Source organism: Elephas maximus, chromosome 6 (genome assembly GCF_024166365.1).
Source record: "Elephas maximus indicus isolate mEleMax1 chromosome 6, mEleMax1 primary haplotype, whole genome shotgun sequence".
In the NCBI taxonomy this organism is placed as follows: Eukaryota; Metazoa; Chordata; class Mammalia; order Proboscidea; family Elephantidae; genus Elephas; species Elephas maximus.
In genome coordinates, this window is record NC_064824.1 from 139,508,036 (window position 1) to 139,652,214 (window position 144,179).

At 46.3% G+C, this 144,179-nt stretch overlaps 1 protein-coding gene across 1 annotated transcript; it reads right to left on the reverse strand.

Annotated features, from left to right (window-relative positions):
• Window positions 1-11,588: 11,588 nt before the first annotated feature.
• COL6A3 (collagen type VI alpha 3 chain) lies at window positions 11,589-102,280 on the reverse strand. The gene is made up of 44 exons (XM_049888523.1): window positions 102,132-102,280; window positions 87,597-87,714; window positions 85,432-86,049; window positions 78,259-78,861; window positions 72,377-72,961; window positions 69,651-70,250; window positions 67,643-68,215; window positions 65,592-66,194; window positions 64,422-65,027; window positions 62,052-62,666; window positions 59,966-60,565; window positions 58,598-58,935; window positions 57,489-57,567; window positions 56,144-56,289; window positions 53,502-53,594; window positions 52,439-52,492; window positions 51,105-51,176; window positions 50,373-50,399; window positions 50,217-50,261; window positions 50,049-50,102; window positions 49,528-49,590; window positions 48,810-48,875; window positions 48,012-48,065; window positions 45,345-45,380; window positions 44,746-44,808; window positions 43,312-43,374; window positions 41,393-41,455; window positions 40,281-40,343; window positions 38,282-38,332; window positions 38,014-38,049; window positions 37,199-37,261; window positions 36,083-36,145; window positions 34,767-34,799; window positions 34,643-34,679; window positions 34,527-34,538; window positions 33,937-34,430; window positions 31,884-31,980; window positions 29,705-30,403; window positions 27,823-27,925; window positions 24,663-25,033; window positions 22,328-22,591; window positions 21,390-21,488; window positions 13,146-13,310; window positions 11,589-12,357 (listed from the first exon to the last, which is right to left on the reverse strand). The coding sequence occupies exons 1-44, from the start codon at window positions 102,192-102,194 to the stop codon at window positions 12,317-12,319; spliced, it is 9,591 nt and encodes a 3,196-aa protein (XP_049744480.1). The 5' UTR covers window positions 102,195-102,280; the 3' UTR covers window positions 11,589-12,316.
• Window positions 102,281-144,179: the final 41,899 nt, after the last annotated feature.

Sequence of the window (144,179 nt, forward strand, 5' to 3'; positions counted from 1 at the left end):
TACGCTAGCAACAACAATGGACTCAACCATATTAACAACCATGAAGATGGCGCAGGACTGAACAACGAGTTGTTCTGTTACACATAAGGTCACCATGAGTTGGAGGTGACTTAATGGCAACTAACAATAACACATGCCAAGGGGATCATTTCCAGGCCAAAGCTGCAAAGGTTTACCCAGTTGCATACATCCAACCAAACAGAGCCACATTGACTTGGAAATTAGTTCTAACTCAGCACCTCTAAACCAGAGACTGCAATCTGGTTGTCCAAGGGCCAGATTTGCCTAGAAGATTTTTTTTTTTTTTTTTTTGTAGCAATGTGTTAAAATCTTCAAGCCTGAATGCCTATAAGATGGACATTTCTCCCTGCTTTGCCTCAAGCCCCAGCTGTACCTATTGCTTACCTCTCCTGTAGCCTGATTCATTCAAAAACCCTCCCAGCCCTTGAAGGCATTAGAGTCTGTGACCCTACCTAGCCCAAAAATCCCAAATGAGTCCCCAAAACACCACCAGGGACTGAGCCTGAGCGTGGCCTGTGAGACAGAGTCACAGTGGTGCTAATATATTTCCTGGGCATGATTTCACTCCACCCACTTTGAAACCCCCTGGTGAGAAAGGTGAGGACTCCTGGGCCCTGGGAGCCACAAGAGGCAGCATCCTTACAGACAGGACGAGTACAAGAAAGTGTGGAGGGCCATGAGTCTTCAGCCTGTTTCCATTTCTCTGAGAACCAGAAGTTAGTTTGGGGTGGAGTTTGAGTAGCAGTTTTGCCAAACAAGGGAATTGGCACAGTTCTGACGTGACCCAGCAGACAGCCCCTATACTTTAAGGCAGATGAAAATGCTGGAGCAAAGCCCGTTGAATGACACCGTTATTTTTAGCGCTCCTCCGCCATGCTGGTCGCTGTGTCCCCGCTCAGTGGCAGGCAGTGTGTCCCCTGTGTGCAAACTGGAATGCCGTGCGCGGAGAGCCTCCAGAGCAGAGCAGGCTTCCTTAAAAGGCAGGAGAGGCTCAGAGCACAGCAAGGGGATGAGCACCTGCACCCTGGGCGGGGGGTGGGTTTGCATCCCAGAGAGCTCTCTGGGGACAGCAAATGAGTAACAAGCCCCTACTTCTGAGCTCCTTTATGTGAAAATGCATTTTTATTTTGAAATTCTAATAAAGGTAAGGAGCTGAGCCAGCAGTTAGATTGCATTCTGGTCATCTGAGGAAAGACTGTCCTTGAATGATTCATGGCAGCAGACTCCAGAGCCACTCACATAAATTCCCCTGAGACATTTACTTTACAAACCAAAGCCGCTTGGCCAGTTGGTTAGAGGCTGATATGAAACAGACCTAGTCCCCAGACTCAATCCCTTACCGGGACAGCCTCAGAGAAAGAAACGGCTCTCTAAACATACTCTAAGACAGACAGAATGCATAGAGCAGAACAGAATAGAATTAGAATATATCCCAATTGGGGACCTTTATTTTGAATAATATAAAACAAGTATATGCTTTTGTTTCTAGAAAAGGGTAACAATTCACTTTTGTTATCATCAGAAGGATTAATTCCTTTGAGGTGGGAAATTCAACAAATTATTTATCGTGCATAGATAAGTGTGAGATACTCCGTTGCCAAAGTCCTCTGAAGTAGAGAAAAACCAGGCCAGAGAAAATTTTTAAGTATTTTCACACGACACTGAACTCATACTCAACCACGATCCTGTCTTCCGATCATTGCCATAGGTCACAAGCATCAGACTTGGCCCAGGGATTAATGAAAGCACCAGAAATCAAGAAGGTGGAGAACTTGGAGCGGGCTGGAGTGCTGGGCACAGAACAGCAGCATCCAAACCTAGACATGCAGGGAGTTGGTGCCGAGTTGAGGTGGTTGAGTTGATAGTCACGTACGGGCCCATTTGGCCCACGGTGAGAGAGTCGCAGTCACGGCTCCAAAGGTCAGCTAAATCCATTAGTTCAAGTGCTTCCCTTTAACCAAAACTGGAAGGTTTTTTTCCAGGGGCAGATTAACCAGTAAGCACAGTATACGCCAGCTTGCGTAGAGCAAGATACCCACAGGCTTAATTGTGTTCACTTGCTGATCTGTGGTGAGCAATTTCACACGGGTTTCACCACACCTTTGACATGGCGGGGGACAAGTGACATTGTTTACCACAGATTGGTGGGAAGGCACGATTGGGTCTGTGCGTACCTCACTTATTGGGCCATCCGGCCCTCTTTGTTTCTATTTTGATTTTTCTTCAGAGCTTCGTAATAGGTCGTGTATTAGTTACCTGCTGATGTTGTTGTTGTTGTCAGTTGCCACAGACTCATGGCAACCACATGTCTAACAATGAAATTTTTCCATCCTTGCCATCCCCACAATCATTGGTATCTCTGAGTCCATTGTTGCAGCCACTGTGTATTTGTGCTTTCCATCCTAGAAGGCTCACCTTCCAGTGCTCTATTGGACAATGTTTTGTTGTGATCCAGAGGGTTTTCACTGGCTAATTTCCAGATATAGATCTCCAGGCCTTACTTTCTAGTCTGTCTTAGTCTGGAAGCTCTGCTGAAACCTGTCCACCAGGTGATATACTTTCCAGCATCATATCAACATGCAAGCCACGACAGCACTGCAAACTAACAGACAGGTGGTAGATTAGCTACCTAGGGCTGCTTCAGCAAGGTACCGCAAAGTCCATCCTCCCTTCTGTCTCTCCATGGCCAACACCTGGTTCAAGTCCCCACCTTCTCTAAACGGTACTGCAGCAATCCCTCGCCTGCCACCCGCCACCTCCCAGCTGCTCTCTGGGCATTCCCTATAACCTCTGCAAACCATTCGCACAGTAGCCTGGATAGTTTATTTTATCAAATCAACTCATGTCGCTTCCTTGCTTAAAACCCTCAATGTCTTTCTATCACACTTAAAATAAAATCAACAAATTCTTTACAAAGTTGACAGATTTATGTAATCTAAACTGGCTGACCGCTCTCTGACTTCAGCTGCCTTTAAAACTCCTTCCTTCAGTGTTTTGCCCAGGCCACAATGGCTTTCTTGCTGTTTCTCATTTCCACCTGGGTGCTTTGATCCGGCTGCTCTCTCAATCTGGGATCCTCTCCCCTCAGGTCTTCCCGTAGCTTCCTTCCTTGTCCTCTGGCTGTTAGCTTAGAAGTCAATTCCTCAGAAAGGCCTAAGTTAGCAACCTGTAGCTCATCAGAGCCTCTCTGCCACAGCTGATGAACAGTTCGCATTGTTTGCCTTCCATCTCCTTTGCTGGACTGTAAGCTCCGGGAGGGCGAGAAGTGTGTATTATCCACCCCTTTATTCCCAGTGCCTTTTATAATGCCTGGCACATGTTAGGTGCTCAGGAAACATTCATCAAATGAATGACTGAATGAATGAAGGTGTATCAGCTGCATCCTAGTTTGCAAGCAACAGAAACAAACCCTAGTTAATATACAAGGAAATTATTATATTGGAAGGATGGTGAGTAGCTTATAGTAACAATGGGAAATCTAGAAGTCCAGGTCTGAAAATAGGAACCACGCAGGCTGGGCAGCCAGAGCACAGCCAAAAATATACACCACAGACACGTCATAGTCACTATTGCATTCGCTGGAGCCCCTGGATCACGGGACTCCAGGTGGTCCTTTACTGGAAAAGTTTGCTGACTTCCATCTGGTGGAGAGCTGCACATATACTGGGCTTATCACAAGAACTCAGAATCTTGGCTCAGTAAGTGAGTCTCCTCATTTCTCTCCATTAGAATCTGGAGCCACCCGAGTTGTCGTGTCCCTTGTAGTCTTCATCTAGACAGCTCTCTCATCTACTTGATTTTGTGTTTCCACTTCAGTTTGTATAGCTTCATGCCCAACTTGGCCAATGCTGTTTATGCCCTGCCATTCTCCTCAGCCCACCTCTGAGGTCACCTGCAGCCACAGTGGATGTGTCAGGGTGTGCTGCCAGCACTCACCTCAAGGGCTTATGTCTCTGCTTCTCTGCCTGAGGCCTTTCTCTAGCAAGTGCGTGCAGAGCAGCCTGGGAGTGCTGAGGCCTTAATGATCCCAGCGGAAAAACGAGAGTCAGTAGACAAACATCCAGCTTCTGTTTTCCCATTGCACTCTCTGCAGTTTCTCAATGGATCTCCAATGGGATTAGTCCAGCTGCTCATAGTAGTAATCTGCTCATGAATGCACTTCTTTTATTGACTTTTCTCAATTCTCTGTCTTGCTTCTCAGTTTCTTTATATTTGCTTCCTGGGATACCTTCCCAAACAAACTACCTGCAACCAAAACTTTGTCAGAGTCTGCTTTTGGGTTTACAAATGATCAGTCAATCCACTGAGCCAGAACTCATATCAAATGCAACTGCTCTCATTAGAGTCCTTAGAGACGGAAATATCCTTTCTCCACTATATAAGCTCCACATTTTTTTTTTATTATGCTAACTGTTTCTATTTGTAACACCTCCTGGAAAATTCATGCAAATACTGGAAATCTAGCATTCCTTTTGAATTCAAACATGCTTGGCTAATTCCCTCTGCAGATGCCAAATGCCTTCTGCTAGATGGCTTTTTGCAACAGCAGTGTGAAGGTTTTCACAGACATCCCTGACTCAAGACAGGAAAATGGTATCTGTTTTCCACGTTAAGTATTACTTGGAAGGTGCCACCATCACAAAGAAGCCCTTTCTTCTTTCGTTGTTTCCCAAACCACCCATATCAAATCGCCTACTACCAAATGGCTTCTGGCTACAAGTGGATTTTTAAATGTTATTCCTTTGATGTTTTGCTTTTCAGCAATTTTATGCCCACCATGGGGTCACAGAATCATTAAAAATGTGGAAAGGGATTCATGAGCTGGATCCAATCTGAGCCTCAAGACCTCTGAAGGGCGGTCCAGCTCAAAGAGTACATGATTCCAAGCTAACAGGAAGACCCCCTGGGAACTCAATGAATCTAAGAGCAACTCACCAGTGGCACTTCAGCTCCAAAGAAAGGCAAGACATAGGCAGCATCAAAGCTTAGGCCAAAAAACTAAAGTCATGGAAGGAACAGACTAGAGGACAGCTACCGGACCATGGCCCAACTGATCCATGCCATCAGCCCCCAACTTCTCCAGAAGCCATGCCCCAGTGGGTGGAACCCAGAGAGGCTGGCTCCCAAAGAACTGCTAGACTCAGTTGAAAACCTGACAGCGAGGAAAATTTGGCTGAAGACTGTGAACCATTCCTAAAAATGAATCATCACAGGGAAGAAATTTCAAAATGATCTTGAGGGTTCACAATGATGGCTTCATACAGAAAGGCTGGCACCCATCACATGGACTGTGATTTCTTTGTAATTATGTTGAAAATTGTAAAGAAGGAGAAGGGAGAGAAGAAACCACTTCTATTCACAAATGCAGCAAAGATGATGTTGAAAGGGCTAAAATGTGCTAACCTTGAGTCCAAACAGATGTCCAAGGACATGACCTCAGAGGCCCAGGCCATCTATTCTTGGCACAGGTCACCTTCCACACAAGCCCTTTAACATGTGTCCGAACAGCCAATGTTTCCAAGTCCTTTCCTAAGCCACAGCAGCTTTGAATAATGAAAAAGAAGTGGAAAAGGCTGTAATAAAAGGAAGGGGGAAGGATAGGGATCACTGTCCACTAGGAGTAACAGAAGGTCTTGGATATGGTCTGGGGAACCTTTGTGCTGGAAAGTGTACTGCCTGCCTTAGCTCAAATTCAACTTCCAGAAGAACAAGCAGAAGCCTTTGGAGAATAAGCAAGGGTCCCACAGGAACCAACACACCCTTGGGAACCCTGGAAGAGCTTCCAGGTCATCATGATTCCCTCAGATGCAGCCTTCCTCCATTAGGCAGTAGCTGGTGGACTGGACCTCTCTGAGCCTCTGTTTTATCACCTGTAACTTCAGGAGATGATGGCTCCTGAACTGTATTGTCTGAGATGACATGTGTGAACCACCTAATTAGGTGTCTGATGTACAACTCCTGCTAGATAAAGGTTAATTGTCTTAATTAAGGTAACCTTAGCTACTAGAATGTATGGATTACACCTCGACATAAAGAAAACAAAAATCCTCACAACTGGACCTATAAGCAACATCATGATAAACAGAGAGGAGATTGAGGTTGTCAAGTATCTCATTTTACTTGGATCCACAATCAACAGCCATGGGAGCAGCCGTCAAGAAATCAAAAGACCCATTGCATTGTGTAAATCTGCTGCAAAAGACCTCTTTAAAGTGTTGAAAAGCAAGGATTTCACCTTGAGAACTAAGGTGTGCTTGACCCAAGCCATGGTGTTTTCAGTCGCCTCATATGAACGTGAAAGCTGGACTATGAATAAGGAAAACTGCAGAAAAACTGACAGCTTTGAACTGCAGAGTTGGTGAAGGATATTGAATATACCATGGACTGCCAAAAGAATGAAAAAATCTGTCTTGAAAGAAGTACCGCCAGAATCTCCTTGGTAGCAAGGATGGCGAGACTACGTATCACATACTTTGGACATGTTATCAGGAGGGATCAGTCCCTGGAAAGGGACATCATGCTTGGTAAAGTAGAGGAAGACTCTCAACAAGTTGGATAGACACAGTGGCTGCAATAATATGCTCAAGCATAGCAACAATTGTGAGGATAGTGCAAGACTGGGCAGTGTTTTGTTCTGTTGTGCATAGGGTTGCTATGAGTCAGAACCAACTCAACGGTACCTGACAACAAAAACAACAGCAGCTGGAACGGCCCAAGATCTCAGTGCCTTGCCACAATCAAAGTTTATTTCTTGCTCACGAAATCCACCTTTCACATGACCAGGCTGAAGCCTGCTCTGGAGAGAACTGTGTGGATATTGGGTTCAGGAATAAGCCAGGATTCAAAGAAAAATCCAGAGCTGGTGGCATGACCTGGCAAGGATACCCGAAAAACACCCATTGCCATTGAGTTGATTCTAACTCATAGCAACCCTATAGGATGGAGTAAAACTGCCCTATAGAGTTTCCAAGGAGTGCCTGGTGGACTTGAACTGCTGATCTTTTGGTTAGCAGCAGTAGCACTTAACCACTATGCCACCAGGCAAAAGATAGATCTTGGAAATAGAGATCCATCATCAGTCAGGAGGGTCAGGAGTCCTGCTACTCAAATCATGCTCTTCTGAAACTTAAGCTGGGACATAGGATCTAACCAAGAAAAATGTAAAATATTGGACTAAATACAAAAATTGTATCAATTCTTGCATATTTTGTATCAAAATATTTATCTTGCATGTAGTCAAAACTCATCAAATAAAAAAAAACTTAAAATGGGTGCATTTTAATGTGTGTAACTCTTTAAAAAAAAACCAAACCTGCTGCTGTCGAGTCCACTCCAGCTCATCGACTCCAACTCGTAGCCACCCTATACAGAGTCGACTTGCCCCACAGAGTTTCCAAGGAGCGCCTTGAGGATTTGAACTGCCAGCCCTTTGGTTAGCAGCTATAGTACTTAACCACTACACCACCAGAGTTTCCAATGTGTGTAAAGGGTTTCCAAAATACATTTTACTGTACGTAAAGTTTTTTTTTTTTTTTTTTTAATGTGATGGGGTTAACAACTCCCACGTGAACACTGCCAGGAGCAAGAGAAGTCCAGGAAGTAAGATGTCCGCTGTTCTGCCATTTTGTTCTCTCAGGTGAGGTGCCCTAGGATTTCCTGGAGGAGATCTTAAGCAGCTGGGGGAGGTAACAAGAAGGGGATATTTAACTCGACCATTGGGAGAGAGGACTTTTGCACATGAGAATGGTTCATTAAAGGGAATTTGTATGAAGTGAAGCTGCACAGAGCTTGCTGAAAAATTTTTCCCTTGCCTTCAAGAAATACTCAGTAAAATGTCCATTTCTCACTAATGTGTCGGGGAGGCAGATCTATTTGCAGATGTTTTGATGGGCTGAGTCTTCCTTCAAGGAGGGTAAGAGGCAAGAAGGAAGACTAAGCATAGGTGAACAGTCATACAGGAGTTAGACAAAGGTGAATTAGCCCCTGCCCCTTTCCCCTTGCAGGCCCTGGATGGTACAAACGGTTGACATGCTCAGCTAACTGAAAGGCTGGATATTCAAGTCCACCCAGAGGTTCGGGTAGCCCCAGGCACTGCTTGGTGTTCCTTGGTTTGTAGATTCTCCTTTCCTCTGTTGTCCCTTCATGTACCTTCTCCTCTTTCATACAACCTCGTGTTGACTGGTAGCATCGTCAATGACCACATTTCCAAACAAGGTGACATTCACAAGTACCAGGAGTTAGAACTCCAATGCGTCTTTTGAGGGGACCCAGTTCAACCCATGACAGGGCCTGCCTGAATCGTCCTGTCCCACCCGTGTCTTGGTCTCTTAGTTCTTCTATAACAGAAATACAAGTGGGTAGCTTTAATGAGTGGAAATCTATTTTCTCACAGTTGAGGAGACCCAAAGTCCAAATCCAGGGCTCCAGCTCCAGAGGAAGGCTTTCTGTCTCTGTCGACTCTGGGAAAAGTCCTTGTTTCTTTTCAGCTTCCGTTCCTTGGTTCCTTGGTGATCTTCATGTAGTGTGTATTTTCCCTCTGTTTATGTTTACTTCTCTGTGCTTAGTCTGCTCTTTTTATGTCTGAAAGGTGATTGGCTTAAGACACACCCTACGCTGATATGGCCTCATTAGCATAACAAAGAAAACCCTATTCCCAGATGGAATTACATCCACAGGTTTAAAACCTAAAACTAAGCCAATTGCCTTCCAGTTAATCCAACTCATAGTGACCCCATAGGGTTTCCAAGGCTGTAAATCTCTGCAGAAGCAGACTGCCACATCTTTCTCCCATGAAGCCACTGGTGGTTTCAAACTGCCAACCTTTTGGTTAGCAGTCGACTGCTTTAACCACTGTGTCACCAAGGCTCCTTTCCACAGGGGTTAAGATTTGTAACATATATTTTTTGGGAGACACAATTCAATCCATAACAACCACCAAGTCAGGGGCTGGAAAGCAGCTCTCAACTGAAAGTTGCCTAGCCACTGGTCGTGCAGGAGCACAGTGATTGAGCTGAAAGAGGGAGGCCAGTTGGTGTGACAAGGTGGTGTGAGTTTCTGATGGGTTGAGTAACCCACAGAAGATGTCTGGACTTAAGCCAACTTTCCTACACTGTACCCCAAGAGAGTGGTTTCCTGGATGAAGGGACCAGGGCACCAAGAATGTGTGGGATGGACTTCCCCAAAAGGGGGTTGTGGGAGGGGAGGAAGAGTTCACCAAAGCCAGCTTGCCCAAACTAAGGCCCCACAGATTCCTCCAGAGAACCAATATATTCCCCGACAAGAGAATCAACATGGGAAGACCTACTGCAGACAGGGAAATAAGGGCAGGTCAACGTCAGCTGAGGGAGAGTCAACAGCAACCAACAGAAAGTGAAGTCCAGCTAGGAGCTCCAACACAGAACCTACAGGACTGGAGGATAAAAAGGAAGGTGCAGGAAAGAAAACCACGTTCCTCTCTACCCCACAAACTCCATCCAGAACTGAAAGTCTAGCCTGTGCCGGTGTTTAGAAAGGCTTATGAATAGGGCCTGACATCTAATATGGTTAGGACTCATCCTTGAGATGTAATAGGTATATATATATATATACTTATAATAATATAATAAAATAGTGATGGTTCTAATAACCAAAAGTGACTAGGAAAAGGTAGAATTAGGCTAACATCTTTTCAATACTACCTAAGAGTTAGTGATGGGTCAACATAGCAGAGTTGGGAGTGGGTACTGGAAATGCTAAGATTTCGTCATGTTTACATCCCGCTATACAACCAGTAAAGCTCCTCTTCCTTAGCCCACTGCACACATCCCTTTGCTCCAATGGGATGGACTCAGATGATCACACCCAGCCTGGGGGGAGGCATGCCAACTGATGCATATGGAAAGGGGCTGTTCCTGTGAAGCTGGAGAAGTTTGAGGTGGACATCACAGAGAAAGTTCGAGAATGCATATTTCCTACCCAGGAAAAACGGGTATCTGAAGGGAATTCATGACCATAACTGAGCTCCTTTGAATCCATTGGGTTGGCCTCATGCTGAGAAGGGGAGGCCTTCAATGATGGGAGGGGCGGGCATGACTTAGAGTGCAGTAGGGACCTATCAGAAGGAAGGGATGGTTTGGTGTGTTGCTTACCAAGAACAGTGATGGACAGAGGCCTCCCACGGGACTCGTGAAGGCCACCTGAGCAGAGGTAGTCCAGAGACCTACCTCACTGTGACAAGCCCCCCAAACTTTGCAATTCTCTGAAGCTGCCCTGATGCTGCCAACATCAAGATCACAAAATCCTGAGTCCTTCCCAAGGTCCCTACAAATTCCCAGCTGCCCTCCGCCAATACCACTTTCCACTTCTCCCTCTTGTCTCAATCCTCTCCTCACTGACTAGGGCACACAGTTCAGTTATTTCACCAATTTCTACAAAGATGCGCTCACTTGGAGTATTTTGAGAGTTTAGAGATTTTATTTAAAAATCCGGTGGGCAACGCAGGGATGGTCTTTGCGATTCTCCCATCTCCCAGCATCTCTCTAGCTCTACACACATCCTTTCTCCTTCTCTCTCCCCTCCAAAGAGACGAACTCACAAATTCACCCTTTGATCTTAAAACAGCTCTACCCCAACCCAAGACCCTTTCAGCTCCACCTTAAGTATGCGTCAGGGTAAGTGCATTTCACCAAGTAAATACAGTTGCCTTCCTAAGTAGAATTTCGGTGCCACCTAAATGTGCGTTTTTGTTTTGTTTTATTGTGATAAAAATATATGTAACAAAACATTTGTCACTTCAACATTTTTCACGTGTGAAATTCAGTGATAATAATAATGTTTATCATGTCGTTCAACCATTCCATTTCCAAATGTTTTCATCACCCCAAACAGAAGCTCAGTGTGCCCTAAAGAATGAGTCTCCTTTTCTTTCCCTCTTGCTTACTCCTGGTAACCAGTAATAAACTGTGGCCTTTATACACTTGCCTATTCTAGATATTGCGTGTAAATGATACCGTATATTTGTTTAAATTTGTATTGTTGTTTGTGTTTTGTGCTATCTCTGATGACAGGAGAAAACAGTCTTAAAGGAAAGAAAAAAAAAAAAAAAGAGCTTAGGCTTTGTCTTTGAGACTCCAGAAAAGGGAGCCGGGAGAGTCCTGGGGAAATGGCACCTTATCTCTCAGCTACTGTGGGTGAGGGCAAACTGAACCCCAGGGAAAGAACCATGTCAAAGAGGAGGACAGGGAGGAAGGCTGAGGCCCAGGCTCTGGGCCCCAACTGAAAGTAAAAGGAGAGGTTGAAAGAACAGAAGACTGAAGGGATCCCAAGGTAAAGAATGGGATCCATTTGGCCATTGGACATTGGAGAGGGTACGACCTGGATCCATGAATGAACGGATGTGCATCGCCATCAGGTCTCCTCAAGCTCTGTCTGATAAAGCTCTCTTGCCCTGGATAAGAGATCTGGTTATAAAAGGGTGGTACCCTAGACCATGGGCCTGAACTGGGCCTAATCTCCCAGGCCTAAGCATGATTCTGACAATTGGTGCTATGGAAACAAGGCAGCCAACAAGACCACAACACTTTCAATATACTTTATTAAAAAGTTTCTTTGTATAAATTTCCTAAAATTTTTAAAATTAAAATTAACCCCCCCCCCACAAAAAAAAAAACTACAACATTAGAGGAATGCCAAAAATATTCTATATTATGACTTTGTCAAAATTCTTTAATCAAGACATTGGTCCCAACAGTGCACCTAGATTAAGGGATTTTGCTTCATTCTAACTAGATCATTTGTTACAGGCTTTAAAAGAAGAACACTAGCTTGAAATCTAATCCAGGAAGCTGGAAAAAATGGAAAAGTTGGACTCTTTTTATCCACCATACACAGGCTTTCCATCTAAAATCATGCTTAATTAAGGGGGAAAAACGAACCAAGCGAAAGTATATAGAGTAGCTGTGAAGTTGAGGGTTATCTTCTAGACCTTGCATTTGCCTGAAACAGGCATAACATGAAACTCCAGAAGGAATCGGAGTGTACAGAAATGTTCACATAAACACCAGCAGTGGGTAACTGTTACACAACGTTCAAGGTATACAATGTAACTGCCTGGAGACAAAAAGCATTGGGTCCACAGACACATTTAGCACCATATTGATAGGACATGCAGCAGAACGTATCCTCTCAAGTTCGAGTGTAAATCAAAGCATGAAATGATACAGGGCAAGGTCATCTATACCCACAGCTTCTACAAAGACAAGTTGGAAATGGCTGACTCCTTCTTCTTTAAGAGGTAAGTGTTGCTGGCCGGCCAAGTCTAGGTTCCTATTGCAGTGATGGCGCCGGGGTTGACAAGTACTGGACGTTCATGGAGGGATGGGCGGGGTGAAGGGTGAGAAGAAGGGAGGGAAAAAAAGCACATTACCGACCAAAAAGGACACCATGCATTTACCATGAGAGTGATCGCTTTGCCTCTGGTTTTCATGGCTAATCTCACTTCTCTGCTCAAATACCTTCAATGGTTCCCATGACTTTTTGGCTGGTGTTCAAGACTCTATGCAACCTGAGCCCTTTCTTTTGCCTGTATCGTCTACCAGGTCTTTAGACAAGCTGCACTCTCCCCATTTTGGTACTGGCCCCAGGCTCTGTTTAAAGATGTTATTTTGTTACCAGTTGAGCTCCCCAATGTAATAAAGATATTGGTTGGTCCCAGTATTAACATTATTATTTATAAAAAATTGGTTGGTCCCAGTATTAACATTATTATTTATAGGAAGGGAAATTAAAGAAGGATATACAGCAGTCCTTTACCTTTGGTGTTCTCTATAGTTGTTCATTATATTACCTTCTTACTAATCATGATTGATACAATAACAGGGACTTAGTAGCATTTCCAAAGAGTGACAAGTAGTCAGCCCTGTGTTTCTTCATCAGCAAAAGCGCAAGTATACAGGCATGTTTTTAAGAAAGAAAATAACATTGCAGAAAATGTATTTCATGTGTTTTACTTGAATACCTTTCTGATCTGAGGCTACAATTTATTTTCTTTTTCATAGTGTATCATAATCATCACAATTCAAATGTTTTCCAAAGGCAAATGATTGGCCTGAATTGCTTATGTTACTTAGAAAGGAATGATCACTTACCAGGAACGCAAACTTTTTCACATTCTTTCTGTGAATTGAATCTGTTTTCATTTCCACCACAGCCTCCATACCAAAATCGGGCACAGCTTTTGGTCTCTGCATCATAGTACCATTTTAACATGAACTTTCTGCAAGTTCCTTCTTCTTTTGGCAACTTGCATATATCTTTAATAGAAGACGAGAAAAGGGTATTAATTGCATTGTGCATGTCACTCTGCTTCCATTGTTAGGGGCTGGGAGGCTGATCACAGCACTGTTGTCGAAAGAAAAGAGAAGAGGGTTTCCAGGTGGACAGTCTGTCTGTGAAACTCCCCAAGTCTCGGCTTCTCCACTGGCTAATGAACACAATCATTTATAGCAGCGTGGGGAATAAATACAATGACACTGACAAAAAAACTTCATCAACTGCAGACGGTGACACAAATGTTGGCTATGAATACTGAATAATTAAAAATGAAATGAACTAACTTTCCCCCCTTTTTGATCATTGGCCCTTTGATTTTCTAATCCCTTCAATGCTAAATCCCCAGAGAAGAAACTGAATTTTAAAACCTTGGAGTTTTCTACTTGTGGGAAAAAGTGGCAATTAAATTGTGTCCCAAATGCAGTTCAAAGGTAAGGCTGTGCATTTCAGCACAAGCCGGGAAAGTAAAAGTTAACGTAGAAAAGAAAAATCCTTCATGGGCGATATGTGTGTACGTGTGTACGTGTGTGTGTGTGTGTGCGCGCACAGCCAAGGGCCTTCGCAGCCTGCCAAATTAAACAAGTCTGTAAAAAGAGCTGCTAACACTGATATAAACTTCAGGAAGGCAAAAATGTCCCACAGCAAAGCTACTTTGAAGGAAGAGGAGCCTTCTTTCTCCAGTTAAGGAAGTTAACGTTTTAAACGCACACTTCTGACGGATGCCAGCTGCAAAGGAAGATCTACAGCCTCCTCAGTGCCTGGAGAAGAAAGTTCACAGCTCTCACACAGCAAGGCTTCTGTTTACAGAGCTTTCTGGTAAACCCCAGAGTGTCTGGGAAACCCCAGATTGCCTGGGAAGGGGAGGCGTTGATGTCTCCCGCTAACTATCTAAAAGTTGGAAACATGTAAACCTCCTATCAATAAGACTCCCTGGAGCCGATGATACTTCATGTTGACAGGAGTGGCTAACATGTAGGAATCATCCCGCACGCCCCATAAAAGGGATACAGTTTCCATTTGCCTTTATCCTCAGCTACATCAGGCTGCTCACAGCCCCAGAGGTGGTGAACATCTGCGTTCCCCACTGATATCAAAAATAAAAGGAAAACCTAAGTCGTTGAGGTAGGGAATCAAAGCTCGAGTCAACCGTGATGAACCAGACTCAATGGGACCACAGGGCTGAGGGCTCAGAGAGGGGCTAACACACTCTGCGTGTCCCTTCGGGGAAGCTACAACCCAACCATGAAACTCAGTGGATGTGTCTACACCTCATCACCTGATTGCAAACCCCCTCAGAGGTCCAGAAAGGCCAGCTGGGATACCAAGAGCTTTTGAAGACCCAATGAAGCCAGAATAAAATGATGACCAATTAGGAAAACAACTTCTTTCTTTCAAATGTGCCTATAATAGAAGGAAAATGCCTGCCTTTCAAGGATTTTCAGGAGGGAAAGGAGCAAGTCAAGATCACTCAGTCACCAAAATGTATTACTTCTGTATTGATGAGTTTCCCTGTTAGCGGGAGGCCCAGGCAAATGGTTGCCTCCTGCCCTGTCCTTTCCTCCAAACAGCCCGTGTTTGTTCTACTCTATTTGTTCTTTTTCTTTTTTTTTTTATTTGTTCCAAGTGTTCTTCAGTCCTGGCCACCTGTGTTTAGTTAGTCTGTCCCATGCCCTTGGGCTCTTTTGAACCAGACCCCATAAGTCAGCTCAGGCCCACCATCACCACCCACTGCCGTTGAGTCGATTCCGACTCGTAGCGACCCCCAGAGACATCCAATTGATAGATACCACTGCAGGGGACGCTGTGTTCCATAGACTGCTTGGCTTTTCTGGCCCTTTTGATTTTCATCTAAATGGTTCGGTACCAGACTATTGCTCTTGCATTTTATACCCCTTATTCCAGAAGATCACGGATAAGACGCTGTAAGGTTGACAAATGGAGTCAAAGGACATTCTCACTATGGACACACAGATTTATGAAAACCCAAAGAAATAGATGCATATGAGCCCACACTGTTCAAACACAAAAGCCTGGGATTTTCTATTTTTAAAGCATACAAATGGGAAATTTTATGTTCCTAAGACTTATAGCTTTTAAATTCCATATCGTCTTGACAGGACTCTCATTAAAAAAAAAAAAAAAAAAAACACCAAAGTTATTGCCATTGTGTCAAGTAGAACTGCCCCATAGGCTTTCCAAGAGGCAGCTGGGGGATTCGAACTGCCGGCCTTTTGGTTAGCAGCCAAACGACTCTCCTAAACTGTCTATATATGCTAAAACAACTGTTTTAAGGCCAAAAGAGAAAAGCCTAAATTTCCTGTAGCCCGAAGAGGGGTGATCGGACTCGTTGAGCTTAATCTGTCTTTTTCCCAGCACAAGTCTTTGGACCCGGCAATTATTCATGTTTTCCCTTCAGCGTGAGCTTCCACTGTTGGGCGCAGTCTTTGGCCACATCCTTGCTAATGTTCTCTACTTCATATTGAGAATCTAATGAAGCCTAAAAGACAGTAAGGCGTGGGAATTATCAGTGACCTCTCCTGGCTCCCTTTCGCCTGAAAGCATAGTTAATAGCGATGTAAACAAATTTCCTTTTAAAAGTGAACTTTTGAAGGGCTGCCTGATTCAGATCGCCATCTGGTAAAACATCTGGTGTTTTATCTCTATATTAGCCAATGTTGTTGTTGTTGTTAGGTGCTGTTGATTGGGTTCCAACTCATCGCGACCCTATAGGACAGAGTGGAAGTATCCCATAGGCTTTCCAAGGAGAGGCTGGTAGATTTGAACTACAGACCTTTTGGTTAGCAGCTGAGCTCTTAACCACTATGCAACCAGGGTTCCTGGGCTTCAGGGGGTATCCAGATATGAAAAAGGAAATTTATGCACATGTAATGTGTGAGAATAAAACCCTACTCAGAGAATCCCTCCTGTTCACAGAAGCCACGGAGCCAACCTAAAACAGCAAAGATGAGTTGGAACACGCTCCGTTTTTGTAAAAAAGATATACAGGCGTGTGTGCATCACGGGTCCAAACGTAACATTCATAGAATAGTCGGAGCGGTATGCATCAGGTCATGAGTTACGGTCACCAGTGACCATCAACAGTGGGAATCGGATTCCTTACTTATCTTGAATATCTATTAATTTTACGACCAGAAAAAATAATATTCTTCTTTGAAACAGACCACATGGTGAATTGGAAAGTGTTGCCTTTTTCTGGTTTGGGATTCCCATAGCGTAGATTTCCATGGCACGGACATTTTCCAAACCAGGAAGTTATCACTACGTGAGTGCTTCCCTGAGCAAAGGAAAGGGTGTGGGAAGGGTTTATGCTGCAAATGTAAATATGTTCCTTATCAGTTTAATGGTTTCAAAAACAAAATGAAGGTTTAACAGCCTTCAGGCCTGGCTTTGTTGACAGAGTCAAAAACAGCTTCCAAACCTTGAAAGCATGCATGATTCGATTCAATTAAAAAAAAAAAAAAATTTCCTGTACCTACTTTTTGATCATTGATTGGCTTGAAAAGTACCAAGGGAACTTGTTGTAGTTTTCACCTTATTTTAAAAGCAATTGTGGTTAAGTTTTGGACCCTTTGCTGTTTCAGATCTTGACCAAGAGACTTCTTTTAAAAGACTTTTATATGTCACAATACGAAAAAAAAGCCAGATAGGCTTTGAGGACCAACATAAGCCAAACACTGCAGCTGACAGATAAATTCTTATGGAGCAGTAAACAGACAGCCCTGAAGATGGCTATTTCTGTAGACCCAAGAAGAGCAAATATTTGTAGCTATTTAATTTACTTCAACTTGTGGGGCTACATTAATTCTTTAAATTACTGTTGACCTAAAGTCAGGTCTTTTCCCATAATAACAAGCTGTGCAGACCATGATATACCTTTGGCTGGAACGCAGTCAACCAAATACTGCCTTTTGTCAACTCTAAGACATCTTGATTTTGTGATTTATGTTCTGCTGAGTGACACAAAGCACTGCCAATAAACCACGACATGCCATCAATTGTAAGTCGTAGTCCAATTTCTGAAGTGTTATGAGTAGGAATCAACTCAATGGCAATGGGTTGAGTTTGTTTGTTTTTATGACGGGAAAAAAATGATACATCTTAGAATCAAAAAAATCAGTAATATCTTGGTGAACTTATTTCCTCCAGAGCTGAATTAAGTACATATGACTGACGTAATTAATATCTGCTTGGAGCCTTGGTGACCCAGTGGTTAAGAGCTTAGCTGCTAACCGAAAGTTTGGCAGTTTGAATCCACCAACCACTCCTTGAAAACATTATGGGGCAGTTCTACTGTGTCTTATAGGGTTGCTATGAGTTAGAATCAACTCGATGGCAATGGGTTTGGGTTTTTTGTTTGTTTGTTTGTTTGTTTAATGTCTGCTCAAATAAAATGTTGTGGCCAGTTCTACCGATGGCTAATTTCTAAAATACTTAAAAAAGATTGTCATGCATTTTGTTAATTACTTTGGCTGTTCTGAACATTGAGACACTTCTTCAACATGAATAGATAAGCCAATAATTTAGGATTTACTTTGTAAAAACACATAAGGTAAATTTTCTGAGTCAGTTCTGTGCGCGCACACACACATGAAATGGTGAGAGAATATGCAACTCCATAAGTTTGAGATTTATGTATCAATCAGTACAAAAGAAAAAGATTTTAGATTCATCCGTATCAAACCATTTATAGCCTGGAAAGAAAACATGAGCCTCATTTTCAAAAATTCTGGGTTATTTGTATCAACTAAACACTGTTTATATTCTTGTTTCTTCTGGACCATGCATAAGAAATTCAAAGACATTCCCAAACTTTGCTGCCTAGTTGACTCCAAGCCATTTTCTCTCAATGAAACACTGAGTTTGCTTGAAATTTCCCATTCCCCATACTCTATTGGGGTAGAAGTAGCCCTGTGTATATGGGTGGGAAAGCATATACACAGATTTTAGAGACTCTGAAGTCAGGGTTGACTCTATCACATCTTTGGAGAAGTTCTAGTATGTTCTCGTGGCCTCTCTCTGTGCCCAAGCACATGCTGAGGCAGCTGAAGAGCAGTACTCTAGGAGTGGAGCTAGGTGGGTTAGGAGCCACGGTGCCAGCAGTGCTGGGGACGAAGGCTTATCCCTTGACGTGAGACACGGAAAACTGCTTATAAGCAGAAATTAAAGGGGTTGAGACTTAAGCATTATTCTACACTCCACCCTTCACTCTGCAACCCTATTTCTTTTTTCATTTGAGTTGAAAATCACAACATTAAAAGTTTTTGTAAAATCTTTTTATACAGTCCTTGACTTAAAACTTAGTCATCTAATCTATCATAAATTGCTGAATTGCCCCTGTAAATTACTCAAGATCATTTTCTATTTTTCTGTCAATATTTCCACTAGAAGGGGTGGGGGGTTTGAACAACACATGGCTATCTCTAATATAGACTAATTCCTAAGCTTACTCCCCAAAACAAACTATTTTAAACCATTTTCCAGTTCTATAAGTAGTTCATTCATTTACCCTTATTACACACTGGTGTATATAATACTTTTGCAATTTCTGCACTGACTTGGTTACCTTCTATCTAGTAACTCCTGATGCCAAATGTTAGTGTGAGTTGTGGCCCTACAACTCACAGTAAGTGTTGTTAGTGACCAGTCAGTTGACTTTGACTTACGGCGACCTTATATATAACAGAACAGGACATTGTCCAGTCCTGTACCATCTCCATGATCTTTGCTAGGTTTGAGCCCATTGTTGAGGTTATTGTGTCAATCCATCTCGTGGAGGGTTTCCTTCTATTTTGCTGAACCTCTACTTTACCATACAACTTATATATGTCTGGGTTATATGTAAATTATAGACATACAGCAACATATGCACGGACAAATAGACATAACAGAGCCCTGGTCGTGCAGTGATTAGGCATTTGGCTGCTAACCAAAAGGTCAGCAGCTTGAACTCATCAGCAGCCCCTCGGAAGAAAGATGTGGCAGTCTGCTTCCATAAAGATTACAACCTTGGAAACCAAACAGGGCAGTTCTACTTTGTCCAATAGGGTCTCTATGAATTGGAATCAACTCCACAGCAATGGGTTTGGTTTTTTTTGTAGTTGTTGTTAAACAGACATATAGACATTTCTGTTACTCTCTAGTTTCAAAGGAAAGTCCATCAAGTAAAGCACGGTAGCAGTAGAGAACATTTCCTTTAGAAACAACTCAAAGAATCAAGTGGCCTCTACTCTCCAGTGGCCTCAAAGAGATGGCGGTATGGAGTCAGAGACTACTACCACCATCTAAGTTTATTTAAACAGATGAACTGGGGCGCAGGCTGTACATAAAGAGTAAGATATTGAAAGAAATGTCATTAAACAAGCTTATAGCAGTAAGAATAAAATAAGGAACACATACATGATGACCTCAAAAACCATGTGTTATTGCTTCTGACAGTGCAATACTTACTGAAAAGGCACCAAACCAAAAACCCAACTCATTGCCATCAAGTTGGTTTCAACTCACAGCAGCCCTTTAGGATGGGGTAGAAATGCCCCATAGGATTTCCAAGGCTCTAATCTTTACAGAAGCAAACTGCCACATCTTTCTCCTGCACAGTGGCTGGTGGGTTCAAACCACAGACCTTTTGGTTAGCAGCAGAGCACTTCACCTCTGTGCCACCAGGGCTCCCTTGAAAAGGCACATCTGGTTTTAAATCTTGCACAACACAAAAGCAGGTAGGCACTCAGCAAACCCCTTTGGTCATCATCAACAACAGAAACAAACATCGTAAAGAGAGGGGCTTTCCTGCTTCTGACTGTAGACAATGCACCAAAAATAATGGGCTCTCCCCAGAGTAGTGGACACTTTCTGCTTTGGAGGCTCTAAAACAATAATATATCTAAATTCCCACACAATTTTGATTCTTGACGTAAGTAACAACACCTTTTGCTGAACACTCTTAAACAAAACGTATTGACCATTGGAATAGTCAGCTTCTCGTGGATGAGAGACCTGAGCTCACCTGTGGCTGAAGGAGGGGTTACAGTCTCTCTCCAGCAGTAGAATCCCACTGTCCAGGAACAAAGGGGCTAATAGCAGACAAGTCCTGAATCACGTCCGCTTCTCACTGATCTGACATGAAAGGTATACAAACACTCCAGGGCTCAGGCCCACAGCGTGGTGGGACAGCGGGTCGAACTAGTAATGCTTTGGGAATTAACACCAGAATACCCATGGGTCACATCCAAAACTCTGTGTCAGGGGTTCCAGTCTTGTGTTCTCAAAGAATATTGAATGTATCGTGGACTGCTAAATGAACGCACAAATCTGTCTAGGAAGAAGTACAGCCAGAATGCTCCTTAGAAGCGAGGATGGCCAGACTTTGTCTCACATCCTTTGGACATGTTATCAGGAGGGATCAGTCCCTGGAGAATGACATCACGCTTGGTAAAGTAAAGGGTCATCAGAAAAGAAGAAGACCCTCACTGAGATGAATTGACACAGTGCCTGTAGCAATGGGCTCAAGCATCACAACGATTATGAGGGTGGAGAAGGACCAGGCAGTGTTTCGTTCTGTTATACGTATGGTTGCTATGAGTCGGAACCAACTTGAGGATACCAAACAACAACTCGACAATCTGGGTTGCTTTGTGTGCTTCTAAGCTGTTTTTCATTAGATTAAATTACTGGGTGGACGAAATCTTACTCTTTTCAGCATCGCAGACCACAATTCAACTCCAGCCCCAATATGAGGCATACGGGAAATAACTAATGGGTACATGAATTCCTGGCTGCAGCCCCAAAAGGAACTCCCATCCAGTTTCCCTTAACAGCCTGGCGACAGGCAAGGTAAGTGGCCCTCACAACTTGGAATGTGCAGAATAAGACCACGCCGGGCCACACAGAGACAATTTGGAACTTCCTGAGCAGAAGTCATGCCTGGTCTGAGACTTAGTGCTCAGTCAGATGACCTAGACTCAAGACTTCAGAGGCTTTACAATTTTTGGAAGAATATGTCTTGTAGTGCCACTAACGAATTTCATATTTTCACAGCTCACCTGTTTCAGTACCAACAAAAGGTTCGGTGCTCACCATCAGATTGATGGCTGAACTAGAGGCTGACCTTGCTGGTTGTGGAGGTGGTGGGTGAGTTTTCTCTATAAAAGAAAAATATATGCAACTAGTAAGTAAATCAGAAATGGAAGGGCTTAAGAATCCTTAGCAATTGACGCAAGTTTGCCTTTCATGACAAGTTTGCCTTTCATGCCAGAGACTCCTGAGACATATATATGTGCACTACTTGTGTTTGTAGTCTGCATCTTGGGTCCATCTGTTCACAAACTGAGGAAATCCCTGAACTCTTGAACAAACCCTCTCATCTCTCACACAAGCTCTTGTGCTGCCAAACGAAAATAGAAAATAGAAACCCTGGGTTTGGATGGGTCTTTTGGACTCATATCTTATGGGGTTACCCCATGGCAAGTGGTGGGAATTCTCTTCCCTTGATCTAAATAACATGGCCCATGGGGAAGAGGAAGTGAGCTTCCTCTCCACATCCTAGGAGCAGCAGGGGTCAAGAAGGATGGTGGGTGAGGATCCAGAAGAACTTAGAAAGCAGGGGCCAGGAGTAATTAAGGAAGGCTAGAAGAGAACCCCAGAGCAAGCCCCCAGTGGAGCAGAAGAGCCCAAGGGACAGCAGATGACAAGGGTCACGGCCAAGGCATGGTGGGACCAGGGCAGGGAAATTTGAATGCCCTTTCCGCAGTGGCTGTGGATGCCCCAGGACCCCTGGGGTGGGGAGACTTCCCCAACTCCTCCCTAAGGAGGCAGCAAGTCTCGGTGGCATTTTCTGTCCACTAAACATGGAAACGTTTAGGAAACACAGAAAGGGTGGTGGGCAGTAAGGAGTTCCAGCTGGGTTATGGTTAGCTGCCATGGAGTCAGCCCCAACTTGTGGCAACCCCATGCGCAATATGGCGCTGACCTGCATACTCACTTGTACTGAAGTTGCCTTGGTAGGTCGCTTTGACCTGAGACCTCAGGTAGCAGACAATGGAGACGTGGTAGGTCTGCCCGGCAAGCAGGCCTCCAATGACGCGGTCTGTGCCTGTGAGGTTCTGCTTCAGAACTAGGGACTGATCCTGGGCCGATGTGACAGTGAGGTCATAGAAATATGGACTTGGGGGCTCAGGCCTGTCCCAGTGGAGCTTGGCACTGTTCTCTGTGATCTCAGAGACATGGACCTCTCGGGACACCCTCCCTGCAAGATAAATCGAAGCAAAGTATAGAGAGCAGATAAAAAATAAACTTGACACAAGAGAGGAAACCTGAAAGAGGGGGTCAGTAGGCAGATAGTTACTTCCCAAATTTAGATGAGGTAGGAACTGATTTTTCCCTCAAGTTCTTGTGAAATACTGCTTCTTGCAATTTAACAATAACCACCAAATGTTAAATTCATAGTTATTAGGAATTTAATTATTCATCAGTAGGCTAGCATGCTAACCTGAAGTTAATTGCTCAATACAAAATGAGCCCCCTAATTTAAAATATATTGTCACGAAATTTTAGGGCATGACATAAAATTTCTTTTAGAGGAATCTCTGCTCTCTTTCTGTTGGTAAAATGGACAATTCCCATCTTTCTCAAGAACATACCGCTTTCTGCTTTCTTAACAGTCTATGACACTCTATAAAACCTTCTAGTGTCTTCTTTGAAAGAAAAATAAGATAATACACTCTGGGCCTCATTAAACTCACCTACCTTTCATATCTAGGAGTCCTTGAGTGGCGTAAATGGCTAAGCACTCAGCTACTAACCAAAAGGTTGATGGTTCAAACCTGCCTGGAGACACCTCAGAAGAAAGGCCTGGTGATCTGCTTTCAAAAGGTCACAGCCATGAAAACTTTATCGCGCACAGTTCTGCTCTGACACACATGGGCTCGCTGTGAGTCAGAATACTCAGTGGTAACGGACTGATTTATTCCCCATATCTAATTCAATCTGGTACATAATTCCCTCATGGTCGGTACCAAAAACCCACTGCTGCTGAGTCCATTCCAACTCAGAGAGACCCTGTAGGACAGAGTAGAACTGTCCCATAGGGTTTCCAAGGCTGTCATCTTTATGGAAGCAGACTGCCACATCCTTCTCCCGTGGAGCAGCTGGTAGGTTTGAACCACCAACCCTTCCGGTTAGCAGCCGAGCACCTAACCGCTGTGACACCAGGGTTCCTTTCATGGTCAGTATTGGGACTTAATTCAGTCATTAGGCTCAACTTCTCAGTCTGTTAAACTAAACCACACAGACATTGCTATAGCGCACATCTTGGTGTCTCTTCTGCAGATGACGTGCTTCCTACAGGGGCAAAGTCTGTGAAGGGGGCCACGCAAGTCTTCTCGAGGCCACCTCTAAGGGAGGTGGGCCTGGCCCCACAGCCCAAGCACAGAAACATCTGTTTAGCCCCTAATGAGTGCACAACGGACTTTTCCTTTCTTTCTCTCTCTACTCTGTAAATGAGGCCTAAGACCCTACTTCTACTGAGAACCTTATCCCTACAGCTGAAGACACCGGATTTCCAGGGGAGGTGCCTGGCCCTCCCAGACATCTCAGGCAGAATGAGAAGGGCAGGTTTGGGGGACCAGGGTGGGGAACTGGAGGAAGCAGACTGCAGAGGGGCCTGAGGCCCTTATCACTTGCTCTCTGCATGGGATGTGCCAGCCTCACAGAGAACGACTCCTTTCAAATGCACCAAGATGCCCCTTCAAAACACAGATGTACAAATACCAAATCAACGACTGGATTTTGCCTACTTTATGAGCAGGCTTGGAGTCTCTGGGTGGCGCAGATGTTAAGCGCTCACCTGCTAACTGAATGGTTGGGTAGATCAAACCCACCCAGAAGCATTTCAGAAGAAAGGCCTGGCAACCTACTTCTGAAAGTTCACGGCCACTGAAAACGCTACGGAGCGCACTCTACTCAGACACGGATGGGATCGCCACGAGTCAGATTTATCTCGATAGCAGCCGGTGGTTGGTTTCTAAACAGGCTCGGAATCCCTGGGCGGTGCAGTTAATGTGCTCAGCTGCTAGTGAAAGGGTAGAGGCTCAAGTTCACCCAGAGGCACCTCAGAAGAAAGCCCTGACAATCTCCTTCTGAAAACTGAGCCACTGACAACCCTGCTGCTCACAGTCCTGCTCTGGTACACATGGGGTCATAGGAGTCACAGTCCACTCAACAGTGACTGCTGCGGCCCAGAAACAGGCTTCTGGAGACACGCCCTTGAGGCTGAAAATGAGGACATAGCCATGACAGCCCTCACCGGGCTTTCTTACCCCCAGGCTTGATGGCAGCCGGTTTTCCTGCCTGTGGCCTGGCAGCCTCAGGCTTTGGGGCAGCAGGCTTTGTGGCTACGGGTTTTGCAGCAGCCACGGGTTTTGGGGCAACTGGCCCCCGGGCGGCAGGCTTCGGGGCAGCTGGCTTTGCCGCAGCCGCTGGCTTTGCGGCCACTGGTCGTACAGTGGCTGTCTTCTGGGTCTCAGGCTTGGTAGCCACAGGTCTCACAGGGGCTGGCTTTGCAGATGGCAGATTTACGATAGTTGCTGGCTTCGTTGTTGTGGTCACTGGCTTTGTTGTTGTGGTCACTGGCTTCGTTGTGGTCACCGGTTTGGTTGTAGGACTTGAAGTAACATTATTTGGGATGTTTCTGTAAGAAGAAATTAAATATTAAACCCACCCGTGCAGATTTTTCCCTGCTAAAATAGGGAAACCTTGGTAGGGTAGTGGTTAAGTGCTATGGCTGCTAACCAAGAGGTCGGCAGTTCAAATCCGCCAGGTGTTCCTTGGAAACTCTATGGGGCAGTTCTACTCTGTCCTATAGGGTCGCTATGAGTCGGAATCGGCTCGACGGCAGTGGGTTTTTTGGTTTATGTAAAATAGGGAGTATGCGGATGGTGCAAATGGTTAACACACTAGGCTGCTAACTGGAAGGTAGGTTGGAGGCTCAAGTACACCGAGAGGCACCTCAGAAGAAAGTCCTGGCAATCTGTTTCTGAAATATCAGTTGTTGAAAACCCTCTGGAGCACAATTCCACTCTGACACACGTGGGGTCACCATGAGCAGGAATTGAATCTATGGCAACTGGGTTTTTGGTTTATCTAAGGTAGACAAGCCAAAAAACTAGCCAAAATTTGTTGTTTTAGCAAAATACATGCAGAGTAAAGTATTTTTATGTTTTATGTATTGTTTAATATACACGTTCAATTCCTTCCTTTTAGGGCCTGTACCACAGAAGAGAGCTCGAACAGCATGTAAAAGCATAGAATCCTGAAAAATAAACCCTATATTACATTACAAATACATCTGCTATCTTATTTTCAATTCATGGAATAAAGACAGGGAGAAAGTAAAATAGGCAATAACAAATAATAATATTTGAACAAGGTCCTAAATTTAAAAATTAACCATCTGAAATATATAGACCAAAACTTAAGTAAGATCCGTTAATAGTAACCCTCATTATAAGAACGTATCCACTCAGCAAAATGCCATGTTGGTCTGGAAATGTATAAAAAGCCGGTACACACTGTTTTACTCTCAAGGCTTATTGTTGGATGTGTGTATATTTTCTGTTTGTGTTAAATATTCATGTTTTTATTTTATTTTTTTAATGATTTTTTAACCTATTATGAAATTCTCAAGATAGTACCAACATAAATCAAAAGGCTACAGAGGCACAGACCCACACTGTTCTTAGGTAGCTCTTGGATGAAAACCTATTACATTATAGATATAAAAACAAAACAACAACAACAAAAAAACTCAAAGTCACTGCCATCAAGTCAGTTCTGACTTGTAGCGACCCCTTAGGACAGAGTAGAACTGCCCCATAGGGTTTCCAAGGAGCGACTGGTAGATTCAAACTGCCAACCTTTTGGTTCGCAGCCGAGCACTTAACCACTGCACCACCAAGGCTTCATTATAGGTACAGCATGCTACATGTCCTATATAGTATGTTTGCAAGTTGGTTTCATAAAATTTCAAATTCTAGGTTATTCTGTTCATTCTATTTTCCTAAAGATAAGAAGCTTGAGCAAGCTTCAGAGACTGTTCCAGGGAAATAAGAAGGATAATGAAAGGCTAAACATAGAGCTTACAACCCTGGATCAAGCAGGACTAGCATCACTGCGCCCAGATGCTGGCCACAGCTGCCTTACCAATGATTCCAAGTTAGTGTGCTGGACTGGAAACCATTCTCTCCAAGGACAAAGGCAAGAGCTGAAGGGCTTCCGGGGTGATAGAGAGAAAGGCTTAGAGTAGGAAGGGATGGGCGGGCTTTCCCCACCCTCCATGTTGGCCAGGAGTAAGCCAGCTACTCATTTTTCAAGGATAATTTAAATCCACAGCTCATTAGGGCTCGAAAATCAAGACCCTTGCTTCTGCCCAAGTGTGCACACCCTGGCATTCTGTTGAGGGGCACACATTGCTGGCACCTCACTTGAGTTCAGTTCTTGCTGCCATGTCCCCTGCTCAGCGCTCTGTCACATGGCTACACTGCTCTCCTCTCCTTTCTGCCCCTGGAGGTGTCACCAAAACTGGAGCCGGGAACGAGGCCACCGAGCAAATGGCAGGGGCCAGCATCACTGTGGGCACCACAGTCCCAGCCCATCCACCAGCTCTCTAACCTATCTTCCTAGAAGACTAAGAAGCCACCAGAAGCACTCTCAGAGGCATCACCGCTTATGTTGTTACAGCATTAATAATTTTAAGAAGATCTGGAGTCTATTTTTTGCTTAATATATCCAATCATTCCAAGTCTTTGCACGCCAGACATGGTAGATCTGCGGCACAAATGGCTCCAAGTATCCGTGCTTGCAGTATCCATGCCCTTCATGAGGTGATGTTATAGGTCCTCCCATCAAGTCTAGCTCCCCAACTTGAATCTAGGCTGACTTTGAGAGATGCTTTACCCAGTAGAATATAGCAGAAGTAACAATGTGCCAACTCTAGCCTAGGCCTCAAGAGGCCTTGCACACTTGTGCCTTGTCTCATGAAACCCTGCCCAGTCATCTTGTGAACAACCCAGGTTAGTTAGAATGAGAGACCACATGGAGCAGAGGGGCACTATCCCAGCTGAGACCATCCTAGACCAGCCATCCACAGCTGAGCAGAAGCTGGCCAAAACATGAAAGTGAATCCAGCAGAGACCAGAAGAACTGCCCTGCTGAGCCCAGCCAAAAATTAGTAACCCACAGAATTGTAAAATAAATAAATGGTGGTTGTTTTAAGCCACTAAGTTTAGAGTAGTTTGTTACACAGCAAAAACTTACCAATAATTCCAGGTACCTTGAGAACGATAACACACTTAGCTTTTGGGAAGCCATGTTTTCTGGATCTCAATATCTTCAATGACCCATAAAGTAAGGGGATGCTCGGCAGACCTCTGTATCCCTTCTAGCCCTGCACTTTATGAGCCAATGATTATAATCACTTACACTTGTTTGTGCCCAAACTTCACAGAATTCTTGGCTGGCTGGTCCCCTTGGAACCAATCACATTGTTTCCTGATGTCTGGGGACAAGTAAAAAGCATTTTCACCTAGAGAGAAACAGAGAAAAACTATTTTAACTTCATTTGAATAGTGTGCAAATTAAAATCAATCTGCTAATGAGTTAAATAGGTCACAGAGAAGGTGGCCCACAAATATTTGTCGAATTAATTAATGATTTTAAACATTGAGTATTATGACTCCTGATATAATAAACATCTTAAGCCAATATCTTCTGTCTCGTGATATTTGAGTCATTAGGTTAAAGATAATGTTTACTCAGTATGAGGAAGAAGACAGGAAAAAAAGAAAAATCAAGTTTAACAAGTTCCAAGCTCTTGAACATCAAATTATAATCAAACCAATTTTAATGTTTTCCCAATGCTTTCTTTAACAGAACTTTATTAAATCTTTTTTTTTTTTTTTTTAAATCTTCTGAGGGCAGGAACAATGGCCCTGGGTAAACTTGCTGACTTATCTTTGCTTCATATTTTTCCCTAATTCTTTGGGGAATAGGCCTTCACAAATGTGAATCCTGTTTTCTTAGACCTCAACATTCTACTGAGTAACAGACTTTCAGTATACTAAACCAAACGAAACCCATTGCTGTCTAGTCAAGGGACCCTATAGGATAAAGTGTAACTGCCCCATAGGATTTCCATGGCTGTAATCTTTATGGAAGCAGACTGTCACATCTTTCTTTAGCAGAGTTGCTGGTGGATTCAAACTGCTAATCTTTCAGTTAGCAGCTGAGCACTTAACCACTGAGCTACCAGGGATCCTCAGACTTTCAGTATACATATGTTTACTTATTCTCTATAAATCCCCCTCATTTGTTCAGTAGTTTTCCCATGCCATTCTGTGTCGTGTCTGCTGATAGGATCTGGGGAATAAAACAGTTAACTAAACACTTTCTCAAAGAGCCTACTGGGACAAAACCAAAAAAACAAACCCGTTGCCGTTGAGTCAATTCTGACTCATAGCAACCCTATAAGATGGAGCAGAACTGCCCATAGGGTTTCCAATGCTGTAATCTTTACGGAAGCAGACTGCCACACCTTTCTCCGGCAGGGCAGCTGGTGGGTTCGAACCGCCGACCTTCTGGTTAGCAGCCAAGGGCTTAACCACTGTCCCACCAGGGCTTCTTCTGCTGGGACCACAGGCCTATAACTGAGCGGCCACCAGGCCACATGAGAGAGGCTGACTTCGTGGTGATACAGCATCCAGATTCATGCCGAGGAGGCCTTAGGAGCTGGACCCATCGGGGTGAGGAGGGGTCGGGGAGCTGGGTTTGGAAGACAATGACTGATCTGTAACCAGAGCAGGGGTGGAGGTCATTCTGGGGAGAGAGCACCGCACTGGCCATGCCCAGAGCAACCCAAGCATGAGGGCTGTTGGCTAAGCCCAGATAAAAGCAAGTCCTTATTGATGGCTTCCCTAACTGCCACGAACTGGATACCTATTTCTTACGACTGGCCACATACTAGACCCTGTACACTCTTGGTGTATGTGACCCAGTTGCCCACCTGGATCATAACGGTAATTGTTATGGGACACTGCTTCATCACTGGGAGGTGTCCAGGCAAATTAGCCTGAAAAAACAAGTGAATGAGGACAGTGATTTGTGTCTGTGTTGTTCACAGATGTCTCTGGCCCCTAAAAGAGTGTCTGGCACATAGTAAGTGCTTATATATCTGGTGAAGGAATGAAGAAGTCAGCACCCCCACATTAGCTGTCCTTTCCACGCCCGTGCCCCGCTCCCCATTGGCCTGAAGGCTGGGCTCGCATAAAGCCCTGGCCAGGCTCCTCACCACCAACACGGGACTTACTGCTAATAAAGGTAGGCAGCAGCCGTGCAAATCGCATCAAAGGTTCCTCGCTCAGCTCGGTCGACTTGTCCACGAGCTTGAAGAAGACATCATTTGGCTCGCTGGCAAAGCCATACACCTCCTTGATGTTCACCTTCCGGCCAATGCCCAGAACCACAAAGAAGTAGCCCTTGCATTTGGCCTGCAGGACGGCTCGCTGGGCCTCCTCCAGCTGCTGCTTCTGCACCTCGCCAGTCAGCATCAGAACCACGATTTTCAGGTCCCGTGGGTTTGGTGCACTTTCAAACACGTTCTCTATCGTGTATTCAATGGCACTGCCCAAGGCCCTGGTTCCTTGCAGCTGGGTCATTCCACTGCTGAGGAATTCCACCAGCTTCTCCTTGGAGCCGTAGTCGGTCAGGGAGAATTCCACCTTCACAGGCGGCAGACTGGTGTTCCCCACAGATGCGTAGGGCATGTGCTGCACTACTGCCACTCTCGCAAGGTGCTGGGAGGCCTTGGGGTCTGGGCTCATGTCCAGCTGTCTGACCAGGTACGCGATGTACTTCTTCATCTCATCGAACTGAAACAGTGTGGTCGACTCAGAGCTGTCTAAGATGAAAGCCATGTCGATGTCTTCGTCGCTGCCAGCTGCCCTCCTGTCCCTGAACACTGGCCTCCAGCTGCCAAATCCACAGGATGGGTCAATGTTGCAGATGTCTAGAAAGAAGCATGGTGACCCTGTTATTCTGTGAATCCCATGGGGGACTACTGCACACCAATCTCCTGGGAGTCTGAGGCCATCAAAACTGTCACATAGTACAAAAAAAAAGAAAACCAAACCCATTGTCATCGAGTTGATTCAGAGTCATAACAACCCTATAGGACAGGGTAGAACTGCCCCATAAGATTTCCAAGGAGCAGTTTGTGGCTTTGAACTGCCGACCTTTTGGTTAGCAGACATAGCTCAGCATAGCTCTTAACTACTGCTCCACCAGGGCTCCAATAGAAAGCTATTCATGCCTTGTGGAACACATCAGTCTAAGGAGAAATACAACGAGAATGCTCCTTAGAAGCAAGGATGGCCAAGACTTCAGTTGAGTTACTTTAAACATGTCATCAGAAAGACCAATCACTAGAAGAGGACAACATGTTTGGCCGACAAAAACGAGCAAAACCCTCAGTAAGATGGATTGGCACAATGGCCACAACAATAGACTCAACCATACCAGTGGTCATGAAGATGGTACAGGACTGAGCAGTGTTTTGTTTTGTTATACATAAGGTCACCTAACAACAACTAACAACAAAAAAGCCATTATAGTGACCAGATTTCAGTTTTCATCACCTAATACTTATTAGATGAAACAAATCGTAAACTGAAATCATTATTAGTGATCATGGCAATAAAAAAAGGAATTACTTTAGTTCTTTGTCACTCTTTGAAGAAATGTGTTCTAGAAAAGTCACTAGAACCAGACATTTAAATTCTGGACTCCAAGATAAAAATTTAAGCAAAGTCCACCTTCTTTTTGGTTACCTATAAAACTTGAGGAGTCCATTTTAACTATGGAAACTACTTGTATAGTGAACGAATCTGTCTTGGAAGAAGTACAACCAGAATGCTCCTCAGAAGCAAGGATGGGGAGGCTGTGTCTTACATACGTTGGACATGTTGTCAGGAGGGATCAGTTCCTGGGGAAGGACATCAAATTTAGTACAGCACAGGGTCAGCAGAAAAGAGGAAGACCCTCAACGAGATGGATTGACACAGTGGCTGCAACTATGGGCTCAAGCATAACAACGATTGTCAGGATGGCGCAGAACAGAGCAGAGTTTCATTCTGTTGTGCATATGGTCACTATGAGCCAGAACGGCATCTAACAACAAAAACAACTTGTATAGCATCTACACTGGTAAGTGCAAGGCTTTGTTAATTTTAATTCGAGTTCTTCTAACTCAAGCTCTTCATAAACCAAAGCCTAACCCATTGCTGTCAAGTCAATCCTGACTCAGAGCAACCCTATAGGACGGAGTAGAACCGCCCCATAGAGTTTCAAGGAGGGCCTGGTGGATTAGCAGCCATAGCACTTAACCACTATGCCACCATTCCTCTTCATACGGATTATAATTATTCACTCAAAAATCCTTGTACAGATATCACTCACTGCAAGTGCGACTAGGCAGAGAAACTCCTTACCCAGGCACACGTGACAAGTCAGGACATTCTTCAAGAAGTCGGTGAGGTCCCCCTGAGCAGGTAGAACAAGCGCATGTCCGACTGCAGTGTTATTGATCTGGGTTACACAAAAGGAAACACTTGGTAGTAGGGCATTTGATAAGCAACTATTTAAAGGTACAGCTGAGGAATAAATCAAAGTCATTTCCATAAAATAACCTCCCTGATACATCAGTGTCTTCTAGGTTTGGTTTCTTCTTCTTTTTTTTTTTTTTTTTTGTTTCACTTTGGATTTCTTGTCTTTTTTCTTTTTTTTATTTTGTTGAGGGGGAAGGTTAATGGGGAGCACACAGTACAACAGAAAAATGTAGGTTTTGTTCTGATGAGAGGAACTGGCGTTCAAGTTCCTCTCTGGGGCTTAGTTTCCTTGTCTGTAAAGTGGGAATAATGGTACCTTCCTAATGGAGTTATTTGGAGAAGTGAATTAGATTATGTATGCAAAGTGTCTGGCATGTCCTCTAGCAAATAGTGGGTACTTAAATGGTATCATTATTTTTAACAATAATAATTGTAGCTAAAAAAAATTTTTTTTTTTTTTTTTTTTAATAAAGGTTAGCCAGCTCCATTCTTCCCTATCTCCCAGGTTTAGAAAGGGATATAAAGACAAAGCAAGTGATAGAATCCCTCATAAGAGACTCCAAAAGTCCTGCCCATTACAGATTGTGTCTTGCCTGGCACCCAATCAGCAATCATTCATTAAATGATGACTTTCCAATCTTGCTGAAACCCTGACATTAGGAAACTGCATGTTCCGGGTGATTCAGCCCCCATCAGGGAAAATGTACATCAACGGGCCCTCAGAGGACATATGGCTGGCTGCCCAAGTTTAGGACTGCATTCCCAAGCCAAGGGGTCTGTGCTCTAATTGGCCCATAGTTTGGCAGAATGAACATGGTGGCAGTGATATAGCTACCTCTTGCTGACAGAGACAATGGTAAAACCATAGAATAGTCAAGCTGGAAGGAAAGACATTAGGGATCATCTCACCCAATTCAACATTCAGAGATGAGAAATTCAAGACATGGGGAGGTGACATGACATAAACTGTGTTCTATTAAATGGCTCAAAGCTAGAGAGTGAATGGATGAGATTAGACCCAAGGCCTCCTGACCCTGAGCTCAGGGCTCTTTCACTTCATACCCACCATCCACATGACTTGAACAATGCCTAGCAGAATTGGCACCAAATATTAATTGATTAGCTGTAGTAATTAAAAGATTTCTTTATTTAAGCAATGAAAAGGGGCACTTGGCCTCTCCCCAAGCTGGCCCTCAGACTTCCACCTGGCTGAAGAAAGGTTTGAAGAGTTGTGCAGATGAGGGTAGTGGGGTCACTGAGGTGCCAGGGACATCACTAAAAAACCGAAGGGCCTCCTGGCCAGCCCTGGATGATGTTCCTCCAGGGCTGGTAGGTGAAGAGTGGGCGGGGCATTAATAGTACATAGACTTTACAGTACGATGTGTCTCGTCCTCATTTGAGCCCCTCACTAACTACAAGATTTCCTTAACCAGACGGTGGGAGTGATACAGAAATGACCAACCTGTCCTAAGAAGCACATGCTCAGTATAGGGTCACTCACCTGTACTGGGGCCCCCAAGATCATCTTGGAAGTGCAGTCACTCCAAGGAGGAGAGCTAGCACTGACCCAAATTCTGAGGATCTCATGAAAAAAGCAAATAAGTCATACTATCACCCCTGTTAGTAGATAGAATATATCGACCAATGCTAACACATTGGACATAAATCCTCATTGACTGGCAAGAACTGTCACCACAGAAGGCGGGATATGGTGGGAATTAGGTGCAGGCATGTGGATGTCTATCTAACACCAGAGTCACTAGGCTGTTCTGGACCTCTGACAAGAGAAGACCTCTGTCGGACCAGCCTCATCTAGGACCTTTCAGGATCTGTGGGATGTGAATCCACCAAGGAGAGAGGGGATGGGCATGAGACCCTTCTCAGAGCCCAACAAGGAGAGAGAGAGAGGGGCCAGCAGAGGCCTTAGAGCACACACCTGCAAAGCATTGATAAGCTGCTGGTCCTCCTGGCTCGTAAGGAACAGTGGTGTAATTCCAGCATCTGAGAGCTTCAGCACAGCCTCTCTGAGCTGTGGGGATGCTCTTGTGGGTTTATTACTGAAGAAAACAGCCACTTTCCTCATCAGGAATCCACTCCGCACCCGCTTAAATGTGTTTCTGGCCACGAAGGACATGGCAGTCTCCAGACTCTGTTGCTTGGATGTCAGAGACACTTGAAGGTTGTTGATCCTGTCCAAGAGGACGGACTTCTTCTTGGAGTCAGCAAACCGGATCTCAGTGGTCACCTCGTTGTTATAGGTGACCACAGCCACGCGGGCCCCCCTTGGGCAGTTGCTCTCGGCGATGGTCAAGTCACCCACAATCTTCAAAAGCACATCTCTCATTCGGTTAAATATGTCCTGGGTGACCCCCTCAGAGGTGTCTAAAGCAAAGGCCAACTCTGTTGGGAAGACGGGGCACTCCAGGGGCCCTGTGGAAAGTAGCGGTTTTCAAAGACACATTTTACTTACTAGAATAGAGGTTTTTCTTTACTCAGAAGAAAGTCAAATCACTGGAATCAACTTACCATAGCAGCAAGCTATAAAAGAAACAAAGAGAAGGGTGAAAGGCATGATTATGAAGTGAGAATTCCAAATGTAAAAATATAAATTAGTCACAAACAACAGAAAATCAGGTACTTACGACATTTATCTCTGATGCTTTGGACAAGGCCACATTGCTTTAAAAGGAAACAAAAGAATATGTTCAAGGAGAGTAGAGAAAAGGCTTACAAAGCAATGATTTGTTTGGGACGTGGGCAACTTACATCAATTGAGTCTCCTCTGTTTCCTTTGTGGCCCTGTAAAATCAAGAAAGAGAAGGCTGAGAAACACAGAAAAAGCTCCAGATGTGGAATTTAAAAGAGCAGTGTTTGGCTCCCAGAAACTTGACAGAGGAAATGAAGGTGGACTTTGGCCAACCTTGATCATTTAAAATAGCCGACTTTTCTTATAAATTTGACTTTAGTGCTCGAAGAGCAAACACGAAAAGACTTTGAGAACAAAAGTATCTCCTCTGTGAGGTCATCTGGCTTTTGAAATAAGTCCAAACCCTGAGACCATCAATATAAACCAACATTTGAGCATGAGTCTAAACGCTGCTTCTCCTGAGAGAAGAGCTTCCTTCCACTTGCTGGCTTCATACATCCTGTTCAGAGAAGGGGCAGTGAGGAATCACTCAGCTCAACTTCACTGTCATCTCTAAAGCATCCTGGCTAGGTTCTACCACCAGGTTGCTCCAGGGATAGACCTTCAGCTGCCCTCATCATCTGGCCCCAATACATTGTCACTCTGATGGTCAAGAAGTCACTCTGGGACAATTGGGCCTCTTTGTATATGGCTATTTCTGCCTGTTTGATCTTCTACGATAAACTAGCTTAACATTCTCCGTTAAACACTTCTTTCACTAAAGGTGATAATCAGATCCACCTAACTCAGCCTTCTTCTCTTGGGTTCAACCAAACTAATCCCTAACCTTTCTTACTACGACTGATTTTTCATCTTCTGAGTAACCTTTTCCATTCTTCTTTGAACCTAATCAATTTCAATACGGGAGACAAGACAGAATTCAACTATTAGAAACCAAGACATTGGTAATGAAGAGATAATGGAAGGATGGCAAATGATGGACTCCTGGCTCCTGATGGCACGGCCATTTGTGGTTTTAAAACCACGAGTCCAGTAGTTCCCTTGGGGATTTTATAAGCCAGAGGAAGTACTTCCCAAGCCATGGTCTGACATAATTATACTACTTTTTCAGCATGCAAGCAAAAGGTATTTACATTTGCCCTCTCTTGTTTCTCCTATAAACAAACCCATACCAGAAAACCATAAAGGCAAATTACAATACATCCAAGACTACAGAGAGCCACAAGCAACTTTTTAAAAAGTTTCTAAGCCTCAAAAATCCTTTCTTCATTGTGAAATCGGAAGAGCTGTGGTTAAAACAAAGAAGCAAGCAAAAATAGAAAGCAACACAGTGCATTTTCTTTCTGAAGACAGGAGGTGCTGGTAAATTTTCTGAGACCATGTATAAAGTCATCCAGCCCCCAGGAGGCTCGACTGGAACTGGGTCAGTACTTACAGATGGTCCTGGGTAGCCAGGGTCTCCCTTCTGTCCAGCTATCCCTGGGGGTCCCGAATTTCCCTAGAGAGGAAAGAACAAGCATGGCTAATGTGTGGCAGGCAACATAAAATTTTCAACTCTTAAAGTTGGAAAGGATGGGAAAGATGATCTAGTCTAACTTCCCCCATCACCCTGAGAAATTGCTCCCCTTCAAGGGAGCTCAAATGTTCCCAAAACTCAGGAGTAGGGACCAGCAACCTGAACAAAGCTGACATGCACCTCCCCATAACTCTGCTCTTTGGTAGATTAAAGTAAGACAGGTGCTTGCCCAAGAACCACTGATAAGATTATTTGTGGGTGCACAAGAGAACTGCTAACTGGCAATTGATTAGACAATTGGCCAGTGTAGATAATCAAGCCAATGTCTTCAAGGTCTGCCTTGAAGAGTATATGAGGTAGTTTGATCTCTGCACTGATCAAGTTAACAGGATAATTATGAGAGTTGCTGTTTAAAAAATACTAATAATAACAGATTTTAGGCTAAAAATAACAACTTTCACCTATATCTGGATCATAATTTGCTAATTTAAGACTCAGTGCAATCTTAGAAGAATCTGTAAACATCCACTGAAGATACAAGAACCAAAAGTGGCTTCAGGAAGGGGGTCTTATCAGGCAGTGGGGCGAGGTGCAGGCCTGGTTGGTCTGGGAACCCGGTACACCATGAGCAGCTGGGGTAACTCACTAAGTCCTGTTGCCTTACCATCTGGTGGACATGGCTGTTGTGCCTGCACAGACTTCCGGCGTTACCCACTCTGAGCCTTGGGCCTCTTTGACACCATGCCGGGGGTTAGCCTTGTGTGCTGGCTCTTGAGGTTTGTTAGAAGAAGGGGAACCTGGGACCCCCAGTGAGGGCAGCATGGCTGAGGGAGGACAGCTACAGACCACAACCACAGGGCTTCTGAGGACATCGGCCTGGGGCTTAGGGTTCCTTTCTTTCCACCCTGACTATCACCGGCCAAGTTGCAGGTGAAGGATGATGCCCAGAGGTGCTCTGGAGACTTCCGCACGTAACCATGCCGCCTCTCACAGAGTTCTCACAGCCCACCTACAGCCAAGGTCATGTGGACTTACCCTTCGACCTCGGATCCCCTTGGGTCCTGCTGCTCCATCTGTCCCAGGCTCGCCAGGAGTGCCCTGCGAAGAGAGCCAAGGAGGACGGCATGAAACTCCGGCAAGGGAAAACCTAGCTGAGAGTCCTGGGCAGCACCTCTGTGGGGCACCTGGGTCACCTTTCCCAGGGCCTCCAACGGTCGACTTTAATTCACTTCTCCACCGGGTTACTAGTCTGTTTGGTGGCAGCTGCAGATTCAGCCTTAGTTTGCAGTTGTTGTGAGCTGCCGTCGAGCCGGCCCCCCACTGATGGCAACCCTGCGTGCAACGGAATGGGACCGTTGTGATCCATAGGGTTGTCTTGCTTCCTAGTTGTCTTAGTCTGGAAGCTCCACTGAAACCTGTTCAACATCTTCGCGACACACAAGCCTCCACTGACAGGTGGCTGCACGTGAGGTGCGCTGGCCAGGAACCGACCTGGGTCTCTGGCATGGAAGGCGAGAATTCTACCACTGAACCACACTGCCCTCCAGACTTAGTTTGTGTAACCAATAATATCATGTAGATTCCAGCATTTTACAGTTTACAAAGCACTTTTACTGCAGTGCTATTTCATTTAATGCTCACAAACACCATGACAAGGGTGTAATGTCATCACCATTTCACGGAGGAGGGAGCTATGTCTCAGAGAGAAGACAGTAGGGTCTTTTCCAGGGTCACCCTGTTTGTAAGTGGCAAAGCCAAGGCCAGAGCCCACCTATTTGGATTTTCAGTCCATGGATACCCCAGACTCATCCTAAAACAATGGTACAATTTTACCACTGGGGAATATTTACCTTTGGTCCTGGGTAACCAGGGAATCCTCTTTCTCCCTATAACAGATAAATGCATGACTCAATATGTGGCTGCAATTTCAATTCGTCTAAAATAAATTGATCTTGAGAAGAAAAGCATGATTGTAGAGTCATCAAGGAAAAAAAGCACAAAAACACAAGTAAATTCAGGGAGAAGGGAAATAATCCTATAAAAACATAACATGTCACAAGTTGTCCTTGGAGCCTGCTGGCACCAGGAGCTCTCCAAGAACTGTCAGCAGATACCTACCTTCTTGCCTTTGCGTCCTTCACTGCCCACACCATCACGTCCGTCATCTCCCTGAGAAGGGAAAGATAGCGTTACCCAGGACCACGTGTTGGGGCACACCACAGCCATTTCAGTCCAAGGCCATCTGAGCAGAGGGGCCTTGAGTCCCTGAAATTTTCTGGGATCATGGTCCAGAATCAGGGGCACTCCCTGTTCCTACCTGTCCTCCAGGCAGAAAGCAAGGCCATGTCCCTAAGTGGTGGGCCTAGGGGAATTCCTTTGCAAATGGTGCTGGTAGGCTCAAAATACAGAGAAACTGCTAATAACATCTGATAAAGATCCTGTTTTGATGTAGAGTCAAAGACTCAGGAACCAGACAATCTGAGAGTGAGAGGACTCTTTAAGGCCACCTTGATTCTGTACATTTGTGAGTCTTTGATCTGCTTCTAGCAAGAACACTGGAACCCATCCTTCTGCCCCCTGAGTCTCCTGCGCCCAGGTCTCACCCCTTCTCCCTGTGTCCATCCACTCCTTCCAGTTGCAGCCTTCTAGACTGCCCTCCTTCCCAAACACCCTCCTCCTCGTGTTCACAAATCTGTCCCTGTCATGCTCCCACACGGGGCATTCAGAACTGGACACCGTTCATGATTTCAAAAGAACGAGAAGAATTTATGTTGAATATGTGTTAATATCTCTAAAGCATGTACGAAACATGCTACTTAGTTAATTGATGACTCTTTTTTTTAATTTATTTTATTTTTGTTGTTGTTGAAAATATACACAGCAAAACATAATTGATAGTTTTCAAGGAACAGCATATGTTTTAAAAGTCCTTTCAGCTGTTGCCCCCAAACTTATGGAAACAGATTGAGGAAGAGATTTCCTTTAATGATTTGGATAGATTTTAAAGTCTGATTTTTCCCCCTCTGCTTCTTTGTTAGTGGTGAGGCCAAGGCCAGAGCACACATATCGTGATTTTCAGTCCATGGACAGACCACACTTATCCCTAAACAATGGTACTATTTTACCGCTGGGGAATAGCTAGCTACCTTTGGCCCTGGGTATTCAGGACTAACTTTTTTTTTTTTTAACTTTCATTCGCTGCTGAGAAGTTACAAAGCTTCGCGCTTTTATAAACCCTCAGCTCAACCAGGTCTGTTTATGTAGTTTTCTGGGGCAGTGACTCATTCCAGAAAAATTCCCAGTGTACTGTAGGTTTCTTTTTCCTAAATAGAAATGCATATTACAAAATTATTACTGAGAAATTAGAGTATTTTTAGGTAACATTTTAAAAATGAGTTATCAAGGGAATGGTTTCTATGCCTAGAATGTTTTATTCAGGAGAAATTGTTTCAGTCTGGACCAAGACCTTATCAAATCCAGTTCACTTTAACCCAAAGGACATTTATTTCTCTTCAGAGACACTCCAGTGCGTCATGCTCACAAAATGTTTGCAGGACCCAGAACGAAGCTGGTTCACACTTCAGCAAATCACCACGTCCACTTTTTAGGAAAAATTAAGGTGAAAAAATATCATTACCCACTAACCCCACCCCCACTATGAAATGAAGTTTATTTGCTCTTGTGATAAGTAGCAAGTTGCACAGTTTTTAGTCATATCCTCAATACTACAAGAAAATTAATTTTAAAAATTAAAAAAAAACCTCATTGCCATCGAGTCAATTCCAACGCATAGCACCCTACAGAACAGAGTGGAACTGCCCTATAGGGTTTCCAAGGCTGTAATCTTTACAGAAGCAGACTGCCACATCTTTCTCCTGAGGAGCAGCTGGTGGGCTAGAACCGTCACCCATCTGGTTAGCAGCTGAGCACTTAACCACTGCACCACCAAAGCTACCAGCACTACAAGAAGCGAAGTTCAAGGCTTCTCTATTTAGAACCCACCCCAATTTGCAAGGACAAAAAGCTGACCCAGAGCAGGGCCCTATCTTCTCACTTCTTGAACCTTTTGGCAAAAACTCAGAGATAGCCTGGGCCCCAAGAAGCATCACGATCTTACCGTCTCCCCACGAGGGCCACGGTTCCCAGCACCTCCTTGTGGTCCCAGCTCTCCAGGCTCACCCTAGGAAGAAAAATAAGGCTGAGACACCTGTGGGTCTACAACTGCTTCCAAGCCCTGCTTTCATTCTGGGTGATGTCACCAGTAGGGTTGCCGCCAGCAGCTAGGGCTCCGCTTGCTTCATCTGTAGGTTTTGATTAAATGATTTTTTTTAATGCAGCATTCATATGTGGACTCCTGGAAAAGAATCTAGAAAGTTTTGTGTTTGTTCTTTTTGTCATCATGGACATGGTGGGTGGGGCATGCTGACGGGGAAGAGAGAGAAATGAGGGGTGAAAGAAGGCACAAAGTTGGTGGGCTTTGAAATCAGCAGTGAAACCCAACACCACTCCATAGAGGCATACAGAGGGCCCTGGATTCCCATGAACACATTTCTTTTCTTGAGAAAATATTTAAACAAAGATCAATAGAACTGTCCTCGCTGTCGCCCATACTGTAACAATACCTGTCTAGTCTTAAACAAAACAGTTTACCAAACAGGACCTCAAAAAGCCATGGGTGCTAAGCATCTTTCTTAAGGAGACCACAGTCACTCTGAAATATGCCGTCTTCTCAGATACGTTATGATCAGTTGTAGCTTTCCTCAAGCTTGACAGAAAGCAGGTTCTCAGACAGTCTCCAGATAACAAACCTGCTCTTATCTAAACATGGTCAGCAGAGCTCTGCACGCAACACCAGGATCTAAAGAAGGTGTGTCCGTATGATGCTGAAACAGGGCTAAGTGCTGTTGTTGGCTCTGAAGGCTCAAACGGCCCTCCAGCCCCCCTCTCACAGCCAGATGCAGATGGATCAAATCACCCACCAGCTGATGGAACACTCCTGAATGCCAACGCCCTGAGCCCAGGCTGTGCATCCCCTTGTATGGGGAAGGTCATCCCACCGGCCAAGATGGCTCTCAACAGGGGCGGCTGGTGTGGCAAAGACCCGTGGTGAGCAGAAGGTCTGTCCAAACTAAGCAGACAGACAAATGGACAAATGAGGAAGAGGCAAGGTGTATCATCAGGCCAGGTGCCCGTCCTTAAGAAATGAGCTCCACTTTGCTCCAGACGAACCTTTCTTCCCAGGGGACCGCTTCTGCCACGTTCTCCAGGAACCCCCGCGGTCCCTCCAGCTCCCTACAGCAGAAGGAGAAGGGTTTGTCAGTGCAATACACAACGTCTGAGGAGAAGTGTCTGTCAAGCCCTCAATCCTGCCTCTGCCCTAATTAGAGGCCAGACTGCCAAGGGGGTGCGACCTGCGCTGCCCACAACTTTCGGCACTGGGTACAGAGCGCTGGCTAGAGACTCCGTATAAACAAGCGCGGAAATGGCTTTTCAGCCCCGTGAGGTACTGTGCAAATGCAAAATATTAGCATGGCCCCTAACACCAGTTTTCACAAACTAATTGTAGTTATTAAGGTACATATTAAATAATGTATATATTGAAGGGACCAATCCCTGGAGACAGACATCCTGCAAGGTCAGGTAGCGGGTCAGCAAAAAAGAAGACCCTCAATAAAATGGACTGACACAGTGGCTGCAACAATGGGCTCAAACATAGCAACAATTGTAAGGATGGTGCAGGACCAGGCGGTGTCTCGCTCTGTTGTACATAGGGTCGCTATGAGTCGGAACCGACTTGAGGGCACCTAACAAAAACAATGCACGCATCCTATGTTGCTGACTAGGCAACAAGCTATCAGATATGATGGGACTTTTTTTCCCCTCTCTCTTCACCCCCCACAATAAGTACCTACATACACAGGCGTATAAAGGCCTGTTAAACGAACAAACAAATCAATGAATGAAAATAGCTCTTAAAATGTGGTGCGGGCTGCATAGCCCAGAAATGACCCTACAGGCATGGCAAAAACTAGATGGCGGGGAAGTGTGGTCCTGGGTTATTGGTGAACTATTTGAATAGCTTTGCCCCTATACCACCTTAAATTCTGATCAATTAGAAGTTAAATAAAAGTAAACACACACACGAAAGCTTTGAAACAGACTCCAAGCTCAGGAAGGAGTTGCTAAGCAAACAACGGCCTTCACAAAGCGCCTGTCTACATCACTGTGAAATATTTTTGTGCGATTTTGTAGCAACGGGCCAGCTTGTGGCCAGGTTTTTTTATTCCCTTGTAACAAATGATAGGCCAACTCCCTCAATGTCCCATCACACGGAGGAAAGCAGGGGCAGAGCCATTGCAGCTGGTCCCCAGCTCAGCAGGAATGCCATGTTTCTGCCTGCTTATCCCTAATAACTGAGGTTCATGTCCAAGGTCATGGGGAGTTTAAGCAACATCTTCATTATTGAACTTGAGGGTGGGGAACTCCGTAACGAAATGCTAACTGGAGGGGTTTCCTCTGGGAACCAAACATGAAACGCTTTGGCATAATCTAGGAATTTTGGTAGGTTTAATTTGATTTTGTGCCCGTGGGTGGTGCCAATGGTTAACGTGCTCAGCTGCTAACTGAAAGATTGGCGGTTTCGGTCCACCCTGAGGTGCCTCTGAAGAACAGCCTGGTGATTTACTTCCAAAAAATCAGCCATTGAGAGCCCTATGGAGCACAGTTCTACTCTGACACGCACAGAGTTGTCATGAGTTGGAGTCAACCCGATGGCAACTGGTTTCATGAGGTTTTACACAGTTTCACCTGAGAGCTTCTGCGATGAGGTTAAGTCCAGCCCTTGCTTACTACCCAGTTGACCTACATCTGCGAGGAGTGACCGTTTATTAATCTCTACTTCCCTACCATCTATTTTTTGCTATATGTGTTAGGGTCATTTCTGGGCTATGCATTGGGGCTTAGAAATCCCCAGAGCACTGAGAAAAGGGTCTCGTACTTCCTTGGGGTGAACTAGCCACCCATGTGAGGACCAGAGTCTGAGTTAACTAAGAGTCTGTCTACATTAACGTCAGCCAAGAAGCTCTTGACCTCCTGGGGAACCGCCTGTCTGTTCAGCAAAGGGAGGGGTGGGAGGGAGGCAGACTCACCCGAGATCCAGGGATGCCTTGCTCGCCAATCAGGCCTGGAGGCCCAGTGGGACCAGGGGGACCCTGAGGAGGTAAAAGGCCAACATCAGTGCTGAGCTAGGGTGACTCCGTGAGGAGCCTCAGGGTGGTATCTGTGTGATATACAGAGCACAGCCTCAGATTCACCAGCCAAAGAGGCCAATGGAGACATTGTTTCTTCTGTCTTAGCAGCAGCCTCAATCCACAACCTGAGTGTGAATGTTATTTAAAATATGTATATGTAAGGAACAGGTGTTCAAATAAATCCTTGTAGACGAATGTCCATAGCAGTGCTATTCACAATAGACCAAAGGAGGAAATAACTTGTGTCCATCAACAGATGAATAAACAAAACATCATACATCCATACAATGCGATATCATTCAGTGGAGACGCTAGGGGTGTGGAAGGGGGTGTGGAGCACGCCGGGTGGCGCTGTCAGAGGGGGTGACACCAAAAGGACTGTCTATTAAATTTTTGCGCAGCGTTTCAGCAGAAATTTACTACTTTTATAAAAATATCCCTGTAGTTAGTTATAACAAGAAAAACATTATTCTTAAGCCCAGCTTATGCGTAACAATCTGCCTACAAGGCTGAAACTCTATTCCAATTTACTTTTTGAACCTTCTAATGCGCTCTGGCCAGAGCTGTCATTGTTACCCAATGACTAGGACTCCTCGAATCCCTGGTTTCATCTGCAGGGGCTGCAGGCACGCACTGTTGTTTTCATTACCCTCCCCCTCCCCGTGTTTTTAGAGTTGCCGATTTTGTCAAATTTTCTGGTGTTTTAGCTACAACATCGTGGTGATTAGTATTTGTGAACCTATACCAATAACTGTTTTGAGGATGAAGTAGTAATTAAAGGAAAAGGGGTGATACATGCGAATTACGATTTATGGGTAACGTTAGTACAAAAAATCATCGCTAAGGATACCGTATGGTCAGGTACGGGAGGAGAGCCATAGGGTGGGGGTGACACCATGACTAACGATGCTGGGTGACACTAACCGTAGTGTTGCCACAGATATCATTCAGACATAAAAAGGAGTGAAGTCTGATACGTGCCACCACAGGGATGAACCTTGAAAACATACAGTAAGCGAAAGAAGCTGGACACAAGAGGACGCACACCGTACGATTCCATTTATATGAAATATGAGGAATAGGCAAATCCCTGGGGCTGGGAGAGAGAAGAATGTTGAGTGACTGCTTAATGGGTATGGGGTCTCTTTGGGGGTGATGAAAATGCTTTAAAAGTTGGTAGGGATGGTAGTTGCGCAACATTGTAGATATACTCATGCCCCTGAATTGTACACATGAAAATGGTTAATTTTGTGTATTTCATCTCAATTTAAAAAGTGCAAGGGCATCTGGGAAGATATCATAAGGCATCCTATTACATAAGGGAGTACTGACCTGTGCACCTCTGGTCCCCTGTTCTCCCACAAAGCCGGGCTGGCCTGGGTTGCCCTTGCTGCCCTAGAAACGAGAGGAGATGCAGGGAGGGGTCAGAATGGCATATGTCAACGTCAGCTGTTTGTCCCACAATCCTTTCTGGACAAGGAAAACGAAGCTCCAAGAAGGGGTACAGGTGGTTACCCCCTGGGGTGGGACATCTGGCTGATGGAGCCGGCCGATACTCCATGCTCTACAGTTGTTTCTCACACTGAACTCACTTGTCTTAAGGCTCTAAATGCCCCTCGCCCAGGTGAGAAGGCTGAGGCACCAAGAGGTGTGTCTTGCTGGTGGTCAGACAAGGGGGGTTTACAGAGAGGAGACACAGGACCTGTGTCCTTGGTCCTTTTCCCTCCTTTCCCCCTCGTCCATGGTCACCACGTTCACAGGCCTTTGCAGAAGACGTGGCGGGAAAGATGGTCGAGTCAGAGAGCCTTGATGGCCTCGGGGGAGAGGGTTTTTTATTCAGGGGCTGGGCTGAGTCCGGACCCTTGGAAGGGCAGTGTCCTGTGAGGACACGGTGAGTGAAACAGCAAAGAGGCGGCCACTTCGAGGCTTACCTTATTTCCTGCTGGTCCCCTTCGGCCAAAGCTGCCCTGTGGAGGGAGAAGTCATACAGTCTGTGACAGGAGATGGGGCTGTAGAGAGCCCAGGCTGGGGTGCTGGTCTCTGCCACTTAACCCACACTCATCTTTCCCTCAGTGGACGGCTCTGAGCACCCACTGGGTGCCAGGGGCTCTGCCTGGGCAGCAGTGGGGACACCCACAGAAAAAGAGCCCATTCTTTCTGCATCTGTCTTGGGAAGTTTTCTTCCATGCTTCCCTGACAATCACCCAAATGGAGGTTCTAAGAATTATATCAGACCTGCCAAGCAAAACAATGACTCCGTCTGGCTGCACATTTCCCCTGGCCACCCTCCCCCAGCCAATTTCAAATAAGGAATGTGAAGTGAGAATGTCAACCTTCTCTTTTTCTTCCATTTTCCTAGCTATCGTGAGAAGTAATGAAATACGTTACTTATAGTGGAAGGGAGTCCCAAATTCTCCAAAATATCCTGGCCAAATGTAACATGTCCTTAGTTGAGTAAAGGATGCAAAGTGCACACATGTGGACCCAAAGACCCAGGGGATGCAGGTGGGCCCCATGACTGGGTGGCTTTCCCTGGATGCTCCAAGGGTGACCCTTAGTTCAAATAAACGTGGGCTTGCTGCTTGAGTAATCTGTTAATTCCCACTTTGTGACTGCTTCCTTTTCGGCAGGAGGGCTTGGAGTAGGAAAACATGAATGTCCTGGGTATGTCTTTCTGACATGGTTGTTAGCAGCTGTCGAGTTGACCCCAACTCGTGGCAACCCAATGCACAAAGGAACAAAATGCTACCAGTGTTCCACTGTGAGCCACAGGGTTTTCACTGGCTTATTTTCAGAAGTAGATCACTAAGGCTGTCCTCCTAGTCTGCCTTGGTCTGGAAGCTCTGCTGAAACCTATTCAGCACCATAGCAACACACATGCCTCTACTGATAGGTGGGTGGTGGCTGCAATGAGGTGCCTTGGCTGGGAATCGAACTCGGGTCTTTCCGAGGGCAAGGATTGGTATTCAGGAGACCATAACCTGTCAGCTTTTTCAGGGGCTTGGCCCATCTGCTGCATCAATCCAAGAACCAGGCCCTCCACCCCCAGTAATCCAGCACGGTGAACTTCTGGTGTGCCCATTTCACCATTCCTCGCTCTAGTGGCAGCTGCTTCAATGGAAGACCTTGGCCTCCTTCCTTGGATGGCACATGGCAAGTGGAAGAGCGTGGGGGGTCACTCCCCTCTTCCACAGAGCAACCGTCTGCCCTGGCCCCTCCCAAAGGGATTCCTAGAGAATTATAGAGGTCAGCAGTCCTCTATGACGCCTTGCTCAGGCCAGGGGGAGCCTGTGGAGGCTCAGGAGGGAGGTAGGGAGTGACACAGCCTCCGTGGGAGGGACATATCTCACCTTGGGGTCAGCCTGGTACAGTGAGGTGCTAAGGGACGGGCAGGAGGCCACAAAGCCAGACCCCGCCTGCCTCAGGGAAAAACTGAGTCTACAAGAGCCTCTACGGCACCAAATTCAAGTCCAAGTTTCTACCACGTGTATAGAATTAAAACCAACTGTTTGTACTACTCTATTTTAAGTCGTTTCCATGAAAGCAAGTTCTGGCTCCCTTCTCGAGCTGAGTTGTCACAGCACGTTGTAACAACTGATGACCGCTTCCTCCTTACTTCTTCATGACATAGCTCATTATTGAATAATAACGTGTGAACATTTTAAAATAACATTTTCAAAATTCAGGTTTTCTTCTGGATTTGAAAAGCAAAATTATACCCATTACATAATTATATTGTTCAATTTGGGGTGGGAGTTGTTCTTTTAAAAGCTCCTTCCCCCAGAGTGTCTTCCCTGTGACGGTCCAGCTGGCGATGCCCCTACTCATCCTTGCTGCCACTTGGGAAGTGGCTGGACAGCCCCAGTGTGCAGAGACCTGTCCTAGGCACCCACAGCACCCTGGTCTCCCCTGAGGACTGACAAACTTCCCGATCACTACTTCCGCTGCAGGGACCACCTTCTTCCAGCCAATGGGCCCAAATTCTCTGTGCCCCAGGGTCCTAGGGCTTCCAGGTGACTTCATTGTATCATTTACGTTATGGCGTCGTTAGCATTTCTTCTAAAAGACTTGAGGCGTTCAATGAGCTATCCTGCAGTAGACGTTTCTGAAACACCTTGAAAAGGCAACTCAAGACGCCTTAAGCTAGAAACCTGAATCTAGTTCCCTCGTTTGCATTTCAGTGGCACACACAAAAAATATACGATAAAGACACCAAATATACACCCTCTTCAGATTTCTTGCCCCTCGTTTCATCCCTCCCCCACTAATTTGGTTTGGATTTTGAAAATATTTAGTGCAATAAAACCTGGCCAAGTATTCGAAAGCAGCAAAAGTGCTAGTTTTGAGCAGTGTTTGTTTTGTGTGCTATTTTTTGTTTTGTTTCTTTGAAGGAACAGGATACGGGGAAGGAAATAGAATGGAGTGCAGAGGAAATTGTAAGAAAGGAAAGTTTCTATGTGCAGCAAGATTCCAACGCTTTCAGAAATCCCACAAAAGGCCCTCACTGAGACGTCGCAGAGCAACCGTGTTTGGCAGATTGGTGTGGCTCTTGCTGAAAACAATCCCTGAGCCCCATCCCAGCCCCAGGAGGCACTCACGTCCTTCCCAGGCTCTCCAGGCCCTCCGGACACTCCGTCTCTCCCAGGGAGGCCCTGGTGAGGAAAAGCATGAAGTCAGAAACTCATCCACAGGGAACAATGTCTAGCTCTTGTATTTTGCACGAGACACGACAGGAAAGGGGACCAACACGCAGAGACAGGCCCATCTGCAGGAGGGCCGAGGCCTCTAGACCAGCGTGCTCACACCTTGTCACACCTCCGGCCTCCACAAGCACGTCACTTCCTGACAATATCTTTTTTTTTCTTTTTTCTAGTTGCTGTCGAGTCGACAACCCTGTGTGCATCAGAGTAGAACTGTGCTCCTCGGGGCTTTCAGTGGCTGATTTTTCAGGAGTAGATCCGCAGGCCTAGGCATCTCTAAAAACCCATTGCTGTCAAGTCAATTCTCACTCATAGTGACCCTACAGGACAGAGTAGAACTGCCCCAGAGGGTTTCCAAGGAGCAGCTGGTGGATTCAAACTGCTGGCCTTTTGGTTAGCAGCCAAGCTCTTAACCACTGTGTCCCCACCTCTGGATGGACTCAAACCTTGAACCTTTCAGTTAGCTACCCAGTGCCCAAACTCTGCGGGTGGGGAAGGCCTCATTTGGGAAGAATTGCTTTGGTCCTGCATATGCGCACAGTCCTTCTCACCAAGGGCCTCTGCTCCCCACCTCTACAGGAGACCTCGTGAGGTGGCTCCCACTGGCCCAGGGTTCAAGGGCTGAGGATAAGCCAAGGTAAGCATTGCTTCCTGGGCCTCAGCACAGGGAGGGTCCAGGACCGCAGGAGCACTTACCATGGGCCCGATCTCACCGGTTTCTCCTTTGGGTCCTGGTTGCTGTCCGTCCCTTCCGGAGTCACCCTGCAAACATAGGGATCAGGGAATGAGGCGCACATACATGGAAAGCCACTGTAGCCCAGGCTGGACGGTCCGTGTGGGAAAGCCTTAGTAAGGCTCAGAGGGCACAGCCCCTTGGGCCACAAATACCCAGATGGTGCCCATCCAACCAAGACAGAACCTAGCCGTGGGGTCAGCAAACCACTCTGAGCCCCAAACACAGGGCAATGCTTCTTCTTCCCCAGGGGAAGGAGCCCCCAGCTGGCCGCTGGGTAAATGTCACTCTCGCCTTACCCTTGTTCATGAAGGAGGGAGGCTGTCCCAGTGAGGGGCATTTGCTCACAGGTTTTACGAAAAAAAAAAAAAAAAACAGGTTTTACAAAGCCATAAAATGAGAAGAGGCACTGAATCTTCCCCAAAAGCAAATTTGAAGTGTCCTGAGATCACATCTTAGAGACACTTCTCAGGGTCTCCACATAACCGCCTTGTAAACACTCATCAAGCGCATTGCCAACCACCCCAGGATTGCAGGGAAAGGAACAACCCACACGTTGTATCAAGCTTCACACAATTTCAACAGTAAAAATCTTCCTTTCATCCCCACTTCCCCCATAGCCCTCTTCTCCTGCTTCTTCCCCAGACTCAGATCTCAACTGTCAATGAGGATGTTTCTTACCGGGTCCCCCCTGATTCCAACATCCCCTCTTTCTCCGTTGTCTCCACTCGGTCCTTTATCACCCTAGATGAATTAGAAAAAACAAAAGTGGAGGCAAAAGATTAGCTAAGACTCCAGATTTTGAACTTGATCTTAAAATCACGTCCCTTCAATTCATACATCTCAACAGAACGGCGTTTGTCAGTCACTCGTTTGCCGTGAAGAGAGAATCACAAACGTTTCTGATTTGTTCAGTGAATACACAAGTACCTGGGGGGTCTAACTCTCTGCCAGACACTTGAGATTTACTTACAATGAAAGAAACTCAGGCCCTGCCCTGTGGTACGCACAAACTAAACAAGAAAATGGAGTGTGTCACAGGAGATACAGGTACAGGGGATATCACGGACACACCTGGAGGAGAACCAAGGAAGGCTGCCTGGAGGAAGCAGGTTTAACATGTAAGACTAAAATAAATAAATATTCCCTAAAACAGAATGTTTCTGTTTTCCCATAACAGCAACTCATGGAAAGATACCTACCCTTCTTCCAGGACTTCCCTTCTCTCCTGAAGAGCCAGGCAGCCCATGGTCTCCCTGCCGAAGACAATAGAATGTCATTCCTGGCATGGTTTCTACAGAGGACTGAAATGTTAGCCGCTGCAATCTTGCGAGCCAAAGCCTTTGACCTTAGAGGGTAAAATCACTTACATCTTCACCATCGAGGCCGTCCAGCCCTATTTCTCCTAATTCGCCCTGTGAGGGAATAGACACACAGGTGAGGCTAGAAAGCCATCTGGCAAAGGAAAAATAAGAAATCCCAGCAAGGTTTAAAGAAAACAAACAAACAAAACCAAGCTTGAATACCTTCTCTCCTGGGAAACCACGAGAGCCCTGGAAGGCAAGGGGAAAGGGGAAAGCGTTAGCTCCCTTTCTGCAAGGCCGGTCACTCAGGGCCACATAGGCAATGCTATTTCTCCGTCCCCTCAGTCTGAAAGCCACAATGTCTGAAAATCCAGTGGCAGAGAAGCACCTGTTGGCGCCTTCTCTCTCCCTATCACGTGGCTGGCCATAAAGCTAGTTTGGCTGGAATTGAACACTTGGGGGAGGGGGCCTCAGCTCCCCAGGCAAGAGGGGTGGGCCCTCAAAGCCAGGACAATGGCCTCCAAAGACCACTGAAGAGGAATTTCATAGACTGTAACTTTGAGCCCTGCCAGCCTTCCCTCCAGCACCCACTTCCTTTCAGACCGAAGGAGCCAGTCCAGGAGCCCTTGAATCCAAGCCTTTCTGATCAAAGAGGCTTCCAGGATGACAGTCCCCTCTCCTGGCTCCTTGCCCACACCACCAACCTTCTCGCCCCTGCCCCACTCTGTGCTCTGCATGTTCCCTGGCAGCTGTGTATCTCCATGGGAAAGGATTTCTCCGGTCTTAGACTCCCCTCCAACTGCAGGCCAGCTCCTCCAAGGAGGCTGCTGGGCACTGGGAACAGAGAACACAGGGCCTTTCTCCCCCGAGGCCTCCGAGAGCCCTGCTCCACTTCTGTGCACACCGCCGAGCCCGGGCCCCTCCCAAAAGGTAGCATCACACCCCCCCTCGTACCTTTATCCCCCGCTGGCCAGGGCAGCCCTGGAAACCTTGGGTGCCATTCACGCCGGGTGGGCCTCTTTCTCCCTGTCATAAGAGAAAAAAGATGTGCTGAAATTTGGAGCTCCATGGCGTGGTCTGTCCACTGAGAGCTTGTCACTGAGAAGGCATACAATGGAACACGGATTTCGCTAGCGCAGAGTGTGGATTGGCCGCTGAGCCAGGCGGTGACTCCACAGCCTGCCACCCAGCCAAGGCTGCAGAGGCTCTCGGGTTCGGCCGGGCCTTGAACCTACATTCCCACCCCTGTAGCAAGTGGGGTCTGGGTGGGGTCTGCTCACCCATTGTGAGTGGGGCCTGGATGCTGGGCCGGTGTGGGCACTGAACCTCCATGGAGAACTCTGTGACCTGATTCCCCCTCCCTGTCTCCCCAGCTACAGCACTGGGCTGGGTCTTGAATCTACAATTCTCTGCCCTGGAGGGAAAGGGGTCTGTGTGAGGTCTGCGTGCCCAGGGTCAGAGGTCTGTACATGAGGTTGGTGTGGACCCCCAAGGAGAAACCAGCAGCTGATTGCCCCTCCCTGGCTCCCCAGCTCCCCACCAGGCCCCGGCCCTGACACCAGTGTGGGCTGGCCCTGGGGCCCTCACTGCTTGCTGAGAACCTCTGTCTCCCCATCCCAAGGCAGGCCTTGTTCTAGTGTCTCAGGGCCAGTCTCCTAGACCTCTCAGACCAGTGTCTGCCAGGGAACTGCCCCCCGCCCACCGCCCCAGCCCTCCTCCTGGAGTCTGACCCACCCTCGACTGGACCCTTTTCACTACCTAGGTCCCCATTCAGCCAAACCTTCCCTACCCCCAGAGACTCCTCCTAAAGAATGCAGCCCTGACCAGGCTCCTTGCCCCCTGCTCAGCTCACTCCCATCCAGGCTCCCTGTCCCCTGCTCAGCTCACTCCCACCCAGGCTTCTTGCCCCCTGCTCAGCTCACTCCCACCCAGGCTTCTTGCCCCCTGCTCAGCTCACTCCCACCTCTGCCAGGAAGTTGGAACTCAGCAGAGACTCTGAAAGGACATATTGGGTGGTCCTCTCTCTTGGAAACCTTGACTCCCTCCTTTGGAAGCAGAATCGGTAAAAGCCTGCACACCCTACCCCCGTGTGTCTCACTTTGTCGGGTCATTGTACTATTTTCCATAATGCAGAAATCCTAGTACCTTTGTTAGGAAGTTCGAAGTCAACTTTCCTCCGAAAGGGAGAGTCACTGGAAACTGAGCTGATCAAGAGCCCCACAACTCAGTCCCAGCTTGAGCGGAATGAGGAGGGAATAAAAGTGAAGCAGTCCACAGCGCTCACTTACCGGTCCACCCTCGTCTCCAGGGTAACCCCGGTAGCCATCTTCTCCAGAAATGCCCTAAAACAGAGTAAAGTGGGCCCTTAGTTAACCCCGTGGTATTTTTTGTTCCTTGGAAGCAAAAATGGCAAGACTTCATCTCCCGTACTTTGAACATGTCATCAGGAGAGATCAGCCCCTGGAGAAGGACATCATGCTTGGTAAAGCAGAGGGTTAGCAAAAAAGAGGAAGACCCTCAACAAGATGGATTGACACACTGGCTGCCACAATGCGCTCAAGCATAACGATGATGGTGAGGTTGGCGCAGGACTGGGCAGTGCTTTGTTCTCTTGCGCACAGGGTCGCTATGAGTCGGAACCAACTAGCAGCACCTAACAACATGCTCCTCATTCATTTGGTACAGCAGAGCTTAAAGTTAGCATGTCTTTGTTTCCTGGAACTTCGTAGATTTTTCTACTCATGATGTCTCTGTAGTTATTCTGTTGGGATCTTTAGGGGTCTTGCTCTGCCAAGAAAACCCGTTTCCTACTAAATTATAGGCAAATATGAAGAATCCCACTGACAATCTGCAGAGATGTCACTAGTCAACGATGCCTGCTGGTTTTGACATAACTCTGGAACAAAGAACCAGCATGTTAAAGAGAAGACGGTCACGTCGTCCTCGGAAGGGGAAAATGTGACGATCATTGGACCTTCCTAAGCCAGCTTTCGAGTCCCTGGAGCGTGCAAATGGTTAATGCGCTCAGCTGCTAACTGAAAGGTTAGAAATTTGAGTCTACCCAGAGATGCCTCGGAAGAAGGGCCTGGTTATCTACTTCCAAAAATCAACCATTGAAAACCCTAAGGAGCAGAGTTCTGCTCTGGCACACATGGGTCCGCCATGAATTGGTAAACCGTCTTTATTGGTGGATCTGCACCTCAGATTTCTTATCCTACAAAACAGGAATACCCTTTCTTCTCCCTTATCCATCTCCATGCCGTGATATTAGAGAAACAACCATGGCCAGAGTAATGCCGGGTTTGTGAAAGCTGGTCTCAGGCTTAAGAAAAGGGGGAGAAACAACCTTACCTTCGGCCCGATGCTGCCAAGGAGCCCCCGGTCTCCCCTTTGTCCAGAGCACTTGCAGGGGACCCCACAGCAAGCTTTCTCGGCAATGTTGTCCTAGCAAAATGAAAAAAAAAAAAAAAGTTCATGGCTTAGGAAATGCATAGGAAAAAAGCACACAAATCCTGAGCAAGTCAAAATGTGATGCAAGTGGGTCTTCACAGTGAGAGGAAGTCACTTCCGACAGCATGAACCCAGGGCTGGCTTAGCCCGAGGGTCCGCCTCTTGGGGACAGGTCAGGGGGTATCACTAGTAGGAGAGTGAAGAGCAACCCAAGTGCAATAAAGCATATTCACACTGTTCGGCAGGCCTTATGCCTGGATGTTTCCAACACAGATACGCACATTTCAAATGTTAAATATAATGTTCATGTCTTTAAACAGCGAACAGCAAAACCTGACAAATTGCAAATGGCCAGGTCGGAAGGCAGCTCGAAAATGCAGATACATAGCATGTCCTTCCTCAGAACCGTGATCACAGTCACAGAATAGGACGCTAGCCTCCAGGACAGCCATGGGTGGGGGGCAGGCACATGGGGTCCTTGCCTCCTAGTCACAAACATATTCAGCTCTGGACCACTAGGGCCTCTAACACCCCTCAGACACTGTGACAGACCCTTCCCATCCCAGCTCCCAATCCTACACGGAAAGCGCACACCCAGAATATATCCCCATCTCCTAAACTAGTGGTAAACTAGTCCACCACCTGTCTGTCAGTTTGTTGTAATGTGGTAGCTTGCATGTTGCTGTGATGCTGGAAACAATGCCACTGGTATTTCAAATATCAGCAGGGTCACCCATGGCGGACAGGTTTCAGTGGCGCTTCGAGACTAAGAAAAACCAGGAAGAAAGGCCTGACAATCTATTTTTGAAAATGAGCCAGTGAAAACCCTATGTACCACAACAGAATATTGGCTGATACAGTGCTGGGAGATGAGCTCCCTAGACTGAAAGACACTCGACAATGGACTCAAACACACCAGTGGTCATGAGGATGGCAGAGGACGGGGCAACATTTTGTTCTTCTGTGCATGGGGTCGCCATGAGTTGGAGCCAATTCAATGGCAACTAACAACAAGCCAGTGGTGGTCACATGCTTTCGCTCACAATGACCTTCCTAGAGCTTTCACCTTCTCCCGTGTCCCAGATTATTCATCTAATCACCTCCATCCACCCAACTAAAAATCCTGATTCCAGTCCTTGTAAGAAGGGCGGGAAGGAAGGAAAGGCAGAGCCAGCCTATCTCACTCCTGTAGCAGAGTCCACTGCTACCACCATCAAAGCCTCCGAGTCCAAGACTCAGCCGCACGTTTCCCCACCAGCATCCCCACACCCAAAGCCCTGGGCTCTGCCAAGCCCCGGCCCACCGAGGAGTTGGCGCCTCCTTCTCACTCAGGACCGGAGCCCTGGTGGCAGTTTGAATATACCCGCTGCTCCTTGGAAACCCTATGGGGCAGCTCTACTCTGTCCTGTAGGGCCTCTATGAGGCAGAACGGACTCGAAGGCAATGGGTTTGGTTTAATCAGTGAGGATCAGGAAGCCAAAGGGAATGAGAGGAAGAGAAGGCAAAGCAAGTACTTCTCCATCCGAAGGTGGCTGTACTTCTCAATATTTTTTTTTCAGCATGGAAGTGTACAGATGCTGAACACGCTGCTTCCTGCTTGGGAGTGGTCAATTATAATGTTTTGCATTCCCAGAAATCTTATGAGTGAAAATACAGTAAAAGGAGCAGCTACTACAGGGTGCACAAAAAACCCTAGAGACCCATTTTCCCTCCCTCAATCTGATACCTCTACTTCCAGGATTCCCTCGTGTTATGGCAATAAGACAGGTCCTAAGTGAATTAGGAGTCCCTGGACGGTGCAAACAGTTATCATGCTCAGCTGCTAACTGAAAGGTTGGAGGTTCGAGTCTACATCAGAGGCTCCTCAGAAGAGAGGCCTGGAGATCTACTGCCGAAAAATCAGCCACTGAAAATCCAACGGAACCCAGGCCTGCTCTGACAGAGTGGGATCGCCATGGGTTAGGGTTGACTCAGTGGCAACTGGTTTAAGGGAACAAAATACACCAAGTTACCCGCCTGCGGTCCCCCCGCGTTCACCCAGTGATCACTGTTCCCCGCCTGCGATCCCTCCCGCGTTCACCCAGTGATCACTGTTCCCCGCCTGCGGTCCCCCCCGCGTTCACCCAGTGATCACTGTTCCCCGCCTGCGATCCCTCCCGCGTTCACCCAGTGATCACTGTTCCCCGCCTGCGGTCCCCCCCGCGTTCACCCAGTGATCACTGTTCCCCGCCTGCGATCCCCCCCCGCGTTCACCCAGTGATCACTGTTCCCCGCCTGCGATCCCCCCGCGTTCACCCAGTGATAACTGTCAGGGAACTGAGAGACCCTCCAGTTCTAACTCCTCATTTTACAGTTGAGGAAACCCAGGGCCAAGGTCAAGTAGTGGTTCTTGCGAGTTCATAGTTCTTTGATATTGTGGAACAAATGAGGTATAAAATACCAGGGTATGTCTAGTGACCGCACTATAAATGACTTGGCTGTCTTGAAATGCTGAAATCCGCAGCGTTTAAACCGACTTGTGTGTAAAGACATGGAAGACTTACAAGTTGCTCTGCTAGTTCGTGATCCAAATCCAGCAGGTTCAACCTCAGGGGCCTGTTGTACATGAACCCTCGGCCGAACTCCAGCTGCATCAGCCTCTCCAGGTTGGCCACCCGCTCAAGGCCCACGAAGATCAGAGCGTGGACACCTGCAGAGAAAGGTGGGTTTGATCAGGCTCACCCAGGCACTTGAGAGACGAAACACCTTTATATACCTGACTTTCCTTTTCTTTCTAGTCTTTTTTTCTTTTTTAAGAAAGGCTAACTATAAAATTTGGTCTTTAACATAAACATTTTTAGTGGAACTAACGGTCTCTTTAAAGAGCTGAACTACAGAAGCTTTGGACTCCTCTGGGCGATTGTTTCAGACACACCGATAGCTACATATTCTGCCGTAAATGCAGCAGTCGTGAAGTAGAATTGTGTGTATGTTCTCCAGCTCTGGTCTTACGTAACACAGACGTGCCCTGGGAGGGACTGAAATGCCAGACCTCCAAAATAATAGTCTCATCTCCAATGCTTGAGTTAAGCAAGCTAATGAATAGAATGATCTTATAAGTGAGGTGCCCTGGTGGTGCAGTGGCTAGGAGCTCAGCTGCTAAACAAAAGGTCGGCAGCTGGAACCCACCAGCAGCTCCTTGGGAACCCTGTGGGGCAGTTCTACTCTGTCCTGTAGGGTTGCTATGAGTCAGAATCTACTCGATGGCCAACATTTGTTTTTGGTTTTGGTTTTTGGTAATAAGTGAAGTTTCCATATATCCCTCTTACACCTTTGGTGTCGGCAACACTTTTTTTTGTGTGATAGTCAGAGCTGCCATATCCCAAAGCAAACAAGCAGTCAGATGTTACATCCGATATGAGACAGCTTTGCTTATCTGGTCACCTTGATTTTGCTAAGTATGCTTACATTATTTATTTTATATTATTTAAGTACATTTTTATTTAAATGGTATAGTATTTTTGAGCTGGGATAACTGCAAACAGAAAATGCAGCAATATCCTGTGTTTGCAGACAAATTCCCGGTTTATACGATGGAACTAAATGAATGAGTTCTTCACATCTCTCTGCAAGGAGCATCACACCTTCCAGACTCTGAGTGAGTCTGAGAGCCTGTGAGGCTTGTGCCAGGGTTTGTGAGGAAGCTGTGTATGTCCCTAAATAGCCCTTGTTTGCCCCATCCATTGCCCCCTGTGGGCGATGGAGGACCAAGGTGCCAAGGGAAGAGCCCTCCCAGAGAAGCTGCTGTTCCCTCCAGGACCTGTTAACCGACTCGCCGCTCCCCAGCAGAACAGTGCAACCCTGCCTCCCCCAGGTTACTCCTCATGTTTAGAACACCACCAAACCTACCTTCTTGTCGGAGTTCCTCAGACGCTCTTTGTAAAGCACCCAGGTCCCCATCCACCCCGTCAGTAAAATGAATGACCACCTAGAAAGAAATATGTAGAGGGGGTTAGAAGTTGGCAAAATGGACACGAAAAGAGAGTGGAGCAGGGGAGCGGGTTGTCTCATTAGGGCGAGAGTAATTGGGAGTATGTAGCAAGGTGTATATAAGTTTTTGTGTGACAGACCGACTTGATTTGTAAACTTTCACTTAAAGCACAATAAAAACTATATATATAAAAAAGAAATATGTGTCACACTCCAGCTCAAGGGGAGAAGAAGCACCAAAGACTACTATAAAGGAACTGAGAGACCATCTAGTCCTAGCTGAGGAAACTGAGAGCCCAGGTCAAGTGATGATTCCCCCACGTTCATAGTTCTTTAATATTGTGGGATAAATGAGGTATAAGATACATGGGTATACTTTAGTGCCTGCACCAATGATAACAATAAAAAGAGTTTATCTCATTCTATTATTTGTGTTATGGAGCTTCTGGGAATCATATATGTATATGGTGGCACGGTGGTTAAAGCACTCAGCTGCCAACCAAAAGGTCGGTGGTTCAAACCCACCAGCCACTCCACAGGAGAAAGATGTAGCAGTCTGCTTCTGTAAAGATTACAGCCTTGGAAACTCTATGGGGCAGATCTACTCTGTCCTATAGGGTCACTGAGTCAGAATCCACTGTATGGCAGTGCGTTTTGTTTTGGTTTTGTTATATATAGAAAGAGAGAGAGAGAATTATAAGTAGAGAACGTATCTTATTTAATGGATAAGACTATAAATAAACATGAATGAATCACAAATTCAACTCAATCAAGCTTAATTACTGATTTCTAGAATTTTATTCTAGTTTAAGTTAAACTAGCAAAATGAGGAAGATATTACATTTTAGGCTGTGATGACCAGTTAATTAGTAAAGGACTTCTGTGTATACATATTACCTACCCAGTCAAGCATGAAGAGTGTGCATATGATTGGTTGGGGGACTTCCAGACACCAGGTATTCCCGCTTACCAGTAAAATCCCAGAAAGTGGATAGGAAGCATCTGAACAAGGGGGAGCCCCTGCTCACCTTCACATTGTTCGATGAGGACGCCCTGAACGTGTTCTGATAGACCTTCAGCGTGTCAGCAGTGAGGACATAGGGGTGCTGGGTGCGCATGTTTTGGAACTTCTCGAACAGCTCCGGCTGGTACTCGTCAAAGGGAAAGCCCTCCACCGGCCCCGAGGGCGTGTTGGCCACTATGGACACTCGCACCGTGGGCGCCTGGTTACCAGTACAGCTGATCCTTTGCATCTGGCTGATTCTATTCAAGATGTCGTCCACCTTGGACTCAAGTCCCTTCTGGGCCACGAATACGTTCTGATCACTTGAACCATCAAATCCCAGAATCACGTCTATATTACAGGCTGAAAAGGAGAAATGCAAGCAATGAGCTCCAAGTCGGGGCTGCAGAGACAACAGGTATTACTTCTACCCATGACCGGCACAACCCAGGACACAAACCCAGGACATGGTGTTCATGGATAGAATGGAATCTTGTACATGTGAGCTTTGAGGAGCAATTCTATTTGCCTCTCTCATGGGGAAAAATGATGCCAACTATGAGGACACAAAATTGTTGGCCATTTTAATACAGATTTGCTTTTTGGTGATGTTACTTAATGTTGGTGTGACAATCTTCAGTAGGTTTTTAGATGCAGACCAAGTTTCTGATTGAAATTAAACAAACTTGAGAACTCAAATACTCTGGTCTGCAGCAACTGATCCAATAAACCTATAAAGAGAAGTAAGGATCAGTAAGTCTGAATCATTTCTGGGATCAAAGAATAGGATAAAAAGAGTAAATCTTATAAGGACAAGAAAAGAAAGATTTGTACTCTTATTATGGAAGAATGTACTACAATAGCCCCTGGGTGAGCACCAGGACCCAACCAACTTATACATGAATGTAAGTAAATGTCTGAAGTAACCAAGTGCTCAAGGTATTCAAGGTATCCAATAACTAAATATCTTGCAAATACGAACACACCACTGAGGCTGGACGAACACCCAAAACTATCATCTTTAAATCTTAAACCTCAAACTGAAATTTTCCCCGAAAGTCTGCTTTGAACCAAACAACAATTTAGCTTAATTAGTCAAGTCTGACTACCTTGAGCATTGAGCTCTTTCAAAGGTTTATCTCTGTGGGCTCAATTGACAAGAGCAACTCGAAAGGTTAGATGAGAAGTTTAGGGGGCAGAGTTTATGTGAACAGTGGTAAATTGCAAAAGCGAGAATGATTACACAACTTAAAGAACGTCAACAATGTCACTGAATTGTACATGTAGAATTTCTTGAAATGACGTATTCTTTGCTGTGTATATTTTCACCAAAATATACATATATATATTTTTTAAAGGACAGGATTGAAAACAGGCACATAATGGGAGTTACCTTTGGAGACATCAGATACACCAGGACATAAGGTTTCATGCATTGCGTCATGCAATGTTTCCAGAACTTGCTCGCTCAGCTCCGACAGCTCCTGCACGTTCGCCACTCGGAACGCTGTGGCACTGTTGGACGCTATCTTCCCAACCTCCTCTGAGTCGATATTCCTCACACCCACCGCAAAAACCTTGACACCTCTCTGGGTGAGCACCTGGCTCGCCTCCTGAGCGTCCTCCACTGACTTGCCTCCTGTGATCACAAACGCAATCTGCGGGACTCTCTGGTCCAGGCGGCTCCCCGCCTCAGGCACGAAGTGGTTCAGCCGCAGGTGCTCAATGCCCACTTTGGTGTTGGCATGTCGTCCCCCTTTGTAGACCACTTTGTTGATGGCGTCAATAATCTGCTCCTTGGTGGAAAAGTCCTTCAGGAAGAACTCATCCGTGGGGTCAGAATTGTACTGGACTAACCCCACCTGGATGGAGTCACCCCCTTCATAAACCGTGTCCACAATTTCAGACACAAAACGGAGCACTTCCTGGAAACTGTCCCTCTGGAAATTGATGGAACCATCCAACAGGAACACGATGTCTGCTTTCTTTTTCTCTAAACATGATTAAAAGGGGAGTGGGAACAAATGTGGTTTCCATTTAAAAAAAAAAATGAATATACAAAAGGTAAATTAAACTAATGAAAACAAGGCATTCCGATAAGTTATTGACATTAAAACCTTCTCTCTATCCCATGCTTTTCTAGTTCTTGAATTCACAGCCCTTATCAAAAAGTTCTATAAAGGTGTAAGGGTTAATTGCAGACTCATTGGTTTTCAGTACTGGACAGAAGCTTTGAAGTCAGCCACCCCATGCCCTGATGTACATGTCCTTAAGGTCAGCATATGCCCGAAAAATAATGTTAAAGCCAAGGAGGTAAATGATCATCTAAACAAAAAGGGAAGGAAACATGAGATCTCAGTGAAACTGAGCCCCAGTAATTCCTGGCAGTGCAACAGTATCCCAGGAATTCGATAGGGAACTGGATTCAATGGTCCATGATCTTGAGTGTTTCAGGGAATGTCACTACACCCTTTCCTTCTGGTCAAACATAAGTGATGGTCTCCAGCCAGGATGAGGGGAGATGTGATAGAGGCAGTACACGAAAGGGCTGGAGAAGCAGGTGGGAAAATGAGAAGGGGACCCCATGAGTCTTTGAAGGAATAAGTGCTAGTGTGTTGAAAGCCTCATGGCAGCCTTCTGGAAATCAGTGGTGTTTGGGACTGATTTCCTAATTATAATCATGAAATTGAGGCTGGAGCAGAGAGGAGGGGAGATCAGGAGATGGTATAAGAAGGGCCATAATTAAGAGATAGAGAAGCAATGACAGGGTTAAACAGGAATACAAAGTACAGCTCCTCCCTGGGAAACCAAACATAATCGTTTGCTTTGGATGTTGCGTGGCCATCATCTAGAGGAAGGCCAAGAAGACACGGGGTTAAAGAAGAGATGTGGGCTGGAGGAGGACTTCCATTTGCTCTTGGCAGCCCCAAAAGTTAAAACCAGTGAAGTGGGGTAGAAGCTTTAGGTGGACAGTTCCCCCAGGGTGTTGCTTCCTAACGGTCAGACCTGTCCAGGAAGGAGTGGTGCCTGGCCATGCTGGATGTCCCACCGCTGGGCATAGGCTGATCTCACGGTCATGCCCAACAGGGCGTGAGGTGGCTGACATCAAAGATTCTGCCCAATTCTGAAAGCCAATGAGTCTGTGATTAACCCTTAATATATCTTTATAGAGCTTTTTGATAAAGGGATGAAAGAATCAATGACCACACACTTCGTGGGTTATCTTTTCTTCTACAATTTCTCTGGGTTATATTTCTGGTATTTAATTTCTATCTGCAGAAACAACCCTGAGAGAAGAAAAATATTAAAAAGAATGCTAGTTATTTTCATTTCAAATCTAAATTTAAATATTAATTACATTAATCTTTGATATACATTTTAAGTTAATTAAATTCGTGTTTAATTTAAAAAACAATCTTTTCAATTATCCTTAAAAAATGGATATCACAGTCTGCAGTCACAGGCCACACAGCTCATACCTGGCCGTGGGGGTGAAGGTGTATCCACTCCCTGAGGTGCAGGCGTGGCTCCGGAGGGTCCGAATGAGTTTATAACCCTGTCTTCTATGTTGGGAAGCTCTCTAAACTCTCGCACGGTGAAGACCAGCCTGGGGTTGTTGGTGATGGTCTGCAGCTCAGCTCTGTCGATGTTGCGGTCTCCGACTCCCAAGCTCACAATCCCAGAGGAGCTTATCACCTGTGAAAACCTGGAAACATCATCCTGGGATTTTCCGCCAAGAAACAAGACTAGGTGTTGGGGCACACCGTCTTCTATCCTGCTTCCAGCCGACTTCACAAAGAGATTTCTTGCCACAAATTCCAGGGCTTGGCCAGTGTTCAGCGGAGAGCCTCCTTTGAACCTCAGGCGACGTATGGCATCAAGCACAGTGGCCTGGGATTTATAGGTCTTCAGGTAGAACTCGGGAAAGACCTCGTTGCTGAACTGCACCAGACCGATTCTCACCTTGCTGGGGCCAATGTTGAGTCTTCGAACAATCCTGATAACAAAGTCTCGAATGTGTGCAATGCCGTCAGTCTTAACACCGTCAGAACTATCAATTAGGAAGACGATGTCTGCAGCGTCGCTCTCAATAGCTGAGGATAGAAGAGAGAAGACAGGAAACTGCAGTACATGACTAGCCCTCATCTGCTTTTGTCTCTGCATTTTGCATTACATTCTGAACTTTGTTTCATATTCTCACCATAGCATCAATAAACATGAAAATTATATCTTGATATGCATGTATTGTTTATCTCTTGGGCTTTTTAAAATTCATCATTAAAAAATTGGACCTTCTTCACCAAAACAATTTCCACTTCTTGAAATAGTTTACGTTCTCCAAAGCTTTCCGAGTTTATTTTAATTTTGACTTTGTGGTCTGGGTTACCACTAATTTTTTGAAAAAATAAGCAACATTTAGAAACGAATTCTGTATTACAGTAGTATACATAATCATGAGCTGTTACTACCGGAAGGATCAAGACCTCTTGGACCAACATCTTTGTTCTACAAAAGACAGGGGTAGATGAGGCCAAAAGAGCCTGAGTGGCTTGTCCAAGATACCACTTTGCTAGTGACACCCAAATGTCCAGCCTCTGGCCCAACATGCCATGACATCTCTCCAGCCTTCACCACCACCCTGTCCCAACCCATCAGGGGCAGGGTGCTCACAGTACAATACTATATGCACCAAGTCACAGTAGAGCTTCCCAGGGGTTTGTTTCATAGTATTTCTTTTTGCTCACTTATCTCCAGTATTTACACAAATATTTTATTTTCATTATTATTTCCCCTATTTTCTTTATGTGAATCCATTTTTAACTATAAAATCAACCCTGAACTCCTGAGAAAGATGAGCCCTTGTTTTCCTACTAGCTAGAATCCAAGGTTCTTCTCAGATGCCATTTTATTGGGCTACTCATAGGTTGCCACTCAACAAATTCCAGCTTATCTTTTGTCTCCTAAATCACTGGGCTTTTTGTAACAGCAATGCAGCACAGCAAAAGCTCAGCAGGTCATGTCACTGAGAAAGAGAAAAGCAGCCTCAGACATTTGGAAGCCGGCCTGGCTCACCCAGCCAGACATTGGGTTCTCCTGTTCAACTGAAACACTTTCACATCAACATCAGACTAGACCACTCTGGGACCATGATGGACTGAGACAAAAATGAGACCACTTTGTAACCTTATCTGAACACAGATACAAGGAACATTGTCCAAACCACAAAAAATAACTAAACACCATCCTGTACAGTCTAATATGGATGACTGCTGCTTCTTTACCAATTAGAGCTTTAACCTTGCTCTAGACTTTCCCCCTTCTAGATAAGATTTATTAAAATAACAAATCTTAGAATTATCTCCACTTTTTGACAGTATCCAATCCAAGGCAAAGTCCTATTTCTTTAAACCGTCCGCAAAATCATCTACCGCAAGCCCCAATCCTATCTTCAGTCCTTTATAACAGTCTCTTACTGAGAAACCCTATGGTTAACCACGGTGCGCATTCTCCCAATCTGTTCAACCGTGGGTATGTCCTAACGGTTTTTCACTGGAGAGCATTGACCACGTAAAAGGGAAGGAGCACTACCAGGTGTCCCTTTATTTTAACTTAACATGATGGAAATCTTGGTGGCGTAGTGGTGAAAAGTTAGGCTGCTAACCAAAAAGGACTGCAGTTCGAATCCACCAGGTGCTCCTTGGAAACCCTATGGGGCAGTTCTACTCTGTCCTGTAGAGTTGCTATGAGTCGGAATTGACTTAACAGCAATGAGTTTATCACGACTTCCATGGCCCTTGAGACTGTTATTTCTTATATCAAAAGCATTCAGAGAAAAAAGCAAATCTTACCTGGAGGAGGATAACGCGTGCTGGCGAGGATACGTTGAATTTGCTCAGAAGTTAGGGTCGTGATGGGAGTAAGCAGTTTCTGCTCCAAGCTGGGCAGCTCCCTGAAGGTGCTCACAGAGAACACATATTCAGGGCTAAGAGAGATCTTAACCAGCTCCTCCTGGTCTACATTCCTTGCAATGGTAAAAGGTGCCACCCCAAACTGCTTGATCTCTGCTGCCGAGTCATCCACCTGGTCATCAGACTTCCTGGATAAGATGAGGACCAGGAATTGAGGGACACCCTCTTCGATGCGGCTTCCCAGTGGCCTCTTGAAGATGTTCTTTGACACATACTCCAGGGCCCCCCCAACGTTGACTTGTCTGCCACCCTTGGGCCTCAGCCGCCTCACAGCATTCTGCACCTCATCCTTGCTGGAGTGGGCATTCAGCAGAAACTCCACTTTGGGGTCCTCACTGAACTGGATAACTGCAACCCGGGTGGTGTCAAAGCCCACATCCAGGTAGTCGACCAGCCTTTCGATGAGAGTGCGGATGTACTGAAACTCAGGTCCAGCACTTTGAGATCCATCAATGAGGAAGACCACATCCTTCTTGTTGCCAACACCTGTAAGTCAAACGTTATCACAGGCTTCACCTTCACTGACACAAAATTCTTAGCATTACTGGACCACCTCCCAGTTTGTCACACAGAGTTGCCACCTGACAGGCAAGGGGTCCTAGTAACAAGTATTATATGTAAAATGCCAGTCAATAGAGTGAAAACAGAATGAGGCCTGGACATCTCAAAGAATGCCAGTGGTCAGACTCCATGCCTGAACACAGAGGCTGATGGCTGGATCTACAAGGGGGAGGTTGGAACCCATGTCCCTTCCAACATCTATCCGTAACGCTTTATGCGGAGCTAGGGAGTTGGAATTATAAGCTAAGTACATGCCCCTCTCTGAGACTTTGATTTGGCCAAATGCATAAATCCTAGCCTCCCTCTGAGCTTCTGCCATTTCCGGCCACCAAGGCCAAATAAGGCATGTGGTTCCTCATTTTTCACGTAACTCTATTTTTCATCCATACAGCAGAAGAAACAAAATTGAGAACTTTTTGTGCCCCATCATCCAAACAAGTAGACCCAGATGATTACAAAGACCAAGGAACCAAAGAACCCCCTCTCTACCTGGACTTGGTGGGAGGACTGGTCGCAATCTGTCCAGCTCTTTGCGGTTGAGCTGGATCACTCTCTCAGAGACAAGCTGGTTGATGGTCCCCAGATCCTGGAAGGTGGGGATGGCCACGGCAAAGTCTGGGATGAAGGAGATGGTCTGCATCTCCGAGATGTCAGCGTTCCCGATGCCAATGCCGATGGGTACTGCCCCTCCCCTCTTGAGGACCACTGAAGGGCCCTGCACGTCATCTCCAGACCTGTCAGCCGTGAGAACAATCAGAAGCTGGGGGACGCCTTCTGCAATCCTGCTGCCCACAGAGCTGGTGAGGATATTCCTCAGGACAAACTCCAGGGCTGCCCCGGTGTTGGGAGTCGGCCCCCCCAGAAGGGTCAGCCTGCGTATAGCGTTGACAACGCCCTGCTGGTCCGTGTACGAATTCAGGTAGAACTCGGGCCTGGTCCGGTCACTGTACTGCACCACCGCCACGCGTACCCGATCTTGGCCCACATCCAGGCTCTCCACCAGTCTCTGGACAAACTCTTTCAACAGGGGGAAACCACTCCTGACGCCCTCGGAGCCGTCAATCAGAAAGACCACGTCCTTTTCACCTGAAACTGAGATGAAGACTTTGCTGACTCACACAGGTCAGAAAAGTGACAGTTTCATACCAAGTGTGGCCACCTAAACGGCCCCAAAGAGGGAAGGATGGAAGCAGAGTTCAGAGGGGAGGGAAGATGCTACACCACTGGATTTGAGGATGGAGGAAGGGGCCACAAGCCAAGGAATGTGAGTGACCTTGAGAAGCTGGAAAAGGCAAGGAAACGGCTTCTCCCCCAGAGCCTTCAGAAAGAACACAAGCCTGCTGACACCTCGATTTTAGCCTGGGGAGGCAGGTTTTGGATTTCCGTCCTCCAGAACTGTAAGATAATAAATTTGTGTTGTTGTAAGGCACCCAGTTTGCGGTCTTGTTACAGCAGCAGTAGGAAACTAACGCATCAATACACAGCCCTTTTCTTTCAGAACTTTCCAGTGCTTAAATAGCGCTGTCCTACTAACCTTCAGCAGTGCGCTCAAGAAAATTCTTTTCTTTCTTAGTTGGGGAGAGATACTAGATGGCAGAGCCAACAGAGACACTGCCATTTCATCGATGGGACATTGAGGTTCCAAGTGATCTGCTGCAAGTCACAAGTGAATCGGTGGGGAAAAATGTAAACCAGATCTCCGGGGTAAAATCCAAAACCAACAGTGAACGTGTCCAGCAGTCAATGTAGACTCTGTAGATGCCCAGTTTTTAACCAAAAGGATCATATGCAAAGTTAAACATTCTTTTTACTGCAGTTTTGTCCCCAAACGAGAAGTGGCTAAACACAAAGCCATGGTAACGTGCACTCGCAGTTGGAGACCTTAACCCAGTGTCTGTGACGGGAGTTTCCTTGCTCCTCTAGTGCTTCCTGATGTTGAGGAGCGGAGCACAGGGGTTAAACACGGCGAACGGGAACCCTCGCTGGGAACTCAGACTCCCTTAAAGGCGCTGGGGCTCAGGGAGACCGTCGTAGCTATAATGGCACCACTGTATGTGTGCGCTTTTATTAGGCGCGTAGGAAAAGCTGTGTTGTGAAAAGGAGGATTTTTAATCACTGATATGTCTACATCTTTTTAATGTGTCTTATTGTAAAATATTCCGATGTCCTTTAAAATAACCATCCCGATTATCCTGTTTTAGCTAGGGATCAGAAAGAGTGTCAAAAACCAATATAGATTTAAAAAAAAAAAAAAAGAAAGAAAACCCTTGACAGCAAGTCGATTCTGACTCATGGCGGCCCAATGTGTTACAGAGTAGAACTGCTCCAAAGGGTTTCTTGGCTGTGATCTTTACAGAAGCAGATGGTCAGAGAATCAAAGCGGGGGGAAGAAAGCAACTCATATTCTATTGTTACTGCAGAAACCACATATTAAATCGGCCTTCCCTGTCAACCCACGGAGGGCTGCTTCTGTCTGAGGACTTGGAGCCAGCAACCTACCCCAGCTCATGCATTGCAGAACTGGGCTGCAGAAGCCATACCTGGTGTTGGTGCCCCGCCATGCACTGTCTTTATGAGGTTCACGATCTGGGGCTGGAGCTCGCCAATCTTGGGAAGCGATTCAGCAGCCAGAATGAATGCAGGAGACGGCACTAGCTGCTCTAACTCTGCAGGGTCTGCGTTCTTGGCTTGGAGGATGAAAGGCACCACGGAGCTCTGTCTCAGGTTATTGGCGGGCCCATCAAAGCGGTCGGATGACCTCCCAGCCACCAACAGCACTAGGAACTGAGGCACTGCGTCCTCGACCCGGCTCCCAGCTGACTTCACAAAGATGTGTTGCTGCGCATAGTCTAGGGCGTAGCCCAGGTTGAGGGCTTTGCCTGTCTTGATCTTCATCCTCTTCACTAGGTTCAGGATCTCGGGCTTACTCTGGTGCTCATTGAAACGGGACTCCACCCTGACATCATCGCTGTACTGAGCCACCGCAATCCGGGTCCCGTCAGGCTTCACGTTCAGCTCATCGATGACCTTATGGAGGAAGTCTCGGACAGCTGGGAACTGGCCCACAAGATTGGCTGAGCCATCAAAGAGGAACAGGATGTCTCGCTTGCTCTCTACAACAAAAGTGGATGAGGACATGATGAAAGAAGAGAGATTAGCAGGCACCAAACCAACTTCAGCCCAGCACCACTGGCACTTGATAATGAGTGTTTGCGAAATGCATCTGAAGACCACTGTACCAGCAAGAAGAGAGAGAACCACCCCAGCTGTCACTCAAAGGTCTTATTTCAACGCAGTGCATGTTTGCAAAGCAATAGGATGGCTAGCTCAGTCTATCCAATCGGGCGCTATGCTTCATCAACAAAGCGAGCCAAGGAAAGCAACCCACAGAGCTCTGTTCTTGCGTTGGGTGGCAATCACACTAGGAGAAGAGTCAGATTGTTACAAACAAAACTATTGAAAATGTGATGCTCATGGTACTGGTGCTAAAAAATTTGACCTCCATGTCTCGTGATAAAGACTGACGTAGGTTAAGCACCCAAGCATAACTGAATGGCCACGTTTCTGCTCTAATTGGATCATGGTTTTATTAAATGTGAATTTATGGATTAGAACCTAAAATAGTGCCTGCCATTGCTCTGCAGGCTAGGTCCTCTCTCAGTGTGTGTCACTTTTCTGTAGCAAGACGACAGAAAGCATGAGCAGCGACCCACAGGAGGCTACCCAGTGCACTGTGATTGTTATTTTCAGTTCATGCAGTTCTCAGAACTACTGTGATTGGGCTTCAATTGGCTCAGTTTTGCTACCCATCTGTGTGACATCAGGGCTGGTAGACCTAATGCTTCATGTCTCTCTGCTCTATAATTTTGAAAAAAATCTAAGCTTCTTTTGGAAACCTTTTTACTATTGCATAAAGATACAGCCTTTGTTGAGCTTATAACAAATAACTTGCTAGATACAGTGGATCTCGAACATAAAAATATCATATAAAGAAAATAAGTTCAATGTTTAAATGGCTTCAATGCATACTCATGTATGAAAGAGATGAGTCTTTCTCATTTCCATCATATCCATCTGGATTTGAACTCCAGAATCTTGACAGGGTTTGGAGCAAAAAATAAAACAAAAAAAACAAAAGTTTCTGTGTAAAGAGTGGGACAACATGGCGGCAGAGCATAAGCCGAATCGGCTACTCTTGCTTTCATCAACGAATACCCTAAAGCGTGTTCTAGAGAAAACCAAACCCATTGCTGTCGAGTCGATTTTGACTCATAGCAACCCTATAGGACAGAGTAGAACTGCCCCATAGGGTTTCCAAGGCTGTATCCTTTACAGGAACAGATTGCCACATATTTCTCCTGAAGAGCAGCTGGTGGATTTGAACCGCCAACCTTTGGGTCTAAAGACAGAGAATCTCAACTTGCTGGTACAGTGTCTCACCACCCATTCAAAGGATTTACGACACTCTTAGGTTCAGATTGGTCAACTGTCCTCCAGGGAGGTGGCTGAGGAGGGAGAGGGAGCCCGCGCGCAGTAAGGTGGGTTTACCTGGCTGGGCGAGTGGAACTTCTTCCACACCTCCACTAACATATGTGGTTAGGGGCTGAATCAGCTGCTGAGGCAGAGCTGGCAGGGAGCTGAAATCATCCATGAGATACACCAGGCTCGGGTTAAAAGCAATCTGCTCAAGCTCGGCCTTATTCGCCTGGCTAGTGCCCACGCAAAAGGTCAGCACGCCTGCGCGCGCTAGCGCATTGGCAGCTTGCAAATAGGAGTCCTCAGACTGCCCGGCTGTAAGCAGAAGCAGGAGCTGCGGCACGTGTTCATGGATCCTGCTGCCGCCAGCTTCGGTGAAGTGGTTGGCATGCACAAAGCTCAGGGCCGAGCCCGTGTTCAGGCCTGAGCCCCCCTTGAACTGCAGCTGCCTCAGATGGGCCAGCACATCTGACTTTGTCTGGTATGTGTCTAGAGAGAACTCCGTTACAGGGGTGTCACTAAATTGCACTAAACCAATTCGAATATTGTCATGTCCGACATCAAGGCCGTTAACTAGGTTCATTACAAAGTCACGAACATAAGGGAAGTTGGCTTTTCCAACGTTGAGTGATCCATCCAAAAGAAAGATGAGATCCCTTTTGTTTACACGAACTGCAGTGGAGCACAGAAAACAGAGTGAGACATACATGACCCGGAAGGTCTTCCCATGTGTGCACACAACACATGCACACATGCCAACATTGAGCACACAGAGACAACCAGGGTGGCAAAGCATGTCCATCTCGTAAAATATGGCAGGCAGCTGCATATTTTCTTCCAGTGTTGGCTCGTGTCGGTGAGGCATGTGGCTAGCCAGGGTGGCTCTCACAGAGATGCAGTGCCAAAGTTCGCATTTTTGCAACCAACCAAAATGATCGGAATCCTTGAAACTGAACATTCCTCCCCTGGAAATGGAATCCACAAGTGTGCTGTGCCTTCCCACCTCACTCATACATGTGGCCATGGTCACGGCCACCTGTGCAGTGCACAGCTGGATCCTACAAACTGAGAAGAACTCTCTACCTACAGCTTAAAAACTATTTGCCCAAAACCAAAAAACAGCTGCCATCAGGTCGATTCTGACTCGTGGCGACCCCATGTGTGTCAGAGTAGAACTCTGCTCCACACGGTTTTCAATGGCTGATTTTTTGGAATTAGATTCCCAGGCCTTTCTTCTGATGTGCCTCTGGGTGGGCTCGAACCCCCAACCTTTTGGGTAGCAGCTGAGCACATTAACCCTTTACACCAATCAGGGACTCCCAGTTTACCCAAGTCACCAGGAGATCCCTTAAGGCTTAAAAATAAATAAATGAAAGCAGTGTCTTCTGACTTTGAAGTATTCCCAGCACCTTCCAATTTGTCATTCTCCACTGGTATTCTTGTCCTTTTGGGAGTCCTAGCATTACTAGGTAATAACAAAGAGGGCCCTATGGGAATTTTCCCAGCACCTTCCAATTTGTCATTCTCCACTGGTATTCTTGTCCTTTTGGGAGTCCTAGCATTACTAGGTAATAACAAAGAGGGCCCTATGGGAATTTTCCCAAGGGGTGATTAAAATACAGAGACTATTTGATTTGCCTGACTGAGGTCACACATATGGAGAATAAAAAGTATAAGCCCCAAATTAGTGTGTTTCCCCCAACACATCTAACACGAGCCCTTAAATTTTTCATTTCCGATTTCTTTCCTGATGCCTCACTAAAATTTAGATCTCACAACTAATTTTACCTTATGTTCTATCAAGTGGAAACCCTGGTGGCGTAGTGGTTAAGTGCTATGGCTGCTAACCATGAGGCTGGCAATTCGAATCCACCAGGTGCTCCTTGGAAACTCTATGGGGCAGTTCTACTCTGTCCTATAGGTTCGCTATGAGTCAGAATTTGCTTGACAGCAGTGGGTTTTGGTTTGGGTTCTATCAAGTTGAACTTTGGCTACAAAAGTGAGTGTTAGAAGTTTTAAAGAAGGAAAAACAATTAGAGTGAGGATTTAGGAAGACCAGAAAGTCTCAAGAGAACACATGCTTCCATGCAACATAGTTCATGCATCGAACGATCCTACAGAAACTTGTGGGGTGGAAAGGTTTGTTTCTGTGAGATTCATCTTCATTAAGGACGGTGATTTTTACATATTCAATTCACAAGCCCATAGACCTTGACACTGACTTAAAAACAACATTTCATTGATCATCATATCACATGAGGGATTTGAAGAACCACCAGGTAAGTGATCTTCACACCCATTCATTCAACATGCTTTCTTACAGGATGAAATCCCTTAAAGAGAAAAGAGGCAGGTTGAAATCGGAGGGCACTATGTCCTATCCTAGCCAGGTTTGGCCTTTGAAGTAGACTCAGGACAAGGAGAGAGGCTAAATCCTGACAGTGGAGAGAGGAGGGGGGCAGGAGTCACCGTACAAACAGAACAGCACTGGGGACTGACCAGGGATAAGAGCTGAAGTGACCACCTCGGCCACACACCTCAGCAATAGGTGGTCCTAGGTCCTACCATCTAAGTCTCACATCATTCTTACCGTAGGACATTTTAAGTCGTACAGCTTTCAAATCAGGGTAGAAGAGAACCTGAAACACATCTTGTTATTGCTGTGGTTTTCATCATTTAACAGTTGTCTGTGTTAGGTGCTTGTTAGCTAAACACAAATAAAACTCTTTTTTTTTTTTTTCTCAAAGCTTCTGCCTCAAGACCACCCTATTGCTTATCTGATGCTGCCCCCACCATACCTTCAGTGGTTCCAGAGAGGGTCCTGAGGGGCGCCAGCAAGCTGGGCAGCATGCCCTGCAAAGGGGCAACCCGGAACTCTGCGGGGACGAACACCAGGGAGGAGTCGAAAGCAATCTCTTCCAGCTCAGCCTGATCGGCAGCCTTGTTTCCAATGGCGAAGGCCATGATGCCGTTTGTCTTCAGCTCCTGGGCAGGCTGGCTGACCCCATCTAGGGACTTACCGCCTATGATCAACACCAAGAGCTTAGGCACCTTCTCTGCAGCCCGGTAGCCAACCGCACTAGTGAACAGGTTGTTGCGGACAAAGTCCAGTGCCGAGCCCACATACAGGCCCGAGCCATTTAGGGGCTTCATTCTCCGCACGGTGTTCATAACTTCCCTTTTACTGGGGTAGGTATTAAAATAAAACTCAGGCCTTACAGTGTCTGCAAATTGAGCCACTGCCACCTGGATAAGATCCTGTCCAATCTCCAGCCTCTGGATGACCTTGGCAATGAAGTCGCGGATTGCATTGAAGTTGGCCAGTCCCAGTGCAGAGGAGCCATCTACGAGGAAGACTATGTCCCTCTTGTTGACTTCAACGACTGCAGGTAGCAACATGACACAGTGAGAAGGAGGGCCTTACCAGTCACCCTCAACAATGACTCTCTACAGAGATAGCCCCATTTAAGGTATGCTCCCATTTGCTCTGGCCAAGGTGAAGTCACTGATGGACCCAGGCAGCAAATTGTCCTAATGCACATATTTGTTACAGCTGCACCGTTCCCTGCTGAATGACAGGTCAGGGTCCCCTCTCACCCAATCCACTCTTAGTACTTTTTACAAAAGAGTTTCACAAAAACAAAATTTGCTTTAGTGGCCATCAGTTTAGCATGCTGACACTTAAGTCAGTAAGCTCTTTTCCACCATAAATATATAGTTTGGATTTGAGAGGCCAGAAGGAAGCCATCATTTTAATAATTAAAGGAGCAACTGGTGTGTGTTCGGTAAGCCCTTGACTTCATGGTCTTGATTTCACAGGATACACATTGCTAAATGCTAATATTGGAAGAGCACACACATCTCCACCCCCTCTAGTTCTGTTTTCCAGGTGGAAAAAAAAAATGACCTGGCATCATAAACTTATTAAAAGGAAATGAACATCAAAACCAGCAAGTGGCACAGAAGTACTTTCATTCAAGTATGCTGTTGTAAAGGTCCTAAATAATGTTTTAAGACTACGATAACTTAAAGACAAGTCACAAAGCAGAAAGGTGACAACAAGATCACTTCCTCGAAGTGGCTTATGAACAGCTTTCCAGCCAGGGAAAGGCTGTATCAGCGTATAGAAGACCCGCCTGAGTTGTGGGACAAAGGATGGATAGGACCAGAGCACCTATCCAGAAACCTAAGAGAGCTTTCAAGACTTATATGAGCACAGGTGGTTAAACCTGAGGGGGAAATTGTGCCATCAATTTACTAATTTATGAAGTCATCACCATACTGACTTGAGGAGCCCTCTGTCACTCTATTCTGTTAGGTATATTATATGGCAATTCAATTTTGTAACACTTCAATTCACTTGAGATGTGATGATGTTAATATTATTGGTCCGAACTCTCTTCTTTAAGAAAAAACGTATGAATGCATACAGAGATAAAAAGCATCCACTGAGGGCACTTGGGGACCACTGCTTTGGCATCAAGTTGTGATCTAGACAGTGGATGCCAGATTCTCAGACTTCAGGTAGACACACAGATACGTGGAATTCTCACCACAATGCCTGATCTAAGACAGCAAGTGCCCCACGCCTGTACTGTCTCCTCCTCCCTCCAGTGCTCTCCAAATAGAGATAAAAGATAAGTAAGCATAGATACATAGAGATAGGAATAGATGTAGGTATATAGATATGGACACAGAGATAGAGATAGATACTGTTATGGATTGAATTTTGTCCCCCCAAAATATGTATTGAAATCCTGACCCACACACCTGTGGATGTAATCCTGTTTAGATCTAAGATTTTCTTTGTTATGTTAATTAGATCATACCCAAGTATGGTGGGTTCTAAATCTAATCATTTCTGCAAAACGGACACAGAGACACACACAGGGAGAATAGGAAGGCAGATGATGGCAGACGACAGAGATGGATACATCAACAAGCCCTGGAATGCCAGGGCCTGGCACAGCTACTAGAAGCTAAAATAGACGAGGAAGGACCTCCCCATAGAGCCACGCCCTGAATTCAGATTTGTTGCCTCCTGAACTGTGAGAAAACAAATTTCTGTTCCTTGAAGTCATCCAATTGTGGTATTTCTGTTGTAGCAGCACTAGGTAACTGATACAGTCATAGATGTAGACATAAAGCCTTAGACACCATCATATAGACATAGGCTTAGACATGTAGACATAGACATATAGGCATAGACATAGACTTAAATATAAACATAAGGACACAGACATAGAGACATAGACATGTAGACATAGATATATCGACACCTCTTCAACATTTGTTGACTATAAATTAATTACTAAGATTAAAGATGGTGTTTGTAAAATGCTAATAAGCTAGGGAAAAATTAAATGAGGGCTATGTTGTACCTGGGTTTATTTATTTATTTATTTATTTGATATGGTACCTATTAATAGCAAAGAATTTAAATCTTCTCCTAGAATGGAAATATTTTCATCTACTTTAACTCCTTTGCTATAATTTCAAGAACCCAGAGCCAAGAGATGTTGTACGACCTGCCCAGCGTCAAATGGCCCGTCAGCCCAAGACCTGGGACCAGAAGCCAGGTCACCCGGACCACAACCATGGAATTTCCTCAGTGTTTACAAAATGATTGTAAGTGGTTTGTTTCCAAAAGTACGCAAGCCCAGGGAAACCAAAATAGGTTGTAAAGTCTCACCAGATTGTTTCCATATTTACCAGGGCCACAGGAATGGTGCCATGATGGAAATGATCTCAGGCAAGTCAAAGCCCCCCATTTCCATTGTTCTCCCCTGTCCATTTCCATTTCTCATTGTATCCAAAGTTCTAACCTCTCTGTCAGCTCACCTGAAGGATTGTGGTCAGTGCTAGGATCCCATCAAGCAAGGGGAAAAAGCCAGACACCTAAATGAGATTAAAGGCAACCACTCTGGGTTGGCCTTACTGATTTAAATAAATGTAATTAAAAAATATCCTCTAGAGAGTAAACATCATTTACGCTTTTCTTACCACATCACCTGGACACGGGGCAGCTCCAACATCCAGAATTAAGTGTGTGCTTTAAATAAGATGTCCCCATCCTGAGCTATCTTCCTACGTTCGTCATTACGATAAAGGCCCCATTTTAAAATCATTGGGAGGGAGTGTGAACCAACTTTGTTTGAATTATGTAACCTTTGTAAGGAAATGCAGTGATATTGCCTTCACATCCATGCAATCGCTACAACTCAGGGTTAGCAAAGCTCTATCAGGCAGAGGTCAACTCCAAATACGTGAGTGGATAAAGCTGGTTTTTGTTTTCCTTTGTTTTTATTAAGACTTTCAAATGCTTCTCTCTTAACTTCGTACAATGGCACGACTTCCAAAAAAAGTTTATCTTTAAATTATTGACCACCCTTCTTCAAAGGAAAGCCTACCCATAACCTCAACTAGTAAAATGGGGAAAAACAGCAGTATTTTACTAGCAAATTTACTTTGTAGACACAGGTATGCGGCATTTAATTAAAAAGATAACAAGAACCCTAACACTGTATCGATCCACATGAGAAAATCGGCATCACCGGTTGCAGACGACAACCAGGGTCTTATATCAGCCTCAGCATTGCTTCATCAAATACTTATGGAGCACCTACTATGTGCCATTATCTGTTTTGGTACCGGACGGATGGTGAAGAAGAAGACTGACAAGGTTTTACCCTCAAGAATTCATCTTGTTAGGGTCTTCCAGGGTGTAAGCTATAGCGGGAAGTGAGCTGGATGCTTCTGGAAAGGACTGAGGGGACAGTGCATCACTAATTCACTGAGTGGCATCCCATTGGCCTGACCTGTCTCAGAGAATACTTGATCAGGGAGGGGAGACTGTGCCTACTCCCCTGGCTGCCTAGAGAGAGTTTTCCACCACAGCCCGGAGACCCTCTGCTATTTCTGAGAAGCAGAAAGTTCATGTTCACAGGTTTTCCTACCAGCAGGCAGAAAACCTGGAGTCTAGACCTATCGCTGCCTCTGCATGACTGTGCAAGTTTGATAACGTCCCGCAACACCAGGAGCTCCGATCTCTCCTCATCTGTAAGCTGGGAACGATGGGGACATCCTGCCTGCCCCTCACGGCGGTCCTTTGGACCGATTGCCGGGTTTCCACTTCTATTGTATTAATGTTGAAAAATAACTCCAGTTAGAGAGACGTCTAGAAATATCAAGAGAATTTTTAAAATGTAATTTCACATCAGTTCTGATATACCCCACCCAGCAACATGTTTAATACTATCCGTGGCAAAATCTCTGACCGTGCGAGAAACCTCCGGGTAACGTCCCGCGGTGTGACTGGATCTGCTCCGTTTGTAACTGCCACAGCATCAAGCCTGCCTCTGCTCCGATTTAAGTTTTGAAAGTACCCCCCCTACCTCGCCTGTTTGTTAAATGCATGTTTGTTCCGTGGCTTGGTTAGTTTTGTCTTTTTTAAATCACTCCTATGTTTTGTTTTGCCAAAGGCCTGACTTTTGAGTATATGTCATCATCTTGCCACTCAAAGAATCACCCCTAAACTTGATAAGCACAGAGGAAAAAAAAAATGTTTATAAAACCCCACCAAACGAATGTTGCATTTCTTACCGTCAGAAGAAATTCAACTCTCCACGGCCCTGGCACAGAGTGCCTTTGAGGGCTAGTCCTCACTGTGCACCTCTGTTGCTTTTGGGAAGAGGCTCTTTGCCTGAGTGCACGTCCGACACGCTGATTTTAGGGGCCAACACCATTACCGTGGACTAGTTTTCTCAGCATTGTAATAAAAGCGAGTTGCTGTTGCGTCAGCTCCGGGTCCTGGCGACCCAGGTGTGTCAGAGTAGAACTGTGCTCCACGGGGTTCTCACTGGCTGACCTTTCACCAGGCCTTTCTTCCTAGGCACCTCTGGGTGGACTAGAACACCCAACCTTTCAGTTAGCAGTGGAGGACACTAACCATCTGTGCCACCCAATTCCCCACTGCAGTCAAGTCCAATTCTGACTCATGCCGACCCCCTAGGACAGAATAGAACTGCCCCCACTGGGTTTCCAAGGTTGTAAATCTTTTCTGGAAGCTGACTGCCACATCCTTCTCCTGGCGAGCATCTGGTGGGCTCAAACAGTTGAACTTTCAGTTAGCAGCTGAGGGCTTTAACCACTGCACCACCAGAGCTCCTGCCACAACCCAATAAGCTCCCTCTAATTCATTTTTAGGATGACTAGACTATAATTGGAGCCCTGGTGGCTCAGTGGTTAGGAACTCAGCTGCTAACCAAAAGATTGGCAGTTCCAATCCACCAGCCACTCCTTGGAAACACTATGAGGCAGTTCTGCTCTGTCCTATAGGGTCGCTGTGAGTTGGAACTGACTCGGTGGCAATGGGTTTGGTTTGGTTTCTTTGGACTATAAGCAGATTACACAACGATGCTAACTATCCTGGAGTGAGTATTGTGTTGAGTTCGCCTTAAAAGCACACTTTCTTGACAATTCACCCACTCGTTGATCTTCAGTCTTTCAAACACAGCAACAATCACAAACACCTCACCTAGGAGCTCAGCAGAGAAGGACTAGACTGTGGGTACTTACAGGTTCTCCTGAGGCGAATCATTCTGGGGCCCGCCTTACTTCTACAAAAACCCACACACACAACACCCCCCACCCACACTGATGTCGAGAAGAGCATACATACCTTCAGTGACAACGGTTGGGGGTTGCAAGACAATGCGTCTTTGGGCCACGCCAACAATGTACGGCAGTAATTGCTCCTGGAGGTCCCCAAAGCTACGGAATTCCGGGACAGTAAACACCAAGTTGTCATCGGTAGCTATGTGCTGGAGCTCTGCCCTGGAAGCGGCCTGGGCGCCGAGACCGAATGAGAACACGCTAGCCTGCTTCAGGGCTACCACCCCGTCACGGAACTCGTCACTAGAAGGCCCGGCACTTATGAGGACTAACACCTGGGGAACCCCTTCCTCCACTCGGCTGCCCCCTGCCCGGGTGAAGTGATTCTCCACCACAAAATCAAGGGCAAGGCCAATGTTGGCCAACTCCCCACCAGTGAACCTGAGGGCCTTGACTGCCTGCAGAACCTGTGCCTTGGTGGAGTAGGTGTTCAAGGAGAACATGGTTCTGGGCTCATCGCTATACTGGACCACCCCCACTCGTATCTGCTGAGTCCCAATCGAGAGTCTGTCAAGGAGATTCACAAGGAAGTCTCGAATGACTGTGAAATGCACACTTCCGGTGTTGTCTGATCCATCAATAAGGAAAATAATGTCAGCAGAGTCTTGTGCTTTAAGGGAAAGAAATGCAAAAAACGTGAAAGCGTTAGAACAAATGATAACATGCATCTGTTCGGCGTTCTGACATGTTTCTTTGGAAACCAACAAGAAACACGAAATACAGACAAATGAAACACATGTTGATTAAGGAATGTGACATTCTCTTTCAGGTCTGCATTCTGAATGGATAACAGGCAACTTCCTACAAATTATCACGCAAAATAGGAGCACTTATATCTTATTTCCAGTTATGCCTTTTTTGTAGTCAAATTTCAGATCATATCTACTTTTGTCAGGAAGAAACCTTGGGGGCCTGTTCTGGAGAGTTCCACTAAGTTTGGACAGGAATGTAGTTCCTTGGAATTCTGCATTCCCATATCTACGGGGGAAAATAAATGAGTCGATAAACAAAAATCCAAACATGATTTCTAAATTTTGGACATTGCTCCAGACTTCTTAAGTGATAATGAGGATTTTTTAGTACAAATCCACAGCTGCAAAACAGAATCCGAAGTCTGGTGACTCATCACTCCAGTGTGTTAAACCCTTAAGCAACTATCGTTTCTTCCTTTTTCTTTAAAAATCAAAATGGCTGGGCACATGCAACTTTGAATCCAAAAGGAAGAACTAAAATTACATGTAAACTTTTTATTTTAAAATACCTTAATGAGATTTTGGTTTGATTTTCTTTTCTCATGAAATGCTTAGTTGTATGATACTCAAAGGCAGGTCTAGGCCTGGGCTAGATGTTTGTTCATTTAGTTTGTTGTTGCCTCTGTATTCAATCATACAATGCAGAACAATGTTAAACAGGATGATATGCAACCAGTCATGACATAATTATCCAACATTATTTTTATGACAACCCAAACTGATTGTCTACTGGGACCATGAGTATATAGTCAACCCTTAATCAGAATTAGCTCTGGGGCTATAGCAATGGACATAAAAATGGCTCACCAAGACTTCTTTTCTCCCCCCACAGTGGTGAATATGAAACTCCCATACTGTTACCGAGAATGGGGTCCCACAGAAGCACTGAACAAGGAATAGAAATCAACAAATCTAAAAACCAGGGCAAAATACTTCAAAGGTCCAGCTAGAGTGTTTAAATCATATTGATTTAAACTACAGGAAACACAACATTATTCCAGTAAGTATGTTTAATGACTTCAGCCTGTGTTTGAAACAGGAAGAAATTTTGTGTGAGCACGTATGATATTTATATTCTGATCTTTGTGATCACAGTGGACATTTCATATTCACAATTATTTTGTCCTTGTGCCAGTAAAATTGCTTTCATTTTCACTGCGGAAACAGGATACAAATTTTGTCTCATAAAATTGAAGAATTTTGGTGTAGCGAAATTATATCCTTATACAAGCACTCCCCTTGTATAAATTGAAACAGGGCTTCCTAAACTCAGACCCACTCTCTTTCCCCCTTTATGTACTTAAGACTTCCTGACAACATCTTTGTAGATGAATCCTTTTCATAGGGAAAGATATTGACATGGAAACATTGATGTTACATCCCCTTTCTAACGCCTAATGTGAAGGATAATTATTTTTTATAGTAGTTAAGATCTTGTGCTTTTAACAACTGTCACACAAAAGTATTAAATAAGACCAAGCCTTTGCCAAGAAATCCAAGGCATCTGCCAGTCTTTAGCCAAAGTAAAGATTCTTAAAGGATCTTTGGGAGGATGGGTGTCAGGGAGTGTGAATTACATAGCAGGTCATAGAAATGGCTTGCATCATCATGTGAGATAAAGACTCTGCGAATGACACCACATAAAACTCTCAGCATTTCCCAGGCCTAAATCAATGACCTTGAGGACCAGGGGAGGATCTTCCACTTACTGGCTTTATCAAGAACACTTCAGAGAAGGATTAGCTATCATCGTAGGGTCAATAAAAGAGAAACGATACCTAAATCATAGGATGACACTATCTCTCATTAATTTATGACATACTTTTTGGTTCTAATTTACAGTACTATAAATAAGATAAAAGAATCCCCCCCCCAAAAAAATTCTTGGACATTTCTCTTCTGAAAGGCTGAACATCTACTACAGTGGGTCATAGAAAAATGTTGAATAATTTGTCATCACTGAAAATAAAATGTCATTGTCTTACACACACGATGGCACACACATGAGCATGCTTGGTTATCCAGGAGAGCCAAAGCCTCAAGTAAACACAGGACCATGGTTTCTTGGGTATATCAAAGCATACCAATGACCAACTCCATGCTAGGAGTAATCAATCTATCGAAAATAAAAAATTTGAAGCCATCTGGTTTTCTCCTTTTACGGCTTATGCCTCATCCATTTCTGTGGTATTTTCTAGGGTGGAAAGTCTTGAAAATGTCCATGGAGAAATCATAAACTCCTTCAACACCACTGGAAACACTATTTTTCTGAGCACATTTGTGTGGGCACGATGCCTTCCTTAGCTCACATTCTTATTTCATAAGCAAAACACAAAATCTCACAAATGCTTTGGGAATATTTCAAATCTTCGTATTTTGCGGGGACACAAAAGCTCATGTTGAGATCCTCACCAGTTCTGGATCAGCTTGACCACTCACTGTAGCATACAGGTTTGTATCATAGTCATAGAAAAACCAAACCCGTTGCTGTCGAGTCAATTCCCACTCATAGCGACCCTAGAGGACAGAGTAGAACTCCCCCATAGGATTTCCAAGGAGCAGTTGGTGGATTCGAACTGCTGACCTTTTGGTTAGCAGCCATAGCTGTTAAGCACTGAGCCACCAGGACTATGTCAGTCATAACCATCTTTAAAAGGATAACAAAGGGATTTCAAAAAACACAACTGATCACCTTTAGAGACTGATTAAGTAGAATTCATTTAGAACAGTGGTGATCATTAATATTGTAAACATATGTGTGTTTTAAGATCAAGTACACTCTATGGGGAAAAGTTACCTAGCCAACAGGTAGCCAATGGGAAGCAGCCCCTAATTTACTAGCAAACACTATAATACCCTCCTAATACTTTTCCCAAAAATTATAAGCAGAGATTTATTATTATTACTATCATTATTTTTGTATAGAACATGCAGTGGGACACAGTACTGGAGGAATTGCAGAGTGAAGTTAATTAGGAAAGACAGCATAAAAGGATTAATATTCCACCTCGGTGCTGTGAGCGGCTTGAACGCTAGAAGACAGAGATGTTTTCTTGGCATAAAAACAAAGGTTTTATCATCCATGTGGAAACATGCTACGCTGATTGGCTCATTGAGCACTCAGTATGGGATTCTAATTGTTTGCTCGCTTATATAACGGTTAAACACAACGGAAAACTTGTCTACTCCTCCTCCGGGGTTTGCCAACACATCAATAAAGAAAAGATGCCCCATTTGTCTACTGATCCTCTTCACTGCTTTTCAACATGGACTTGTCTTTTTCCCTATAGTCAGAGCTGTGATGAATCAGTCATTCTAATGGTATTGTAGAAAATAAAGAGTAGGTCATGGTAGATACCCTTTTATCATTTCATTGTAACCTCAGCTGCTTTGTTGGGGATGCTCTTGAGGACACCCACCTTCTTTTCCTGTCATCTGGCAGGATGGATATTATGTAATTATGCCAGAAGTGGGGCGTATCACTTGGAATTAGGATCTATTCCCCTGTTACAAAGGCCCATTAAAAAGCCTTTTAAGTGCTAGAGATAATCTGAACATTCTTCTCACTCCTTTCAGTGCCCAATGAGCAGGGACATTAGCACCCCACCCCTATCAAAGCTGAAACCACGAGGAGCCATTGGGGAAACCATTTTACAAAAACCTTCTGAAACACGTCAGGTTTGCTTAGTTCTGAAACCCTTCTCTTAACCAAGCCATTCTCACTCAAGACTGCTGGCTCCGTTCTGCTGACATCTAGTTGTCCCACTTCCTATCTCCTGCTTTCTGAATCCATAGTACTCTTTCTCCAACCAAAACGAAAACCAAACCCATCGCCATCCAGTCAGTTCCAACTCATAGCAACTCTATAGAACAGAGTAGAACTGCCCCATAGGGTTTCCAAGGCTGTAATCTTTACAGAAGCAGACTGTACATCTTTCTCCTACGGAGTTGTTGGTGGGTTCGAACCACCAACTTTCAGTTAGCAGCTGAGCATTTAAGCACTGGACCATCAGAAGACTCTACCTTTCTCTAGCTTCTTCTGCTCTCAGCCCTTCTACCAGCCCCATCCATCTGGCCCTTTAGATTGCATGATTTATACTTCAAAGCCTCAACTCTTTCTTCTTCCCACTCCACCGACCATCTTGAAATAGCCAGAGCCGGACTTTCTGCCAGTTGCCTCCTGAAATCCTCTAGATGGTAACCACTTTCACAAACTTGGGGAAAAAGCTGGGTACAAACCTTTTTTCCCTATAATCACTTCCTCTCTGCCGTGGTGCCCACTTAGGTCTGCTCACCCATTCGCACTTTTTTTTTTGTTCAAATAATTATCCATTTCTTTCTCTTTTTTTTTATGGCAACAAACAGAAGTTCTCCGACCTTCCCGAATGATTTCAGCTCCATCGTGCTCAGCCTGCGTCTACACTCCACACCCCACCATCATCTCCAGAAACTTTAACATCTGTGTGGGTAACTCCTTTGAGCAGCAGCCTCTTGGGTCTTCAATGGCCTCTGTGTATTGCACTCTAATCTCATCACTTGGGACCCCTCCACCCCGACCTGCCCTCCAAAGTCTCTCTCTCTACAGGCAGTAGGGTCTTCCTTTCACACTCAGCTGCCTCTGGGGCTTCTCTCATTCACCTGTCCCTCTCATGCTCTGGTTCTCCAGAAGTTCCCCAAGCCAGCTTCCCACCCATCAGGACCTGATGGTCGGCTATTTTGGGAATTTACTTGCCACCACTCTAGATTTTCTTTCCAAGAAAATGTTCTTCTTGACTCTCTGTCATTTCTTCTTTACTAACACTGAATTTGGTCACTCCTTCTGACCTGGAGTGCCTGAGATATCTGCAGAAAGTCATGGAGCCACACTAATGGCAACAGCCAATGACTCGTACTGTGTGCCAACAACCGAGCGTCACTGCAGGTCAGCAGTTATGTCACGAACATTCTCTGACTCTTTATTTCATCCTTGTAGCAACTGTTCAAAAATAACTTCAAATTCTTGCAAGTTCCCAGATCCAACTGCCTCTCTCTCTCTCTGTCATCTCCCTTTATGGAGATTGGTTGACACCAGGTCAACTTGAACTCTCTCAGCTTTCTTTCCATCCACCTCCAAATCTCAGACACACAGTCCTCTCTTTTCCTTTTCCTCCCTGGTGGTGTAGTGGTTAAGAGCTACGGCTGCTAACAAAAGGTCAGCAGTCCAAATCCACCAGGCACTCCTTGGAAACCCTATGGGACAGTTCTACTCTGTGCTATAGGGTCGCTATGAGTCGGAATTGACTCTACGGCAACAGGTTTGGTTTGGGGGGTTTTTTTCAGAGGAAGTACCGCCTCTCCTTCCTGGAGTTCATTTCTCCTCTGATGTTTTTTGATTCATTTTAACTCCATGCCCATTCTACCCAGAATTTGCTTCAATCAACTATCAAATGTCCACATGGACTCATTTCTAACAAAGGGAGGTCCCTCTGCCCTGCCCATCACTTATGAGTAAGCCTACCCCTGGTGACTGGTCAAAATCGCCCTGGGATGGTACATTTTAAATTTTCATTGTCAGATTCCTTCCCCATTGCTCTTTTGGGCACTTAGAATCGGAAGGAGAGCTACCAGGCTTGGTGGTTACACAACTTGCCTCCAGATTAGGTCCGCACAAGTCACCATGCAACAGCACGTGGGCGCCATGCTCACTCGCGATCGGTACTTCCAGGGCGGTGCTGATGAGCACCATTGGAACCAGAGGTGTCTCTGTGGACACAGCCACAGCTATGGCATGGAGAAGATGGAAGAGGAGCCGGCACACAGGGCTCCAGCTCTGGCTCTTCCCCTAAGTGCACATCACCCACCCTCTGGAGGGCTCAGTTTCTTCAAAGTAGATTTGGGCTGGATCATATCCAAGGTTTCCTCCAACTCTAATTCTATCAATCAAGTCTCTGAAATGGATTCCACAGAGCAGAAGAGAGGAGCCCGGTGTCATTCCAGTGGACACAGGTGGATGGGCTCTTTCCCGTCTCAGCTCATGACTTTGGGACATCGAGCTTTCTTTAAGGAAATGGGTGCTCCATTCCGATAACAGACCAAAGGCTTTTTTATTAGTTGCCTTCCCAGCTGAGCCGAGGGTTTCTTTTCTAAGGAACGCGGAAGTACCCCTTTTTAGGTCATGATGTCAGAAGGCAGTTTTTTAGCGGTAAAATATTAGTTGTCTCAAAAGTGAAAAAATCCTTGGATGTGCGTAAATGCTCTATGTTAGAAAGAGACTACAGAAGAATATTTAAACCTTTGTTTTTACACCTGTGAATATTCATCTCTTCCCTAATCTCCCCCGCCCCCACCACCTCCACCTTTAGCCAGAGTGTTGCTCTAATGCCAGCGGTTGCCAAGCTTATCTCCAAAGAAGAGCAAGGCAGGGAGCAGCTTGGCGATGTTGCCATTACCTGTGATGTCTTTAAGGGTCCCTGTGTCTCCAGCTCTTTCTGGAGCCACGGATGAACGAACACAGGACACTAAGTTTCCTACTATGTCATGCAGGGAGGTAAAATTCTCTAGGTTGAAAACATGTGTATTGAGCGGTTCACTTGCTATTTCTTTTAACGCTCCTCCATCTGCATCCTCAACTCCAATTGCAAACACGTTAACATCAGCAGACTTAAGTTCCGCTGAGGGCAGGGCAAGGCCGTCCTCCAAGCGTCCATCGGTTAACACTACGATAACCTGAGGGACTCCGTCACTGGCCCGGCTTCCAGCAGCCTTAGTTAGGTGGTTCTGCATTACGTATTCTAATCCTTTTCCAGTCTGATTGCTTCCCCCAATATAAGACATGTTGGAAATATGAGAAAGGACTTCTTGTTTCGTACGATAGGTATTTAACAGGAACTCAGTATGTGGGTTTCCGTTGAACTGGACCAGAGCAAAATGGAAATCATTTTCTCCCACAGCTAAAGATTTTATAACATCATATAGAAACTCTCGAACGAGTGGGAAATGTTCCTTTCCAACGTTCCAAGAGGAATCCACTAGAAATATTATATCGGCAGCAGCACCATTTTTGACATCTTCAAAAAAAGACATTGGTTTAGGTTTTTCTACTGTTCAAGCAATGCCTTCCTATCAGTTCGAAAGCTTCCTAAACAAATTCAGCTTACACTATGCTGTTGCTAAATGTCTTACACCTCGCTTGCAATGCAGGCAGGTAGACAACTTACCTGAGAAGTAGAGAGCCTGGGCATGTGAACTCAACAACTGATGGTGTCTGGCCATTGACCGAACTTCCGTATGCAATGACCACCACTTGTGAACTAGTAATGTGCTCCAGATGCAAAAATAAACAACCTTTCCTGGGGTGTGTTTTAACCCAAGCATGATTCATTATGGCAGTTTGAACCCCAAGACCCACCTGATCAGACCAGAAGGCTATCTTACCACAGATGACCAACTGTCTCTTTCCAAATTAATTCTTTAGTTTGAGATATGGAACTGGGCCTCGGCAGAAGGAAAGTGGAAACTATTTTTGTTTTACATTAACCAACTCCCTGTGCTTTGGGTAATTTGCTAGAAAAATAAATGTAAAAAAAATACGTCTTATTTAAATAAGGAAGACCCGCGTGTATGTAGAGAAAGACAAAAGTCTCATTTTTCTCAGGCTCTTGAGCCTGATGAAAGGTACCCTTACTGGTCACTCCACGTTCTTCAGAGCCAGAAGAACCTTCAGAGATGTCGAATGTTATTTATCTCTTTCAAAAATGGATCCAGTTCTCCCTCAACGGTAGAAGCAGGAGGCTAAGCATTTCAGCCCTTCAGTGCCTGGGAGGCGCCTTCTGACTATGGGCCATGCTGGCTGGGCACAAAGGCTCCTAGACTCTACAAGCCCCACTGAGCTGATGCTCCAATCAAAATGCCTTTGCCACTGTGGTGGAGCTAGATTTCCCCCCATCTCAGTGCAGCCTGTCTGGTAGGAGAACCCCTGTCAGTGGTCCCAGCTCCCCACGAAAAAGAGAAGGAGACCCAACTCAACGCTATCTAGCTTATAAACTACCGTTTTAAACGCAAGAGGCATTTCTCACTTTTTTAAAGCTCCACAAGCAAATTCTTAACAGGATTCATTAGGGTCTCTTTTTTTTTTTTAAATAGTTTTAGGAAAGTGATTCTTTAATGATTCGATGATTAGAAAGATGAAAATGTCTTTCTTCATTCAGAGTTATAGAGAGAGGGATCTTTATTTTTCATGGAAAATTTTTTTTTCCTTTTATAACTTGTCTTCCCCTGATTTTGCGTGTGCAGAGACCAACCAATGCCAGAAATTTGGAAAAGCTCTTCAGATGGTGAAATATTCAAGATACAAACATTCTGTTCACAGCCAATATAAAAACAAACCACTTGCAAACCAACTCCAGGATATCAAACCCAAGTTTTAGTAACCTATCTCTTACTAGATACGGAGTATCTGTAAAAGTCTATACCTAAATAAATATCCTACAATAAAATGGCTTATCTATCACTTAAAAACGTATCTAGGCTCTACCTCAAGCTCATGATGGCTGAGATCTAAAATCAGCTAGCACTGTTTCTTGTTATGAAACTAAGAGATGTTTCCAGGTCTTACCTGCTTGTTGTTGGGCATGAGTCGTGGAAAAGCCCAAGAGAAAGAGGCAAAAGAGAGCCACTAATGGCAAATGTCGGTGTTTCCTCATTTTGAATCTGTCTAAGCACCAACTATGGACCTAAGAGAGAAAACAGGGCAGGGGGGTATGATCAGCTTTATTTGTGATACACAAGCCCTCAGAAAATAAGAAACACTGTTTCTCTGCCCTTTTTAGATTTCCAAGGTGACTTTCTGACTTACACTTTGAACTAATAGCAAATTCATAGATGACAGATAGATAGACAGACAGATAGAAACACATATACAAAGATGTAGACAGATGATAGATGGATAGATTACAGATGGATGGGTGGGTGGATGGGTGGGTGGGTGGGTGGATAGGCGGGCGGGCGGACGGATGGATGGAGAAAGGGAGATATCTGATAGCTATATACATACATACATATGTATATATATACATACATACATATGTATATATATACATACATACATATGTATATATACGCATACATACACAGATCATTAAAAAATCAAAGGAGAGAGGAAGAATGGAAAGCAGGAAGGAAGGAGCAAGCGAACAAATGAAGCAACAAAGAAAAATTGATAGATGAATAAGAGGTGAATAGATAGTACTCTGTCTAAGGAGATCTCAGGCCTCTTGTAGCTCCCGGAATCAACTCATCCTCTGGCTGAGCCACTCGCTGTCCTGGCTGAACACTCTTAAACAAGTGTGAAGAATACAATTACATTTTTTAAAATAGGCATTCATAGTGGTTTCTTTGCAATCTAAAACTGTTCTTTTTCTTTATCAAATTACTAACTAATGGATCAAGGATTTATCTCTTTTTATGAAAAGATGTTTTGATCAAACATCTAAGTGAGAATCTGAATTTAGTGACTGTGTTACATTGGCCATGGCTAGTAACTATGACATTAAATCTCTTTTCCTCCCAAATTGAGATGGGCAGTAATAGCATATTTGTAAACAAATGGCAAAACGGAAATGGGTCAGGGTAAAGGTACTCAGAAGCACCAAAAAGTAGCCAGTTTGTGACACCCAGCTTAACTGCAAGCCATGTCTGAAGGAAGCCCTAGAAGCTTCAGTTTCAAGTTGGGCTTTGCCCAAATCATGCGGAAACTCAACCAGAGCAGCTGGTACCAAGCCCGTAGCCTGCGAGTCAATTCCAACTCATAGCGACCCTGTAGGACCAAGTAGAACTGCCCCATCGGGTTTCCAAGGAGCTGCTGATGGATTCGAACTGCCGACCTTTTGGTGAGCACCCATAGCTCTTAACCACGGCACCATCGGGGCTCCTCAGCAGCTGGTACTATTTCCATCTTGCCCTTATTCTCTGTTAATAGTTAGCACTCCAGTGAAAATCTGCTGTCTGCCAACCGCCCCACCTCAGAACGGAGCAAGCCGGGGGATATTTAATTAGCAGGACTTCACGCCGGACTTCAGGGCTAACGGCTCCCATGTACCAGTGGTGACTGCAGAGCAGACTTCCAGCCACCAAGCTCACGCTCAGATAGCTCAGCAGCCTGTGTCACCAAACCTTTTCCCTGCAAACTTCCCCTTCTCTCCCCACCCCAAACCAGAAAACACCCCTATCCTCAAATGTTCATGCCCATCTCTTCACCCTCCAATCCCAGGTCTAATGACATCAGCTTGGGTGCTTGGAGTTTTCCAGAATTTCCCAAATATATTTTTCATACAATCTTTTTTTTTTAGTAATACCTATTGGCATCTCATGAGACTGACTGCACGGAACACAGTTTGGGAGCGGTGGGCTGCCCATTCCTAGATCTGAGCTCACTAAACTCTTATTGCTCTGAAGCACCAGCTTAAGGTATCTCCACCTGCCCAAGTCTCTACCTGACCCAGGCCACAGGGTTTGCAAATGTCTGTATATATTGATATATCGATGTCTGTCTGTATACTAAATATACTATGGGCTGCCAGAAGAATAAACAAATCAATCTTGGAGGAAGTACAGCCACAATGCTCCTTAGAAACAAGGATGGCTGGACTTCATCTGGTTTACTTTGGACTCGTCATAAGAGGGGACCAATCTCCGGAGAAGGACATCATGCTTGGTAAAGTAGAGGGTCAGCGAAAAAGAGGATGACCTTCAACAAGATGGACTGACACGGTGGCTGCAACAATGAGCTCAAACATAGCAACAATTGTGAGGATGGCACAGGACCAGGCAACTTTTCGCTTTGTTATGCATGGAATTGCCAGGAGTTGGAGCTGACTCCACAACACCTGACAACAACAGCAAGCCTGAGATCAGGCCTAGAAGGAGGAAGATCCGGAGTTGAAATCTGTGGCCCAGTGGTGAAAAGGGGAGGGACACAGAGAGTGGGCCCTATGCCTGGCCTGCCAAAATCGGTGGGGTAGAGAAAGATAAAACCACACAGAAGGGGATGAATTCCAAGACCTACTTGTGGCTTTGGATTTCCAAGGAAAGTCAACAAAAAGTATTGCCTGTGATGAAACTAAGGTATCCTGTGGCTGAAGAGAGCTTGAAGACATGACGTCAGGGGCTAAAATGGAACCACCTATCAATACAGCTTTTTCTTGGAAATTTATCAGTAGTGAGACAGAAGTGCAGTTATAATGACATTCAGTAGGCCAGTCATCAGAAGAACATTTCTTTCTGCTGTGCAGGGGCAGAGAGTCGTGATAACACCAACATTGCAAAAAAACCGTCCAGTCTTCTTGGCTTGAATGGTCTACCCTTGTTGGACACTGATATGTGCAATCTAGAAGAGACGTCTTCAACTTGCGATGCTTTGGTGTGACAGTGCCTCCAAGTCCTAGCCAAATCCCAGCCAGGTCAGTGCTCACAGCACCCCCTGTAGGCAGTGTAAAGACCCACTGTTTGACTGGCTCTGCTCGGCTGGCTGGTCGGCCACCTACGCTGTGGATGGCCTGCCATGCCCACAGCCGCCACACTGCCCCATTCTCCCTCTAGGAATCCCTTGGGCCCATGCTTTACTTGGGAATCTTCCAGACCTTCCATGGAGCCTTCCCTTCCCTCTTCCACTCTGCTAGACCCAGGCCTGAGTTTATCTTTAAAATCTCAAAAGCAAATGCACTGTGATTTTGTGTGTGTGTCAGTTAAGGAGACTTGCTTGACTGCTACCCAAAAGGCCAGCAGTCTGAACCCACCAGCTGCTCTATGGGAGAAAGACATGGCAGTCTGCTTCCATGAAGATTACAGCCTTAGAAACCCTATGGGGAAGTTCTGCTCTGTCGTATAGGGTCCCTAAGAGTCAGAATCCACTTGACAGCAACAGGAGAGAGTAACTAAGTAATATCGATGTAATAACGCTGGAAGGTTGTTTTTCCTTTACTTATTTGACCAAAAAGGAGCTTTGGTGGTGCAGTGGTTAAGCGCTCAGCTGCTAAGCAAAAGGTCAATGGTTCAAACCCACCAGCAGCTCCACGGGAGAGAGATGTGGCAGTAGGTTTCCGTAAAGATTACAGCCTTGGAAACCCTATGGGGCAGTTCTACTTTGCCCTATAGGGTTTCTATGAGTTGAAAGCGACTCGATGGCAACAGGTGTTGATTTGGTCCTCAGTGAATTGATGATCGACACTTTAGAATAATGTAAGAATGCATTGTATATGTGCTACCCTTGATTCTTTTCTCTAAATCTAACATCAGATTTTTTTATCAGGAATAAAAAGAAACAGTTTGCATTGAGTCAGCTCCAACTCATGGCAGCCCCATGTGTGTCAGAGTGGAACTGTGTTCCACAGGGCTTTTGATGGCTGATTTTTTTCAAAGGTAGATCTCCAGGCCTTTCCGGGTAGATTCGATTCTCCAAACTTTCAGTCAGAGGTCAAGCAGGATCACTGTTTGCACAGCCCAGTAAAATTTAAATCGTAATAGCGTGAAATTGATACTGTCTTTCTAGGCCACTGCTTACTGACTTCAACCATTCTCTAAGGGAAATGAATTTTTAATTGGTTGAAAATCATATGTAAGGATTTTTATTTCTAAGACATTAACCTTTAAAAGGGTAGCCCCCGAATTGTGTCCATTTGGACACAAAGTAGGGAAATAAACATATAGTGAACAGGAATAATCTTTTCCAAAGTCCACCCAGGTTTTGGGAAGAGGGGGGAAAGGAGGGGAGGGACAGGAAGGGAGAGAAGAGGGGTGAGGAAGAAAGGAGAGGAAGAGGCGAGGAGGGGAGGAGACAGAAGAGGATAGCTGAGGGAGGGGAGAAGAGAGGCACTCTTGAAATTCTGAAAAAGAAGATCAGAAAGGACGCCTGTGGGACGACGAGACTTCCAGGCTCCACCATGACTAATCAACACTCATGGCTTGCTTGAGCTGATTCTCAGGTAGGACAAATACCTTGGGCTACACACACCTTTTCCTTCCAGTCCTGTGGCTCAAGAGCCCCTAGCCCAGCTGTTGAATACCTAATTGCTAACATAGTGCTTTTCAATCAAGCCTATTCTACCATTTGTCATGTCTCGGAGTCCCAATTTACAAGACTGAATTTTCTGGCAGTGAATTTTGGAGAAGTTTTTCATTTAGTTTATTGAAAGCTGTCAAACACCATTTCCCCAAAAGATCACCTGTCTTGTCCATTTTAATAAAAGGAAGTTGAGGTAGCCACCTTCCCTCCCCTCTCCACACGCACACATTCTCTCCACCCAGCTGGCCAAAGAAAGAGAGACAAGGCGGCACAGGTCATATTTTTTCAGCTCTAATCTCCAGAGGTGGGATTTCATGCAGGCCTCCCTACAACCCATTGGCTACTCTTTCCTCCATTTCCTACCTGGGAATTTGAACCCAGGTGAGGCAAAGTGATTTGCCTAAGGTCACATAGATAGTTCAAGAACAAACCAGAATCCCAGCCCATGTCTGTGATTCTAAAGCCTAAGTATGGGAAGAAGCCCAGGAAACCCTAGAGATTATGTAGGATTTGGCCCCAATCTCAAGGAAACTCCCATGTCTTTGGGGGAAGAAATAGACTTCCTTGGTGGTGACAAACCACAGAGCCTATGTTGACAGAATCTGATTGTCTGATGGCCTATTCATTCATAGACGGAAAAAGAAGTCAGAATTGGCTGCTTGAGACTCTTAGGCTGGGTGGAGTCATGTGTTGCTTTTTAGTCTATATTCTCCAACCCAGAGGCAGCAGAGCCAATAATAGGACTCATTAAGTTTTCATTCTTATCTTTCTACTCAGCATTGTTAATCCCTTTTTATTTACCTATTTTTTTACTCCGCTTCATTCTAAAAGGATTTGAGAGGTGCCTTTTTCCATTTTGTAGCTGTCTACTTGGAATTTTAAAAGATACCTCTTATTACAAAATTTGCCCTACGTGGTCCTTCTTTTGAAATCATATTCAGTTCATATCCCAAAGGCTTTCCCAAGCTATTCGGCAACCCTGTGAAATTAGTTTTCATTAAGCCTATGATTCAAAAGCCTTTTCATTTTCCACGTCTGGAAATCTTTTTTTTTTTTAAGAAAGAGAGACACACATGCACACAAGGAAATAATTTTGAAACAAAGGCTTAAATGCATCCAGAGGGCCCATTTTGAAGTCATTTATTTGGTCTTTTAAGAGCAGGCTGTTCCCCTATCGCGTTCTGGGACTTCTCTTACGAGCTCAGTTTCAAACGGGGGCTGCAAAAATAGTCAAGACCACAGCAAAAGAGCCACCACGTACCTCCCAGGAAGTGGGAAGAATTGCATTCTGTAAACCCTGGGGGTCTTAAGTTGGCAGCACTCATTCAGCCGTTGGTGGCAAGAATGGAAGCACCCCACTTTCTCCCCTTTCTTGCCTGGATCGTGGGAAAGGGGTGCCCATTCATTCCTCAAGGAGGAAATTCAGAGGATTTATTAGATCCTCCATTTAGGGAAGGAGGCTGGGGGATCTCATGGGCCATTGCCATTCGAGAGGTCTTTGGAAAATCCTCAGAAGAAAAGTATTTGGAAACACTCTAAAGAAATGCATCTGAAACTAGGTTTTTTATTGTTTCATTTTACAACTCCTACATCAAATTACTATCCCATGAAAATACTCAAAGGCAGAATAAGATCGGCAGTGTGCAAATACCTGTAAACAATAGCCAGTTTGACTCAGAATCAGAATGTTTTTAAAACTCTGCCTGTGCAAGCGTGGTGAGCTTCCCCGACTTGGCCTTGCTGCCAGGTGCCGTTTAGGTATTTCATCTCTTCCTGGTAAAATCGAATAAAACGATGCCTTTTCAGCAGCTCCTGTATTACCATAAAATAATACAGGAAGAGAGGGCTTGGACATCCCCTAGCCATTCGCCTCCTTCATCACTGAGATAACATGGGAATGTTCTGAGCACAGTGCCTGGCCTCAAGGTCTTTGCTCCTCAAAGGTTAGTTTTCTTTCCCCTACAAAGGCAAAAAGTCCCTGGGTGGCACAAACGGTTCGAGTACAGCCGCTAACCAAAAGGTTGGCAGTTCAAACCCACTCGCCGCACTGAGGAAGAAAGGCCTGGCGATCTGCTTCTGTAAAGACTACAGCCAAGAAAACCCTACGGAGCCATTCACCTTTGTAACACATGGAGTTGCCATAAGTCGGAACTGACTCAGCAGCAACGGCTAAAACGGCAGCTTTAAGAACCTCCAGATTAACGGCCCAGATATTTGGAAATTTCTTCTAAAAATGTGTTCCTAAGGTCCGGGGTAATAGCCATCAAGCAGAATGTCCCACGTCTGCTGTAGTCTGAGAAGCTCTAACTCCACGGTGCAAATGTAAGAAGTATTTTTCAACTCTTGCTTGCATGGCAGCCAGACAAGACTCTGTCCCCACTAACATCACTAATTATAAACGTTAGGAGGAAACCAGACCAGCCTTAACGTTAAGGAAGAGAGCGCATTAAAAAAAAAAAAAAAGCTTCAAAAGAAATTGCGCAATCGCACTTCCATTCCAGCCCCGTGACACACGATGAGGCCAGATCTGGATTCGTGCTCCGCGGCTCTCCCGTCTCCTCCTGCTTAACCCCTGACTTCAGTGCTGACGACCTCGCCAAAGCCGTGGTACGACCGTTAAAGCGAAGTGGCCAAATGTTCTCACATTGTAAAGAAAAATGAAGTATTTGTGCTTGATTTCCAGTCTGATTTGTAATCTAGTATGTTGTTTTTGGGAGCCCTGGTGGTACAGTAGTTAAGAACTTGGCCGCTAACCAAAAGGTCAGCAGTTCGAATCCACCAGGCGCTCCTTGGAAACCCTATGGGGCAGTTCTACTCTGTCCTACAGGGTGAGTATGAGTCGGAAAAACTGACTCGAAGGCAATGTATATGATGTTGTTAGTTGCTGTCAAGTCGGCCCCCAGCTCGTGGCAACCCCCGTGTGTTACAGCGTAGAATGGTTCCGAAGATTTTTCTTGGCTGTAATCTTTACGGAAGCAGGTCGACAAGCTCTTCTGCGGAGCCCCTGGGTGGGTTCCAGCTGCCAACCTTTAGGTTAGCAGCTAAGGGCAAAATACTTTTGCCATCCAGGCTCTTCCAGTCAAGTGTACCTGTTGCCCTCAAGTCGATTCTGACTCATAGTGACCATGTAGGGGTCAAGTATAGAAAATTATTTAAAATCGTGATTTAAAAAAATTAAGTTGACACATCTTATAAAATTTCATTGACGCTGGAGTTGGTAAAATATCCTGGGAACAGTGGCGAAGTGGTTAAGCACTATGGCTGCTAACCAAAAGGTCAGCAGTTCAAATCTACCAGCTCCCCTTGGAAACCCTATGGAGCAGTTCCACTCTGTCCTATAGGGTCGCTATGAGTTGGAATTGACTTGACAGCAATGGGTTTTTTGTTTTTACTGTCTGTCTCAGTAATGGTCAGTTAACCTCTCCCGGCCACGTTGTTATCAGTGGTGCAGTAAAGATAGCTGTCCCATACTCTGACAGGCAGTGTTTCTGCTACTGCTTTCCTCTGTTACCCTGGGATGCCTGCCTCCCTTTTAGACACAGGAGCCCCCTGGTGCCCTCTGGGGACTTAGTGCAATCTGTGGGCTTATTTGAGCTGGCTCCAGCTCTGGGTGCCTGCACCAGGCTGCTGAATCAACTAATGAAGATTCTGGAAGTCAAAACCAGCTTCCTGGAATGGCTTCCCAGGAGACCTGAGTCATCTCCAGCTGCTGTTCAATTTTCAGTTTTGAAATTAAACCGATTCCTGAGCTCTTCCTTCCAGGGACCAAATCCTGATGTCCCAGGTCTATGAATACCAAATGTATAGCCCAAATGGCGGTGAGTTCACAGACATATTCCCCAGTGTACTGTCTCTGGTCTCTCCAAACTATCAACTGTTTCTCTGAATTTCCTGAGACTTAGAATTCAAGAGAGCAGCAACAGAAGTCTGTGCTAAATGCAACCAGATCCCTGACAAAGACGAGCCATTTGCCTTTGGGAGAGGGTTTGGCAGAACGTTGAGTATTTGTTTTATTTTTCTTTTCCTTTCCAGTTTTTTTTTTTTTTTTAACAATTACCCCTCTGCTAAGTAAAGTTAAAATTTACTACTCCAAAGAAGACTGATGCGTGTAGAGAAGTGCTTTTCTGCACACAATACTCTAAAATGTACTTTTAAAGGCTTGTACCCGTTCCCCCTCCTTTTAATGTATGCGTACCAGGTGTCAGCCTATTGAGTGCATTATGTTTGAAACATTAGACTGTGTTAGAGGAACATTCAGAAACATTGGGTTTGCGTCCGTCTACTACAAGCACTGTGACCTTGAACCAGTAATGCGCTTTTCTGGACTCCGTTTCTTCCCTTGACGTATAAAGGGCCTGGAGAAAGAATTCAATATTTCAAATACACAAACAAACAAACAAACAAGCCCATTGCCACTGAACCGATTCTGACTCTCAGTGACTCCCTGTGTTACAAAGTCAAACTGTTCCACAGGGTCTCTGTGGCTGACATCTTTATGGAAACAGGTCTCCAGGCCTTTCTTCCACAGTGCCGCTGGGTGGGTTTGACCTGCCAACCTTAGGTTAGTGGTGGAGCACAAATCATTTGTGCCACCCAGTGACCTAATAGCCAAAGGGAAATCAGGTTTGCCAACTAGAAGAGCAAGGACTGCGTCTTAGTCATTTTTGTCCCTTTCTCCCTCCTGACCCCAAACACAGGGCAGTGGAACACACTGGTACTTGTTAAGCTTAAATGAATATGGGAGTCGACAGACCGGCTAAAATGTTGATATTCTTTGCCCTGAGCTGGAATTCTGTAGCTCAGAATTCTATCAGGTAACGGTCGGAAATATGAGGGTCAGTTATATATGTTTTTACTAACTAATAGGAAAAATGGGATAGCCACAATTATAGTTTGTGTGAATGTTTTTTTGAAAATATGTTAAAGGAAGTTGTCTAGTAAGGGAAATAGCAAAGGACAGGTAGTGCAAAGCTTGAGGGTTACTGGATCAGTCGCCGTTAACATCCTTCCAGTCCTAAAATTCAGAATTTCTGCATGGACGCAGCAGGCATGCATAGACAACCTTGCCTTGGTTCCAAAGCACCCACTGTGGTCAGCTGAAGCCGTTATTAGATGCGGATAAAACGCCCCCCTCGGAAGTTCTCAACTGCTTCATGCCCTTGATGCACAATTGTTCTGTAGCGAAGAATGTCTCATTTCAAGGCACAATTTCATCTCAGATGTATTCGTATCTGAGCACAGAAAAAAGCAAAACTTTAAACGTGTGTCCACATCTAACATTATGACCACAGAGCCCTGGTGGCACAATGGTTAGCACTCGGAGGCTAACAGAAAGGTTGGCAATTCGAACCCACCCAGTGGTTCTGCAGGAGAAAGGCCTGGCAATCTATTTCCATAAAGATAACAGCTTAGGAAACCCTATGGGGCAGTTCTTCTGTGTCCTATGGGGTCTCTATGAGTCAGATTCAGTTTGATGGCACCCAACAACAACGGTGTTATGAACAGCCATGGGAAAAAAAAAAAAAAGAAAGAAAGAATCAATCAATTGAAACAGCATCAAGGTCGGGGCTCCTGGAGAGGAACATTAGCTAACTGGCTGCAAACCCTGAAACTCCATCTGGGGAGACTCCCAGCAAACTCCTTTCGAGATTTTTCTGGAGCTTGGAGGGATACACTGCCCTCTAGGGGACATAGAGCCACACTGCACTCCCAGAGCTGACTCTCCTGGAGTGAATGTGCTGCTCAAAATTTCATCTCTGTGCCAAAACAGAAGTGTGACATCACAAAGTATTAAACTTATATTTCCTAAATTAGCATAAGGATTTCCCGAACAGCTTTTCCCTCCGAAAATGAGGACGCTGGGTGTGCTCCTTGAGGCCGAGATCCGCATTTTCCTTGCTTTTAGAGGGGTAAACCGTGTCTTTCTCTTTAAGGCTAGGATTGTCTCCCAGGAGTTTTACATTTTTACAGAGAAAACACACGTAGAAATAGGGGAATGAAGAGAACCGCCCTGGTCCCACTCACATGGAATTCTCTTGGGCTTTCATTTCCTTAGCTAGAGCTACTAATAGGGTTTTTGGGGTTTTTTAAATCCCAGCCCACTCCTCAAATTGTCAGTTATTTATGGAGTAGTGGGGTGGTTTTCACCGCCTGCTTTTCCAGCTAAGACACCACTGAAAATTTCCTGTGGAGTCACTGTGGAAAAGTCGCCTGCGGTCCAGAACCTTCCACCCAGACAGGGAAACAGCCCCCAGTTCTTCCCCAGGAGATACGGGATACTCATCTCCCTCCAAAAGGAGAAATGACAAAACTGCTTGTCAAATAAAACTTTTGGCTGATGATATTATCATGCCAGCAAGAAACTCGAACGCGGCAGAATCCATTATTACCGGTGGATTTTAAAAGCCAAATGTGGAATTTCACATAAAAGTGGCTGGCGACACAGATCGCTGCTAACGAGGGCACTCTACCCAGTTGTCTGAACACTGAGCAATGAAGTAGGTGAACTTTCAATAAGGAAGGAGGCCTCCCTTCAATCTGGCTTCCAGTATGGGTGTCTGTAGACTCCTAACCCACAAGTAAAGTCAGGATGGAAAGACTCATTGAAAACACAAATAATAACCCAACTGAATAGAGGGATTTCTTTCTATTTTATTATAAAAAAAAAAAAAATTGCCTTTGAGTCGACTTTAACTCATGGAGACCCCACGTGTGTCAGAGTGCTCCACAGGGTTTTAATGGCTGATTTTCCAGAAGTACATAGCCAGGCCTTTCTTACGAGGCACCTCTGAGTGGACTCGAACGCCAACCTTTCGGTTATCAGTCGAGCATGTTCACCATGTATAGCCCCCAGGGACATCATTTTGTCATCAGCGGCATATTAAATTCTAATATGTAAAAGTCAGAACACTTATGAAGTGAAAGTGAGAAGCAACGAACCCTAGGTGCCTTGGAAGCACAGTAGCCGCCCCCTCATCCATGGTTCTGCCTCCTGTGGTTTCATTTACCTGAGTTCAACCCAGTCTGAAAATGTTACGTTGGTAACCTGATGAAATCTTGTACCGTCCTGCTCCATCCCTCACAGGGACCACCACACTCTCCTAACTTTTGCTACAGCATATAGTTGTAAGTGTATAGTTTGATGATATTTTACTATTAGTTATTGTTGCTAACCTCTGACTGTACCGAACTTATAAGTTAGACTTTATCACTGCTACGTATGTATACCATAATAGTGTATGTAGGGTTGGATATTATCCTTGGTTTCAGGCATCCATGGGGGGCCTTGGAACATATCCCTCGCAGATAAGGGGGGGCTACTGCAAAGGGAAGAGCAGAGAGAAAGAGCAAGCCCACTCAGAAAGATGCTTAGTGCATTTCAAAAATATCACGAAGAGGCGAATTTGGACTTTTGCCACATATCCCATCACCTGAGTGCCACAACCACGGTGCCATGGAACATGTGCCCCTCCCAAGTCAGAGAGAAGCCCTGGCCAAGGGTCGGCATTCTAGAAATTTCTGCAGCCATCTCCCAGGAAGGTATGGTGGCCGCACCCTCCCATTGGCTGATAGGAAAAAGCCAGGATAGCTACACTTCACCCCAGCTTTGGACTTCTTTTGCCAAACCCTCTTCCCCACCTCTTAATGGTCTTCCACTATCTCTGTCCTTGCTATGAGTGAGGAAAAGAGAAAAATAAATAAGCCTAGACAAAAAAAGATATCAAGACCCCATGGCTGTTCTTATGTCCTGAATTTCTACCAAAGCCCCCTCCTCCTCACCCCCATGCCTTTGCCCTCTGCAACAAGCCCACACCAGAACGACACAACACTCAGGTCCCAGCTTGGGCCCCCAGACCCCAGAGGTGGCCTGAAGAATGGATAAACCCTCTGTTATCCTGGTCAAGCAGTGACACTCTGTTGCCATGGTCTAGCCCGCGTGCCCGACCCTTCTTCTATTAGTGGGTATACCGTTAGGGAGTGTCAACTAAATTTCACCTTACTTTTAATAGAGCGTCCTAGGGGAAAATTAACTTCAGGGACAAATCAAATATCACGTTCCAAGTCTAGATGTGAGCTAGTTTGGGCTTCCCTGTCGCTAACTGACCTGCTCTGGGCCCCCCTGCAGTAGTAACTCACGTCACTGCCACTCAGCCACCTACCAGTTCTGGGACTGTGGCCAAGTAATTCAGCACCTCTGACCCTCTGGATCTTCGTCTTTAAAACCAGGGAGGTACTACACCAGTGGCTTCCAACCAAGAACGTCTTTGTTGCCTTTAGCCCACCAAAGAACCCAGAAGTTCCAATAATCTCAACAGAAGCCCACCGTGCTTCAGGATCATTTCAGCTAAGAGCAAAGGATACATTTCCGTTTGGTTTTTGGAAGTCCTGAGAGTGGGGCCCTGGAAAGGTGGGGGCTCCCAGGTTGGGAGTAACCTGTACACATGAGCTTTGAGCACGCTCGCAGCTCCGAGATTCTCAGGTCCTCATCTAGCGTTGGCTGCGGGTAGAGGTTGCTGATGTGGGCCAACGTCCCTATATTCCCACTGGGTGAGGACACTCCCTTATGATCAGAGATTGGCCTTGGGGCTCATATCAGCCTCTACTGCTCTGCAGGCTCTGAAATGCTGACTTTTCTTCTACCACTTCCCAGTGCTCCAACTAGACCCCCCCCGTGACCCCACCCATCCCAGTCCATCTTTTATCACAGCAGACCATTGTACCAGGTCCCCAAAAAGGCTGGCACCTCTCCCATACCCCAAGAAGGACCAGCTCCCCACCCTACACCCCCCCACTCCCAGCAGATGCGACCCCAGTTCTGCCCTCCCAGCGGGGAAGAGCCCGGGGCCTCCCAGCTTGGCATCAGCCTCATACCTGGCAGCACAGGCCAGCCCCAAGTCCCCAGAGGCCCAGCCTCGTCCACTAGGCAGGCCGCCCAATCACCAAATTCCTTCTCCTCTGAGCCCTGCAACTCTTTTCAGAAACCCCAAAGGACTGACTCCAACAGTGCCTTCAGGCTCCTAAAAAACGAAACCCTGGTGGTGATTACTGAGTAACATTTGACTTGGTCCTGAGCCTGGCGCCAGAGTCACCCAGCCCCACGAAAGCTCAGGGCTGCTCCCCAGCCCTTGCCATGGGTGGCCCAGGGCATAAAAATCCGCCTGATACACCCTGACTTGACACCCCACTCAGAGAGCCCAGAAAATCTCCGAATGTAGCTGCTCTACAGATAGCCCTCGCGTTCCTCGGCAAAGACCCTTTTCAAACCAAGCAGATTCCAACTGAGCTTTAGAAGAAGGGAATGACTCCCAATAAATCACGAGGTGAAAAGCGTTGCCGTCAGACCCAGGAAAGCCTGGAGGAGTCTGGGCGGCTCACGGCGCCTACAGCAATAAACCAGCTGATTCTCTTAGGCAAACCGTGGTCTTAAGCCAGTTGCCACAAACTGAGAAAGAAAAATCAGCAGAATCTTCCAGAGACCTAAACCATGGGCAGAAAGGACTCTAACAGAGTTGCTAAAACCACCTAGAAGCGGCCACCTGGGGCTGAAAGGATTTCCTACTTGCCGCAAGCCTTGGAGAACAGCGTGGGGACCGGCACTTACCTGAGCAAATGTGAAGAATTCGATGTCCCGGGACTTCCAGATTTAAATTATGTGGGAATCTGATGCATATTTTTCCCCACTCTCTGAGCCTCTTCTCTCCCTGTTGTTTCTCCACCAAAGCAGAGGGACCCCAAGAGCAGAGGAGGAAGGCTTCCTGGCAGTCCCTGCAGGAGGCTGGAGTCCTGGAGGACTGAGTGCCTTTGGTAGAGGACTGAGCTCCTGACTGGACAGGGTCCAGGGGTACAGTCAGGGCTTCCTCCAGCTCCTCCTCCGCCTCCCCGCCCCTGCCCTCCTCTCCCCCTCCTCACTGCAGACCGACCCAAACTGTAAATGAGAACCAGACTCCCTCGCTCTGTTGCTCCTGGCCCCTGCTGCAGGCTGATGTCACCCTCTGTGTGCTGTCTTCAACCTACAAGCGCTTAGCTGGGCTCCTGCAAACCTCTACTCCTAAAAAAAAAAAAAAAAAAGAAGCCACCACTTCGCCTCGTCACCTTTTGGCCTGGGCCCCTGGTGGCAGAGAGAATGAAGTTTGGAATTTCTTCGTGGGTCTCCATGGTTTTCCTGCGATGTTTTCCAACACCAGCTGAAAGGAAAACAGGAAATGCGGTCCCCCTCCACCCGCACCACACCCTTCCAGCTCTTCTTGAAGTTTCTGAATCAAGACTTCTCATAGTCTCCCCTTTCAAATATTAAAAAACAGCGACTAAAATCGACTTGGCTTCCTGTTAACCAAAGCCCTGTTTGCCATGAAAGGGCAAGGAAAGGAGGCTATAGTCTTTTTTTTTTTTTTTTTAAGTTCTGCACACAGCATTTCCGGTTGTGAGGCTAATGGCCCCCTCCAGGACACAAGGGGAGTGAGAACGGCTATTTTACTTGGAGTGTCAAGCAAATTCTTCAGTAAGAACCTGTGTTTCTCCAAGGCTTTGCAAATGTCAAAACTCTTCAACACACAGTATCTCCTTTATCATGAACATTGCCGCCCTGTGCCTTTAAATTTAAATACCAGTTGCCGTCCAACTTCGACTCATGGTGACCCCACGTGTGTCATGGTAGAACTGTGCCCCACGGGATATTCAAGGGCTGTGATCTTCCAGAGGGAGTCCTTTAGCGGCAAAAACGGTTAAGTGCTGAGCTACTAACAGTTGTCGGTTTGAACCCACCCCAGAGGCACCTTGGAAGAAAGGCCTGTCAATATGCTTCTGTAAAAAATCAGCCATTGAAAACCCTAGGGAGGGCAGTTCCACTCTGCAACAATGGGGTTGCCATGAGACAGAATCGACTTGACAGCAACTGTTTTGGTTTGGGGTTTTTTGGACCTTGCAGCAGTAGATTGCCAGGCCTTTCTTCTGAGGTGCCTCTGGGTGGACTCGAACCTCCAACCTTTCAGTTAGCAGCCGAGCATGTTAGCCATTCGTACCACTCAGGACTCTGTCCTTTTAAACAGATGTGTCATTTTTCGATTGATGAAATTGTGGTCCCATTTTACAGATGACACGTAATTATTCCAAGAGAGTGACATCGTCAGTGTCCTACCTGGGGTTAGTCACCAAGCTCCGCTTGGAACACCAGTCTTGGACAACCCCAAACCTCTCGCTGCTGCTCCCATCGCGTGGCCTATGTGAAAACTCTGCTAATGTGAAATACCGAGAGACAACTAAAGGATACTTGCAACTTCAGATCCTGCTAAAGCCAAGTTTAAAAAAAAAAAAAAAACCCACTGCCATCGAGTTGACTCCAACCCACAGCTACCTTATAGGACAGAATAGAACTGCCCGTAGGATTTCCAAGGAGCAGCTAGTGGATTTGAACTGCTGACATTTTGGTTAGCAGCTGAGCTACACTGTTAAATTCCTTCCTGAGATTATCCCCTTCAAGTTCAGGGAAGAGAGGGAGCAGCCCACAAGAAAAGACATTCTGCCCCCTTCCTGCAGCTCCGAACATAAAAGGCCTTGCCTTTCTCTGCCCCCCAGAGGTTCAGCTCACAGCGTGTTGGGCCCAGGAACAGGGATGGAGACCTGGATGGTGGCATTTCCTGCCCACTGCCTTTACCTGTGGAAAACTTGGTGGCATAGAGATTAAGTGCTATGGCTGCTCACCAAAAGTTCAGCAGTTCGAATCCACCAGGTGCTCTTTGGAAACCCTGTAGGGCAGTTCTACTCTGTCCTATAGGGTCGCTATGAGTCAGAATCGACTCACAGCAACAAGTCTGGTTTTTTTGTTTTTTGGGCCTTTACATGGAAGATGCCCGGGTGGCACTTGTCTACTAACTTAAAGGTTGGCAGTTTGAACCCACCCAGGGGCTCCATGGAGGAAAGGCCTGGCAATCCGCTTCCATAAAGATTACAGCCAAAAAAAACCCTATGGAGCAATTCTGCTCTGTAACTCTGAGTTGCCGTGAATCAGAATTGACTCCAGAGAAAAAAAGGTTTGGTTTTATTTTACTTTGGGGTCTTTTTTTTTTTTTCCTTTAAGTGGAGAGGCTCTGAGTCCGGAAGGATGTCACCTGTGTGGAGTGTGGGAAGACGATATTCCCTCGTGGGAAATCCAGCTCACCCAACATCTGCACCCTTCCTTCACAGGCCAGGCGAGGACTTGGGCCCAGGAGCACTGGGACTTTGACTACCGCGTTCCTGGTTCACATTTGCAAGTTCAGCACTGGGGGTAACAATTCTTCCAGGGCACACTGCCTGCAAACAAGACAACCGTCGACTACAGCCTTGTGTCCCAAGCAGCACAGCATAGCAAGGATAAGGTTACCTGCGGGAGGGCCTATTGGGTGTATTCTCATTCAGGCTCCCCCAGACATGAACAAAATCCCCTCGGATTCTGGATAAGACACCCCAAATGAACACACTTAACATATTCAGTGAGGGACCTTACGCTTGAATATTTAATCATTGCTCCACGGGGTTTCATTAGCTAATTTGTGGGAAGAGATTACTAGAACTTTCTTCCTAGTCTGTCTTAGTCTGGAAGCAACACCTGTCCAGCATGGATGACCCTGCTGGTATCTGAAATACTGGTGGCATGGCTTCCAGCATCACAGCAACATGAGAGCCACCACAGTTCCACAAACTGACAGATGGGTGAAATATCACCAGAATGCCCCTGAGAAACAAGGATAGGGAGACTTCAACTCACTTACTTTGGACACATCATCAGAAAAGAGCACCAAGTTTTCACAAAATCACTCATTAGAGGACAGATAGTTGCATTCTCCTTGGGGAAGAACAGGGAGGGGGTAGGTGTAAAGTCAGGGCAAACGGTCAAGGACCCCATTCTATCAAAATGGTCCCCAAGTATCCCTTCATTTGCCGGTATAGCGCAATATCCCTGGGTTTTACGGACAACCCTGTGCGTTAAACCCTGCGCTTGCAGGAAAAGCAGCCTTTGGGCATTTCTGCCTTGAAGATAAAAATCAAACTCCTGGAAGAGGTTGGGCCTGGGGGGCAGGGGACGGAGCCTCGCGTTCTGTCGGCCTGCCTGCCAAGCCCGGCACAGTGCCTGTCCTCAGCAAACACCTGCATCCTTGATCGTGTTCACAGATTTGCCTGTTGTGACAGTAGGGCTTCATCTCAGTGGAGGGGAGGTATGACCCCAAGTCCGCTTTAAGTTAAGACGCAAATACGGGCCATACTACTATCTCCGCAAGCACAGGCGAGGGAGGCGGGGGCCCCCCCAGTGAAGAGGAGAGTTTGAGGTTTCCTTGGACCCCACGGTCTGGAGGCCAGCTCGGATTTTTCATTCCATCTCTGTGCCTGGTTTAAGCCTCCTCAAGCAGCATAGAGGGAAGCTGACGGCCAGTCTGGGAATGCGGGTCTGGTGCCTCCTATGCTGCTGTCCACCCAGGCCTTGGCGAGTCAGCTCAGCTTTCCACTGCTCAGGGTCCTCACGCACAGAAGGAACGGCCACTGGACACAGTAACCACCAGGACCAGTCCAGTGCTTACTTCCTGGGAATCTGGGCTATATTGGCCACACGTGCCTTGTCCAGATTTCTGCCCTCTATATCATCCCCAAAGAGCCTTGGTGGTGCAACGGTTAAAGCACAGGGCTGCTAACTGAAAGGTAAGCAGTTCAAACCCACCAGTGCTCCGAGGAGAAAAGGCCTGGCAATCTGCTCCTGTAGAGATTACTGTCTTAGTCATCTAGTGCTGCTATAACAGAAATACCACAAGTGGATGGCTTTAACAAACGGAAGTTTATTCTCTCACAGTCTAGGAGGCTAGAAGTCCGAATTCAGAGTGCCAGCTCCAGAGAAAGGCTTTCTCTCTGTGTCAGCTCTAGGGGAGGACCTTGTCATCAATCTTCTCCTGGTCTAGGAGTTTCTCAGTGCAGCAACGTTGGATCCAAAGGAAGCACTATGCTCCAGGTGCTTCTTTCTTGGTGATATAAGGTCCCCATGTCTGCTCACTTCTCTTTTATATCTCAAAAGAGACTGCCTTAAGACACACCCTAATCCTGTAGACTGAGTCCTGCCCATTAAAATAACTGCCTCTAATCCTGCCTCATTAACATCCTAGAGGTAGGATTTAGGATTTACAATACATAGGAAAATCACATCAGATGACAAAATGGTGGACAATTACATAATACTGGGAACCACGGCCTAGCCAAGCTGCCATACATTTTTAGGGGACAAAATTCAATCCATTACAATTACCAAAAGCAAACCAAACCTGTTGCCAGCGAGTTGATTCTGATTCATGGCAACCCTATAGGGCAGAGTAGAACCACCCCCATAGGATTTCCAAGGACCAGCTGGTGGATTCAAACTGCTGACCTCCTGGTTAGCAGACAAACTGTTAACCACTGTGACACCAGGGCTCCCCTATAAAGATTACAGCCTAGGAAACCCTATGGGGCAGTTCTACTGTGTCCAATAGGGTCACTATGAGTCTAAATCGACTAAGTGACACAGAACAACAAGAACTGCCCCAACCTGTAACCTCAAGTTGCCATCTCTAGGATCAGCCCCACCCAAACCCTCAGGAACAGGAATGAGGAATAAGTGATGGGCTAGCTGCCCCTCTCCTGCCCCCCATGAGCTTTGTACATGCATACAGATACAGTTCTTCCCCAACTCCATTCTACTACACATGGAATGCTGTTTCAGCGATTTTTGAGAATCTAAAGCTTAATGACACTTCACCTCAAACTACTCAACTATAGCAAGTTATGAAGGAAAATATACTCCCAGCAGGGGACGTCTGTTGTGTCATTTGTTTGGACAAGGACTTCCCTGATTCTGAAAATGCCCTTCTGCCACTTTAATGGTGTGGTTCAAAACAGAGCTGCCATCTTCCTGCAGAAACTTCCGCCACCATCTCCACTGTTTGGTCCAGGGATGTACACGTGACACAAGTGGTCCAATCAGAGCCCTGCCCTGGGTTTCTTAACTTCCCTAAGAGCCAGCCAGTCTCCGGCCCTGGATGGCAATGAAGTTATGAGATGTGATGCCAAGAGCTGCCTGTTTGCCACCGATGGACAAAGCCAGCCAGGGAGGATGAAGCAGAGAGAAGAGGAGGAGAGAGCACCATTACCTTCCTGGCTCTGGACATCTGAGCGGCCAAGTCAGCCCCCTAGTTTTGCCCTACCCTTCCCATCTCAATTCTGCCTTTGACTATGTGAGCCTTTAATTATTCACTTTTGACACTAATTTGAATTCACGTTCCCAACACTAAAGGAGTCTTAACCTATGCACTAATAAAAAAAAAAAAAAAACTGTTCAAAAAGGGTGTTATGAATCAAATTCCTTTTGTGTGTGTCTCCAAAAAAGACATATTGAAGTCCTAACCCCTAGTACCTGTGAACACGACCTTGTTGGGAAATTGGGTCTTTGGGAAGATGTTGTCAGTTAGGTTAACATGAGATCATACCGGAGCAGGGTGGCCCTCATCCAATCTAAGTGGTGTCCTTATAAAAGAGAAGAGACACACACAGAAGGAAGATGGCCGGCCACGTGAAGACGGAAACAGATTGGAGTTACACTGCAGGTGCCAGCCAAGGAATGCCTGAACCTACCAGAAGCTAGGAGACAAGGAAGGATCTTCACCTGGAGACTTCAGAGGAAGTATGACCCAGACAACATGTTGATTTGAATTTCTAGCCTCCAGAACTGTGAGATAATAAATTTCTACAGTTGAAAACCACCCACTCGTTGTTGTTGTTTTGTTTGGTGCCACTGAGTCAGTTCCAACTCATAGTGACCCTATATACAACAAAACAAAACACAGCCCAGTCCTGCACCATCGTCGTGATCATCGATATGCTTGAGCCCATTATTGCAGCCACCGTGTTAATCCACCTTCTTGAGGGTCTTCCTCTTTTTCACTGACCCTCTACTTCACCAAGCATGATGTCCTTCTCCAGGGACTGGTCCCTCCTAATAACATCTCCAAAGTACATGAAACGAAGTCTCACCATGCTCGCTCCCAAGGAGCACTCTGGCCTTACTTCTTCTAAGGCACATTTGTTCATTCTTCTGGAATTTCATGGTATATTCAATATCCTTCACCAACACCGTAATTGAAAAGCATCAACTCTTCTTCAGCCTTTCTTATTCACTGCCCAGCTTCTACATGCATATGAGGGATTAAAAATACCATGGCTTGGGTCAGGTGCACCTTCGTCCTCAAAGTGACATCTTTGCTTTTTAACATCCACCTGTAATACTTTATTACTGCAGCCCTAGAAAACCAACAAATTTCTAAAACAAGTCCTAGGCTAGCAGGTCAGGCTATTACCATAATTTCTACCATAACTTCGTGAATACACCTGCCTTAGTAAAACTATACCCCATCTTGCCACCTTGATTTTTTTAATCATTTTTCCAATAAAAAAAGACCGGAAGTGAAGTCTTTATCTCTGAATAGCACGTAGACTCAAAACTCTGAAATGTGAAAACTAGACACTCATTGAAACATCAAGCAAGCAAGACATGAAGGAGGACGTGGAGTCGTAAAGAAAGTCCCCGACTTTTTAGTGTGTGGAAAACACTTCATGGTAATATACATTATTGCAAAGAAAAGTCTAAACAGATGAGCTTCATGTTTATCTTGAATCCATAATTTTGGGGGACCACCTTAACCACCTCCATTTTGGGGGGACGAGAAGCATGCATTGAGTATGTCAGATGCCAGCCTCTAGGAAACTTGGTATAAAATGGCCGCAGTTAAAAATATAACATTCTTCCGAGAATTCTGTGAGCTGTACACCACGCTCAGCTGATTAATTTTAAGGATGTCAAAGCCAAATGTGAGAGTAGCCAAGAAACTTTTTGCAGTTGATCGGAAGTCAAAACAAGGTGACATTTGATTTTATAATTATTGGACTACAAAAAAGTTCCAGTTTTCACTCTTTTTTCTTTTCCACTTTGAAATACAAATTTCCATGTGTAAAGGATGGGTGGGTTGACTCTTTCCTTAACAATCTTAGTCTTAGGAATGCTTATCTCTTAGGCATAATGTCAAATGCCTACTGGTTTTAGCATCAGTGTGCATGTCATCTCAATTCCTTCATTCATTCATTTATTCCGCAGACATGTACTGAGGGGCTGTTGCGTGAGAAAGAGTGGTGCTAGGGAGAGGAGGTGGCGCCAATACGAATCAGACATGGAGACTTGCCTCAAGGATCTTATAAACCACCTTATGAAAAAAATAAAACCTTATTAAAAAAAAAATACTCTAGGGAAAATCCAGGGCTGAGCATGGAGTAAATGCTTGGGGAGGCCAGAAGAGGGCGCCCTCACTTCCATCTGGGAGAATTAAGGAGAGATTTCTTTTTTTCCAGTGTAACAAAAACTCAAAAGAGAGAGAAAATAGGATAGAAAACACAATGAAATCACTGGCCCATCGAGACAGCCCAACATCTGAGAAACCAAAGTAGCAGAATGAAAAAATAGAAAGCAATAGGGAGGAAACTATCAAATAAATAATACTAAAAATCTCCCAGAATCGAGGTACGTGTTCCAAGATTGAACACTGAAACGAGGAATGAAGAAGGACCCTCGCTCAGCAAAATACATCACTGTGACATCCTACAATGCTGCCTATAAAGACAAGATCCTAAAAACTTTCAGAAAGTTAAAAAGAAAAAAAGACGGGGATTATACAAAGGGCCAAGAATCAAAAAAACCTGTCAGACATTCTCAACAGCGATACTGGGAACAGGAAGACAATGGAGCAAGTCCTTAAAAACTCTGAAAAAAAAAAATCATTTATTTCCAACCTAGAACTCTACACCCAATAAATGTAAGGGAAAAGTAAAGACACAATTAGGCAAATCCTCGTAAGATTATTTCCCTTTACTCCCATCAAAGTCCCTGGGCGATGCAAATGGTTAAGCACTAGACTACTAGCCAAAAGGTTGGTGGTTCGAACCCACCCAGGGGCATCTAGGAAGACAGACCTGGCCATCTGCTTCCAAAAGGTCTGGGTTTGCATGAGTCAGAACCGACTGGTTGGCAACTAACAACAACAACATTTCCCGCTACCTTTTCTCAGGAGCCTACTGAAGGATGTGCTCCATCAGAAGAAGAGAGAAAAAGCAGGAAAGAGGAAAACAAGGGCTACGGGGGACATCACTCCAAAAGAGAATGCAAGAAAAGGGCGTTTCTAGGCTGATGATTATTAGGGGTTGAATTGTGTTCCCGAAAAAACTATGTTAAAGGCCTAACCTCCATACCTGTTATCGTGACCTTGTTTGGAAGTAGGGTCTTCTAAGACGCTATCAATTAACACGAGAATACTGGAGTAAGGTGTGTCGCAATCAAATATGAACACCGAGTCAAACCAAACCCATTGCCATCAAGTCAATCCCGACTCACAGCAACCCTGTAGGACAGAGTAGAACTGCCCCACAGGGCTCCCAAGGAGTGGCTGGTAGATTCAAACTGCCAACCTTTTGGTTAACAGCCAAGCCCTTAACCACTGTGCCACCAGGGCTCCCCAATATGAGTGGTATCTCACAAAAGAGAAGAAGAAACAGAGAGACACAGGAAGAAGAAGCCAAGGAAGAGCTGGGGCCACCAGAATCTGGGAGAGACAAGAAAGGATTTTCCCCTAGAGCGTCCAGAGAGAGCATGGCCCTGCCCACACCCTAAATTCAGACTTCTAGGTTCCAGAACTGTGAGACAATACATTTCTGTTCTTATAAGCCACCCAGTTTGTGGTACTTAACTACAGCAGTCTTGGGACACTAATATAACGAGAAAGGACAGTACCCTGTGCCCCAAGATCAATGGGCTCAGATCGGAACGAGCGGGCAGCGGGCTCCAAAGAGAGGCCTGGTGAACTTAAAAACACAGATGGATTAGTGCTGGGTTTGATATTATTAAAAGGAATTTGGTGAAGAAAAATACATAGGTAGAAAGAAAAACAAGCAAAACAAACAAGAGGTCATAATTAACTACCATAATAATATAACCCAAAACCAAACCCGTTGCCATCGAGTCAATTCCAACTCATAGTGACCCTATAGGGCAGAGTAGAACTGCCCCATAGGGCTTCCAAGCAGAGGATGACAGATTCGAACTACCGATCTTTTTGTTAGCAGCCGAGCTCTTACCCACTTGCTACCAGGGCTCAATAATAATGTAAACACGAAGTAATTATTTATCCAAAATGTGTGATACAGTTATCAGGGAGAGAGAGAAGGCTGACATAAGAAAGAGAAACACTCATTTCCGTAGAAGGAAGTCAGGAGGTGTTTGCAACTAAAACTCAGAGACCATCAGTGTAAGCTCCTCACACAGGTTTAAAAAAAAAAACCAAACCCACTGCCGTCGAGTCGATTGCGACTCATAGTGACCCTATAGGACAGAGTAGAACTGCCCTATCTAGTTTTGAAGGAGTGCCTGGTAGATTTGAACTGCTAACCTTTGGTTAGCAGCCGTAGCACTTAACCACTATACCACTAGGGTTTCCATCACACGGGTAAACCAAAACCAAACCCAGTGCCGTCAAGTCGATTCCGACTCATAGCAACCCTACAGGACACAGTAGAACTGCCCCATAGAGTTTCCAAGGAGGGTGTGGTGAATTTGAACCGCCAACCTTCTGGTTAGCAGCCATAGCACTTACCCACTACGCCGCCAGGGTTTCCATCACACAGACACACGGAGGGAAACAGCAGAAAAACCAGTTGCCGTCGAGTCCAACTCACGGCAACCCCACGTTTATCAGAGTAGAACTGTGCTCTGTAGGGTTTTCAACGGCTGATTTTCGGCAGTAGGTCACCAGGCCTCTCTTCTGAGGCACCTCTGGGTGGACTCAAAGCTCCAGCCCTTCAGTTAGCGTTGAGCACATTAACTCTTTGCACCACCCGGGGACTGCAAATAACAGAAGAAAGTTTAAGTTGCTCTGGGAAGAATGGGACAGAGGAGTGCTGGACTTTGGTTGGTTTTTTTTTTTTTTAATTCCCTTTTTAAGAAGAATGAAAAACAAACTCAAGAAGCTAGTCAAATAACTTAGTTTTCAAATTTTCTGAAGATGATTAAAGGGTGGACAGTTGAGAGAGGGTCCCCAGCAACTGCATCAAGTTAAGCGCCTTAGTTTTTGTGTAGAAATGGATTTGTTGGCTTCAAGTTAAAAACTTTCAGGCATACGTTTATGTATACAAGCCTGCTCTATTTTCATCTTTAAAAAAAGTTGGCACTTTCTTGAAATCCACAATACAGACCAAAATGGCCTTAAAAGGCAATTGTGTTTATGATCCTGAACATAGCCACAAGGTTCTTTACTGTCTTCTGATGCCTCAGCTTCAAGGGTTTGCCCTATGTATAGGACCTGAGGCCAAGAGAACCTTCCTTTAAAACGCTTTTGCTCAGCTGTGCTTCTAAAACTCTGTCATGATATCACTGAAGCAGACAGATTTGTTGTGGAAAGCAGACTCCAACCCCATCCCAAACCAGTAAGCGAAGCTCATCCTTGCTGATTTGAAGAGGGTGTCTGGACCAGCACCGGACATGGTGCCTGGAGTAAGGTCCCTGGCCAAAGAGAGTGAGCCCCGATCTTTACATGCACTGAGAACTTCCAGCTGCACCATGCCCTATGCCTTTCAAAGAGTATTTTTATTCATTCTTCTAAGACAAAAGGCTTATTTAGGGAAGGGTTCCAAAAACATCTCAACGTTGCTATAAATATCTGGTTTTCATTAACTCCAAATAAAGTGTCATTTCTGTTTCAAGGAATTTTCCCTGCTTAGAAAAGAAGTTCAGAAGGTGATTCTGAGAGCTGCTCCCCAAGTGCACCTTATTTTGTCAGTGAAATTCACTGCGGCTTCCGTGCTTTAAAATGTTTGAGACAACACACTTCAAATGGCTACTGGTGAACACGACGCTTGGCCATCCCAGCTGTGTCTGTATTCGCTCCTTCTCCAGTGCCTTCTACAAACGCTTACGAAGCAGTAGACACTGTACAGATTGCACCTAAACGTAAGAAAACAAAAATCCTCACAACATAAGCAACACCATGACAAACGGAGAAAAGACTGAAGTTGTCAAGGATTTCATTTTGTTAGACCCACAATCAACACCCATGAAAGCAGCAATCAAGAAATCAAAAGGCTCATTCCATTGGGCAAATCGGCTGCAAAAGAAAAAGAAAGATGTCACTTTGAGGACCAAGGTGCGCCTGACCCAAGCCATGATATTTTCAATTTCCTCATACGTGTGTGAAAGCTGGACAATGAATAAGGAAGACTGAAGAAGAATTGATGCCTTCGAATTACAGTGTTGGTGAAGAATATTAAATATACCGTGGCCTGCCAGAAGAACAAACATATCTGTCTTGGAAGAAATATAGTCAGAATGTTCCTTAGAAGCAAGGACGGTGAGACTACGTCTCACATACTTCGGACATGTTATCGGGAAGGACCAGTCCCTGGAGAAGGACATCATGCTTGGTAAAGCAGAGGGTCAACAAAAAAGAGGAAGACCCTCAGTGAGATAAATTGGCACAGTAGCTGCAACAATGAGCTCAAACATACCTACTATTGTGAGGATGCTACAGGACCGGGCAGTGTTTCATTCTGTTGTACGTGGGGTCACTATGAGTCGGGAACAGACTTGATGGCACCTAACAACAACAACAGACACTGTACACATTGTGGAGATACAATCAAATTAACAGGCCATTCCACCACGTAAAGTCAGCCTGAAATTTCCAGTAATCCTGACTTCTCCTTGTTTACAAGGAAAAGAGGAAACATCCTGGGTGTGGTAGAGTGTATTATCTCACCTCCCTTACCATTCATTTCGAGGAGCCCTGGTGGTGTAATGGTTAAAGCACTCCCTTGCTAACTGAAATGTTGATGGTTCAAACCTACCAGTGGCTCTGCAGGAGAAAAGATCTGGCAATCTGCTCCCATAAAGATTACAGCCTAGGGAACCCCACGTGGCAGCTCTACTCTGTCACATAGTGTTGTTACGAGTCAGAATCCACTCGACAGCACACAACAAGTACTATTCATTTGAAGGGGACATTGGCGGTTCAGTGGTCGAATTCTCACCTTCCTTGTGGGAGGCCCAGGTTGCATTCTAGCCAATACACTCATGCACAGCCACCACCGGTCCCTTGGTGGAGGCTTGAGTGGTGCTACGATGATAACCAGGTTTCAGTGCAGCTTCCAAGCTAAGATAGACAAGGAAAAAAGGCCCGGAGATCTACTTCTAAATATCAGCCAGTGAAAACCCTATGGATCACAACTGTCTGATCCATACCAGTCATGAGGATGGCACAGGACCAGGCAGCTTTCCATTTCTTTGTGCGTGGGGCCACCAGGAGTCAGGGGCTGACTCGACAGGGGCTAACGACGACAACTATCCATTCTCTTCCCCGAAGAAGATTTTACTTTCTCTCCAGTGCCATTAAGCCACAGCACCTCCCTTTATGCAGATCGCAATTCCCCATCCCATTGTCAGGTTTGACCATGTGACTAGCTTGGGCCAATGAGGTACAGGAGGATGGGGTATATAACAAAAAGCATCACAGATTTCCACAGCTTGCACCTTCTCCTTCTACCACAGAACCAGCATATCCCAAATAGGAGCTGCTTCTCCAGATGACAAAATACATGGAGCAGTGCTGCTCCAGCCAGCCCAGGACCACCTTCACGTAACATGAGGAAGAAATAAACGTTCACTGTTGAAAGCCAATGAGATTTGCAGATTGTTATCACAGCAAAGCTGACTGATAAGCAAGGCTCATAGTAAGATCGCAACAGTTGCAGCCTACAAAGATGGCGGAAGATAGTTTCCTAAGATATAATGGTCTAACATACCCGTTTCCTCTCTTTTCCTAAAATATGTTCAGCCTTGTTTTCTGCAGGGTCAAATTCTAATCTTCACTTTTCCATCTGCATGTCAGGTTCTGGAGGAGTTCTTTGAAAATTTCTAGTAAAGCACTTATTAATGAAAGCAAACAGTTCCAGCTGGTATTTCATTTGCTATCACCTGCCACTTGATTTCATAGTAACTTTCCAAAGATTGCCCATTTGACGATATAGCTCAGGTTCTCTATTGATTTGATTTGTGTTTTTTTTTTTTTTAATATGGTGGCTGTCTTGGTCATCTAGTGTTGCTATAACAGAAATACCACAAGTGGATGGCTTTAACAAAGAGAAATTTATTCTCTCACAGTCTAAGAGGCTACAAGTCTCTTAGGGTGCCAGCTTCAGGGGAAGCCTTTCTCTTTCCGTCAGCTCTGGAGGAAGGTCCTTGTCATCAATCTTCCCCAGTAGAGGAGCTTCTCAGTGCAGGGACCCTGGGCCCCTAGGAGGCACTATTCTCCTGGCTCTTGTTTCTTGGTACTATGAGGTCCCCAAGTCTCTCTGCTCAATTACTTCTCTTTTCTATCTCAAAAGAGATTGATTTAAAAGGCAACCTGATCATGTAGATTGAGTCCTGCCTCATTAGCATAATTGCCGCTAACCCCACCTCATTAACATCATAAAGGTAGGATTTAGGACACATAGGAAAATCAGATGACAAAATGGTGGACAATCACACAATGCTGGGAATCATGGACTAGCCAAGTTGACATACGTTTTGGGGGGATACAATTCAATCCATAGCAGTGGCCAAGAAAAGTTATAAACAAATCTAGTATCATTATTAATAAACTTAAGCAAGTGCAATACAGAAATAGGCCAGAGTATATAAAAATCAAAACTATCCCTGTGGATGGGGAGGGGAGCAAGGCCCCTTCAGGGATGAGAAGTCAGGGTCTCTTCTCACTGGCCCACACTCCCCCTGAAGATGGATGCATTCATTTCCTAGGGCTGCCACAACAAAGTACCCCAACGTGAGTGGCTTATAAGAACAGAAATTTATTGCCTCATAGTTCTGGAAACTAGAAGTCCAAATCGACATGTCGACTTCCTCCAAAGGCTCTAGAGGGAGGTCCTTTCTTGTCTCTCCTGATAGCCCCAGGCATGCCATGGCTTGCAGATGCATGTTCACGTGGCCATCTTTCCTCTGTCAATCTGTGCCTCTTCTCTTTTATAAGGACAGCACTCAGATTGGATTAGGACCCACCCCATTCAATATGACCTCATGTTAACTGAGAACATCTTCAGAGACTCTATTTCCAAGCAAGGTCACAGGTACCAGGGTTATGACTTCAACATATCTTTTGGAGGACATAATTCAACCCACAACAATAGACATCTGGGGTGAGATTTAAGAGGAATCCTAAATGGCAGGCAGGACCTCACTACATTTTTTTTGACATGGACATAGCACAGCTCCAAGGGAGTTAGGATATAGCAGTTGAAAGCCACCAGCTCTTGCTAAAAAAGCTCAGTGCTAGTGGATTTCAATGTCAGTCCCCACACTTGAGCTTCCAGATGCCACTGAGGTTATGCCAACCAGCTCCGCCCTTCCCTACTCGGCCCACCGCTTGGTTCTGGTGACATCTCTGCTTCGGCTGGAAGAGGTTCTGCAGCTCACCAGCAAGTGGCCATTCAAGGGTGGTCTTTGTTCATTCCTTGGCCTTGAAGCCCCTCCCTTGCCTCTTTCCAAGGTGGCTGTCCATCCCAGGCCCTGAAGCTTCTGCTCTATCCTCAGGGTGGCTGAGAGTATCCTGCAAAGACAGTCCTACCTGCTCTGCTCTGATAGTGGCAGGTCATTTGGCAGGCTGAGCTTGAGGTCTTGTTTCTTGCTTTGGTTTTAGTGTCCCTCAACACCTGAGAGTGCATCCTTCTCTTCTACCTCTGCCACTAGGCACTTCCCTGAGTAGCCATCACTGTCTCAGCTCCCTGAGTCATTGTTGGGAGGCCAGGACTCAAGAAGGGACCCTCAAGGACAGAAAGCCTCATCTGAGCACTCTTTGGGGTCCCCTGCTCTTTCATCAAGTCACAATGGCCAGCATGGTGTGCAGACCCACTGCCAAGGGCATCACATGCTTCATCTCATCTAGCGCTCATGACAACCCATGAGTATGACTGTCACCAGTGCCACCTACACATGAGGAAGTTGAAGCTCACGACAGTTAAGAAATGTCCAAGTTCACACTTCTAATAAGTGACCCAGCTGAGATTTCAGCTAGGGCAGTCGAGCCCTGCACTTCTTCCTGGTGGTTGGGGGAAATGAAGAAGAGACTTTATCTGGTCCCAGAGCTCAGCCCCTGAAGGTGTGTGGGCACCAAGTGGGCTCGGGCAGAGGGTCCACAACCCCAGGCCCTCATAGTGAGTTCTTCTTCCATTCGTAACCCTTCCTGCACACTCCTTCACTCTCTCTCCTCTTCCTAAAGTATCACGCTACCTGCTGAGATGAATTCGGTAAGACAGCTGGATGGACATCAAGCACCCTCAGTTCCCAGCATGCGAACAAATGTATCGCCAACCAGAGCCACATCTCAAAGTGTGACCGTAAGCGGATGCTTCACTCAGCCAAGGAGACAAGTGTTAACTCTCAGCTTGCTCTCCAGCCTCACAAATGTCTGAAGACCCTCAAACCTCTCATTTCTCATAACTCTGTCTGAACCGCTGGTGCAAGGGAAGAAGCCCAGCCTTACGCTAAAATGTGTCTACCCACAGAATCAGAGAACTGGAGGACCGAAAGCTTCCTGAGAGAGCATTTAGTAAAAACTCTTCATCTTACAGATGAGGAAACTGAGGCAAGAACAGATCATGACTCCCCAAGTCACAGGGAGGCCTAGCTGCAGAGTCAGAGCTAGACCCAGCCTCCACTTCCACCCCTGGCAAGCGCCGGGCTCCTTCTTCATGACCTTCGCATTTTTCCTCAGTTTTCCTGTGGCCTGCTCCATCCTCTCACCCTTAACGCAAACTTCCTGAATCAAGCATTGAGTTTTTCTCTATTCCACCTGTTTACAGCCTCAAAATGAAGACAGCTTTTCACCATTTAGATCTTTGTTAGAAGACACACTCTCATGAGCGGTTTCTTTTACATAACAAGTCAACCTTGGTTTTTCTCTCACGTCATCCAAGCACCTAAATGGTCACTTCCCTGAACCCTCATGGGGAAAGAAACGGGCTTCCCTTGCCCCTCCTTGCTAGTTTTCCAACCTTCGGCTCAAGTCCAAAATTAGAACATTTGGAGTTATAAAACAGCTTTTAAGAAAGGTGTTTTTGGTCACAAGTCTTCAAGATCATGACTATGTATGAAACCCAAGTTTGGTGTGCAAAAATTAAAGGCACACAGGGTTGGGGACAAAACTCTACTTTCCCATCAAGCCTCCAAAAGAGCATGAGTCTGTCCCCCATTTAGTGGAAATCTTTGGCAACGGCTGTGGAACAGCCCTGTTGGACTTTGGGGCTGTGGGTGCCCCAACCCACCCACGTCCTGGGAAGGAGACATCAACCGAAGCAAGCTTCGCCCCTGGTACCATTTTGGAATTTGTCACCTTGGAGCACCCTGTCATCTCCTGCCCTTGCTCCTCATCCCTCTGTCCCCACAGTTCCTGACCTTCTTGACTCTGTCTACCTCGTTCCTCTGACTCCTCGTCCCTCTGACTCCACAGCTCCTGACCTTCTTGACCTCATTCCTCTAACTCCACGTCCCTCTGACTCCACAGCTCCTGACCTTCTTGACTCTGTCTACCAGTGTCAGCCTTGAGCTTATCCTTTGGGTTTAAGAAGGCCAGGATCTGGCTTTTCTGGTTTTGAACCTTAAAGAAACCTTAGATCAGAGATTCCCAAATTTCCTCAGTCAGGGCATCCTTTATATCTCAGTAATTTGTCACAGTGCTCCCAAGCCAAAGGAAATACAAAAAAAAAAAAAAAAAATTTTTTTTTTCTCTGTTTATTAAGTAGTTAGGTCTAATTAACTTAAGAAAGCTAATAAAGCTGTCATGTCCTAACAACTTAGTGGCCATCTGAAAAAATAATACACATAAATTGAAAGAAAAACAACACTTACTTTTTTCTCAAATAACCATGGTGACGTGTGTGGCTGTTGGGTGCTGCACAACTTCTCAAATGCTGCAATCATTGACCATCACCACCCTCGTTTCCTGTTCCTCACTGATTTTCATGTAATACTTGCTTTTTATCACAGTAATTATTAAAAAAACACATGTTGGCAAAAAATGGTGTTTTCAAAAGGAATACAGTGGAATTTGATGTTGAAATGGTGAAGTACCTCAAGCTAGTAGTTCACGCAATAGCCATAAGATGTCATGTGTTTCCCCCAAATTTTTCAATATCTTAAGGCCCCTTTTGGGTTTACTGTGGTGCCCAGGAACTTGGCCTGTGATGATGGTGATGATAGTTTACAATTATTGGACACCAAATATGACTGTGTCTCGCATTCTTTGGACATGTTATCAGGAGGGACCAGTCCCTGGAGAAGGACATCATGTTTGGTAAAGTAGAGGGTCAACAAAAAAAAGAGGAAGACCCTCAATGAGATGGATTGACACAGTGGCTGCAACAATGGGCTCAAGCATAACAACTGTGAGGATGGTGCAGGAACACGCAGAGTTTTGTTCTGTCATATATAGAGGTCACTACAAGTTGGAACTGACTCGAGGGCACCTAACAACAACAACAACAAATGTGGTTTATTTCTTACCACAATCCTAAGAGGTTGACAGATAAGGAAACTGAGGCTGAGCGATGTGAAGTCCATTGTCCAAGGTCATCCAGTAAATGAAGGGTGGGGTCTGAGTTCAGACAGCCTGTGCTCTTTTTCACCTTCCTGGGCTGTGTCTCCCACGGTCCTGCCACCTTTGGATGGCCTTCGGGATGGCATGTGAGTTCAGGTAGAGGTTCCAGGCCTCTCTTTGCAGAATCCATGGGGCTTTAAGGAGGTGCTTTACAGCAGAAAGGAAGAGCACACGAAGGATGCCCAGTATCATTAGACATCAGGGAAATGCCAATCAGAACCACAGTGAGGCATTACTGCCCACCCACTGGGATGGCTGTAATCAAAAAGGCAGAGAATAACAAGAGTCAGCAAATATGCGGACGAATTGGAACTTTTTTGCCTCGATGAGAAGGTACAATGTCACGGCCACTTTGAAGACAATCTGGCTGTTCCTCAAAAGGTTAAACAGAGTGACCATGTGGCCCAGGGATCCCAGGTACATATCCAAGGGAACGTGTCCACACATGTTCACACTAAAGCTTGGGCGTGAATGTCACAGCAGCGTCATTCACAGCCAAAAAGTGGAAACAAGCCAGATGCCCATCCACTGATGGATGAATAAAAAAAATCAAATCTGTTGCCATCGAGTCAATTCCAACTCACAGCGGCCCTATAGGACAGAGTAGGATTACCTCCTAGGGTCTCCAAGGAGCAGTTGGTAGATATGAAAGGCCAGTCTTTCGGTTAACAGACGAGTCCTTAACCACTGTGATACCAGGGCTCCAATGGATGGATGGATGGATAAACAAAATGTGCTATATCCATACAATGGGATATTATTTAGCACTAAAAAGGAATGAAGTAGTGAGACATGCTACAACATAATGAGTCTTGAAAACATTATGCCAAGTAAAAGAAAAAAAGCCAGTCACAAAAGGGCCGCGTTTTGCATGAATTCATTTACGTGAAATACTTAGAAGAGGCAAATCCGTAGAGACAGACAGTAGATTAGCAGCTGCCTAGAGCTGGGTGGGGGAAGTGAGAGGGAGGATGAAATGAAACAATGCACTACAGATCCTGGGTATTAACCAAGCAATAGAGAAATGAGGGGCAGAGAGCAGAGCGGTGGTGCCATCAGGGCAAAGGAGAGGACCCGGATTTCAAACAAAACTTCCCACGGATCATCCAGCTTTCTCTAGGATAAAATGAGGATAGTCTTTCCGCTCTGGTGGGCTGTCATGGGGACTGGTGGAGAGGAGTAAGCGAAAAAGTTTGGAAGGCCGCAGAGTGTTCTAGCAGGTGTAAAACGCAAAGCGCCTAGAATTTCCCAACCACAGGAACCACCCTCTTTGCCTGCAATGCCGCCTCTCTTCTTCCCTGTGTAGAAAACTTTAACAGCGGCCTCCTCTGTCCAGCCTCCCCTGGCCCCCCAGCGAGGGCTGCAGTGGGTTTGCTCTGACTTCTTGAGGCCTCCCTTCCCTGCACTGCCCTACGCCAGGACGCCTGCCTCAATGTGGGCGCCCAGCGCTGCGGGACACGCACAAGGGCAGGGAGGACCTACACCTCACTGGAGGATGGCGCACTCTCCTGGGAGGTGGTTTAAAAAGGGGCTGGGTGGTGGGGAGGCGCTGGCTGGAGGACCCCTGACCCTGCGGAGAGTGAGAGGCCGGACGCAGACGCAGCGCAGCCAAGGGACCAGGGCCACCTGCTGGCGGTGCGGGCGCAGCTGTGGGACTGAGCATCCTGAGACTGGGACCGGCACGGGCGCGCCCTGGTCCAGTGCCGCTCAACCCCTCCAGGGCCACGGAGATGCGGAACGCCGGAGGCCCCGGTAGAGGCGTCGCTGATGCACGGTGTGTCAGAGACGCTCTGTCCTTTTTCCGATGGCTGCAGGCGCCAAGGACCGCGGGCATTGAAAAGAGTCACCATTCACCGCGGGGCGCGGCGCCCCTGCCTCCCAGTCTTACCTTCCAGCCTAGGCTTTCCTGGACACCTCCCAGGGTGAAGGAGTCACAGACGTCCCTTCCCCGGGCCCCCAGAAGGAGTGACAAGTGACAGTACCCCCAAAGATGCAGAAGAGACAGAGTGAAGAGAGATGCGGTCTTCCAGCCACCAAGAGAGGCGCTCACAAGAGCAACTGCACTTTGGGATACTTAAGAGAGGAGGGGGCTCCAGAGGAGCTGGAAATCTCTGATTTTGTGTGAAATCTGAATTTAAATGTTGGAGCAAACTTTTTTTGAAACAATGCACGCCTTGTAGGCCTCCAGTCGTGACCCCTGGTCCTGCTGTCATCCCGGTCACCCACACCCAGTGGATCTCAGCAGAGCCCTGGGCCCCTGGTCTCCAGCTCCTCCCTCCCCACCGCTGAGAGGTAGACCAGATGGTCCTCAGGTCCCTCCAGGACTCTGATACTTCTGCTTCTCCTCCCATCCAAAAATAAAAAAGGGGAAAAACCCTGACTTCAATGTTCTAACCACCTCTCCCGTGTAATTTTATTAGAGCATCAACGGAATTATAAATGTCTCTATTCAAACAAGGGCAGATCCAACAAAATGTTAACCAACCACCAGGTTTCAACTGTTTTCCATTGACCCACATATTAAAATAGGAGAAGCCTCTGGTCTCCTAAGGCTTCTGGGCAACCCTGAATCCAGCAAGAATGACGCTCCCGTTGTGGAATTTCGCTAGGCAACAGGCCCCAAACAGAAAATGTTAGCTCCACAGAGAGCTAAGACTGGCATGCTCCCCACCCCTTCTCGATTCTCAATTCTCAATTGATCTTTTATTATGACTACTGCTTCTAAGTGTTCAGATACGTTTTTCATTTTGTTTGTTTGTTTGCTTTTGCTGTCAAGTTGATTCCAACTCCTGGCGACCCCCATGGGTGTCAGAATAGAACTGTGCTCCATAGACTTTTCTTTCTTTCTTTTTTTAATAATTTATTTTTGTTGTTGTTGAGAACATACACAGAAGAACATACACACCAATTTGGCTGTTTCTACATGTATAATTCAGTGACACTGATGACGTCCTTCAAGTTGAGCAATGACTCTCACCCTCCTTTTCCGAGTTGTTCCTCCCGCATTAGCACAAGCCCGCTGCCCCGAGTTTCCTCTCTAACCTTTCGAGTTGCTGTTGTCAATCTTATTGCTGCAACTGAAGGAGTACCTACTCCTGAACACGCCCCCTTCTGACTTACCACGTTGCCTAAAATCTTCACCAGTCCCCGCTTTGGATGAAGGCATTGCCCCACCACAATGCCCACCTGGGAGGGCCAAGGAATTGGAGCTTTGTTTCCTGGAACTGGAAGTTCCAGGAGGACCCCCTGGATCAGTCTTTAGCAGGAGGACAGAGTGCCTGGATGGCCAGGGAGCCTCGTCAGCCCGAGGACAGAGCAAGGCCAGGGTCAAGTCCCAGCCAAGGGTCTGCAAGCCTGGATGCGGACCCAGGAGCTGGAGTCATCCACAGTGAGCTACAGACGTACACCAGAGAGAAGCCAGTCTGCTACTGTACCCCCTGAGGGTCCCCTATCAGCTCAGTGAATGGAAATTAAGAGGTGTCCTCTCCTCCATATTGTTTATTACACCTCCTTTAAACAAGGAGTTTAAACAAATACTTTAAACGAGGATTTAAACAAGGAATGTTTAAATGCCAGACATTCTGGGGCGGGAGCAGTCAGTTGACATCCTTCCACTTGTTCCCTGTTACAGGTCTACCTCCGTCTCCACAGCAGGTGATTCTGAGTCTCTAGCGCCCCCAGAGAAGCTCTGGAGTTTCAGCGGTTAAAGCGCTCAGCTGTTAACCGAAAGGTCAGTGGTTCAAACCCACCAGCCCCTCCAAGGGAAAAAGATGTGGAAGTCTGTTTCTGTAAAGATTTACAGCCTTGGAAACCCTAGGAGGGCAGTTCTACTCTGTCCTATAGGGTCAGTATGAGTCACAATTGACTCTACCACAGTGGATTTTTTTAGTTTCTTAGCACCCCCAGGCTCCACAGGGCTTACTAGCACCTCCTCAGTGCCCCCTACAGGTGTCCAGGCGAGGCTGCTCCATCAGATGCCAGCTGCTCCCTCCACCCCCCATCTCTTCAAAGTGTGCTAAAATCTCTCATTCTCTGAAGAATTCCCTCCCGTCCTCTTTATTCTTGTGAGTTTATAAGTTTTAGCCAGAATGCTCCTTAGAAGCAAGGATGGCAAGACTGCATGTCACATACTTTGAACATATTATCAGGAGGGGATCAGTCCCTGGAGAAGGGCATCATGCTTGGTAAAGCAGAGGGTCAGTGAAAAAGAAGAAGACCCTCAATGAGAAGGATTGACACAGCGACTACAACAATGGGCTCAAGCATAACAAAGATTGTGAGCGTGGCGCAGGACCGGGCAGGGTTTCATTCTATTGCCCATGGGGTGGCTGTAAGTCGGAACTGACTCGGCAGCACCTAACGACAACCACAGCCTAAGTTTTAGACATTCCTTTACTATCCTACTATTTAATGGGGCTACAGGATGGAGACAAGATGAAAGTCAGTCCACCGTGTTGACCTGGAAGTCTTTAGCTGATAGGCTTTAAACACGGTCATCATCATTCAGGAGCCCTGGTGGTGCAGCGGTTAAAGCGCCTGGCTGCTAGCTGAAAGGTCGGCAGCTGGAACCCACCAGCCGCTCCCTAGGAGAAAGATGTGGCGGTCTGCTTCCAGAAAGATCTGCAGCCTTGGAAACCCTGTGGGGCAGTTCTACTCTGTCCTGCAGGGTCACTAAGCAGCAGAATCAACTCAGTGGCAATGGGTTTGTTTTTTTTTTGGTCATATCTGTGGGAAACAGTCCCTGGATGGTACAAACCACTAATCACTCTACTAACTGAAAAGTTGGTGGTTCAAACCCACCCAAAGGCACCTCGAAAGAAAGGCCTGGCAACCTGCTTCTAAAAGGTCACAGCCTTGAAAACCCCGTGGAGCAGTTCTACTCTGCACACCTGGGGTCACCGTGAGCCAGAGTCCACTCCACGGCGACTGACAATAACGTACCTGTGGCTGTGACCCCATGGGGACAGCGTTTTCTCTGTCATGTTGCAGGGCCATACTGGTGCAGGGTGCTCCTCAAGTCAATCACTTTTGAGATATAGAAAACAGATTAGACAAAGCAGCAAGGATACATGGGGAAAGATAGACACCACGTGGAGACCTCGAGGATCGCTGAGGAGAACGTTCGAGAAGCTGAGGCCAGAATCTCCCCCCGAGCGGACAGAGAGCCTTCCACTAGAGTCAGCGCCCTGAGTTCAGACGTGCAGCCTCCTGATCTGTGAGGGCCATGGAAGCAGCCGTCGAGAAATCAAAAGACACATTGCATTGGGCAAATCTGTTGCAAAAGGTATCTTTAAAGTGTTAAAAAAATAAAAATGTCACCTTCAGGACTAAGGTGCACCTGACCCAAGCATTTTCAGTCGCCTCACATGCACGCAAAAGCTGGACAATGAGTAAGGAAGACTGAAGGAAAAGTGATGCATTTGGGTTACGGTGCTGGCAAAGAACACTGACTACACCATGGATGGCACAGGACCGGGCAGTGTTTCGTCCTGCTGTACACAGGGTCACTATGAATTGGAGCTGACTCAACCACACCTAACAACAACAACAAACTGGGAGAAAATAGATTTCAGTTCATGAAAGCCACCCACTTGTGGTACTTCTGTTATAGTAGCACTATATAATTAAGACAGCATCCTCCCATTTCCTCCTGAACCTAATCTTTGCTGCCTCCTGAGCTCCAGCCCTTTAAAGACACCCTGCTCCCACCGTCAGCCACCTTCCTTCTGGAACAGGACCAGGAGCCTTGTGCCCACACAGTCTCTTGCAAACGAACGATCCAGCTGTCCAGCATTGGTGTTCATGGTTGTGTCTTTCAAAATCACCCCGAGGATAGCCATCATAACTCCCAGAAAACTCCCTAAGACGGTCCTGCAGCCTGACTGCCTCTCTGCAGTTCCATCTCACATGTCTCCTGCCCCCCCAAGCTCCCCATGCACCCTCCCCCCACCCCACACACACTCTTTCTTCCTCTCCCCCAGCACTCACCTCCACTGGGCTTGGCTCCTGCCTCTGGCTGGGTCCCCACGGCTCACCAGTTGGTCATTCATGCCACAAAGTGCAGCCACCAAAGTAGAGGACAGAAGTATCGTCCCACTTCTTCTAGAAAGGCAGCTTAGCTGGGCACCTTGGGGAGTCCATAGATGGCAGGTGTCTAGATGGAGGCAGAGGTGACCACAGTGGCCAGAGGAGAGGGACAGGCCAGCAGAGTTGGGGCCAAAGTCTAGTGCGGGCCACAATACCCACCCTGAGGCAGAGCCCGGGAGGGCAGACAGAGAGGTCAGGGGACACCAGCCACCTTGCTCAGCCTCCTTCCCAAGCCCCCCAACACTTGCATCAGCCTCGGGGAAATTGGGGTAGGGGCAGGGGGAGGGTTGGGAGGACATGGGGCCAAGTGAAGACATTGTGGCCAGAAAATCATTAGGACTGTGACCACTCCACCTCTGAGGCAGCACAGCTGTATCTCACAGTAACTGACGTGGCTGCTTCCCAGACGCCCCCAGCCCATTTTCTGAGGTCAGTGAGGGCAGAACCAAACCAAAGCTCAGGTCCAGTCCCCCAGTCCAGCTGTCATGGAGTTGACCCTGACTCATGGCGACCCCACTTGTGTCAGAGTAGAACTGCGTTCCATAGGGTTTTCAATAGTTGATTTTTCAGAAGTGGATCGCCAGGTTTTTCTTCTCAGGCATCTCTGGGTGGACTCGAACCCCCAACCCTCCTGTTAGCAGCCAAGCACATTAACTCTTTGCACCACCATCCAGGGACTCCAAGCCTCGGGCTGCTTCTGAATTAATCATTCAATAAACATTTCTTGTTTTGGTTGTTAGGTGCCATTGAGTCGGTTTCAACTCATAGCAACCTTACGCTCAACAGAACGAAACCCTGCCTGGTCCTGCACCATCCTCACAATCATTGCTATGCTTGAGCCCATTACAGCAGCCATTTCATTGATGGTCCTCCTCTACACTGACTCTCTGCTTTAGCAAGGATGATGTCCTTCTCCAGGGACTAGCCCCTCCTGATACCATGTCCAAAGTAAGTGAGATGAAGTCTCGCCGTCCTGGCTTCTAAGGAGCATTCTGGCTGTCCTTCTTCTAAGACAGGCTTGATCGTTTACCTGGCAGTCCACGTAGATTCAATATTCTCTGCCGACGCCATAGTTCAAAGGTGTCAATCTTTTTCCTGTCTTTCTTATTCTTCTCCAGCTTTTCTTGAGCACCTACTAAGTTCTCAGCACTGAGTCAGGCACTCTGCAAAGATGCAGAAGGGAGTTCCTGCCCTCGAGGGGCTCACAGTCAGCCTGAACAGAGACAAGACTGACGCTCAAAACGAGCTAAATGCAATAGACCCTCGGCATCCCAAAGGGCTGCATCCTGATAATTTCTGGGACCCTCAAATTTGCAAATTTTGCCGTAGTCTATAATCCATCCCATTACAGGAAATACGACTTAAGTGAACATTTGAGCAGCACCTTCAGGTCCATAAAAGATACATTAAAGACGAAAGCTGTTCATAAAACCACTTTCTGACCGAGAGCCACCAGCTTCTTAATTCCCCTCACTGCCTCTTCATTTCACAGGCCAGCACCAGCCACGGGGGTTTTGCCTTTTTTTTTTTTGCAGGGCTATAAAATGTGCAATATTAGGGGAGTGAGTTTTTCGGCCCAGGAGACACAGGTGGTCTACAAAGCCCCAAGCCCCAGGGGTCCTGGGAAGGCTTGGGGGCAGCCAGTGTGGCCAGGTATAACTGGGCAGGGGTCACCCCAGGGGTCCTGGGAAGCCTTGAGGGCAGCCAGTTTGGCCAGGTATAACTGGGCAGGGGTCACCCCAGGGGTCCTGGGAAGGCTTGGGGGCAGTCGGTGTGGCCAGGTGTAACTGGGCAGGGGTCACCCTGGGGGGTTCTGGCCACTGCAGCTCTTGCTCCCTCCCTCCCAGATCACTGGGCAACCTCCAGTGGCCAGGCCTCCTGCTCCTTGTGACCCAGTCTGACCCCTCCTACATGGCCTGAGTGCTGCCACCCCATCCCCCAACAGAGCAAAACAAGGACCCCACACGGGCAAAGGCTTGGAAGCATGGTGTTGTCATGGGTGCCCCACAGCCGGAAAGAGTTCCAAGGGCAGGATGGTAGATCCCACAGAGCCGCGGCCCCACCCCAGGGTCTGCCTGTGCCAGAACCCCGTGAATCGTGACAGACTGACAGCCATGTGGATTGCATTTTGCGGGAAGAAAACACTGCATTTTTTCCAAATGTGGAGCACCACCCAGCCTGACTCCTCAGCCGAGAGCTCCAGAGACGTGCCTTTGGGCAGGGCTGTTGCCAGTGTTGCAAATATAGAGGAAAGGTATTCAGGGGCAGGGGTCAGGAGCCTGACGACCCTACAGAGAAGACACCTGGACAGAACTGAAACATGACCCACAACTAGAATAGCGCTCTCTCCCGGGAGTAACAAAGAAAAAGGAAAAACTTCAGCAGGTGCCAGCTTGGCAGGGCAGCCTCCATTTGTGAACTTCGGAAGCGGATATAAGTCAGGTGTTGTTCAACCAACAGTCGTTTGTGTCACTGCCACGGGTCACACTTTCTAAAATCTGCTTATTTTACCGTAACACGACCCCTGTTAGTTCCGGCCCTTTGAAGAAGCAGATGCTGAGGGTGACTCCGACTCATGGTGCCCCATGTGTGTCCGAGTAGAACTGTGCTTCAGAGGGTTTTTAATGGCTGATTTCTTAGAAGATCTCCAGGCCTTTCTTCCAAGTCACCTCTGGGTGGACTCGAACCTCCAACCTTTGGGTTAGCAGCTGAGTACTTAACCATTTGCACCCTTCCCCAAAATTTTCTAAGAGGAAACAAGCAGTTTTATGGCTGGGAAAAATAGGAAGAAATAGGAATGTTTCATTTCAATATTTCTGTGTGCAGACCACAACCTCCTCGGTATTTTTGCAAAGCTTAGGATTTTTCTAGGCTAGCAGCCAAGCACTTAACCAATGTGCCACCTGAGGAATCTCAAAGTTGGATTGTTGTTGCTCTTGTTAGGTGTCACTGAGTCTATTTTTGACTCATAGTGGCCCCATGTGACAGAGTAGAACTGTCCCATCAGGTTTTCTAGGCTGTAATCATTATGCGAGCAGATTGCCAGGTCTTTCTCCCCAGGAGCTGCTGGGTGAGTTTGAACCGACGACTTTTCAGTGAGCAGCCGACTGCATTACCCATTTGCACCACCCAGGGACTCCCAAGGTGAGACTATTTTCATTTCAGCATGGAGCCCTGGTGGTACAGTGGTTAAGCACTTGGCTGCTAACCAAAAAGTCAGTGGTTTGAACCCACCAGCAGCTCCTGAGGAGAAAGATGTGGCTGTCTGCTTCTGAAAGGATTATATCCTTGGAAAACGTGTGGGGCAGTTGTACTCTGTCCTGTTGGGTTGGTGTGAGTCGGAATTGACTCGATGGCAATAGGTTTATTTTCATTTCAAAATGGAAAGCAAAGAAGAGAGCATGAAAGGCCTATGAAGGTGAAGGGGAGGAGGAGGAGGACAGGAGAGCCTTCGGGCCATACGCAGACTTAGCACCTGTGAAAGGAAAGGGGAAGAAGAGCGGGGAGGAGGAACAGGGAGGAGGGACAGGAGAGCCTTAAGGCCATGATGCAGACCTAGCACCTATGAAAGGAGAAAGGGAGAAAGGAGAGCAGGGAGGAGTGACAGGGAGGAAGAAGGGTGGGGAAGAGGGACAGGGAGGAGGACGGGAGAGCCTTGAGGCCATGACGCAGACCTACTACCTGTGAAAGGAGAGGGGGAAGAAAGAGGGTAGAGAGGAGGGATAAGGAGGAGCGACAGGGAATAGGACAGGGAGGAGGGATGAGAAGAAGGGATGGGAAGGAGGATGGGATGGCCTTCAGCCCATGACACAGACCTAGCACCTGTGGAAGGAGAGGGGAAGGAAGGACGGCGGGGTGGAGGGATCTGTGACTTCCTGGCAACTCCAGGAAAGGCTCGCCAGGCCCCTGGGGAGCTCCCAAGCCAAAGCCTCCTGTAGGGGGAGTCCCACAGCCCACAGAGACGGGTCCATTTCAGCACTCCACCTTGCTGGCTGGGAGTAGCCCGAGGGAAGTGTGGCTTCAGACAGACCCGTAGGGCGGACAGGCTAAGTGGTGTGTGCCTCATGGCAGGGAGCTGATTCTTACCCCACGGCATCTGCCCTTGCTCCCTCTTCTGTCTGCAGCCCTCCTCCCCGCTGGGCTTCTCCTCATCTCAGCTCAAGTGCCCCCTCCAGAAGCCCTCCCGTAAGGTAGCCCCCACCCAGTCGCTCCCACCATACCCCAGAGCTCCCGTGAGTGTCAGAATCATCTCCGGGGTGTCGTCTGCACCTTCGTTAGCCACCTATTTCCTCCCCACGATGTCAGCTCCAGGAGGGCAGGGCAGTCTGTGGGATCAATCTTCAGGCCCTCAAATCTGTGCACGCACAGCTTCTTGTTGTCACCCCAACCCATGGCCACCCCATGCACGATGGGACAAAATGCTGCCCAGTTCTGCACCATCCCCATGATCAGTTGAGTATCAAACTGTTGTAATCCATTGGGTTTTCATTGACTTCATTTTTGGAAGTAGATGGCCAGGCCTTTCTTCCTAGTCCATCTTAATCTGGAAGCGGGTTGAAACCTGTTCAGCATCACAGCAATAAACAAGCCTCCGCTGACAGATGGTAGTGGCTGTGCAGGAGGCGCCTTGGCCAGGAAAGTATTAAAAAGTGAAACTGCCTTAGGCACTCATGATGAGCATATCCTTTATAGTCCACAGTGCTAGGAACACTCCTGATTTTATTCTTTTCAGCAGAGAGTCTGTGATATGCAAAACCACATGTGGTATCATTTTTATGCCTCTATTAGGCTTTCCAAATAAAAAACATTCCTTAATCAGGGAAGGGGAAAAAGGAAATTTGATATTAAGCCACGCAGTGCAGTTTTTGGCTAACAATATAAAATTCGACTCCGGTAGAAGGAAGTTTAACATCAAGTCCATTGATTGCCAAAGATATCAAGACATTGTCAAACCTAAACATAAAGCTGTTATCACCTTATAATGTTATCTAAACAAACCCCTTCACACAGGGGCAAACTATAAGGACTTTATCAGGGAGCAAGAGCAATACTTGGAGCAGATGAGGAAAAACCAAAGCCGTTATAATGAGAAACAGCCCCAGAGCACATTGGATTTTAAGGCAGTGTTATATTAAGGTTTTTATGAATAGGTTTTCTTTTTTCAACTAAGTAAAAGAAAATCCAAACGCATTTGTTACTCACTTTTATAGCAAAGTCCAAAGCCTTCCTTGTGAGGCTTCAGTATAGTCATTATTCCAAGAAGACATGGAGCCTTTGAAAGGAAAGTGGCATGGGGCAGAGGGTAGAGTGGTAGAAACCAGAAGATTAATCAAAGAGAACAAAATTATGCTTGGGAGTTAATGGCTTTGATTCTGTGGGGGGACTGTTTTCATTTCCAAAAGGGAGACAAAGAAGAGCAGAGATGGTCTGATTCACCTTGATCTTGATCTTGACATTGACCTTGACCTCGTCCATGGTGTCTCTATCCTTCTCATTTCCTCTCTTGCTCCAGGCCTATTCCCAGGTGCCTCCCAGATGTTTGCTCTAAGAGATTGTCCCCACAGCTCCCTCCACCCCGATGTGTGCACACCAGCTTGTCCACCAAGCACAAGCATCTTCCAGAAATGAGGAAATGCCAGCAGCCCTAGGTAATGTGGCCAATGATGGGCTACAGACACGCCCTTCTGACAAATACCCCTCATCGCTTCTCTGGTGAAAACATATAAGCCATGTCGATCAGGCCCATCACGCTGCTTCCCACCTGTGACCTCCTCGGATTCCTTGGACAAGTTCGGCTCCATTGCCTTCCCACGTTTGTCCAATAAGGAAATCAAGGCCTGAAAGGCTGAGACCTATGCCTGGAATCCAAAAACTGGTGGGAAGAGGTGCCTGAATTTGTGCCATGTCTGGAGGGTCCCAAAGGTGCTTTCCTTTGATCCACACAGGCTCTCTCTTTTACCAATGTTATGGATTGACTTGAGTCCCCAAAAAAGACATACTGAAGTCCTATCCCTCTCCCTGTGAATGAGATTTTGTTTGGAAATAGGGTCTTTGAAGATGTAGGTTTACATGAGGTCTTCCTGGAGTAGGATGGGCCCTAATCCAATATGGCTACTGTCCTCGTAAGAAGAAAGGATGAGACAGAGACAGGGAGAAAAAGGGAAGGCAGCCATGTGAAGACAGAAGCAGAGATGGGAGTGATGGGGCCATAAGCCAAGCACACTCAGAGACACCAAAAGCTGAGAGACAAGGAAGGATTCCCCCTACAGTCTGCAGGGAGAGCACGGCCCTGCCAACACAACACCTTGCTTTCAGACTTCTAGCCTCCAGAACTGCCAGAGAATAAATTTCTGTTGTTTTAAGCCACTCAGTTTGTTACAGCGGCCCTAGAAAACTAATGCTGCCAATAATTGCTTTGGAACTAGATCGAGGAGCCACAACACTCACGTTTCTAAGTTCATTCAGGATGGAGCATTCACCCAGTGTCAGGCACTGTTCTCAGCCTTGAGGATAAGTGGTAAACCAAATAGGCCAAGGCCCCTGCCCTCTGGAGCTGACAGTGAGCAAACACAAGGCACTCACCCTTCTGAGCCCTGCCGGCTGACAGGGCCCCGGTAATGCCCTCTGCCCCCTGACTTCTCGAGGTGTGCCTCTCCCTTCCAACTGCCCCAAGCACAACTCGCCCAGGAGGCCAGCACCGTCTTTCCCAGGCTACCTGATCCTCACTGTGCCCCTGGTGTTTCCCCAGGGGGTAACAAAGCTGAGTGAGGGAGCTGAGTTCTGGGTGTCAAGGCCTGAGGCCCCCAGCACCATCTTGAGAGGGCAGGACCCTCGGGCGGCCCAGCCCGGAGGGAGTCTGGGGCCCATGGAGAGTCCTGACCACGGACAGTCTCTCTGCAAGCACACCACCTGGACCTCAAGACAGGTGGTGGCCTTCAGGAGTCCTCGCCTCACGGAGGGGGCTGGGGGCAAGCCACGCAGGATGCTCCCAGCCCCCCAGGAAGGACTCCCAAGATGGAGGGTGGGGAGCAGGGCCTCTCTGGGCCATGGAGGGCATCTCATTAAAGTGTTATTTCAGGCCTGCCCTTGGGGGTGCTGGTTGAGAAGAGGGGGTGAGGGCATGGGGTACAGGCTCTCAAGGCCTAACCAGGGCTTCACCAAATGCCCCAATGTCTGAATTATAGCAGGAGAAAGATTTGCAGGAGAACGGGATGCAAGGCTATCCTGAGTCTATCCGTCACACACCAACAACCACCATAGCATCGGCTCGGTTTGGACTTAAGGGGCAAGTGCAGTGCCTGGACTCCCGGGCCAGCCCAGGGCCCACCCCGGACAATGGCGGCAGGCCGGGCCAGCGCAGGCCTCAATGGGTGGAAGGTGCGGTGGCCAGGCTTTCCCTGCGTCTGGAGGGTCCCTGGCCATGTGGTCCTCTTAACCACTGACACTTCCTGATCTGGGTGATTTTTACCAGGCTGGGAGGGAACACCCAAAAGTGAGGGAAATAAAAACACCCTCAGAATGCCAAGATGAGGAGATTTATCTCTGCACTTAAAAAAAAAGTGGGAAAACATGATCTGTCCATGGCCCATTTTCGAGTGGGAAGTTTTGTTTGTTCAACTGTTCCCTGTTATTTCCCTTCCCACCACACAGGGCAGGGCCTGGCCAAGCTGTACGACCCTCCAGCTGGGGTGGGAGAGAGCGGTGGGGGTCCATGGTCTTTGACCTGCCTGGAAGGCTGCACCTCAGAGGCTGTCCCTCCCCTCCCCTACCCTCCTCCTCTCTCCTCTCCTCCCCCCCCCCGCCGTCTTTTCTCTTTCTCTCTCCCTATCTCTACTTCTCTCTCAGTATCTCTGTCTCTCCCTTCCTCCACTCTGTCTTTCTCTCTCTCACTTTGTCTCACTTTGTGTCTCTCCCCCTCCCTCCCCCTTCCCTTTCCCCCTTCTCCCTCTCTGCCCCCCCAGTCTCTCCCTCGCTGGGGCACTCCCCAGAACTCTCTCAGCAGAAGGCCCCTGTACAGGCTGGTTCCTTCCTCCTGTTTAGACCCTGAACCTGCAGAATGGCCCTGTGTGCTGGTGGCTTCCCCGGTGACATCTCACCCCGGTTCCCAATGTTCACATCATGATCCTTCAAGCTACCACTTTGTCAAGAATTAAAAAAAAAAAAAATCATTTTCAGGAAACCCAATTGTTTCCTGTTTGGCCCCAGCCACACTGACGCGCCCCACTGGGAGCAGGGGTAACTGAGCCAAAGTACCAGTGTAGGCAGAGTCGGCTCAGAAGAGCAGAGGGCAAGGGACCCTCATTTGTGAGAAGGTCTGGCTGCTCTCTTCCTCAATTCCCTTGCTGCTGCGGCTTTTTCCATGAATCCCACAGAGGGCTGCTGGACTGGAATGTTACTGGTTAGCAGATTAGAGCGGCCTGGGATCTCTCAAGTCATGAGACACTGCCCTGCTCTCTCTGATGCTGATAAAGCAAATCTTCTCACACCAGAAACAGCTATGCTGGCGTCACAGTGCACTGCCCTCGACCCACCCGTTCAACAAGCATGCTTCAAGAACCTTCTACATGGTAGACACAACCCTTCTTTATCCGAAGGAGAGAGGAGGACAGGACAGTCTAACCTCCTGCCCTCAGGAGGTTCCACTCTATAGAGAGAGAGACACCAACGAGTCAAGATAAATAAATAAAGTGTGTGTTGTGTATGACAGTGGTAACAGCTGGGTTGCCAAAAGAATGAACAAATCTGTCTTGGAAGAAGTACAGTCAAAATGCTCCTTAGAAGCAAAGATGGCGAGACTACTTCTCAGTCCCTGGAGAAGGACATCATGCTTGGTAAAGTGGAGGGTCAGGGAAAAAAAGGAAGGCCCTCAACAAGATGGCCTGACACACTGGCTGCAACAATGGGCTCAAGCATAGCAACAATTGTGAGGATGGGGCAGGACTGGGCAGTGTTTCCTTCTGTTGTACAAAGGGTCACTATGAGTCAGAACCAACTAGACGGCACCTAGCAACAACAACAGCTGGGCAATAAAGCAAGGAGGGGAGGGGTAAAGTTTAGAAGCACTCCCTGAGAAGGTAACTTTTGAGTAAAAACGCGAAGGGAGAGAAAGAACATTCCAGACAGTGAGAGAAGCCCTGAGGCAGAGTGCGGCAGCTCCTGTGAGGACCTGCAGAGCCCAGCGAGGCCGGACTAAAACAATGGGATGGAAAGCGAGGCGAGGAGCCAGGTCACAAGGCCCTTGGAGGAGGCCTGGCAGGGACTTTGGCTGTTACTCTGAGTGAGAGGAGAAGCCTCAGGCTTGTGAGCAGAGGAAGAATCGGATCTCACTTCTTTCCCAGTGGGATCACTCGGCTGCCATGTGACAGAAACCAGGCAGGGCAGAAGCAGGGAGGCGGGAGCACCCCGACCAGGCCCAAGTAGTGACCCAGCGCAGGACTTAGGGCGTGGACAGTGAGATGGCAGTGACCATCTGAGTTCTTATCTCCACTCCAGAAAGTCGTACCTTTATAACCACAGAGTGAAACAAACACACACGCACTGATGTGATGCTGAACAGTTTTCAGCAAAGCTTCCAGACTAAGACAGCCTAGGAAAAAAGACCTGGCAATCTACTTCCAAAATTCAGCCAGTGAAAACCTTGTGGTCTGATCCACAACCTGTGTCACAGATGGAGTCCGTGGGGGATGCAAATGGTAACATGCTTAGCTGTTAACCAAAAGGTTGGAGGTTCAAGTCCACCCAGAGGTGCCTCGGAAGAAAAGCCTGGCAATCTGCTTACAAAAGTCAGCCGCCGAAAACCCTGTGGAGCACAGTTCTACTCTGACACACATGGGGTCGCCGTGAGTTGGAACCAACAGCAATTGGTTTAACTGGTACATGCCAACGAACTGCTGTCAATAAAGGAGATTTCAGTAAATTCGGGACAACAAGTAAACTGTACACCAACACTCTCTAATCCAGGAGGTAAACAGCAGTGCACCCGGCCCCAGGCTCTTCTCCTCTCACCCTTAGAAACAACAACAAAAAAACTTCCTGCCATCCAGTTGACTCAGACTCATAGGGACTCTATAGGACGGAGCAGAGCTGCCCCATAGAGCTCCCAAGGCTGTAATCTTTATGGAAGCAGGCTGCCTTTTCCTCCTGCAAAGCAGCTGGTGGATTTGAACCACTGACCTTTTGGTTGGCAGCCTAGCACTTAACCACTGCACCACCAGGGCTCCTCCCCTTGGAGACAGGCATTGCTAATGGATCACGGCACTCTTTCTGAGCCTGAGTCTGAGCATAGAGAGAAAGAGAGCATCATGATCATTTAACCATGTCTGACATGGGTAGAGTAATTGGAGCCTGTGGCAAGTGCGTTGCTCTGGCTTGCAGCACCCATAAAACAAGTCAACAAATGTCACTGTCATAACATCAGCAATTCCCAAAACGGCTAACTTTTCCTCCCCCCACTGCCAGCCTTCACAAGCCTTGCTAAGAGTCACAAGTGCAGCTGTATCGGGTGGAAAACACCATGTGTCCAGCCCATCTAGCCATTCAACATAGCAGATAGGGACGCAGAATTTGGCGAGCCGTTATCGTAAAACCTTGCCCACCTGGGTGAGTGGTCCTGATAAAAATAGAGGTATGACTCACGTGTGGCTGGGAGGGCCAAGCCACAGCTCAGCGAGCCCTCCCCGCCCTCAGCACCACCTAAGACATCAGGAGCAGAGCCCCGTGTACTGGAGGCCCCGCTGCACGTACGCCCAGATCCGGCTGCGCTGCCAGTCAGCTCCTTCTGTTACAGAGACATCCGGAATCATCTGGCCAAAGCTCCTGAGTCACTTGGAGTCCCTGGATAAACATATCCCATCACTTAGGAAAACAGAATTACATTTTCCATAAACCAAAAAAAACCCAAACACACTGCCGTCGAGTGGATTCCGACTCATAGCAACCCTATAGAACAGAGGAGTACTGCTCCATACGGTTTCCAAGGAGCCCCTGGTGGATTTGAGCTGCCGGCCTTTTGGTTAGCAGCCGCAGCTCTTAACCACTGCGCCACCAGGGTTTCCACCCATAGTGGTGAAATAAAATCTCAGGGGGGCAGGGGGACCAGTTTATTTAAATCTATACAAGAAGTCCCCAGGCTACAAACCTCTGTCCCACTTAAGGACAACTGTTATTTACACTTTAATGTTATATAAATTTGCTCTCACTCTGAAAAGATTGGAGCTCTGGTGACACTCTGGTTAAGAGCTGAGCTGCTAACCAAAAGGTCGGCAGTTCGAATCCACCAGCAGCTCCTTGGAAGCCCTATGGGGCAGTTCTACTCTGTCCTATAGGGTTGCTACGAGTCGGAATCTACTACACAGCAAGAGGTTTTGAAAAAATTGAACCAACCCTTGTGGCTGTTGTTGTGAGGTGCAGTCAAGTCAGTCCTGACGCATAGAGGCCCTGTGTACAACAGAGTGAAACGCTGCTCAGCCCTGAGCCATCCTCACAATTGCTGTTAGTCTTGAGCTCATTGTTGTATCCGCTGCATCAATCCATCTCCTTGAGGGTCTTCCTTTTTTCCACTGATCCTGTACTTTACCAGCACGACGTCCTTCTCCACGGACTGATCCCTCCTGACAATGTGTCCAGAGTGTGTCTCGTGACCAATTCTTCATCACAGTCACCTTCATTTGCTGCATGAGTAGCTTTTAAATCATTAAAAAGACTTCAAGCCCTTTCTTGCACTAAAACAACGACAACAAAAACCTGTTGTCACTGAGTCATTTCCAACTCATAGGACAGAATAGAACTGCCCCATAGGGTTTCCAAGGAGCAACTGGTATATTCAAACTGCCGACCTCTTGGTTAGTAGCCAATCTCTTAACCACTGTGCCACCAGGGCTCCTTTCTTCCACTAAAGTAAGGCCACTTAAGAGCTATATGTACCCATTCTGACTGACAAATTCAACTTACAGATACACTTAGGAACAGATCTCATTCGTAACCCAGGGCCTGCCTGTACTCTGTAGGGGACAGGGTAGTCTTTGCCCTGTTGGAGTAGAACCATAAGCCTAGGGTCTTTGCACAGCATCATGAAAAGAAAAAAGTAAGAGAAGGAACAGGTATGAGGAAAGTCTAGTGAAGACCATGTTCAACAATAAACAGTTTTTACAGTTACAGGCTGTCCTTGATTTATAAACAGGCTGAGTTCCACAGCTATGTTTCCAAGCCATGTTTGGAGCTTCTCATGCATTTTCCTATGGAAACCATGTTCTGGATGGTCACAAAGTTAACCCATAAAGGTCTCTTTCTCCAGCTCTCCTCAACATCATCTATAGCACTGTTTCTGTGAGAAAATAAATTCTGACGTCCACATCAGAACAGGGGAACCCCTCTTGCTTGCAGGGGCAGAGCTCTGGTGGCACTCTGGTTAAACCCTAAGGATGGTTTAAATTGCTCGGGGGAACAGGGCCTTCCTATACCTGTCATAACAAAGGAGCCCTAGTGGTACGTGGTTAAGTGCTCGACTGCTAACCAAAAGGACAGCCGTTCAAATCCACCAGCTACTCCTTGGAAACCCTATGGGGCAGTTCTACTCTGTCCTATAGGGTTGCTATGAGTTGGAATCAACTCCATGGCAACGGGGTTTTTTGATTTTGGTCATAACAAAATACCACAAACTGGCTAACTGATAAGAACAGAAATTTATTGTCTCAGAGTTCTGGAAGCCAGAAGTCCAAATCAACATGTTGGCTGGCCATGCTCCCTCCAAAGTCTCGAGGAGAAGATCCTTCCTTGTCTCTCCCAGCTTTTGGTGGTCTCAGGCATTCCTTGACTTGGAGATGCATCTTCACACGGCCGTCTTCCATCTATGTGTCTTTGTGTCTCTTTTCTTCTTTTATAGGACATCACTCATACTGGGTTAGGATTCACCCTACTCCAGTATGACCTCGTGTGACCTTAGTTGATGACATCTTCAAAGATTGTATTTCCAAACAAGGTTGCACTCACAGGTACCAGGGTTTAGTACTTCAGTATATCTTTTTGGGAGACACAATCCAATCCATAACACTACCTCCACTCCATCGTCTATTTCCTTTCAAGGATGACACCAGCGCTGGCAAGGGTGTGGGAAAGCAGAGTCTCCTGTACACAGCTGGTGCCCTGGGACCCCTCTGCTGGAGAACAGTGTGGCCCACCCAACTTTTTGCTTGGTCTTGGCTGGTTTGGGAGACCACAACAGGGTCTGGGGACCCTCCCAACACTAAGATTCCATGGCTGTTATTTAACCAAAGACAAGAGCTTAGTAACCTCAGAGCTTAGTAACCAACCATCCATCTCTTTGCCAGGATATTTTGTGGTGTTGGCCAGAGTGGAGAGGAATTCATGCCTCTCAGGGGTGGAGTCTGCTGAGTGACCTGCTGCTCCCCACCTAGTGAGGGAGGAGAACACAACACCCTTGTGACGCCAAAACCGTCCACGCTGGGCAAGTTGATTTGCGTGCCCTTTCATGATACTATGCTCAATTCAGGGTGCCACATGAGAGCAAAGGTGGAGAAACCAGAAGGAAATCCAAGAACAGCAAAGCCACTTGACCTATAAGTGAAGGTGGAAGGGATTGGGAGTAACTTGCCAGAAGACAGGATGTGAGTCAGCATGAAATGCCTGCAAACAGCCAGTCGTCAGGAGTGTGGGCACGGGCGTTGACGGACCTGGGCTGGAGCACTGGCTCCATCGCTTACCAGCTGTGAGGCATTAGTCATGTGGCTTAACCTCTCTGAATGTCACTCTTCATTTGTAAAGTGGGCAAAGTCATGGTGCTCTTGTGGCCATTCGATTAGATGATCTGTGAGCTTGACTCACGATAAGTGCTCCATCGATGTGGATATTGTTGTTGTTGCTGTTGGTATGATTGTCCTTGTTTCCATCTGTGTTGGAATAACACAGTGATGTCCAGGAGTTACTCAGCTCACTGAGAGGGGAGATCAATAACAGTCAGCGAATGACACAGATTTGGAGACACACAGAAGAGACAGCCATGTGACAAGGGAGGCAGATGAATCTACAAGCCCAGGAAAGCCCAGGATTGCCAGCAGCTACTAGAAGCCAGGAGAGAGGCATGAGAGTTTCTCTCTCAAAGCCTCAAAACAGATTTTCATAGACGACATCCTGATTTGGGCTTCTAGCCTCCAAAACTGTGAGACAAAAAGTTTCTGTTCTTCAAAGCTATCCAATTGTAGTGTTTTTGTTACAGCAGCACTGGAGAACTAAGGCATAGCCATTGCCTCAAATGGCACCTAAAGAGGAGACCAAACCAAACCCAAACCCATTGCCATCGAGTCGATTCCGACTCATAGCGACCCTATAGGACAGAGTGGAACTTCCCCATAGAGTTTCCAAGGAGCTCCTCGTGGATTCAAACTGCCAGCTTTTTGGTTAGCAGCCATAGCACTTAACCACTATGCCACCAGGGTTTCCAAAGTGGAGACAGAGAGGTAGAAATACCCAGACTTTTCTCTCCCTTCTGCCCCTCCTGTCTGCTACCACCCCCCACTACAGTCTAAGCCCACCCAGCAGCTAGAAGACAGTGGGGCCTGGGAATGCATCTCCCTTCACTTCAAAGCAGAGGAAAGAAAGGTCAGGATTGGAATCTGAAAGAAAGCGGCCCAGTGGCCAGCCCACCTTCCAAAACCCCATCCCCATTGATTTGCTAAAAAAATCATTATTACAATTGTATCCATCTAGCCATCCCTTTATCCACTATCTACATAAGCACCGCTCAGAAGGCTTTAGGTTTAGGACCCACCCTACTCCACTATGACTACATTAATACAATGAAAGCAAAACCCTATTTCCAAAAAGAGCCACATTTGCAGGTGCAGGGTTGGGATTTCAACATATCTTTCGGGGAACACAATTTAATCCACAATGGGCTGCATCGCCCCCATTGCTCCAAGAGTCTCCCCAAACGGCCCACCCCTCAGTGGCCCCAGCCTCCACTGGGCATGTCTGAAATTACTCCACCTTCTACCAGGAGTCCCTAGATCCCTGTAGTGTGTTACCTCTTTCCACCACCTGTATAAATAGTCACCTGCATTCAATGCCCTCTAATTGAAATACCTAGCCTGGAGTCTGTTGTCCTGATTGGTCTCTGGCTGAAACAAGAGGCCAAACTTCAGGTCTTCTGGAAAGCATACGCCATGGCAGAGTTAGGTGTGAAAGACAGTTATGGTGGGTAGCGCCTGTGAGAGAAGGACATGAGAGAGCAGGTGTAGCAAGAGAAAGCCTCCAGGCCATGTTTTAGGTGGGTCCAACCCTGGAGAGAAGGGAGGAGAATCCCCACAGGAAGACCCTCAGAATCCGATGCTGTGCTGATATCCTGTTGGCCTACCCCGAGAGGAGTCCCTCGCTGGGTAGACATGATCAGGCACTAGCTCCCCTATGGTGCTCCGTTCTTGGCTGGGAGCTGCTTACAAAGACTTTGGTCTCTAAAGGCCCATAAAGACATGGAGGTTGCAGGCTTCCAGCTAACTCCCTCCTCCAGCTTTACAGAAAGTTCTTTCTTGATCAGAGATCCAAAGGGCTCACCTCCATATCTGCCAAAGCAAGTTCCTCTTTTTAACAATTATCTAAATTCCATCTTGATTTCATCCTCAAGGAACTCCGCTTGAGTCGAGAAGTGAACAAGAACAGGAGCCTAGCCCCAATAAATTAATGTATATAGCTCCCATGCCAAAGACTTCTTCTCTGCGGACACTATCAAATACAAGATGATTAATCACATGACTCAGAGTCGATGGGCTTGTTAGGGCCCAGCTGGGATGAGTTAAATTGTCCACAAAATGCAGACAAGTATTTTAAGAGATAAATCTCATCTAGTTGTTGATTGGAACACGAGAAGCTGTGCTCTAAAACTGACATTTGTAACAAGCTCCAACAACTGGGTCAAAGCCTCCCACTCAGATTTAGGCTCACCTATTCTTTTCAGCCACCACTTGTCTGTCAGTTTGTTGTAAGGTGGTGGCTTGAAGGCTGCTGTGATGCTGGAAGCTATAGCACCTGTATTTCAAATGCCAACAGGGTCACCCATAGTGGACAGGTTTCAGCAGAGCTTCCAGACTAAGACAGACTAGAAAGAAGGACCTGGTAGTCTAATTCTGAAAAACTGGCCAGTGAAAACCTTATAAATAGCAGAGGAACATTGTCTGATATAGTGTTGGAAGATGAGCCCCTCAGGTTGGAAGGCACTCAAAATATGACTGGGGAAGAGTTGCCTCATCAGAGTAGATGAAACCAAACCAAACCTGTTGCCATCAAGTCTATTTCAACTCATAGCAAGCCTACAGGACAGAATAGAACTGCCCCATAGGGTTTCCAAGGAGCAGCTGGTGGATTTGGATACCTACTGCTGAACTTTTCTTTAGCAGCCAAGATCTTAACCACTGTGTCACCAGGGCTTCTCAAAGTAGAGTCGACCTTAATTACCTGGATGGAGTACAGTTTTCAAGACCTTCGTTTTCTCATGTGGCATGACTCAAAATGAGAAAAACAGCTGCAAACATCCATTAATGATTGGAACATGGAATGTACAAAATACGAATCTAGGAAAACTGGAAGTTATCAAAAGTGAAAGGAACTCCTACAGATCAATATTCTAGGCATTAGTGAGCTAAAATACCATTTTGAATCAGAAAATCATACGGTCTATGCCAGGAATGACAACTTGAAGAGGAATGGTGTGGCATTCATCATCAAAAAGAACATTTTGAGATCTATTCTGAAGTATAGCACTGTCAGCGATAAGATAATATCCATATGCCTACAAGGAAGATCAGTTAATATGACTATTATTCAAGTTTACACACCAACCACTAATGCCAAAGATGAAGAAATTAAGGATTTTTACCAATTTCTGCAGTCTGAAATTGATCAAGCATGCAATCAAGATGCGCTGGTAATTACTGGTGATTGGAATCCAAAAGTTGGAAACAAAGAAGAAAGATCAGTAGTTAGAAAACATGGCCTTGGTGATGAAAACAACACCAGAGGTTGCATGACAGAATGTTGCAAGACCAATGACCTATTAATTGGAAATGCCTTCTTTCAACAACATAAATGGTGCCAATACATGTGGACTTCCCAGTTGGAATACACAGCAATCAAATCAACTACATCTGCAGAAAGAGAAAATGGAGAAGGTCAATATCACCAGTCAGAACAAGGCCAGGGGCCAACTGAGGAACAGATCACCAACTACTCATATGAAAGATCCAGTTAAGCCTGAAGAAAATTAAAACAAGTCCAGAAAGCCAAAGTAAAATCTTGACTATACCCCACCTGAATTTAAGGGCTATCTTAAGAATAAAATAAAATAAAAAAATTTTTTTTTAGTCTTAAGAATAGATTTGATGCATTGAACACTAATGACCCAAGACCAGGGGAATTGTGAAATGACATCAAGGACATCATACATAAAGAAAACAAAGGGTCATTAAAAAGACAGGAAAGGAAGGAAAGATCAAAATGGATGTCAGAAGAGACTCTAAAACTTGCCCTTGAACATAGAGGAGCTAGAGCACATGAAAGAAATGATGAAGTAAAAGAGCTGAACAGAAGATTTCAAAGGGCAGCCCAGGAAGACAAAGTAAAGTATTATAATGACATGGGCAAAGACCTGGAGTTAGAAAACCAAAATGGGAGAACATGCTCGGCATTCCTCAAGCTAAAAGAACTGAAGAAAAATTCAAGCCTTGATTTGCAGTATGGAAGGATTCAATGGGCAAAATGGAAACCCTAGTGGTGTAGTAGTTAAGAGCTACAGCTGCTAACCAAAAGGTTACCAGTTCAAATCCACCAGACACTCCCTTGGAAATCCTATGGGGCAGTTCTACTCTGTCCTATAAGGTTGCTATGAGTTGGAATCGACTCCATGGCAATGGGTTTCTTTTTTTTAAGGGCAAAATATTGAAAAACACAGGAAGCATAAAAAGAAGATGGAGGGAATACACAGATCACTGTACAAAAAGAATTGGTCAAAGTTCAACCATTTCAGGAGGAAGCATACGATTAAGAACCGATGGTATCTAAGGAAGAAGTCCAACCTGCACTGAAGGCTGTTGGTGAAAGATAAGGCTCCAGGAACTGACAGAATACCAACTGAGATGTTTCAACAAATGGACACAAGGCTGGAAGCACTGGCTCATCTATGCCAAGAAATTTCGAAGACAGCTGCCTGGCCAACTGACTGGAAGAGATCCACATTTGTGCCCATTTCAAAGAAAGTGATCCAACAGAGTGTGGAAATTATTGAACAGTATCATTAGTAACGTGCTCAAGTAAAATTTTGCTG

Excerpts from the sequence above, each read along its gene's own strand:
- COL6A3 (XM_049888523.1), bottom strand. The coding sequence starts at position 102,194 with ATGGAGACCCACGAAGAAATTCCAAACTTCATTCTCTCTGCCACCAGG. Across the intron at positions 53,595-56,143 it reads ACGAACTAGCAGAGCAACTT|GACAACATTGCCGAGAAAGC; the intron begins GTAAGTCTTCCA and ends TCATTTTGCTAG. Across the intron at positions 45,381-48,011 it reads CTGGAGAGCCTGGGAAGGAC|GGCAGCTTTGGCCGAAGGGG; the intron begins GTGAGTGCCTCC and ends CTCCCTCCACAG.